General features: G+C 38.7%; 6 protein-coding genes across 9 annotated transcripts; 5 read left to right on the top strand and 1 right to left on the bottom strand.

The window, feature by feature from the left end:
* The first annotated feature begins 4,152 nt into the window (after positions 1–4,152).
* LOC105442658 (E3 ubiquitin-protein ligase TRIM71-like) lies at positions 4,153–7,654 on the top strand. Its single transcript, XM_030980133.1, has 2 exons — positions 4,153–5,137; positions 6,398–7,654. Exons 1-2 carry the CDS (start codon positions 4,502–4,504, stop codon positions 7,652–7,654), a joined length of 1,893 nt encoding a protein of 630 aa, XP_030835993.1. The 5' UTR covers positions 4,153–4,501.
* A 3,784-nt stretch (positions 7,655–11,438) lies between these two features.
* LOC115921865 (E3 ubiquitin-protein ligase TRIM13-like) lies at positions 11,439–11,828 on the top strand. Its single transcript, XM_030980132.1, has one exon. It carries the CDS (start codon positions 11,439–11,441, stop codon positions 11,826–11,828), a length of 390 nt encoding a protein of 129 aa, XP_030835992.1.
* Positions 11,829–16,407: 4,579 nt separating this feature from the next.
* LOC105439498 lies at positions 16,408–22,922 on the top strand. Its single transcript, XM_030979602.1, has 2 exons — positions 16,408–16,652; positions 20,853–22,922. Exons 1-2 carry the CDS (start codon positions 16,542–16,544, stop codon positions 22,116–22,118), a joined length of 1,377 nt encoding a protein of 458 aa, XP_030835462.1. The 5' UTR covers positions 16,408–16,541; the 3' UTR covers positions 22,119–22,922.
* Positions 22,923–25,156: 2,234 nt separating this feature from the next.
* LOC115921864 (uncharacterized protein K02A2.6-like) lies at positions 25,157–28,699 on the top strand. Its single transcript, XM_030980131.1, has one exon. It carries the CDS (start codon positions 25,157–25,159, stop codon positions 28,697–28,699), a length of 3,543 nt encoding a protein of 1,180 aa, XP_030835991.1.
* A 12,882-nt stretch (positions 28,700–41,581) lies between these two features.
* LOC580929 (histone acetyltransferase KAT6A) lies at positions 41,582–106,583 on the bottom strand. 4 transcript variants are annotated; one of them, XM_030979598.1, is made up of 17 exons: positions 106,446–106,583; positions 105,669–105,747; positions 104,474–104,639; positions 92,405–93,744; positions 78,373–78,500; positions 66,679–66,972; positions 65,888–66,118; positions 64,989–65,082; positions 63,037–63,186; positions 61,481–61,565; positions 60,557–60,719; positions 59,364–59,528; positions 57,723–57,794; positions 53,090–53,155; positions 48,949–49,188; positions 48,272–48,404; positions 41,582–47,470 (listed from the first exon to the last, which is right to left on the bottom strand). In XM_030979598.1, exons 1-17 carry the CDS (start codon positions 106,566–106,568, stop codon positions 41,802–41,804), a joined length of 9,198 nt encoding a protein of 3,065 aa, XP_030835458.1. In that variant the 5' UTR covers positions 106,569–106,583; the 3' UTR covers positions 41,582–41,801. The 4 variants fall into 4 exon arrangements, with proteins under 4 accessions (XP_030835458.1, XP_030835459.1, XP_030835460.1 ...); XM_030979599.1 differs by lacking the exon at positions 53,090–53,155; XM_030979600.1 differs by lacking the exon at positions 57,723–57,794.
* An 11,159-nt stretch (positions 106,584–117,742) lies between these two features.
* On the top strand, positions 117,743–129,848 carry LOC115921687. The gene is made up of 9 exons (XM_030979597.1): positions 117,743–118,216; positions 119,851–120,003; positions 121,601–121,764; positions 122,812–122,942; positions 123,950–124,043; positions 124,960–125,301; positions 125,883–126,057; positions 127,576–127,709; positions 128,570–129,848. The coding sequence occupies exons 1-9, from the start codon at positions 118,123–118,125 to the stop codon at positions 128,891–128,893; spliced, it is 1,611 nt and encodes a 536-aa protein (XP_030835457.1). The 5' UTR covers positions 117,743–118,122; the 3' UTR covers positions 128,894–129,848.
* The last annotated feature ends 3,555 nt before the right edge of the window (positions 129,849–133,403 follow it).

The following is a 133,403-nucleotide window of genomic DNA, read 5'->3' as shown; positions in this document are numbered from 1 at the left end:
TTTTTGTGTGTGACAAAGCACATACTGACTTAATATTGTACTTTGGAGCCGAAAAGTATTTTTTAAACTTCTGGTATCAATATTCCCTTATCCCTTTTCCTTCTGTTTCATTGTAGCATAATTTAATGCTACTTAAAAGTAATTCATAATTTTAGAGACTTTGAAGTTGAATGTAAGAGGTATATATAATTATGTTTCTATCACTTGAGACGCAAGAAAGAGAAGCAAGTAATCTGATATCGTAATGTATAACTTGAAAATTGATATAATATTGATAACCTTCAAAGTATTTTATTTCGTTTCTGCTTCTATTTCTTGATTTTTAATTTAATTACTTTTTTCTTTAAATTAACAAATCATTAGTACTGACTTTGTAAAAAGACCCCCATTGTACAAAAAGCTTTTCAGCTGTCAAGGGTCATCCTGTCAAGTTATTGGTATTACTGTTTTGGTTTCATTTCATAATATCATTTTACTCTTCGTAGTTATGCTACATTGTACTTGACTAATACATCAAATCGAATTCATTTAAAAGCCTTACAGGACCGTGGTGTATTTATTGCTGCATTCCATTACAAAAATCCTTCGTGTTTATTTTGCACCCTTTCTGGAAAGCCGTTAAATGGAATGCTCTGGGGACTGATGATATGACAGGTTTGTTTGCTATCATGTGGTGAAGAACAATTTATAAAAAGACGAAGAGGATGGACATAAAGGAAGAATAGTCGAGAAACGGGGGGGGGGGGTGTAGCTATAGTGTAGTTGCCGTCCTTTACTCCAATAAATATATTGTAGTAATGGAAGCAAACAAAAACGTCTTGTTCTATTATCCAGGATTTTAATAAAGTGGATCTCCAACACAATATATACACTACTGAAAGCCTAAATAAGTCGCCCTTTATAGAACCAATCCCGACCTTAGATTTTGTTCAATCAGTTTTTGTGTTTAGATAATGTCCCTACAACTTCTTCCTGACAAAGTTTGGAGCATGGGTGTAGATGTTGTGATCCTATGTGATCGACTTGCATTCTCCTTACTGGGTCCAAACCCGTGGACAATGTTCAGGTTGACATTTTTTCGTAGATACAATACAATACAATACAATAAAGTCATTTATATAGCGCTCTTACGAACTAACTGTTGTTTCACAGCGCTTTACATAAAAAGTTATAAAAGAATCTATTGTTGATCATGGTCAAAGAGGAGAGTTTTTAGACATTTTCGGAAGACATCCAGCGATGGTGCTAATCGAATAAAACGTGGAAGCTCATTCCAGAGTCGTGGAGCACATGCATGAAAAGCATTGTCGCCAGCTTTAGTGTATGTTCGAGGAACGTGCAGCAGGGTGCTGTCAGTACACGAGCGAAGGCCAGGACGAGCAGATTGATAGGGTACTATGAGAGAATTGAGATACACTGGAGCCTTGTTTTGGATGCACTTGTAGACAATCGTCAGGATCTTGAACTCAATGCGTTGCTTGATTGGAAGCCAATGTAGTTCTTTAAGCAACGGGGTGACATGATCGTGCTTACGGGCCAAGTAGATCAGCTTTGCTCCGCGATTCTGAATCTTCTAGAGACGCTGTAGTTGTGATGACTTGATCCCATACAATAACAATTGGCATGGATAGTCTAAGTAAGTTTGTTCGGTCAATTGTATGGGGACAGTGGGACTATTTCGGGACAGACTACTGGCTCCGGTACTGTTTCTTACAAAGTTTTGTGACTCGGTAACATTGTTGAAGGTTGATGAAAAAATTGTGTAATTTTTGTATGAAATGTTACTTATATTATATTCCTTCTACTGTACTTACCCTGTAACAGGCAAAAATTCTGAGAAATCTTCAAACCACCAAGATATTTATGGTTTTCTATGAAGGTGTCGCTGTGCAACACATCCTAACACCTTCCAACCGTTTTTCCTTGAAAGTAGGTCATAAAAAGGCTATACAAAAATCTGTCAACACTTAAATGTCCGGAATGGTATATAGAGCCAATTCATTGCTTTGTGACGATTTACATTCACCTAAAATGTAATTAAATTGTAATAATATAGTTGGGAGAATTAAGGAATCGATCGGATCAGTTTTTCCCAATTTCTATCGTTAATAATGGTCCGTTTTCACTCAAAAATTTCAGATTGTCTTTAATTGTACATCTAGTATTGAGGTCACCACCTTAGCACCACTATCTCACATCTGAACAATGCTACTAAGTCCCTTTACAGGGAAATCCAACCTTTATAATTATATCAAACCACTCTAGAGGACAAGGGAACATCATAAAAGTTGACTGAAATCGGACAAAAATGGGAAAGCTATGAATTGTCTAAAGTTTTAATCACTGCAGATATAGGATCTTTCAATAGGCTGAATCGGTTATGTCTCTGTGTTGTAGCGGCAGGCAACTTGCCAATTTTTTTTGTTTTTGTTTTTTGTTTTTTGTATAATTATTAATGATGATCTTTTTATGTATTAGTGGCCCCTTTTTATAAGCTCTGCTTTCTCCAGGGTCACCAAACCATCATTGCGTTATTCTAAATGTTGATGTAACTTATTTTGATTGTATATATATTTTGATGGTTGAACAATAAATGAAATTGAATTGAATTGAAATTGAATTCGATCCAACACTCAAAGTGACTAAGACAATATTTTCCACAATGTGATTATTCAGGAGGGTCTATTCTCTTAATAGTAACTATTACAATATCCTATCCATAATATAGAGCTCCAAGGGAGAAGGCGCTTAGGCGAGAAAGAGAGATATTATAATTTTGTACACGACAAACGGGAGAATTATTAGTCACAATCCACTGACTAATTTGCCGATATGAGATGCACATAAACTTAGTGATGTCATATTTAAAATACTCATAACTTTCTTATCATTGGAAATAGTTATTGAGAGTATGTATACGCTCCAAATGTTGCCTATATTATTACATTAACAATGTTTATTTTTCTTTGTATAAACACAGTATTGTAGACATATTATACTGGATATATGTTTAGAAGATCTATATTATACTTGTATGTGATATTGATATATGTAAAGTAAGTATCCTGTTGTTATTACTGTAAGCCTATCCAAATTAAAATCACAAGAATAGCACATTTTCTGAGTATAACAAAACTGCAGATTTCTAATTGCTTAGTCGTTATTTAGGTGATAAAAGAAATCTATCAATGCAAGAAGACGTAGAATTCCGTTATATTGATCCTTATCAGCTTTGATCACATTTCCTGTCCATACGCTGTAAAATATGAATTGAAGGGCATATCAAAACTAACAAATTAACATTTTGAAAGAGACACATCAATATTCAAGATACTCTTCGATGGAATTGCACGTAATATAGACTTTGGTACAATTGAGATGTATAGGAGAAAGAGAGAGAAAGACAGCGTGAGATAAAGATAAACAGGGGAGAGAGAGAGGGAGAGAGAGAGAGAGAGAGAGAAGAAAAAATAGAATGTGTGAGGGAGAGGGAGAGGGAGAGAGAGATAATGAAATAAATAAAGAAAGATTGAAATTTATAAGCGACAGAATGATGATGAGAGAAAATCCTTTCGTTATTTCATGGACCTATTTCGTAGGGTCAAGGCAAGATATTTTCAAATAAATCGTATTTCGGTGCAACACGGGCTATAGTTTTATGTTCAATTTGATATCATTTTCTCATTGATAATCAGCTCTTGAGACAGACATGAGTCACGTTATCATGGTTAAATGCCTTAATCATGAGATTTGTATATATAAGAGAGGAAGAGGTAAAACATTTTTGTCATTCAAATCATATAGTGTAAGGAAGGTTGTAGCCTCGTAGCAATCTATACGCAAGAATGCGAATTATTGACTGACAAATATACATGTACATAGAGAGAGAGAAGTGGAAGGAGATAAATGAAGAAAAGTGGAGAAAGAAGGGGTGAAATATAAATGTAGTCCTGATCCTATACCCTTCTAAACAGAGTAATGAAGAAAAATAAAATGCTCTAACATCGATGATTCTACTAGAGTGAATCTCCAACGTAATATTATATCCACCGCTGAAAACCTAAATAAGTCGCCCCCTATCGAAACAATGATGAATACCGTCATAAAGTTCAAAGGTGCTTGTACATTGCGAGCGCTCTCTGTGGAAAAACCCACTGCTATTTATAGGATGCACAAACTGCATATATGCACAGTAGATCTTCTCAAGTGTGATTCTACCATTATAACCTTATAGGCGCACCTCTTTCGACACAGATTTTATATAATCAACGTGAGAACTTGGTACAGAACTGCATGCAGTTAGGACGCACTTGTTGCGAAGAGTCGGGTGTTGGTAAAGTCTACTACGTTACTGCATATAGTGAGAGCCTGCATGAACTGAGTATTGGCTTCTAGTACACGTCAGCTGATCACACTTTCACGTATTTATTGGACATGAATTGGATATAGGCGTAGAATAAGCTCGTGTTTGTAATAAACCAGAAATAGAAGATTTGTAGCAATGGCTGAGAAGACTGAGCACGAGAAAGCTCCAAGCTCTTTAGAGAACCTGACGTGTCCACTATGTCTTGATATCTTCGACGAGGCAACCATCCTGACTTCATGCGGACACACCTTCTGTCGGAAATGTCTCAAGAACTATGATCTTTCCCACCAGGATCTCTACCACATGATCTGTCCTCTCTGCAAAAAGATCACCAAGTTGTCTGCGAACCGTGTCGATGATTTCCTCACCAATGTGACTGTCAACGGACTTGTAGACAATTACCACGCCGAGTGTGGAGGGATGAACGCTGTCCTTGAAATGCGTCCAAAATGCACTACTTGCATATTTCAGCAAGATGCTGTCTCATTCTGTTGTACATGTAATAACTACATGTGTGATAAGTGTCTGGATTGTCATCAACATCTTAAAATCGTATTTGAAGGTCATGAGATTGTTTCCATACAGGATATCATCAACGGGAAGGTCAGCATTGGTCATTTATCCGAGAAGTGCTGCATCCACAAACAAGAGAACAAAGATATGTTTTGCGAGGATTGTAAGGTCCACGTCTGTTTTAAGTGCGTGATCGTCGGTCATCAAATTCACAAAATCAAGAATCAGGCTGACTTCGAGCAGGAGTTACGGCTAAAGGTAAACATAGTTTTATTTTAGGTACTGTGGACGCCGGAAGCGGAGGGGGGGGGGAGGGGCAGAGGCGGCTGATACAATAATTCAAGTGTGGGTGGGGGCTTGCTTTGGGGAAAAGATTTCTTTAATTCATTTGCATTATAATAACATTACAAATGCCCTAAAATATAATCTGTCAGCATCCTTCAATCAACAATCCCCCACTTGGGGTTAAATATGTTTCCAAACCATTTCTACAATAAAGGCACTGCAAGAAAGGATGTAAATACTCTTAGCTATCACATTTTTAGGAAAAAATGAAATCCCCCCCCCCCCGGCCTCTTGACAATAAATATTTTTTAGCAAAGCCCTAACAGTAGATTAGACCTGAAATGCAGAATAACAATTCCAATACCTAGTTATTGGTCGCTACCGTCCATTACAAAATATAGGAAGAAGTGTAAGCCGGCCTATGTTTATGATGAAGAAAGCCTCTGTCATAGCGGCAGCTACAGTTAGGGGGCATATTATTCCCTCTTGTCGGGGGTGGAGCCAAATTGTTTCTGCCCCCTCCCCCTCACAAGGCTTAATATTTTTACAAACAGAGCAGGATTTGCTTTTCCCGCCTCCCTTGCCAGACAAAAAATGTTGACATCATTTGTAGTATGACGATAAAGAAGAGATTCTAGAAAACAAATAATCACCATTTCAAATTCTAAAATTCTCTCCCGCGGTCGCTACGCTCCCCCACAATAGATGTATGCTTTCTTCAAAAGCGTCAAAGCGCGGAGGCTGATAATTTTTGTTTAATGTCAAGGTGGCGGCTAAATTGTTAATTAATTCCCCCTTTACAAGACACAGTTTCGCCGTATATCGATTAGCTCTGAATAGTTCTGTGAAGATACAAAATTGCAACATGCAATGATCTGACTGTTCATGTTTTCCGTAATCACTGTTTAAACCCTCAATATAGCCCCTAAATGTGATGTAAGGCCATTCTTCTTAAGGTATAAAATAGAAAAGCGCTCTACGATTATTATTATTATTATAATCATTATTACCAGGGTTGTATTCAAATCCGCGGTCCTCATAATTATGATAAATGATTATGTGGGGGTGGGAGGGGCCTAGGGGGGGGGGGGTAGGGTCGTGATTCTAACTCTTGTGAAACATCAGGCGCGCACAAAATCCGGTGTTCAATTTTCAAACCATCTCCGTGGAATTGGCAGACATCTTATTTTACCAAATGTTATTTTCACTTCTCTATATTTTGTGTGTGTGTAGGTGAACGACCTCGTCCAGCGATGTGCCGCTAAGAAGACAGAACTGGAGAAGAACATTCAGAATGTTGAAGTACAACGTCATGAAGTGTGCACTGCAGTGCAGAAACTTATGAATGATGTCGGTCAAGCCTACAGCATCAAGGCTAAAGAGCTTGAAGAAAATCATCGAAATCTCATCGAGCAAATCAATGCAGTAAAGCGGACTTTCGATGACGAACTCAACGTCTTGAAATCCAAGGATCGACAAAAGATCAAGAGTATGTGTAGTTCAATATCACTGGTAGCTAATGACAGACTGGGTCGTCTTGAGACAGACAGTCTGTCTGCTCATACCTTGCTCTGTGAGAAGCTGGATGCCATGCTGAAGGAGGCTACTGATCACACTTCTGCGACAGCCATTACGAAGAAAGCACATGAGAAGAGGTTCAAGCCTGCAGATGATACTCGTCTTGACCTCGGGTACATCTCAGAATCAGATCCCAAGTTGCAGGTCATTCGGTATGTAGATCTACGGGGACAGATGTGGGGTATGACACCGTATTCGGATGACAGTGTAGCTATCGGATATTGGGATACACATGGTATAGATATTATTGATTCAGCTGGTACAAAGGGGCAGTATCTAAACATACCAAGTAACATGAAGAGTTATGATCTTGTGTTTCAAGAAGACAGGTCGTTATGTAGATCGGCGGGTTGCGCAGAAGCACACGTTTATTCTCCTAATGGCTCCAGGAAATCAACTATCCACGTGAATAGCAATGACAATCTTCTCAGATTAAACAGAAGTCCCTCAGATGAAATCCTCATCGCTAACAATGAGAAGAAAGTCTACATCTATGACCCGACTGGATCCACTCTCAAACACACGGTTCCAACAACAAAAAACAAGACGATCCAGGTATCTGCTACAAGGTCGGGTTTGATCGTCACGAGTTGTTACACCAATCCAAGCGTGGTGACGGTCTATGACAGGAATGGGAATGCTGGCAAGTCTCTACAAGCTCCAGACCATGTCTACTTGTATGCTGCCGTGGATGAGCAGGACAGGGTGTACGTAGCGAGTGTTGATAGCAAGAATGGTAACGTGGTGATCAGGCTCTATGATCTTGATGGTTTGAACCTGAAGGAAAGAGTTGAGTTCAATGCGCTTAATCTGACGCTTGGAGATAATTGGTGTTACTTGGTTTCCATCTCTCTAGACATGCTTGCGTTTGCTTCTTACAAGAAGTTGTATTTTATCAAAGTATCACTGTAATCCATCTCACACTGTATATTACCATTATTGTTAGTGTGTATACCTCTCTGCTCCAACTGTACTCTATAATATGGGCCTATAAATGTGTCATTTTACAGTGTTCATTCTGAATAACTAACCGAATGGGAAAATGCTTATTCTCTTGATATTATTATTATTACTTATACCGCGCTTTTCCCATAAGGCCTAAAGCGCCAACAGTGAATGAAAATAAAAATTACATAAAGACATATAATTAGAAAAAACAGTCTTACAACTACAAATTGCAAAAAAAAGATGTGTTTTTAAGGCCTTTCTGAAGGTAATAAATGATAGAGACTGCCTGATTCTAAGTGGTAAATCATTCCAACATTTTGAAGCAGATACAGTAAATGTTCTATCAACGGCTAATGTGCGGGTAACTGAATATGTGAGACGGAGAGGATCACTGGCTGATCTCAATGCCCTGGCAGGTGTATATAAATTCAACCAGGTATGTAAATATTGTGGAGCTTGATTATTGAATATTTTGAATACAAACAAGAGTAATTTAAAAATTATTCTTTGTTTCAAAGGAAGCCAGTGTAATGATCTCAAGAGTGGCCGAGATGGATTGTCCCTAGAAACCTGAAATATCAATCGGGCTGCCCGATTTTGTAGCCGTTGCACACAAATCAATTTAGTCGAGGGAATGGTAGAGAGAAGCCCATTACAATAATCAATACGGGATAGAACTAAAGAACGCACAGCGTTATGACAGGCAGACTAGTCAATAAACCTTCTGATTCTAGCAATATTTCTTGAATAAAACGTAGCCATACCACAGATGTGAGAAATATGGTGAGACATCGACATGCAAGAATCAAATACAACGCCAAGGCTAATCGATTTTAATTGCCTGTATATAGTTATCATTATCCAATATAATAATAACGTCCCTCTATCGAAATACTATGTAAATACTTTACGTAAAATAATGCATCTACTTCATGCATTGTGTAATAGTTTCTCTTGTTTACTGAAAAAGGGGATATGATATCATTATGTATAACTTGAAAATTGGTAATGTATTGATTAAATTCATATTAGTGTTGTTTTCCTTATGTTATTAATTATTCTCGAAGTATTTATTTTTTAATTTGTGTTCTTATATTTCTTGACTTTTATGGTAATTATTTTGTATCTATAAATGAACAAAATTAATACAGACATTGTAGATAGAACCCAAGCTTTTAAGCTTTCGAGGGTTATCATATCAGGCTATTGGTATTATTTTTGTTGTTTACATTCATGACATCATTTTACTCTTCGTAAGGATGTTACATTGAACTTGCCCAATAAACCAAATCAAATCTTTAAAAATCCTTGGAGGACCATGGTTGCTTCGTTCCATAAAGAATTCTTTCGTATACACTTTGCACCCTGTCTGAAAAGCCATTAAATTGAAAGCTCTGGGAGCTGCTAAAATTTAGTTTGTTATGATGTAGAGAAGTTAGGTCTCCTGACTAATTAGTCTAAGAATATTATGATATCTTTGTAAATGTTTATTGCATTTATGTTATAATCGATAATGTCACTTCGCATTTTCATGTTAATTCGGAAGTTTTACTTTTCATAATAATTGCCGCTTCAATTCAGTTCAGTTAAGTTAAATTATATTTAATTGAATTCAATTTATACAGATATTCTGATAACCGCATCTCGATGGAAATTGTTATTTTTATTTATTTTTATTTTTAAGAAAGTAAATTCTATGGAGCGACTATATCGATACAGACTCTTCGTCTTTATACTGTTTTGTACACAGTGTGTAAACTTTACCACATGTCTCATAGTTCGTATTTTGTTTTTTCCTCTTTTGCTTTTTCTTTTTTTAAATCAGAAAATAGTTATAGTAAGTTTGTATACGTTTTAACCTACCCTGTAATTACATGTATATTTGTACATTATTTGTTTGTGTGCACATGGTATAGTTGATTAACACTGGAAGAGTCCTTTAATAGTTTACAAAGATAGGGGAAGAAAGAGTGAAATGGAAGGAGATAAAGGAAGAATAGTGGAGAAAGGGGGGTGGGTGAAAAACAAGTGTAGATACCGTCGTTTACTCTTCCAAATAAAGTAATGAAATCAAATAAAACGCCTTGCTCTATTATCCAAGATTCTACCGAAGTGGATCTCCAACATAATATATATATATACACATAAATATTGAAAGACGATCTACTCAAGTGTAATTTCACCATTGTAACCACGTTTGTATTCGTTGTATTCAAGGACACATTTGAAAAGACATTGCTTGTGTGTGTGTTCATCATTTGAGGTGCTAATTTACATTCGAGCATCTAAATCAAGTTGTGAGAGCAAATGTAATGTAATTGAAGTACAATGTCATCAATACAAAACACACATTGTCTCGACTGTACAATACTTTTCTACTTACCATCTAGAGTGTTTTTAATAATTTCTCTTGGAACCTTTTGTCTGGTTTCTTAGCTCCTGATTTACGATATGTCCGTTTTTGTATTTCTCTTTGAAATACGTATCTTAGTTTGAAGCGTTTTCAAAAACTAACAATCAATATTAAAAGAGACACACATTCAAGATACTATTCGACGGAATTGCACGTTATGAAGACTTTGGTACAATTAATATGTATAGGAGAAAGAGAGAGAAAGACATCGTGAGATAAAGAGATACGGGGAGAGAGGGAGAGAGAGAGAGAGAAGAAAAATAGAGTGTGTAAGAGAGAGGGAGAGGGAGAGAGAGAAAATGAAATAAATAAGGACAGAGAGAAAGTTATAACCGAAAGAATGATGATAAGAGTACAATCAACTCGTTTATTGCATGGACCTATGTCGTAGGGTCAAGGCAAGATTATTTCAAATAAATCATATTTCAGGGCAATACTGGCTATAGTGGCACATTCAATTTGATATCCCTGTTTACATTATCAGCTCTTGAGAAAGACATGATTCACATTATCATGGTTAAAGTCTTAGTCATAACATTTGTTATACAAGAGAGGAAGTGGTGAATTATTTGTCCATACAAATCATATACTATAATAAGGAAGGTTGAAGCCTCGTAGCAATCTGATTCGAATTATTGTTTGAGAAATATATATATAGAAAGAGAGAAGTGGAAGGAGATATAATGAAGAATAGTGGAGAAAGAAGGGGTGAAATATATAATAATAAGTCTAGTTCTAATCCTTTACACTTCTAAACAGAGTAATGAAGAAAAATAGAATGCTCTAACATCGAGGATTCTACTAGTAGAGTGATCTCCAGCATAATATTATATCTACCGCTGAAAACCTAAATAAGTCGCCCCCTATCGAAACAATGATGAATACCGCCATAAAGTTCAAAGGTGCTTCTACGCTGCGAGCGCTCTCTGTGGAAAAACCCACCGCTATTTATAGGATGCACAAACTGCATATATGCACAGTAGATCTACTCAAGTGTGATTTTACCATTATAACCTTATTTGTATTCAGGTACACATTTGAATAGAGAATGCATACTTTTGATCAAAGTTAGGCGCACCTCTTTTGACACATATTTTAATCAACGTGAGAACTGGGTACAGAACTGCATGCAGTTAGGACGCACTTGTTGCGTAGAGTCGAATATTGGTAAAGTCTACTACGTTACTGCATATAGTGAGAGCTTGCATGAACTGAGTATTGGCTTATAGCACACATCAGCTGATCAGACTTTTGAGTTTTATTGGACATAAATTGGATATAGACGCAGAATGAGCTCGTGTTTGTAATAAGCCCAAAATCATCATATTTGTAGCAATGGCTGCGAAAACTGAGGAAGAGAAAGCTCCAAGATCTTCAGAGAACCTGACGTGTCCACTATGTATTGATATCTTCGACGAAGCAACCATTCTGACTTCATGCGGACACACCTTCTGTCGGAAATGTCTCAAGAACTATGACCTGTCCCATCAGGATCTTGATCACATGATCTGTCCTCTCTGCAGGAAGATCACCAAGTTGTCTGCGAACCGTGTTGCTGATTTCCTCACCAATGTGACTGTCAACGGACTTGTACACAATTACCACGCCGAGTGTGGAGGGATGAACGCTGTCCTTGAAATGCGCCCAAAATGCACTGCTTGCATGCTTCAGCAAGATGCTGTCTCATTCTGCTGTACATGTAATAACTACATGTGTGATAATTGAATTGAATTGAATTGAATTTATTTATTCACCACCATTGAAAACATTGAAACAAAAGATAAATGTACAATGACAATGTCAATATAACATAAATGCATGACATGAATTATAAAAAAATACATGTTCTACAGCGATATACATGTACATTATGACAAAGATAAAGTAAACTTTGCTTCAAGAGTAAAACAATAAATGACTATTTACAATGAGTTTGTGATCGATGGTAAAATAGAGTCAAAAATAGCACATGTGCTAGTCGAGTCTGACTCTCGTTATCTAAAGCCTAAAATAAAGTTAATTTAAAAATATATGATGGGTTTCCAAATCTTATAAATAATTTTGTGTATAATATTAAAATGAGACTGGTTACTATATACAACTATATAGTTACGAGGTTATGATTCGTGGTTTTCACTTAAGAGTAATTTTGTAAGTTTTTTTACGAAAAGAGGTTCTTGATCTCTCAATTCTTAGATCAGTAGGAAGCATATTCCAAAAATTACTTCCAACAAACGAAACAGAAAACTTTCCTTGGTCTGTTTTGAATAAAGGAAGACGTAATTGTCGACCCGTTTTTTGTCTTGTGGAATATTCATGTTGTATCATACTGCAATAATGTTTTAAGGAATGAGGTAATCGTTCATTTATCATATCAAACACAAAAGTACAAATAGATAATTTATGCAATTTAAAAACATTCAACAATTTGAGGTCATGAAACAGTGCATTAGTATGAGAACGATGTGGCTTGAAAGTTATAGCACGTACAGCCATCTTTTGAGTATAAAATATACAATTCAAGTGTGATTTATAAGTACTACCCCAAACCTCGATGCCATATGTAATATGTGGCTGTATAAGAGCTTTATACAACAGTATCAATATATGTTTAGGGACACAGTGCCGTAATTTAAAGAGGATGCCGACCTTTCTCCGTATACAATCATTAACAGATTTTATATGTGAATTCCATGTAAAATGTCTGTCAATGGTAATGCCAACAAATGTCGCTTCCTCCACTTCTCTTAATTCTGCCCCAGATATTTCTAATCTCCCTTTAAGCACAGCCTTTCTTCTACGACTACTGAAGAACATGAAATTGGTTTTTGACGCATTGATAGTAAGCTTATTTGCAGTGCACCAATTCTGTATGGATTTTAAATTTTCGTTTACTTCACACTCATCTATTTGATCTACACCTTTGGGAAAAGTATGAAAAATATTAGAATCATCTGCAAATAGTCTGAAATTGAAATAATTTGTCACAGTTGGCAAGTCATTTATATAGATTAAAAACAGAGTTGGTCCTAAGACAGAACCTTGTGGTACACCGCATTTGATATATCTACTTTCTGATGATGACTCTTTGTATTTCACAAACTGCATTCTGTCACTAAGATAGCTTTCGAGCCATTTCAGTGCATGTCCTCGGATGCCATAATGTGATAGCTTTTTAAATAATATGTTATGGTTTATTGTGTCAAAAGCCTTTTGAAAGTCAAGAAACACACCAAGCGTAACACATCCTTCGTCTATACTTTTCAATACCGTATTCATAAGATTAATTAATGATAATTTAGTACTATACTTCTTCCTAAATCCGTACTGATGGTGATATAAAATGTCATGCGTTTCTAGAAAACTGGTCAATCGAGCATTAACTATTTTTTCTAATACTTTACCCAAAATTGGTAAGACAGAAATGGGTCTATAATTCCCCGTTTCATGTTTATTACCTTTCTTAAACAGTGGACTGACTTTAGCAATTTTCATTTGATCAGGGAAATTTCCTGTTTCCAATGAAAGATTGAAGATATGTCTTAATGGTTCAGCCAAAATAGATGCACCATCCTTAATCAGGCGTACTGGAATGTTGTCGTAACCACAAGCTTTCTTCTCGTCTAGAGCCAACATGTGGTCATGAACTTCCTTCATTGTGACCGGTTTCCAAAAAAGGGATTGCTCAACACTATTACTCAAATAATCTTCAAATAATGTGGGTACATTTGGTATTGCTGATGCTAGATTTGGACCGATGTTTACAAAGAAATCATTAAATTCATTGGCAATTTCAGATTCGGTTGTTAGAACTTTATCATTTCCATTAATACGCCTTATAAGTTTTTCTACCTTAGTACCTTTGTTACCTTTATTTCTCCCTGATATTAATTCATTTATGATGTTCCACGTTTTACTAGTGTTATTGCTGTTCTCAGCTAGCAAACCACTGTAATAATTTCTCTTGGCATTGCGAAGAACAGTCGTTAATACATTTCTGTAGTTCCGAAATTTGTGTACATCACTTACATCAAAATTAGATTTCCTTACTTTTAAAAACAATTTATATTTTTTTCGAACAGACTTCATTATTGATTTGGTTATCCAAGGTTTCTTATAAGCGCGTCCTTTGCAGCTTCTTTTCTCTTTGATTGGTGCATGTTTATTACAAACATTATTAAACAAATTAAGAAAAATGGAGTATGCCATGTTAACATCTTCACAGCTATTGATATGTTGCCATTCTTGCTCAGCAAGGTCATCTTTAAAGTTTTGTACATCATAGTTTTTATAACATCTGTAAGTTACAGTTTGTGGATAATGCAGCTGCTTCAAATTACATGGATTTTCTAAAATCATGAACACAGGGTAGTGATCAGAAATATCACATTCTATAACACCCGAGTGATTATCATACTTGTTCATATTAGTGTATATATGGTCTAATAAGGTTACAGACTCACTGGTTACTCTTGTTGGATATTTTATTTTCTGCTCCATTCCTACGCATTTCATCGCTGTTGAAAACCCTTCTGTTGTTCCGTCTGAACTTAATGAATTTATATTAAAATCTCCTATTATAATGGTATTGCGTCTGTCGACTTTAATGTCTTCTAAAACTGTGAGAAGACTTTCTTGAAACTCTTTAACATCTGTATTTGGTTTCCTATATAAAACACCTACCATCACCTTTTGAAATTCTCCATTGTTTATTTCAAACCAGATTGATTCTGTATGCTTCACTGTATAATCTTTCACGACATATTTCAAATTAAAACGAATATAAGCTCCTACCCCTCCTCCTCTTTCTCTACCATCCCGGCACTTTACCTCCAATAAATAACCTTCCATTTCCAAGGTCGATTTTTCTAAAACTCTCCATACTTCTGATAATGCAATTACATCGAATCTGAACTTAACGCAATCTTCATATAACAACTTTAAGGAATCAACATTTTTGTTTAGCGAACGTACATTTACATGGGAGATACTAATTGATTTTTTACCGTCAAGTGGCAATGTACTATCAAATGAATTTGGACATAACTTGTAAGAATGTGATACAGTGTTATCAAACATATTATTAGAATATTTGTATCATGAAAAAAAGGACATTATGAGGAGACATTACTCCAACAAGCGGAGTCTGAAGTTTTTGTATTCGATATTATCCAAACCAACTGCGAACAAGTCGTCAGGGGTTGAAATTATCTTAAAGGTATCATCGTTCATTTTGCAGACGATGTTCCCTGCCTTCGTTGATACAGATTTCACCTCTGTAGATTTCTTTGCTGCCATCAAGACAGCATAGCGAGTAGAGGTGAGGTCTTCGTTCACAAAAACCTGCCTAAAGGATTCCTTCCCCTTCAAGTGGAAACGCCCCTGGTAGACCTTGTCTCGCTTACGTTGGGCGACAAAGCGCACGACGGTGTCGCGCTTCTTCCCCGCCACCTTCCTTCCAAGGCGATGGCAAGCCGAGATGTCGCTCTCTGCAAGCTGCATCCCGGTCTCCCCAGCCACCTTACAGATTTTCTCGATCAGGATCTCCTCTGTCTCATCCCTCTCCTCCTCAGCCAGACCGCTGATCCTCAAATTATCTTTCCTGCCAGCCTGCTCTATTGCATCTTGTCGAAACTGGAGGTGGAGAAGATGGGGATTGACCACCTCCTTAAATGACCGCAGGCACACCTCTTTCACTGCCTGAACTATAGCAGGAACGGCTGCCTTTACTGCTGCCTCAACTGCCTGTTTCACAACATCTCCCATCATGCCATATTCGCCAATCTCCAACTCTTCTAGATGATCTCCTATATCAACGAAAATCCCCTTCTTTTCCGGAGATGCTGCAGCTGCCATCCCTCGTTGAGAGGCGACCTTGCGATCTACATCATTGTTGACCACAAATGGGCGCTGTGGTGATGGGGGTTTTGCCTGGCCCTGAGCGGCTCCTCGGAGAAACATTCCAGGCATATTATCCTTCTTCGCCTTTCCCTTACTTCCACGACCAGGCATGTTGATAACAGCAAAAGGTGGATGTTCACTTCAGGAAAATAAAGGGATGGGACTGAAATGTGTCCACAGCTACAGAAGTCCAGATTTGGATGTGAATTCTAGCTTCAAATTCTCAGTTTCCAGTCATCTGTTGATCTGTGAACTCTCTCCAAGTAGTGCCTTAACACTAGACAAAGGCCTCACATATCCATATATGGATCAAACAGTGAAAGTTTTTGTTAAATCCAGTATTTTACAGGACACAAAATAACACATCTTCTCTTCCTCGCTGTCCAGAGTATTCCAGAGTGTCTGGATTGTCATCAACATCTTAAAATCGTATTTGAAGGTCACGAAATTGTATCCATACAGGATATCATCAACGGGAAGGTCAGAATTGGTCATCTTTCTGAGAAGTGCTGCATCCACAAACAAGAGAACAAAGATATGATTTGTGAGGATTGTAAGGTCCATGTCTGTTACAAGTGCGTGATAGTCGGTCATCAAAATCACAATATCAAGAATCAGCCTGACTTCGAGCAGGAGTTACGGCTAAAGGTAAATGTCGTTTTTTCGGTATTATATGCGTCGGAAGCGGGGAGGGGGGGGGGGGGGGCAGAGGCGGCTGATACAATAATTCAAGTGGGGGGGGGGGAGAGGGGTGGCCTGGCTTTGGGAAAAAAGGAAAGGTTCATTAATCCATTGCATTATAATAACATTACAAAGGCTCTGACAGTTGCATCCTTGCATCCTGCAAACAACATCCCCCCCCCCCCTCAGGATTAATTATGTTTCTAAACCATGTCTACAACAAAGACACTGCAAGAAAGGATGTAAATACAAAATACAAAATGAAATCCCCCCCCCCCCACCCCCCCTTGACAATAAATATTTTGTAGCAAAGCCCTAACAGTAGATTAGGACTGAAAATGCAGAATTTACTAATTCCAATACCTAGTTTTGGGTCGGTACCGTCCATTACAAAATATAAAAAGATGTGTAAGCATAATTATGTTTATGATGTAGAAAGCCGGTGTCATAGAGGCAGCTACAGTTGGGGGGCATATTATTCCCTCTTGTCGGGGATGGAGCCAAATTGTTTCTGCCCCCCTCCCCTTCACAAGGCTAAATATTTTTACAAACAGAGCAGGATTTGATTTTCCCGCCTCCCTTGCCAGACCAAAAAATGTTGAAATAATTTTGTAGTATGACGATGAGGAAGAGATTCTAGAAAACAAATAATCACCATTTCAAATTCTAAAATTCTCTCCCGGTCGCTTCGCTCCCCCACATAATAGATGTATGCTTTCTTCAAAAGCGTCAAAGCGAGGAGGCTGATAATTTTTGTTAAATGTCAAGGTTGCGGCTAAATTGTTAATTAATTCCCCCTTTACAAGACACAATTTCGCCGTATATCGATTGTGAATACAAAATGGCAACATGCAATGATCTGACTGTTCATGTTTTCCGTAATCACTGTTTAAACCCTCAATATAGCCCCTAACTGTGATGTATAGTCATTCTTATTTAGATATAAAATAAAAAAGCGCTCTACGCCAAGGCTCCGAAGTTTTCGGGGACAGCTTTCCTCTAAAAGGGGGCAGAAGACAAACACCCCGCCCGGCTCGCAAGACAATAGCACAACTGTATTTGACAATATTGCAGATATGTAAAGCATTTAAGAGCTTTCAAATACGGTTTCAACTTTCTAAATCGCTATCTTTCAGTCACTAGGCTTCCTCACATTTTAGTAGTTGGAATGTGTCTTATCGTTGTACAAACCCTGTCTACTATGACAGGCGCGCCGGAAGCAGTTTGGGATTGGGGGGGGGGGGGGGGCAAACATTCCAGGGGGCTCACCTTCCAGTGGCAGTGACGTAACGAGCAAAAACGTTTGGAAGGGGGGGGGGAGGGGGCAGAAGAAAAATCTGCATCACCACCACTCTTATACTTTACATGCAGGCCCCCTGGATCGTTTTTCAAAGTGGATTATTAACGATCAGGTAGAGCGTAAATTGGCGTAGGGTCCAGGGCCTGAGCCCCCAGAAGCTCAGAGGTTTTAGGCATTACAATTATGGTCGATAAGCATATTTAGATACCTTATTTGTGACACTGGCAGGACACTAATTGGCGGAGAGGCCAGGGAGCAGAGCCCCCGGAAGCTCGGGGGTTTTAGGTATTTAATAATGGTCAGATGAGCATACAGGGGACTGCCTTAGGGCACTTGATGGGTTCCGGGGGCGGAGCCCCCGTAAGCTCTGGGGTTTTCGGCATTTAATAACGGTCAGATGATCATCCAGGGCCCTGCCTTAGGGCCCTTAATTGGTGGGGTCCAGGGGGCAGAGCCCCCAGAAGCTCAGGGTTTTTAGTTATTTAATAACGGTCAGATGAGCATACAGGGGACCGCCTTAGGGCACTTGGTGGGGTCCGGGGGCTGAGCCCCCGTAAGCTCAGGGGTTTTAAGTATTTAATAACGGTCAGATGAGCATACAGGGGACTGCCTTAGGGCACTTGATGGGGTCCGGGGGCGGAGCCCCCGTAAGCTCTGGGGTTTAAGGCATTTAATTACGGTCAGATGAGCATCCAGGGCCCCGACTTAGGCCCCTAATTGGTGGGGTCCAGGGGGCAGAGCCCCCAGAAGCTCAGGGGTTTTAGTTATTTAATAACGGTCAGATGAGCATACAGGGGACCGCCTTAGGGCCCTTGGTGCGGTCCGGGGCGGAGCTCCCGTAAGCTCTGGGGTTTTAGGTATTTAATAACGGTCAGATGAGCATACAGGGGACCGCCTTAGGGCCCTTGCTGGGGTCCGGGGGCTGAGCCCCCGTAAGCTTTGGGGTTTTAGGTATTTAATAACCGTACGGTCAGATGAGCATACAGGGGACCGCCTTAGGGCCCTTGGTGGGGTGCGGGGGCGGAGCCCCCGTAAGCTCTGGAGTTTTCGGCATTTACTTACGGTCAGATGAGCATATTTTGATACCTTATTTGTGACTTTGGCAGGTCACCTATTTTTTTTCTCTCTCTCTTTTTTTCTTTTCTCTGTAACAAACTTTTTCAAAAAGTGAGGGGGGTTTGAGCCCCTGAGCCCGGCTGTTCTGCAGACTCTGACATAAAGGCTTCTAAATAAGTATATTTTTCGCCCGACTGGAAATTTGGGAATTTCAAATTTTCCAAAAACGCATAAAAAGATATGACTTACAAAAAAAATTGAGAAAAAATTCCGGAAAATCATGTCATTTCAATCAACATTTGTAAATCACTGGTATCGAATAAAAATTACCCCCCCCCCCCCCCCCGCATCAGTACGCCATTGTTCAGGGGCTCATGAGCTTCTCACCCCTTTAACAAAAAACACACACGCTTTCCCATTTTCTCACAATATGTCCACGATATGCGCGTATCGCTATTATTAAAACCTCCATTGATAGGTAGCATGCGCAATGTTTAGGAAATTTAATTCCTGTCAACTTTCCTTTTCTTTGAATGGAATTTTATACGTCATTTGAGTCAGGTTTTTTAGTATTGTTATGTTCTTTTGGGTTAAAAATACAAACCATCTTAACTCCTTTACTGCTTTTTTTTTTTTTTTTTTTTTTTTTTTTTTTTGGGGGGGGGGGCGTTTTTGGGGGGCAAAAATGCGTTTTGCCCCCCCCCCCCACTTCTGGCGCCTATGCTCTTGAAGCTGGTAGGGTGTGAAGATCAATGCTTATCTCTAGTAAAATGGATGGGACAACACTTCCGCCACACCCTCTCACAAGACATGAAGCTCTTTCTGTTGCTCGCATACATGCAAATCATTATTTTGAAGAAGACTAGAATTTTCAGTTGAGTTTCAAACTACTTGATTACACTTTTCAATTTAACAGAAGCAAATGTTTAGCTCGGTCGCTTCACTTCTTGGCGCAATAGTAAACTTTCTGTCATTATTCAAATTATCTTAAATCTGCTTGTGTTTTAAGGCATCTTAAGAACACTATATTCCAATCCAATACTACGAAAAATAAGAATGCAATGTTTGTTTCCCTTTCTTTTCTTTCTTCATAAATATCAAGAAACATGAAAAGAGAAACGGTGTTTTTTGTTTGCTGATGAAGGGGGGGGGGGTGGGGTGGCTATTTGCAGGTAGTACAGCGTAGCTTTATTTCATAGCTATACATTAGTAAAATACATGTATCCTTGTAAAAAAAATTGTCTACCATTATGATGACGATGATGATAATAATTTATTTTTCATAAAAAATAAATAATTATAAGTAGAAAGAGAATAGTAATTATGATGATGGTAATAGTAATGATGTTAATGAAAATCATCATCATCATTATCATCACCATAGTTGGTAATAGAAGTAGTAGTATCTTTATTCTTATTCTTATTATTATATAACTTTAAATTGTTAAAACTAATAATTTCATCAATCTTTTCATCATGATTATTATTATTATAATCATAATACTATTACTATTTGGCCTATCTCCACTCTTGTTATCTTATATTTCTGCCTTCATAGAAATTAACTTATTACCAAGGTTGTATTCCCTTAAAAAAAGAAGGCTGAAAAACAATGTATTCAAATCCGCTGTCCTCCGATTATGATTCATGATTATTGGGGGGGGGGGGGGTCGTGGTTTAACTTTTGTAAAACATGAGGCGCGCGCGAAATCTGGTGTTTAATTTTCAAAACATCTAGGGTGGAATTGGCATACATCTTATTTTACTATATATTTTTTCCTTCTCGTTTCTCTATCATTCGCTTTGTTTAGGTGAACAACCTTGTCCAGCGATGTGCTGCTAAGAAGACAGAACTGGAGAAGAACATTCAAAATGTTGAAGTACAACGTCATGAAGTATTCACTGCCGTGCAGAAACTACTTAATGATGTCAGTCAAGCCTACAGCATCAAGGCTAAAGAGCTGGAAGAAAATCATCGAAATCTCATCGAGCAAATCGATAGAGTAAAGCGGAGTTTCGATGACGACCTCAACGTCTTGAAATCCAAGGATCGACAGAGGATCAAGAGTATGTGTAGCTCAATAACACTGGTAGCTAATGATAGACTGGGTCGTCTTGAGACGGACAGTCTTTCTGCTCATACCTTGCTCTGTGAGGAGCTGGATGCAATGCTGAAGGAGGCTACGGATCACACTTCTGCGGCAGCCATTACGAAGAAAGCACAGGAGAAGAGGTTCAAGCTTGCAGATGATACTCGTCTTGACCTCGGGAGCATCTCATCAGATCCCAAGTTGCAAGTCATTCAGTGTGTAGATCTACGGGGACAGATGGTGGGTATGACACCGTATTCTGATGACAGTGTAGCTATCGGATATAGTAGTGTACATGGTATAGATATCATTGATTCAGCTGGTACAAAGGGGCAGTATCCAAACATACCAAGTAACATGAAGTGTTATGATCTTGTGTTTCAACAAGACAGGTCGTTATGCATATCGACGGGTAGCAAAGAAGCACACATATATTCTCCCAATGGAGCCAGGAAATCAACCATTCACATAAAAAACAATCGCTGTTTTAATCTCAGATTAAACAGAAGTCCATCAGATGAAATCCTCATCGCTAACAATGATAATAAAGTCTATATCTATGACCCGACTGGATCTACTCTCAAACACACTCTTCCAACAAAACACAACAAGACGTTCCAGGTATCTGCCACCAGGTCGGGTTTGATTATCACGAGTTCAAAATATTTTGACACCAATCCAAACGTGGTGACGGTCTATGACAGGGCTGGGAATGCTGGTGAGTCTCTACAAGCTCCAAACGGTGTCCTCCTGTATGCTGCCGTGGATGAGCAGGACAGTGTGTATGTAGCGAGTGTTGATCTTAATAATGGTCACTTGGTGATCAGGCTCTATGACCTTGATGGTTTGAACCTGAATGAAAGAGTTGAGTTCAATGCACTTAATCTAACGCTTGAACATCAAGTGTGTTACTTGGTTTCCATCTCTCAAGACATGCTCGCGTTTGCTTGTCGCAAGAAGTTGTATTTTATCAAAGTAACACTATAATCCATCTCACACTCTATATTACCATTATCGGTGTTGTGTATACCTTTCTGCTCCAACTGTACTCTATAATATGGGCCTATAAATGTGTCATTTTACAGTGTTCATTCTGAATAACTAACCGAATGGGAAGATGCTTATTCTCTTGATAGATTTTAATTGCCTGTATATAGTTGTCATTATCCAATATAATGATAACGTCCCTCTATCGAAATAGTATGTAAATACTGTACGTAAAATATGCATCTACTTCATGGATTGTGTAATGGTTTCTCTTATTTACTGTAAAGGGTGATATACGATATCGTTATGTATAACTTGAAAATTGGTTATGTATTGATTGAATGCATATTAGTGTTATTTCCCTTATGACTTGTTATTAATATCAAAGTATTTTTTAAAATGATTGTTCATATATTTCTTGACTTTTATGGTAATTATTTTGTATCTATAAATGAACAAATAATTTATACAGACATTGTAGATAGGAACCAATTGTAAATAAGCTGGGAGCTGCTAAAATTTAGTTTGTTATGATGTAGAGAAGTTCTGTTTCCTGACTAAGTAATATAAGAATATTATGATATTGTAACGAAATTTATTACAACTGTTTAATACAGACTTCTCTCGTTCTCGAACTCTTAATTGTCTCTTCTTAGTTCTCGCTCAGTATCTCTCTCTCACTCATGCGTGTTGTAAGAATATGTATAAATATTCATTAGGAGCAGCTACACTGTAAGCGCGCACGAAAGATTGTGACGTAATAAAGAGTTTTAAGACTCATCAGTTTTGGTTTAGACACATGAACACGATGTAGTCCCTGTCTTGTATTGTACTAGTTTAGTTGGATTTGAGTGAATCAACCCTAGGCCAACAGCTATCAAAACATGGTGGCAGCGGTGGGATAGATGTTTTTTTGCCGTTGAAATGATCTTGAGTCTGATCACTGTAGTGATAGCGGATTTTGGACATGCTTTGTGAGACAGAATTGTTGATGACCGAGAACTGAGTTTGGCGACTTCAACGCAGTGCGGTGCGGTATGTACTATAGTGCGTCGTCGTGTATATTCTGTACTACATGTGTGTGTCTTCTGTGAATCCGTATTCCGGTGCACGAGAAAGAACTTTTATGTGTCGCGTGCATGTGGACCTGGAACCACTTCGACGTCGTCGTGCGATGATGTGTGTAATCGAACTCTTGATTGGAGTTTATCGTTATTGGATCACAAGCTAGTCTAGATCGACTCTGGTCTAGATAGGACCTAGATCTACAGTGTATTTGTGTGTGTTCGTGCGGACATGGACATGGTGTAAGCACCCTCCGAGACTAGACTACAGGTGAGCCCAGCACTGCAGCAGTGAAGCAGAAAAGTAACTTCACGCGATGGGAGCATACTTGACTTTGTAGACCTACATGTATGTAACAAGTTAGACCTACATTATGAGACTGTGTTATTAACTGGAACTACTGCGCAACTATTGTAACGTCAGTCACTGAGTGAGCCTTTCTTGATGTGCAGACTTCTTTGGACTCCAGTATCACTGCCAGATCTACACTACGACGACAAGGTGTATCCAGAATCTATTCCAGATGTGTTGTCTTCACAAGGAAAAGGGACTTGATGATTGATCAATATCAGATCTAGATCTAGTCTAGAAACTGAGCTTTAACGATCGCCGATAGGTCCATATCTACCTCGGATTGAGTTGGAACTGATATTCAGGACATATAGCTTCAGTATACTTCGAAGAGATTGAACAGTTAATTATAATTATATAGGCCTACTGGACTGGACAACAATCAGCTATTAATATTATAAGACTGAGCTGAATGTAAGGAGGGTCAAGTGTGGAATTGTTTTGAATTTGATTATTGTTGATAAGCAATATGCCTAACCCTTGTTCTGTACTTTATAGGTTTGAGAGCTATATACTTGTAAGTTGTATGATATATTCAACCAATTGGGGATTCCATGGTACCCATCTGAGTTCTGACTAGTATTATTAGTAATAGTAATACAGATCTACATTTAGATCTAGCTAGTTTGACCATTGTCTTCTGTTAGAAGTTAGTCATGTATAGAAGTGAGATAGACTTAAAATCTGAATTGTAAGAGTTCACGAGGAGGTCTCATGATAATGTCATGTGTATTCAATAATATTGATGGTATCTAAGTTCATGACACATTAGTATTCTAGATGGCCTAGGCAGGGACGTTCTTGTCATTACTTTAGTAGATCCCTGTAATGTGACCTATTGGTGTGAAACTACATAGTCTTGGTTCAAGAGTTGTATGGACATTGTGTGTACCATACTGATTGCCAGTATTGATAGTATACAAGTGCATTCTTTCTGTTTATGTGCTGATTTTAAGTATTGGTCCAATGCATTATATTTGTTGTTGTAGTAACTCTGCATGCATGGTACTTTTTGTCTAGGACAGAACCAGGTTCAGTGACATTACATGTAACAGATTGGATTGTACACATTTACAAACATGGCTGAAGCTCAACTTCCCTTTCATATTGCACCACCGCCACCCCTAAGGCATAAAGAAGATAGGGTGGAAGAGTGGAAGATGTTTAAACAAATGTATGAAAATTATGAGGTTATCACTAAGTTAAAGCAACAGGACAGTGAGTACCAAAGAGCTGTATTTCTCCATACAGTAGGTCCTGAAGGTCTAAAAATCTTCAATGCTATTACTTTTGAAAGAGATGGAGATGACAAGAAAGTCGATGTCATTATCCAGAAGATGAATTCTGTCATCATCGGACAAACCAATGAGATATATGAGAGATTCATATTCAACAAGCGGGACCAGAAACAAGGTGAAAGCATCGAAGCATATGTGACAGAGTTGAAACAGCTCGCTAAAACCTGTAAGTTTTGCGACTGCCTGAGGGAAAGCCTCATCAGAGATCGCATCGTGTTGGGAATTGCTGATACTGCAACAAGGAAAATCCTCCTCCAAAGGAAAGACTTGAAGTTGGAGACAGCTATAGACATTTGCCGTTCTTCTGAAGTCACTGCCTGACAAATGCAGGTCATTGGAGATGATCCTTCTATCCACAGGGTAGAAAAGTCACATGAAAGAAAGCAGTGGACGAAGAGTCCAAGGCGACAGCCAGAAGGAGAGAATCTCATAAAGTGCAAGTTCTGCGGAAATACTCATAGACGCAAAAAGGAAGAGTGCCCCGCCTATGGGAAGATGTGCAAGAAATGTGGGAAAGAAAACCACTTCGCCATATGCTGTAAGAAGGGATCAAAGTACAAGAAGGAGATCCATAACGTAGAGTCTGAGGATTCAGCAGAGAACCAGACAGAGTCGGAAACGGAATCTGTGAACCACATAGAGATAGAGGTGTACGCTACAGGCACCAAACCATCTAAAGGACTGTTTGCGGAGATGTTGGTTGAGAACAGACCAGCTAACTTCCAGATTGACTCAGGTGCGAGTGTGAATGTTATTTCAAAGAGCCTTGTCCCGAGTGCAGAAGACATAGTCAAAGAGAACATCATACTGAAGATGTACAACCGTTCTCGTCTTCAAGCAGAAGGTCGGGCTAAGGTCGTGTTGCGTAACACTAAGAACAACAAGAAGTACAGAGTCAACTTCATCGTTGTTAAGGAGAACTTAGTACCACTCCTGAGCGGTCCAGCTGCACAACAGATGAAATTCATAACTGTACATTATGAGAACTTCAACCAAGTCTGTGCTGTAAGCCCTGAAAACATCTTAGAGAGTTTCAGTGACATCTTTGACGAGCAAACTCCTGGAAAACTACCTGGCAAGGTCAAGTTGGTGACCAGGGAAGAAGTGACCCCAACACAGTGTAACGCCAAACCAGTACCAGTTGCAATGAAGCAGAGAGTCAAGGATGGACTTGCTAAATTGGTTGACCAAGACATCTTGATAAAGGTTGAGGAACCAACCCCATGGTGTAGCAGACTGGTCGTTATTGAGAAGAAAGACAAGAATGAATTGAGGTTTTGCATTGACCCAAGACCCCTCAACAAAGCCTTGCAAAGGGAAATACACAGATTGCCAGTCATGGAAGACATTCTCCCGGAGCTGTCAAAGGCTAAGATCTTTTCCAAGTTTGATTTGAGATCAGGCTACCTCCACTGTGAGCTTGATGATGAGAGTAGCTTCCTTACAACAATGAACACCCCGTTCGGGAGATATAGATGGAAAAGACTACCCTTTGGTCTGAATGCGTCGGCGGAAATATTCCAAAAGAAGCTACAACAGGCTTTGGATGGCCTTGATGGAATTGAGTGTGTTGCTGACGACATTATCCTGTTTGGTGTTGGAGACAACAGAGAGCAAGCAGAGAAGGACCATGATCGTAAGCTAGAAGCTCTGCTCCAGAGATGCAGAGATAAAGGTATCAAACTCAACCAGAAGAAATCTGTGCTGAAGGCTACAAGCATTCCATTTCTAGGACACATAGTGACAGACAAGGGACTGAAGGTAGATCCTGAAAAGGTCAAAGCAATTCTAGAGATGCCCAACCCTTCTGACCCTACGGAAGTGCAACGCCTACAAGGCAGCGTCAACTACCTCGCAAGGTTTCTACCTATGCTGTCCGATATGTTTGAGCCGTTGAGACGACTAACACATAAGGATGCCGATTGGGAATGGACATCGGAGCACGAGAGGGCAATGTCAAGAGTGAAGGAATCTTTGACCAGGGCACCTGTCCTAGCATATTACTCACCAGACCTACCACTGACCATCCAGTGTGATGCAAGCAAGTCAGGGCTCGGAGCAGTACTTCTCCAGAAGGGACAACCGTTGTCCTACGTTAGCAGAGCTCTAACAGCAACTGAACAGAGGTACGCCCAGATCGAGAAAGAGGCACTTGCCATATGTTTCGCTCTCGAACGATTCCACCAATATACCTTTGGACAAAGGGTCATAGTCGAGAGTGACCATAAACCTTTACAGGCGATCGTCAAGAAACCTCTCCATAAGGCACCAAGACGCCTTCAAGGAATGTTAATGAGGATGTTGCACTACGACATCGACATCACCTGGGTAAAGGGACAGGACATGCATCTGGCTGACATGCTGTCAAGAGCTAACCTACCCACCACTGTAGGAGCCACTGAATTTGGTGAGGTGAACATCGTTGAAACCCTGAGTATGGGAGAGGAGAGGGTTAAACAACTGCAATCTCATACTAACAATGATGAGGTTCTACAGACCGTCAAGAAGGTCATCCACAAAGGTTGGCCGGAACAGAAAGCAGAAGTACCCGAAGCGGCTAAGTCATACTTCAATATCCGAGACGAGCTAAGCGTGCAAGATGGACTAGTATTCAGGGGAGAAAGAGTAGTCATCCCCATAACCCTCCGCAAGGAAATGAAGGAAACTCTTCACACTTCTCATCTTGGAATTGAAGGGACCCTTAGAAGGGCCAGAGAAATCATCTATTGGCCTGGGATGAACGCGGATGTCAAGCAGTTTATCCAGACATGTGAAGCCTGCAGAATGTACGAGCAGCAGAACCAGAAGGAAACCCTCATGTCACACGACATCCCAGACAGGCCATGGGAGAAAGTAGGTACCGACCTGTTCGAACTTAACAAGAAACACTACCTCGTTACCGTCGACTACCTTTCCAACTTCTGGGAAATCGACAGACTGTATGACCTTGGCAGTCGGGCAGTAATCGGGAAACTGAAGAGCCACTTCGCTCGATATGGCATCCCGAGCACTGTAATCAGTGACAATGGACCACAGTACTCATCCGAAGATTTCGCGAAGTTCTCTAAAAGATGGCAGTTTGATCACGTCACAATCTCCCCAAGACACAGCCAGGCAAATGGGAAGGTAGAAGCTGCAGTGAAGGCTGCAAAGAGACTCCTCAAGAAAACATCACAGTCTAAGGGTGACGCCTACCTAGCAATGCTAGAACTCCGAAATACCCCAAACCAAGGTGTTGACAGTAGCCCAGCGCAAAGGCTTCATGGACGGAGGACGAGAACACTACTTCCCACTTCATCCAGTCTCCTGAAACCAAGAGGTGCAGAGGTTCTCAGTGAAGACAGGAAAAAGCTTAAAATGCTACAACGTAAGCAGTCGGAACGCTACAACTTACATGCTAAAGATCTGCCGACCTTAGTAGAAGGAGATATCGTACGTCTCAAGCCATACAAATCAGGAAGCACAGTTTGGCAAAGAGCAGTGGTAAATAGACGGCTCGACGAGAGGTCCTACGAGGTGGAGACCGACTCTGGATTACTCCTCAGAAGAAACAGGGTCGACCTCAAGAGAACTGAAGAACCCCCACCAAACACTGAGGAAGATCAACAGAAAACAATTTCTGAGAAGCCACAGCCACAACCACGTGCTCATGGGACTGAAAGGAAAGAGGCGTATCTACCATCTAACACTGTCATGACTAAACACCCTCAAAGTACTCAAAATCACGTGAAAGAAAACAAACCTCAGAGAACACAAAATACTCGAACAGAACAGGTAGACAAAAATGACACTCAGTCTTTCCTAAAGACCAGATCTGGTAGAGTAAGCAAGCCACCCCAAAGATTTGGTGACTATGTTGACAAGTAAGATGTTTGAAGCAAAAAAGATGATTCTGTGATTTTGTTGAAAACTAATGCAAGTTAATATACATATGTGTTGAAATTATTTGATTGACAAAGATGTCTAGCCAAAGTTTTGCGGAACATTTTAGTATGATCAAGAATTTAAGTCAAAAATATCCTGATAATGTTTTATTTTGCTAAGATTTCACTCCCAAGAGAGTTTGATCAGATTGAGTTTGTTAGTTTGAAAAGTGTTATGCTTACATTATGTATAATAGACAGCTGTAAATAAGTACTCTAGTGTTGTGTTAGAAAAACAAAACAAAATGAAGAAAAGAAAAGCATTTAATTTGTTGATATTTTAATCATAAAACTGGTTACAACTGATATACTACATAGCAAAGATTGTATTTCGAGCTATTTAATCTTATTTGTACACCAAAGTCATGTTCTAGTTCAACATTCGACTATATATTCCATGCTCTATGATTTTGATATGTTAAAGTTAAAGATTGCACTAAGACAGAAATTTCAATAACCACAATTATTTGTTTTGTGTATCCATGACAGTAATATGGTTATATCCTTTAAATAATGATGTCACTCCACATCTTTTACAAAAAAGGGAGGATGTAAGAATATGTATAAATATTCATTAGGAGCAGCTACACTGTAAGCGCGCACGAAAGATTGTGACGTAATAAAGAGTTTTAAGACTCATCAGTTTTGGTTTAGACACATGAACACGATGTAGTCCCTGTCTTGTATTGTACTAGTTTAGTTGGATTTGAGTGAATCAACCCTAGGCCAACAGCTATCAAAACACGTGTATGCAAAAAAAAATGCGACAGAAGAAATGGAGTAGGTCGATCGTGAATTTCAGTTCTATTCATCGTTTATTACTTTAAATAATGACAGCTCGGTAGAAATCGTGTTCTCTAAATTGGCACTAAGTACAGTGAATAATCAGAACGCCTGCAGATTTGGAAAGCGGCAGAAAGGAGTCCTGAGGAGAAGTCTCAAGAAGAAGTCTGTCTCTCGATTTTAGATCTCCCTGGCTTTATATAGGGAGCTATATTTACACTGTTTTCTAGCCGAACAACCTTCCAGCAAGGATACAACCCGACCTCGAGCTAAAGGGCAGAGTCTGTCCTCAAACTGAGGACAAAGTCTGGCCTCCGCTCGGGGTCAGTGGGGGCCGCACGTGTCTGTCCTTGCCGTTATGTAAGACGAGGACAGACTCTCTTGATGAGCGAGGCCCTGGGTTTATGCAAAGTCCGACCTCCGCTCGGGGTCAGTCTAGGGTCGCACGCGACTGAGTGTCTGTCCTTGCCGTTATGCAAGACGAGGGCAGATTCCAGGATTACTCGAGGACGAAAAACAACATCTTTAATAAACCATGGAGATATAAAAACATGTCGTAAATCTATGAATTTAATCTATACAGATATTCTGATATCTGCATATCTCGATGGTAAAATGTTATTAGATTGCATTTTCTTGTGAAGAAAGAAGGTCAAGTCTAATGGGTAAAATGGAGCGACTATTTCAATACAGAGTCTTCAGGTCTTTGTCTCTATACTGTTTTTGTATGGAGTTTGTAAAGTACCTTTAACACAGTCATGTCTCATAGTTCGTGTTTTGTATTTTCTTCTGTTGCTTTTTTTTGTTGTTAATTTGAAAATAGTTATACATGTAGCAAAATATGTAAACGCTTTAAACCTACCCTGTAATTACATGTACATTATTTTGTTGTATCCATATAGTATTGTTCATTGACACTGAAAGAGCCCTTTAATTGTTGACAGAGAAAGAGTAAGAGAAAGGGGGAAATGGAAGGAGATAAAGAAAGAATAGTGGAGAAAGTTTTAGTTTGGACGCTTTTCATTAAAACCTTGTATACTTTATCAACCTGAATTTGGGACAATTTCATTCTCCGGCTCTTTTACTTCACGAACGATTAACAAAATGCAAAATACACGATACACTGCAAACGAATGATTGTTTTGTTGGTGCTACCCCCCTACCTCTTTGGAACGCTCCGCCACCCAGGCCCGGATCCAGGGGAGTGGGCTTGCCCCCCCCCCCCCCCCCCGGCAAAAAAAAGAGAGAGCGAGGGAGAGAAGGAAAAGAAGGGAAAGGGAAAGAGAGGAGAGAAAGGGAAAGAAAGAAAAGGAAGAAGAAAATAAAAGGGGGAAAAAAGAAAGAGATCGGGGGGGGGGGGCGAAAGGGCCTTGCCTCCCCCCCCCCCCCCCCTCCGATCAAAAAATAAGAGAGAAGGAAGAATAAGGAAAGAAAAAGGACAAAAAAGACAAAGAAGAAAAGAAAAGGTTGAAATGAAGGGGAGATCAGTTGCGATTAATCCCGCCAACAACGTGTGGATCGGGGGAGGGGCCGAAAGGCCCTTGCCCCCTCCCCCCCCCCCCCCCCCCATCCCCCCATCAAACCAAAAGGGAGAGAAGGAAGGGAAGGGAAAGAAAACGAGAAAGAAGTGGAGATCAGTTGCGAGGTGTAGATCGAAGGGGGGGGGGTGCACTGGCGTACGGATGGGGGGGGGGGGGAATGCCCCCCAAATAAAATTTAAACGTGGTTTATTTCTAATTCGATACCAGTGCTTTACAAATGTTGCTGAAATGACATAATTTTTTCGAGATTTTTCCTCACTTTTTAGTAAATTCCTAAAATTACCGTCAAGAGAGAAATATAGTTAGAGGCTTGCATTTCAGGCCCGCGGAACGGCGGGGCTTGGGGCCCTCGGGCTCCCCCTTCCACTTTTTTTGAAAAAGTATATTAAAGAGAAATAGAAAGAAAGAAAGAAAGAATAGTTACCTGCCAGTGTCACAAAATAATGAGGTATCAAAATATGCTCATCTGACCGTAGTTAAATGCCGGAAAACCCTGAGCTTCCGAGGGCTCTGCCCCCTGGATCCACCTAGGGCCCTAAGGCTGGTCCCCTGGATGCTCGTGTGACGGTAATTTAATGCCTAGAACAGAACCCTTGAGCTTCTGGAGGCTCCGCCCCCTGATTTTTTTTATTTTTTTATTTTTTTACCGCCCATAATGCCTCCTGGCACATAGGGCAGCAACAAAAGTCTTCCACTTCTTCCGATCCTGGGCCAGTCTTTGGATTGTATTCCATGTGTGGTTCAGGTCTTAATCTCCCCTTCCACAGTACTGTTCTTCGCCAAGTGGTTTTAGGACGTCCCCTTTTTCTTTTGCCTTCTGGTGTCCAGTGGAGGGCTGTTCGTGTGATGTCATCTCTGTTCTTTCTCATTACATGCCCGATCCATCTCCACCTTCTTCTCGTGATGATGTTCTCCATGCTGTCTTGATGGCATTGAGCATACAGTGCTTCATTTGAAATGGTGTTTAGCCAGAAAATGCGGCATATTCTTCTAAGACTCTTTGTGTGGAAGACTGATAGCCTACTGAGGTCGTTTTTTGTCATTCTCCAACATTCAGAGCCGTACAGGAGAGTGGAAAGGACACATCTCTGGTACAATTTTAGCTCAGTGGTCTTGGTTCTGTACTGCTGTGATCTCCATATATTATTGAGCATTCTGAGTGCATTTCTGGCTTTATTCAGACGGTTCTTAATGTCTTTGCCTGCGCCTCCATCGTGCCTGACAGTGCTGCCCAGGTAAGTAAACACCTCAGTTATAGGTAGGTCTTCTCCGTTTGCTTGAATTGGTAAAGGATCCGAGATGTTCAGGGTCATCACCTCTGTTTTCTTTTGGCTGATCTTCAAGCCAATTTGCTGGGCAAAATCACTGAGTCTGGACGTTTTTTCCTGCATATTATGCTGGTGGGTGTGTGAGAGTAGAGCGAGATCATCTGCAAAGTCAAGGTCCTCAAGTGTAGAAAAGAGGGTCCATCTAATGCCTCTTTTTTGGTCTTCAGTTGCCTGTCTCATCACCCAGTCTATGGCGATATTGAAGAGCAGTGCCGACATGACACACCCTTACTTAACTCCAGTCTTCACTTGGAACTTATGGTTACTGTTTCCAGCTCTGCATGTGAAATTGGTGTAAAAGCTCTTAATTACAAGAACTAGCTGCTCTGGTATCCCATATTTGCGTAGTATTTTCCAAAGGCTGTCTCGGTGGATGCTATCGAAAGGTATAAGCTTCAGTATACCGAGAGGCAAACAAGGCCGTAAAGCCGAAGACAAGAGCAGACAAACGTGCCTTTGTTGAAGACCTTGCAAATCAGGCAGAGGAAGCAGCCATTAAAGGGGAACAAGGAAAGGTATATAAAATTACTAAAATAATCAGCGGCAAGTATAGAGGAACCACAAATTCACATATTGAAGACAAACAGGGGAGGCTTCTTACAACAGAAGCAGAACAGGAAGCTAGATGGGCCGAGCACTTTAACGAGGTATTGAATAGACCACCACCGACAGTAGAGGCTGACATGCAAGAGGCAGAGGTTGACTTGGATGTCAGCAGCATACCACCAACTAAAGAAGAAGTAATAGCTGCAATTAAATCACTTAAAAATGGTAAAGCCCCTGGCTCTGACAATCTCAACGCAGAACTTTTTAAGGCGGACCCAGAATTAGCAGCAAAAATTCTTCTGCCACTCTTCACAGCTATATGGGAAAGGAAGGCAGTTCCTGGCGATTGGTGTAAAATTACCAAAGAAGGGATCCCGAAAAAACTGCAATAACTGGCGTGGCATCACTTAATTGTCAATACCAAGCAAAATATTGGCAAAGATAATTATTATTACACGTATCATAGATGCTGTTGACCAAAATCTCAAAAGGGAACAGGCAGGTTTTCGAAAGGGAAAAGGGTGCACTGACCAGATATTTGCACTTCGTAACATCTTAGAGCAATGCACAGAATGGCAGAGGAAACTTTATATTAATTTTGTTGACTTTGAAAAAGCATTCGATAGCATCCGCCCCCTGAACCCCACGCCAATTAGTGACCTGCCAGTGTCACAAATAAGGTATCGAAATATGCTCATCTTGCCTTAATTAAATGCCTAAAACAGGGCGGATCTACGGGGAGGGGGGGGGGGGGTTGCCAAGTGAGAATGTGATGTGCATAGAAAAACGCCATATTGTGAGAAGATATTTAACGTTAAATCATCTGGTAACTTAACCAAACACATGATAACTCTGGATAATATACAAATAACGCACGTCCCAGAGTGCAATAGCGGTGAATGCAGTACGCGCGATGCGCGAGGTTTCTTTAGATTGGTGCCGCTCTGTGCGCGTGCAACGAGCCGCTTGCGGCGAGTTGACAGTGCGAACCATCTGAAGAAACCGAGCGTACACTGCATTTACGTTTATTCGCACAACAGGGTCAAGTGCGTTATTTGTTTTATAAAATAGCGACACAAATAGCAACAAACGAAACTTTAGATCTTAAGTTAGAGTCTACGAGAGTTCGATCTAGATCTAGAGTAATGTTGGTTCTAACTTAGACTAAATCTAGACCTTGCAGGCTTACCAAAAAGTCAATGGCCCGTATTCTGAAGTCTTGTCTAACTTAGCCACGACTAAAGTTAAACAACTGTTTAGTTAGACAAGACTTAAACAGGACTTAGACGCGAGGTCGTGTCTAAGTCCTGTTTAACTAAATTTCGTATTCTGAAGTCGTGTCTAAGTCTCGTCTAACTAAACAACTGTTTAAGTCCTGTCTAAGTGGTGTTTAACTAAACAACTGTTTAAGTTCTGCGCAAGTCTTGTTTAACTTTCAATCACGACTTCTGCGCATGCCCAGTAGGCGTTAATTCTGACGGTAGACCCAATGCGCATGCGTGCGCGCACCGGATAAATAAATTAAAGCGCACAGCTAGCTGTGCGCGTGCCTAGCTGTGCGCGTGCTGGTACCATGGTGATGTAATCGTGACGTAATGACTAGACTGCATATGCATGTATTGCACTGTGCATGTGACGTACGTACGTGTACTACACGTACACTGTACACAAACGCACTAATAATATCACTTATCAGTGCCTCTGTGCTCGGAAGAACCAGCAAAGAAACTTCTCCAACAGAATGGTTAGTTTATTATAGATTATGGAATTTCCAAGATGTCACCATTAGATAAGAATAGTTAATATTATCGAGAAAAAAAATCAGGCTACACGAGAAAAAATCCTGCAAAATGTATTTGAAATTGTATAGGATGCACGTACCATCGTTCTCCCCGCAAGTTCGGGGTCAGCAAGTAGAGTGTACCGTAGACGTTGAAAAGCAGCAGAATCGCGCCCTTAAACAGGACTTAAACAACCCCTCGCAGTTGTCTAAAGTTAAACAGGACTTAGACAGGACTTCGTGTTTAACTTTATTTAAACACGACTTCAGAATACGAAAAAAGTTAGACACGACTTCGAGTCTAAAGTTAGACGGGACTTAGACAGGACTTAGACAACTGTTTAGTTAAACAGGAGTTAGACACGACTTCAGAATACGGGCCAATGGGATTCATTGCCTTGATTAAAAATAAAATCCATACAGTGTCAGTGGGTCTAGAGACGAGTCTACATCAGACAGCTGAAATTCCTGGCTTCATTATAAAATCCGAAAGTCAAAACAGGCCTAAATCCAAGGCAAAAGTAAAATAAAAATTTGCTTTTTAATAATACCCCGCTCTAGCTAGCTAGCTAGAGCTAATTAAGCTACGCGTACGTTGCGCTGGGGATCATGGTGGAGCGTACAATATTAGCTACGCGTAGCCTACAATAATTGCAATGCACTCGAGGGAGCGCGTACTACAAGTACGCGCGCGCACTGGATCTCCATGGTCACGCGTACGCACCGTGCAATATAACTTTTTGCTGCGCTTTTTCTGCACTCATTTCTGCAAAATCGTGCTTGCATCAAAAATTTGTCAATGTCATGTGACGCGTATTGACCAATCATGATGCTTAAAATACTAGAGCCATTTTATAAAACTGTTTATCAAACTGTAACTTAATTTACAAAGACGTTATCGTGCACTGCTTTTTATGGTCTCCATTGTGTTAGTAGATGCCAGGAAAACATCACTTACGGGGGTCAAAAAAAGCACCCAAAAAAATCGCCTCGCGGCTCAGGACGATCGTAGTTGGGTCCAAAAATAATTGCCTCTCCGCTCTGGATCGTCATCGGGTCCAAACAAAAATATCGCGGCTCGTAGACGATGCTTTGCATCGTTCCCCCCCCCCCCCCCCCCTTAGCACAAAGCTAGATCCGCCCCTGAGCTTCCGGGCAGGGGCGGCGATTTCTTTTCATGACCGGCGGGACGAAATGCGAGGGACAAGGGAGCATTGGCGTAATGAGCAGAAACTTTTTTTTTGGGGGGGGGGGCGGTAGAAGAAAAAAAATCCGCTTAAATTGGCGTGGGGTCCAGGGGCAAAGCCCCGGTGGAGCCCCATGAAGCTCAGGGGTTTTAGCCATTTATTAAGGTCAGATGAGCATACTTTGATACTTTATTTGTGACACTGGCATGCAGGTCGCTAATTGGAGTGGGGTCCAGGGGGCAGAGCCCCCAGAAGCCCAGGGGTTTTAGGCATTAAATTATACGATCACATGAGCAACCAGGGGCCCTCCTTAGGGCCCTTGATGGGGTCCAGGGGGCAGAGCCCCCGGAAGCTCAGGGAAAAACTGGCATGCCATTTCAGCAACATTTGTAAATCACTGGTATCGAATTTGAAATAAACCACGTTTGAATTTCATGTAGAGGGGAACTGCCCCCAAAGCCAACCCCCTCCCCCCATCAGTACGCAGGTGCGAGGGAGCAATAGTGAATAAGAGGGGTGAAGGAAGTAACTACCCCCTCACAGGTTTTTTTGAAGTTGTCTTGTATTAAAAAATTACAGTCCTTAGCAAAACTGTAATATAAAAACAAGCAACATACTTGTTCACACTTCACTTTTCTCGGTATTTACTTGTACACTTTGAAGAATATTATACGAGGGAGCATAGCTACCGAGTGAGAAGATTTTTGCATTTTAATTTGTTTAAATTTGCACTCTTAGGCCCTCCAGGGCCTAAAAGTGTGTAGCAGTCTTTAGTCAGTATTTGCTATACATTTTTGGGGCACTCTTTCGAATTTTGAGGGGGGACGTATCCCTCCCCCCCCCCCCCCATCCTCCGGGGGCTCCACCCCCTCGACCACACCAGGGGGCCTAAGACGGGCCCCTGAATGCTTATCTGACCGTTATAAAAATGCCTCATATCCCCGAGTTTCAACCCCCTGGACCCTACGCCAATTAGTGACCAGCCAGTGTCATGAATAAGGTATTAAAATATGTTCATCTGACTGTAATTAAATGCCCAAACCCCCTGAGCTTCTGGGGCTCCGCCCCTTGACCCCACGCCAATTTACGCTACGCTCTACCTGATCATAAATACGTTAGCCCCCCCCCCCCCACCCACTTTGAAAAACGTTCAGCGGGGCCTGCATGTAAGAATGGGGCTGATGCGGATTTTGTGTCTGCCCCCCCCCCCCCCCAAAAAAAAAAAAAAAAAAACGGTTGTGCTCATTACGCCAATGCATGGTCACCATTGCGTACCAGTATTTGGCTCGCATAATTTCAAATTTGCCCCCCCCCCCCCCCTCCTAAGAGATCCTGGATCCGCGCCTGCCGCCACCCCTGTCCTTCTGTTACAAATTCTTTCCCTTTTTATTATTATCATTCCGAATTATCACTTATCGTCTTCGACCATCGACTACTCTTTCCTTCCTCTTCTCTCTCTCTCATACCCATCCTCTTCGATTACCTTTCTCTCTCTCGACTGTAAAGGAAAGTCCTCCCTGATATTCGGTTTAATAAAGGCGGACAAATTTGCTCTCAACAGAAAATTTCATAAACTTGCATTTTCTTAGTTATTGATTAAGGAATAGATTTGTTTCATACGGAGGTCTTTTAAAACGTTTTTTCGATACTTATACTTAGGGTGAATTATGATTGAAAGTTTTCTTACAAGGGAAATATAGATTTTTAAAAGTTTTTCTTACATGGCAAATGGGAGTGGACCTCGCAGGATACGTTACGGGGTTTCCACTTTGTGTTTGATTGATTGGCCTTCCAAAAAATCATAGCTTTCTTATTTTCAATCGGTTTTCGCTCCAATTTTCACCGACTTGTTTCTCTCATGTGTTTTCAAAACCAACATAATAGGGACTTTTAGATTTGCGTGGACTGAAACGTGTGACGTCCATTCAAGGCAGTGCATTAAAAGGACGTCGATCGTAGCAATCCACGTTGTCGTTCGGCAAATCTAAAAGTCCCTAATATCAGGGTGTACTTCTCCTTTAAGATGTACTTTTTTTTCATCTCTCTCTTTGTCCCCTTGTCCCTCTCCGACTATTCTTCCCTCAACTCCCATCACTTCCATGTACCTTTTATTTCATTTTCTCTCTCTCTCTCTCTCTCTTTCTGATCTACATATTCTTCTCCATATTCTCCCCATCCTCTTTTCTGCACCTACGCACCTTATGCGGGCGAGAGGTGGTACATCTCTCTTCATCTATCCATCTCTCTACCTCTCTCTCTCTTTCCAACTTGTCCACGATCACAAAATCAGGAGCAGTGTTTAAGAGAGGAGCGAAAGGTGATGCGGTGTTGGTCAAGGACAGTTGTTTTTGTGAAGGGATATTTTGTTGAATGCTTCTTCAATGCATTCACTGGGCTATCTCTTTAAATTGACCACTGTAACTAGATATACTGACCAACCTCCTTCCACCCCCCCCCCCCCCCAAGAAATTATTTTTGTTTTATTTTGTTTTATAGATCTGTGACTGAACGTACAGTATATCAAGTTCTGTTTTGATAGCACATACATTCAACCCCCCACCCCCCCCCCCCCCCAACCATAAGAGACAATTCCTTGATTAACTTTTGACACTTGACCAACAGTGTGGGTGAGTTGTTTGTTTAAAAGCAGTACATACATAACAAATGAACAACTGGAGTCTGTGTGAGTATGGAGGAAAGAAAATTAGCTCAACATCTTAATTTATTTCTTTTTTCTATTTACAAGTTTACATAAACAATCTGTACACATCAGTCGCTCCAGCTAAAGAATGTATGGTTATAATCATTTGCACACTTTCTTGCTAGAAAAAAAACGAGAAGTGAAGAAAAAAGGAGGGGGAAAAAAGAAACAAGTGTGACATGAACTTCTAAAAATATCAAGTTGTACACCAAGCGTGAATAATGCGCTAGTAAAATACACCTTTTTTCACAGGTAACAACTCATACATTTCTCTCTTTCCACGACTTATAGTGAGCTCTGCCTTTAAGTCTGGTTGGAGGGATGATCTACACGCAATATAGTACAGTTTGGTTGTGGTTGAAGGTGACCAACAAACGGGTACAGGATTTTAAAGGAAACACATCAATATACATGAATATCATATCCAAAAATAGTCCTAAATGTCATAAATACAGAATACACCATTGCTTTGCACTGGTTTCAAATTATTTCAAATGAGATAGAGAAAACAAAAAGTGTTTTTTTTCTTACAATGTAATGATCGACACTTCAAACATTAAACTTCCCTAATACTTGATAATGTGCAACACAGCCTGTCTGTTGTATATAGTCTATTCTCCATTTTATACATTATATACATGGTTAAATTTACACTGAACCGGTTTCACTGCCCAATCATTAGTCAAAAAATACATTTTCATTATTTCTACATTGGTTTATATCAAAACACAAAGTCATAAATACGAACCTACATATATATATATCTCAAAAGCATTCCCAATCTTTTGTTTAGTCATCAAGTCAATCACATCCTATGTACAGTAATGCCTCACCTAAATCATTGAATTTTTCACAAGAGATAAACTAAAAGCGATACATACAACCACACAACTTCAATTTATACAATTCAATAGATATATATATTTATATATATATATATTTCTTTATGCTACATAATAAATGGGCAAACAAATAAACAAATCTTGCATTTCCTTTTGAAACAGGATGTACTTCCTGCATATCATTAAATAAAAACTTGACAAAGGAATAAGAGCAAAAATGCGACAACTATAAAATCAGAATAATCATCAATTCATTCACCTGTCTTTTTTGCTTCTTCAAATAGTATGCAGACTTGTAATTCTAACTCTAAGTTTACAAACTATTTATCTCTTTAATCGATATCAATAATGAATTCCTAAATTTAGATTGACTGACCTTTAGCTAGAGTTGTTTCAAGAAAAGATGGTTAAAGAGCTAAGCAATACTAGAAAAATTGACATCATTCTTTAACAATGTTATAAGCGGCTGTGCTGATCGAAGTTGACTAAAAGTCTGAAATTAATGAACAATAAATCACTAAAAGATTGTGCTTGGCAAGGATAAAAAACGAAACAAGAACTACATACATAATCAAGTAAAAAGACAAGTCGTTGCTTCAAAGTTACTACCAGAAAGTTGTTCTGATTAACCTATGTGGCCTTCCAATGTGTTTATTATTATTAGAAATAAATATGCTACATATGTAGAAAAAGAGGGAACTTGGGTTTAACTGTACATATATATGGACAGGTTCATCAACTAATATTCAAGCATTGATTAAAAATATGATCGTACTAATTTCCCGGTTTTGCAGTACACCTGTTTATGGCTTTGAATGAAAATAAGTACTGCTTCATCTGTATTTAAAAAATATATATAAAAGAAGGGATTACTGGCTCTATGGAAAATTAAAATGAGCAATTATGCACCTAAGCTAACTGGCAGACAAACCGATTGTGCTATCTAATTCTTGTAACTTTAATTTGGAAAGAAATGGAGAGTGCATTTGCAACTTGGCTGATGACCCTTATACATAAAACATTTTAAATACTAATTCAAATGAATTAAACATACCTACAGTCACAAAAATACATGAGACATATACTGCTCTCACCAGCATCCTGTGTCAAAATCAAATATAGATTCATAAACACTTATGTTGATTGTCACTAATCTACAGAAATTACAAAAGATTACAGTCATCTTGTTGAATACCTGAGATAATCTAAACAGAGCGACTAAACTTTTGATACCACTACAGCTAAAGATGAGTGCTGGTCATTTCAATTTCAATTTAACTGCTGGGCACGCACAAAAGAAACTGTCCAGAAACGATTGGAAAATGTCATCAAGAAAGGATGATTATCCAGTATGTAGGAGTAATTGTTTGGGCCAAATTGTCTAGGCTTATTATCAGATATCAATCTTGTTGAAAATCAAAACCAGTGAAAGCCTCTCAACACACATATATAAGATTCAAGTAATGTTTCAGACCCAATTGTTTGCTATTTTGCTGGTCCCAAACAACCAATTTACTTCCCAATTAAAAGAAATACTTTTTGACAGTTTGTCCCAAAATGCAGTATCACCAACAAAACTCTAAGGATGGCCTTCATGCATTATCTGTATAGGGATGCTGAAATGTAAAGAGATGAAAACACAAAGAAAAACCAAGATGAATAGGACTGCGTCTCTAATATGCCTAAATGTAAGTTCCTTGATCAATGTTCCTGTGACCTTTGGCATCTGACCTCACAAACCTAAACTCTTTTCATTTAATCTTGTCGTGCTCATTCATACATGTACATGGACTTGAGCCCAGTTTGGTCGACATTGGTTCAATTTTCGTTAAGTTATCGCAGTAACAAGATATTTTCTAGGAATTTTATTAACATAATCATGACCTGGGGATCTTTTACATTTGGTCTCTTGTAATCTACTCTTACACATCATTGTAAAATTAGATTACGAGTGTGTGTGACATGAGAACACAATGGGTGGTATTCTCGAAAGCGGACTAACTTTAGTCCATGGTTTAATCCACCAACTAAGTATGGAATGCTAAGTGTCCATATGAATATATTTTGGAATGATTTAATATGTCCCTAAATTACTATGATAACATAATTATATAACAGTTATATTGTTGTTTATTCATTTTGTTATTACATTTTATTTTAATTTAGTGACAGATTAAATTATTCAAAAACATATTCATATGGACACGTGGAATTCCGTACTTAGTCGGTGGAATAAACCATGGACTTAAGTTAGTCCGCTTTCGAGCATACCACCCAAAATGGCTAGATTATGTGGGTTTTTATATCTGAGGAGGGTTACTCTGAGACTAGCTGGGTATCACCTTCTCATCATAGACTGCCCTCCCATGGACGGTTTCATAAAGCGATGGTAGTTTGGGTACATTCCCGGCTGGTTGTGTTGCTGGCGGGCTGCCATGGCCATCTCCATCTGCATCTGCATGCTTTGTTGCTCCATGAAGCCTGGGGTACCACTGGCATGGTAGCTGTTGGACATCATCCTGGCCTGCATGTAGCCGTTCATGGGTGCGGTAGGGTGTCGAGGAGACGCCTGGTACTGGCCTAGGTAATTGTAAGGACGCGTGGCATTGCAGTGCGGCTGGACGGTTGGCATCATGTTTGGGTGAGGACTTGTTGGGTTGTGCGTCGGGTGTCCTTGGAAATGGCCGTAGGGCTTGTAGTTTGTAGGATGCATACTGTGCATTGCTGCTGCGGCTGCAGCTGCAGATGGTGTCTGGGCACTACCCATCTGCTGCTGAAGGTGATGTGGAAGATGTTGCCCAAAATGTTGTTGCTGTTGCTGCTGCTGTTGTTGCTGCTGCTGCTGCTGGAGGGAGATGGCTGGATTCATCTGATTGGGATGTGTCTGCTGCTGTGGCATCTGTGGTTGATGTAGTTGCTCGGCCGCCGCAGCTGCTGCTGCTGCTGCTGCAGCCGCACGTTGCTGGTGTTGCATTGCACGTCGTTCATGCCTCAACGATGGTGTTCCACTCTGGATGTGCTGGACCATTGCTTCATGTCTTGTTCCAGATGCTGGTTCTTGCCTGCGAGGGGTCATAGTTTCTTGGCGCTGCTGAGGGAAGGTACCCTGGCGGTGAGGTGTTCTAGTGTCTTGCCTTGGTTGTGCGACGGTCTCCTGGAGATGTGGTGTCATGGGAGCCTGCCTTGCCATGTTGTCCATGATATGAGGTGTAATGGCATCTTCCCGATGAGGAGTGGCCGTGTCTAATCTCTGGACAGCCATTGGGTCCTGCAGGTGAGGTGTCATGTTCTCCTGACGATGTGCAGTCATCGCTTCCTGCATATTATGAGCCATGGGATCCTGGCGATGGGGTGTTGCTGTTTCCCTTCTGATTTCCTGCACCTGCATGTGCTGTGCCATCGCATCGGTCCCATGCGGTGTTGAAGTGTCTCTTCTAGCATCAGGTATGTGTGCTGCTACACTCTCTGGTCTGTGAGCCATCATGGGGTTGTGCATGTGAGGGTTCATCATGTTATTGGTCATGTTATCCTGATGATGCTGTAGCATACTAGGCTCCTGCTGCATATGACTTGACATGTTGGTGTCCTGCAGTTGAGACGTCATGGAGTCATGGCGATGTCTGTGAGGTGTCATCACATCTTGCCTCTGTTGTGAGTGTACATTCTGCCTTTGCTGTTGCATCATTTCTTGCCTGTGTTGCTGCTGTTGCTGTTGTTGCTGCTGTTGCTGCTGCTGCTGCTGTTGTTGTTGCTGATGTTGTTGCTGCTGCTGCTGCTGCTGTTGTTGCACTACTTGATGCTGCATCCCAACTGCACCATGCATGGTGTCCATGCCATGCTGTTGCTGCATATCAGGCCGATGTTGGGTCATAATTTCAGCTCCATGATGGGTAATGTGCTCTGCTCCCTGTTGTGGTAATCTGTGATCAACCACTGGCTGTTGGACAGCTCCTGGCTTAACTAGGCCAGAATGTTGCTGTTGCTGCTGTTGTTGCTGTTGTTGCTGCTGCTGCTGCTGCTGTACATGGTCCACTGCGGCCATAGACACTCTACGTTGAGGAGTCTGCCTATGAGCCTGAGAGACAGGTGGAGTGACATTCCTTGGCATATGCACTTGAGTGTTCTGTATTGGGGGTGTCTGCACTGGAGGTGGTGTAGGGTTCTGCGGAGGTGTCAGATTAGCAGTAGGCTTTGGTGATCTTGGGACTGTAAGTGGGTTGTTTGGCAAAATATCATTGGTCAGCTGCTGAAGTTTCGCTAAGCTGCTTGTGGAACCTCTCTTGTTCTGTGTCTGCTGGCCTCCTGGTCCAAACATGACATTATTATTGGAATTGTTACCGTTGTGTCCAGTGGGTGAACCAAGCGGAGGCTTCATGACACATCCAGCTCCAGGTTGTCCCATTGGAGAACATACCTGTGGGCTGCGCATCTGAGGGCTGCACACCGGTGCATTATGCATCTGCGGACTGCACGAGGTCGCTGAGCTAATCACTGGACTTGTGACTGGCGGATAAGTCATGGCAGGGCTGCAGGCTGGACCGCTGCTTCTAGCAGGACTGCATGTTTGGGTGTACACTGGGCTGCAAACCTGGTTGTTATTGTTCAGAGCAGGACTACATGCCGACACGTTCATGACTGGGCTGCACACCTGGGTGTTGATTAGGCCGGGACTGCAGAGTGGATTGTTGTTGTTGGTCATTGCTGGACTGCACATGGGCGCACCCATCGCAGGGCTGCAGACTTGTGGACTCTGCAGATTATTGATCTGGTGTGGACTATTCATTTTCCCCAGCTGTGGACTATTGAGAGAATTCATTTGTGGACTGATACTAGGCACAGGCTGCCCCATGCCAGGTCTCCCAGGTGGGCTAGATTGTTTAGGACTGTATCCTTGCTGCTGCTGGGGTTGTTGCTGTTGTTGTTGCTGTTGTTGTGCTTGCTGTGGGCCTATGTTAGTACTGCAAATATCTGCGTGGGGACTATTAAGATTATGGTGCATACCTCTTACCCCTGCCATACCAGTGTTGGACATCATCTCTGACGGATCTAGGCCATGATGATCAGCTATTTCCATACAGTTTCTGTACCTCCTCACAGGGTTACTGCAAGACTGATAACCCATCTGCATGCTATGTTGAGTCATATCACCCGAACGTCCATATTCTGGCATGCCCATTGACTGCATGTTCTCGTGGGTGTTGCCACCGATGGAAGCCTGCATGTTGTTCTGGCATGCGGATATGTTGGGGTGGTGCATCTGCTGCGGGATCTGTCCCTGAGAACCCAACATTTGCGGCTGCTGCTGATCAGTCTGAGGGGCCTGCGAAGCATCTATATGCTGCTGTGTTTCAAGGTGAACGTTTGTATCCATACGCTGCGAGTCCACATGATGTACCACGTGTGAGTCCATTTGTGGTGGGGTGGAATTGATCACTGGTTGTGATTGTTGCTCTGTTGCGGGTTGTTGCGGCGTCATCATCTGGGGTGCGGTGTCTATGACCCCAGGTACACTGTCCATCATCTGTTGAGTAGTATCCATACTTTGAGTGGTATCTAAAGGTGGAATGGTTTCTAATACAGGCACAGGTTCCATTGATTGAGGGGTAGGCATGGTGTTAGGAATATCCATCAATGATCGCTCTACAACATCCTGGTTTTCCGCATTGTTGGACCCTTCTACGGAGGACAAACCAGTATTCAAGCACATGGGTGATGTGTCTAGTGACTGTGGTGTATCCATCACTGAAGCAACATCTATAGCAGGTACCTCCGTTGATGCAGGAGGCACAAGGGGTGGCTCGTTCAACCCCAAAATATCCATGTCGCTACAGCTATTCCTAGACCTTATTTCCTGCGTGTCACTACCACTGAAGTTTTGAAAATCTGATTCAGAGTTGGGCTGGTACGTTTGCTCATGATCATCACTATCAGCCATGCACTCTGGAGATCTTATACCCTGAGAGTCCATTTCCATGATGGATTCAATAGCCTCAGCGGTCTCCATATCCTCCGCTTCCGTTGGTTCTATACCTTTAGGTTCCTGAAAGTCCATCATCTCTCCGCTACTCACTCCTGAATGTTCTCCAGTATTCTCAAAACGATTTCCTTGAGGGCTGCACTCTCCTGCAGCATTAGTGCTATGATCACTGTGGCTACTGAAACTATGTTCTTTCAAATCCTCTACACCATCTCTGCTTTGAGCAGGAGAGTGTGGTGACAGAATATCACGTAACTGCTCTTCATCATCATCATCATCATCCTCCAAAGTTTCTTTCCTGTCAGTTGGCATCTCTCCCTGATCTTCGTTCGTCATGGTTTCCTTAAGGCTGGGAGGACTGCCATGCATCTCTTCATCGTAGCGCTCTAAGAAAGGACTCGTACGATTCAGCACAGGACTATTCACGGGAGATTCCACTTTTGCAAGGGTAGGAGGACCATCACCGTCCAGCTCACTTTCCTGGTGGTCATCTTCTTCAGCAGATGAATGCTCCTGCAGTTCCTCCACCCTTTTACCTTCCTCCTCCTCCTCATCTTCAGATGATGATGAAGATGAAGATGACGATGTAAATGAGAGTCTAGATCTAGTACAGCTGCTTTCTTCAGGTATTTTAGAAATGGGCATGACAGTGCTTTCCACCTCTGGCTCCAATCTAATATCAGTACTGTGATTATCAAGCATGTCATCATTTTCTGTTTTTTCATCACTGTCTTCACTAGCATGTTCACTAAAGGCATCCCCTGAGGGCACTATGTGCTCTGTCTCCTGTGAAAGAGTCTGAGAATTGATTTGATCATTGGTTTTCATGCTAAGGTCCGCAGGAGCGTCCTGTTGTATGGTGTTTTCAGTATTATCATCGCTATCCTCATCATCACTGTTTCCACCTGGTTCATCATCACTGCTTAACTCCGTGTCTGCTTCTCTCCCTTTCTCAATCTCGTCCTCGTCGACTTCCACTTCAGCATCTGAATCTTCATCAATATCTTTAGCATCCACGGATTTCTCTTCACTTATTCTCTCAGTAGTACCATTATTCCAAAGTGTGTCACCAGTCTTTGTAGATTCCTCTGCAGTAGCTTTAGATGTCTCATTGTCATCACTGTCACTGCTGCTGTTGGAGCTGCTACTGCTTGAGCAGTCAAGGCCGTTTACACAAGCCTCACCGCTCTGAGTTCTTTGTGGATTCGCTGCAGTAGCAGCAACATCTTTGGATGCCTTTGGACTAACATTTGTCACAGGTGGTGTTGTATTGTTTGTATTTACATCTGCTTTTTCCTCAGGTGCAACCTTGTCTGGGTCTTTGGTCCTGATCTCAAGATCGGAATCACTGTCACTGTCAGTGGTGCTACTGATGTCTATTGCTACACTCAACTGGAGTGGTTTACTCCTGACCAGTTTAGGTGGCACTTTTTTCTTTGGTCTGACCACCTGTTTGGTGAGTCTAAGGAGCCTGGCAAAGTCTTCTTCGTCCGACGATGATGTGGTATCGTCTGAATCGAGCACAGGCCCGAGGGGTAATGGCTTAACACTCAGGGTTCTTGAAGGTGGTGTTGCACTTTTTGGCACAGCTGCTTGGAGTGATGGAGGTGGTGGGGTCGGGGGCTTCGGTTTGGGTTTAGGCTTTGGTTTCTTCTTCCGTTCCCAAAGCGGAACACGCTTTCTCCTCCTCCTGCGCTTCTTGACTGCTGGTGGCCCGTCTTCCAGTAGTTTCGCCCGCTGAAGCCCCCTAGGCCACCCTCGCCTTTGCTCTATGGGGGTAGCGGGCCCTCCGTTTTTTGGACGCCCTCTGGTGGTGGTGGACGTGCCAGGGGTAGAACCTGTACTTTGCGTAGAACCCTTGCTGGATGAGGTGCCCGTTGTTGCTGGGAGGGCAGGTTTTACTTTAGGTGGTCGGCCAATCCTAGGTGGAGGTTTGGGTGGCTCAAAGTCACTGTCTGAGCTGGTGAAGCCACCATTTATTTCCGAGCCAAGTTTTGATTTCACAGCAAGCTTGCCTTTCCCTCCCTTAGCTGTAAAAGAACACAAAGAAAGAAACAAAGATTAGCTATAATATGTGACTATGATCAATAACACATACTCTGGTTTATCTTCAAAATCCTGATAAAAATATTTTGTTAAGGGTTCTTAGAATGGAAAAATGTGGTCTGCTCGAAATATTTCCCAGCTTTGGGTTGTCATGGTGATTTAAAAGAGACCAGATAAAATCTGAATGACATGAAGCAACTGGGATGCAACTTCTATGATAACTAAACAGTGTACACCCAAAAATCTAATCCTATTGCAACTAAACAATGCAGTAATGCATCATAACTTTTGCCTGTCAACCCCAAATTGATTTTGAAAGGGGGCTGGGATTAAAAATGATAATCCTTAAAGATGAAGATCAGTTCCGGTCATGCGATTGCATTGTGAAAAAAATGTTGTGGAATTGATCAGGAAAGGTTGATTATCTAGCATATAAGTATTGGTGTGTACTGCAAGGTTCTGGAATCATCAAAATGATAAGAGATTTGGCCCAGTCTTCGTAAAGTTACAAGCACTGTACACAGAAAGATGTATATGGGACTACGCACACGTGCATGACACGTGCGTTTATCTCTCACATACCAATAGATAAACTAATTTACCAAATATATCAATTAGTAGGCGGTTTCTCTGCAAAATTTGTATGATCACATATTAGTCAAAACATATTCTTTCACATGATTGGTAATAAGAGCTTCCATTTCATTTTTTGAGAAGGGGTGTTTCCAAAACTGGTCTTTACCTTTAACAGATAACGAGGAAGAAGAAGAATCTGAAAAACTCACCTGATCCTTTCTTGGTGCCCTTGCAACCTGCCAATTTGCCTTTTGCTGCATTTTTGGATTTCAGTCCCTTCAGAGGTAGCTTCAGCTTGGACTTGGTCAGTTTCTTGGTGCCAAGCCCCGGGCCTCTTTTCACCTGATGGGAGAGTGAAACAAAATAGATTCAGGAACAACGTACAAGGGTAATAATTGTAACACGGGTGTAACATTGAAAGCTTCATCTAAAAGAAGAATATCTACAAGATTTCAGTTTCAAAGAATATACATTATTCAGGATAGGAAAAGTACATTGTATTGCTCATATTCTCTCTGGAAATCTAATAAAGCAAAATGAAAATGCACGACTATCTTTCTTTCTTCTTATTTTTCCAAAAAAAAATACCAAAAGAACATGCACAAATTGACAAAGTAATTCCACAGTAGTTGACAGTTCATGCCTTTAAATTCTCTGTATTTTCAAAGGTTGAGCAACATGTGAGGGCTCAAATTCCTCTGGGTAATAGTGTTAAATTTCACCTTTGTGAGACCTGGCTCACACGTTGCTCCCTCCTTTTTCCTCTTGTATTGTTTATGTATTGCATGATCTGTCAAAATGTCATTGTATTGTGCTTTTATGATTGGCCTAATAAATGATAATAATAATTACAAAAAGTGACTTACAATTCTACTTTCATTCTTACCTTTGAATTCTTCTTATTTTTCAGAGGTGACTTGAGTTTCTTCTTGGGGCCTGTTCTGACTGGAGTGGTCTTTGGTCGACTGGTTTCCTCTGCGATGAAGAGATTGGGTTGTCCGCTGTCAGAGTCTGAATCCACGTTGGTGGCGCTCTTCTTCTTCTTGGACAGGGGTTCGTCGGCCACCGACTGCAGGATTGGAATCTTCCGTCTCCTCTTCCTCATCCTCTTCTGCCTAGTATGGACCTAACGACACAAAGGAAATGATAAAATACTTTGTTTAGCTGTTTAAGGGGTTAGGCTTGACTAGCATATGTGCTATTATCTGGCCCCTTTTACCAACCAATAGTTTCTCTTCTTGTATATATGTAAATTATTGTATGAAATGTATTGATGTTGGTAAACAAATCAAATCATTCAAAACAATGGTAACAGCAAGGGGTACATACATCAACAGGGTCCTGCCTGCTTCAAAAACTTGTTATCAACATATGAATTAAAGGTAAAGACCAGTATTGGAAACGCCCCAGTTTCAAAAAATGAAATGGAAGCTCTCATTACCCATCATGTTAAAGAATATGTTTTGACTAATACATGATGATAAAAATTTGCCGGGAAACCGCCTAATAATTCATATATTTGGTAAATTTGTTTCTCTCATGGTCTGTGAGAGATATAGGGTAGTCCCATATACATCTTTCTGTGTATAGTGCTTGTAACTTTACGAAGAATGTGCCAAATTTCTTATCATTTTGATAATTCCAGAACCTTGCAGATGCTAGATGCTAGATGATCAACCTTTTCTGATCGATTCCACAACGTTTCTTTCACAATGCAATCGCATGACCATAACTGGTCTTTACCTTTAAAACAAAAACTTATTATCAATAAGGTTATAACTTATAACTGTTACAAGCTACTGAAATCATTGCATTTGATTTGCTGAGAGGTAATGTGTGATAAAATTTTAGCAGATATATTATTGATGAGTTCTTTTATTGAACAGGAACATGGTCCAATAACACTCTGAAATTAAGAGACATAGCAAGGCCCTCTTTTTAAAAAAACTTTACAATGACCATAAATAATCCCTTACAATGTCAATTTATCAATTCAGGTATTAGAAGCAAACTAAGTCCAGCTATTGTGAAAGTATGTCAAATGCAAGCACTACTATTGCTTGAGCAAGAAGGAAGGAAGGAAGGAAACAGCAAGCAATGGGAAACATAGCTTGGTTAGTTCATAAGTGCATTCTATATATATCCATTTACTTCATAAGGGCAGTTTGCGACAGTGAAAAATTTGAAAAACAGAAATAAAGCAATGGGAAGGCTAGAGGATATAGTGAAACTGATATCACATGAATTTTAACAGCAATTTATAGACAGGATTAAACAATTACAGAGGAGATGAAGCATAAACATAATTATATGGAAACAAATTACATAAAAATATGAGAGATTATTACATCAACAGATATACCCATCCTTTTTTTTCTTCACACTGCATATGGGAGGAGAGAAAAAAAGGGGGGGGGGGGGGTAACCCTTTTTTTTGGGTTTTTTTTGTGTTCGGGCATTTTTTTCTTCTGGTTGAGGGTTGTAGCTTATTTTGCTTTACAGCCAACGTGCCTGTACTTTTATTTTTACACCCCACTAGGCTTTCTCGTCCATGCCAACAATGTACTACAACATACATATGCATACAATTACCTACATAGTATGTTAGACAGGATAAAGATAAAACTTTGAAAAGTGCATTTCCAGCATTAACAATCTAGATACAGGTAAGCGCTTTTGGTGGCAAGCGCTTTATAAGCATCGTTTTTATTATTATTAATTATTATTAGATACATTACAACTTCAGGAAAACAAAAATGGTTGCAGGCTACATGTGCATGAAGAGAAGAAGTTGTGCAATACAGGAAATTTGAAATACTGGTTAAATCTAATGAAGAACAAAATGTATAAAATTATCTACAAGCACTACGCTAGTTCACAGTTGCTGTAAATCCAGAAAAGTGTGCATACAGGTACAGGAAATGTTCTTGAAAAATATCGCAAGTGGATTCAACTTGGGAAATTTTCATTCCCCCCCCCCCCCCCAATAGATAACATGTGACGCAGCACTTAATTTTTTCCCCTTTAATTTGCGTGAGTTTTCTTGCTGTGAAAATGGCAGATTTGTGTGCAATTTCAGGAAGTTCATGTCATGAAAATATCTGGTTTTACGGCATATCATGGAGAGATTGAAAGATATTAATAGCCGTGCATAACTGTTACAATGATGAAGAATTTAAATAAAACTTAATAAATACACTACCCCGTCCTCCCCCCCCCCCATCCCATACAATAACAACAACATATGGAACAAACAAAACAGAGTATATATTTCAAGGCTACATGACAACAACAGCAAAAAGATCTACTAAAACATTTACTAATAAAGTCAAAATAATAATATTTATTAATATATTTACAATATGCAACTACTCATACTGTGATCACAAAGTTAGTGTAGGAGTCAAAGTCATATATCCCATTTTTGATTTTTTTTTTTTTTTTATACAGGACTGCAAGAAAGCATGCATGTGCTTGTGAGTAAACAACTGGGAGACAGATGGCTAAAGTCCTATCTGAGGGACTTGGTAATCAGGATTAATGCCTTTCCAAGGGCACTTGTGTATCGACTTGGTTTCGGACCGGGGATCCCTGGGTTATGAAACCACTGCTCTACCACAAATCCATATTACATCTCCAAACAACATTGAAGGTTGTTCTAATAATAAAATGGCTGGGCTAAAATACTTATTTTTCCAGGAACCTATAATATACAAGCACTGCTTTTTAATAGGTTCCTCACATTCTACTTAATCTAATATACGAATTGAGAATCATTGAGACGTGCTCATTTATACTAAACGTATTGTATATTTTTAAAATTGTATACCGGTATGTATGTCTATATTTTATGCAAAATGTGGAAAAGAAAAAAAAACTTGAAACTTGATAACTATAACCTTCTCAGGGCATCAAAGATTACACTGGAATAATAATAATAATCTGGATTTATATACCGATAGCTCTCAATACAAAATACTGTCTCTACGCGTTTTACAGATGTTTTTATTACCTCAGTCATTAGATTAATTCACTCACCCAGTGTGCACTCTCCACTCCTTGGGAGTATTTTTACAATATATGGTCACGGTTGGGCTTATAAAGCAATTACTATTAAACACAAAGGCTTTTGTCCTCCTACCATGTCCCCATTTCTCTCCTGGGTATGGAGCGGCAAATGTAGATTAATGCCTTGCAACAGGACCTTCGTGGAGTTCAAACCTACAACCTTTGCATTTCAAGTCAAGTGCTAAAAACTATGACACCTCTAATGGAATTGGCAAATGTATACTGTAAATCTAGAAATTTTGTGGGCATCTAACAAACCAAGTGATTCTGAAACTACAGTATGGTACTGCAGCTTTAAACGTTATCTAAGTAGCATATAAAAAAAATACATGATAGTAGTTGTTCAAGTCAATGTGATGTTATCTCGTTTTGGTTGGGGGGGGAGGGGGAGGGGGAGGGGGGAGGGGGGAGGTGGAGGGGGGAGGGGGAACAACAAACAAATTGATACACTGAACAATACAGCTGCAGACTTAAACACTATTGTGTACTAAATATAAATGTCCATCAGTATCAATGATATTACAAAAGAGGAAAAGAAAAGAACGAACTAGGAAAGATAAGAGAAGAGAAAAGAGAAGAGAAGAGAAGAGAAGAGAAGAGAAGAAAAAGAGAAAAGAGAACAGAAATAAAAAGAGAAAAGAAACAAAATAAAAGAAAAGAGGAAGGCAAAGCAAAGAAAAGAAAAACAAGAAAAAGGAAAGGGAAAAAAAAATGGAAAAAAGAAAAAGAAAGAGAAAAGAAAATGAAGAAAATAACACAATCTGCATACTGATTGTACGCTGTTAGGTTAGGTGTACAGTATATGACACACTAGTGAATTGCATGCACTATTCAACGTTTTAAAGTACAGGTGTACACTACATTCACACAACTATCAGGATAATGGAAACAGCTCTACATGACTGCACAGACTCGATACAGCAGGTTATAGGGTTTGTTCACACAATCCATGCTCTCACCTCCTTTGTAAGAGACGGAGGTAGACAGTCAAATGCAGCCTCCATGCCACGCGAATGAACCTTGAACTGTATAGCACATAAGAACACATTAATTCTTATATACCTTTCATGATGTATGTACGAATTACTTGATAAATAAAAGTTTTAAAGATTTTTTTTTATACATCTTATATACCGGTATATGGATCTCTTTGACCCTGTTCAAATCATTGATCATTACAAATTAGAAGTCTGAATCTTCATAGCAAATGCTATTGCAAATTCTTCCCAAATCAGATCGTAGTCAGATGCACTGGGCCTAATATCAATTTGACACAGTGATAGACTGACAAGTTAGACCAGGCTCTAGGCTTTATGGAATTTGTTAACAGTCAAATAGTCCCATAGTCAAACAGAGTCTTTGCCTGCAGGTTAACTGGCATTATGTTGGGGTTTCTACAGCACTGCAAGAAGAAAGCAGAAATGAAACTCGCCTCTGGTAGCTTCTGGCAAGTTCGGATAACAGAGGGTACTAAAATCTTGACCACTTTTGGGGCAATGTTTCTGAAACTCGTCTCAGGCACATGTAGGTCATTTCGTCATATCAAGGGGTCAGTGACACAAAGAAGTAACTCCATTTGGCCATTTTGAGAAAAAGTGGTTTATGTGTCACTGAGCACTTGGGCCGTAAGGATTCTATGTTTCACTAGCCATTGACTTCAATGGGGTGTTTCCTGGAAAGCCCACATTTTTCTGAACATTTGATATCACATACTCACTATTATCAAATCCAAATTCAATACAAAAGAGAGACTGAAATAATATGTCCATACTTCCAAACATCATTGCAATTTCCATTAGTATTATCCTACAATGAGTTTCAAATGTAAATTGTAGCAAAATGTGCAAGATGAAAAAGAAAATGAAAAGTAGATTTTGCTTCACTTATTGCAGTAAAGTCTTCTATCTAATGCAGTCTTTGAAATCTGATCAGTAAAATGATTACTAAAAAATGTTGACGGACAAATGTATCACAAATGTAACGGGCATGAGAAGGTTTAATAGTTTACAAGATATGACTATACTTCCAAGTATCTCTTAACATCTAAATAAGAAGAAAACAATATTCAAAGAAGAACATAAACAATTAACGATAGAAAAGCTAGGTTAAAATGTTGTGAAGATGAAAAAGACGAGTGTATTACAATTTACAACCAAACTACAATCAAGAAAAATGACCAATAGATGTTACTACTGTACACTTAAAGCTCGTTCACATATATATATATATATACTGTATGTCAAAGTTAATGGAAATAAAGTGCAGTACGCTTAAGTATTCTTTAAGGCATCGTTTAACAATGTTTAAATCTGAGATGCATGGCCCTACGTGTTACCAGTGTCTGTGATATGGTGTAATATTGAAGCCCTAAACAAATTGTGCTTAAAAATTATCATGATGTGACTCAAAAAAGTAAAAATATGTGAGTGAATGGTTTTACCATACTAATTTTCCCCAATAGACTGTAGTGATATAAAAACCGTTGGAAAAACAAAAAAAATGAAATTTGGATTTTCAATCATATCTTGATAATCAGACAGGTGATTGGCTTGATAAATTCATGGGATTCCTGACTGACCTGAAGGCTTATAATTATGATTGCAGCATGAGCTAAATCCAGGATTTTGTTTCAGAATCCTGCGATAAACCTACCGCAGATTATAGCGGAAAATGTGAACAACACCGGAATGAACTGTTTAGATATGTCCCGAGCGCCTGTTAGTATTGAGACTTGCCTCATTTGCCCTTTGTTTTGAGATCACATGACCTTAGATAAGCCAAATATGGCAATTTTTTTAAATTTCATGAGAGTTAAAGCCCCACTGTACTACTTACTTGCTCCCTCTCTATAGTAAACAATGCCTAAGCGGTGCCCGTTGGTCCCCCATGATCCTCTTTTTCTTATGTTAATTGAGAGCGGAGTTGATGAGACAAGCACCTGCCAGTGACCACACTGGGTGGTCTAACCCCCCCCCTCCCCCTGGCCAAACTAGTACAGACATGCTTTAAAAGAGGTGAGTAGAGGCTATTTTTTGGATCCACATTAGTCCTACAAGGTGCTTATTTTTTTTTATGACATCATTCTTATAAATTAAACAAAAGTTGTCATATTTGAAGCTTAATGCTGGGTTTTACGTGAAAGTGCAAATATGGCATTAATCTTGAATGGCAAATTTAAAGGGGAACTGAGCAAGAGTAAGTCAAAAACGATGCAAGCTTATACATAAAAAAACACACACAATCAGACTAGATCTTCCAAGACTGGCCATCATAACTTTTAAAAAAAATCTTGTGAATCTGATTGTAAAATGAAAGGTTTGGAAAAAAATACTATTCGGTGGATTTTGCACAGAATGAGAAAGAAATAGAAGCATGTAATGATTGCCATGTCCGTTCTATAAAACTAAGCTTAACACATTCTACCTGATTCATTATGAATATGATCTAAACACATGTACACATGATGATCTCCCACCCTGAAAACAAGGTCATAAACCCTCCCACAATCATGATGCTGTATAGTTCCTGTGAAGATACTGCTATCTATATACATGTAATTCTATAATAAATTCCTTGCCTCCTCATTTATGAGCATATGTAACTGCATCATTGCATGAGGTTGGGGCAAAGAAATGACAATTGGTATGAGATCTTCTACTTAACATGGAAGATGAAATCATCTGATGAAGATATTTATGAAATGAACGAATATAGCAGTGCCTTGTCAGAATCATTCCCGTTTCAGTTGCTTCTCTTCATAAGATTAGCTTTATATACGTTTTTTTTTTTTTACCAGCGTTACATGGACATCACATTTATATAACATGAGATAAACTTTGGGTCTACGATATTGATTCACCATGAATTTTACTTTTCTCTTACATTATTAAGTTATCATTTGAAGGGGGAAATACAAATCTGCAATTTTGCATTCATAAATGTTTTACCATAAACCTTTTTTTTTTATAGAATAACTCAATAAATTACGCTGTTAAAAAAAAGAATAAGGACATCAAAAACTAAAATGTTCACTCCCTGCTAGTTAGTGACAGAGGGTAGAATAGGAAACACTTCGATTGTTATAGCTGCATGAGAAAAAATAATTTGTTGCAGCTTAATATACTTTTATTCAATCTAGATGTGATAATATATTTTTTTAAATAGAGGAATAAAAAGACTATCCAATTAAGAGTGAACACTATCCTGGCAAAGTACTACTCTAAAATGCTAAACTAAATCAAAATGAAGTGGTGTAGTACACAATATATGAAAGGAAGCCTGCTCTTCCAATGTGACTTAATACAGATATGGGTTTTGAAGAAGAAGAAAAAAATTACTGTTTTAATGATTTAATGACTTTAGTACTCCTGGAAACTACTACTACTACTACCACTACCACTACCATTACAACTACCAACTACCACTACTCTTCCACTACCACTACCACTACCACTACCACTACCACTACTTTACATGAGGTTTTTGCTTATAGGCCCTCAGAGTTTTGCTATCATCACTACATACATGTATCATGTGGGAAACGATTTTAATTGATTTCTGCAGAGTGGTGCTTGTCCTTGGCAATAAGCTTCTAAGGGTGCATTGAAGTAATTTTTTAAAGCTAGAATCACAAATCAAAATGCCGTTAAAAAACATGGTTACTGCGGGAGAGCGTTCAAACGATTTTTCATCAGCGCTGATTCTCGCTCATTTCAAGCCCAGCCACCGCTCATCACACTGTGCCGCGTGATTTCTGTCTGTGTTTACAGTGGACTGTTGGTCAAACCGAAAGCAGGCCAAAAATGACGTCATAGAATTATGAGCGAGATCTCTGTTCTTTCAAGCGAATTTTAGCAATCACGATACAAAACCCATCTTTTTCAGCGTTTCATGGTAGAGTTTTTAAACACGTTTATTTTTACGACCGACAAAAAAATCGCTTGTACGCAATCTAAAATGTCTTTGAAAACTGTGATTCTCGGGTGAAAAAGTGTCAATTAAATGCACCCTAAGATGCTTTGGATTAATGCTAATACAGGTTTTATATTGGGGTGGGGTACTGTCCCAAGGGATTGTGCTACGGTCATACAGCAAATAAAAAAGAAATTGAAATAGGAAAAGTGACATTTGCAAGCATGAGAACCAATTTTTGAAAAAGCAAAGTAGGGATGAGCAAATTGTGGTGATTTGGGGGAGGGAGGGAAAGCTTTAAATTTGATACTTGCATTCAAGAAGTCCAACATTACAAAAGTATGAGAATATTCATGTGAAAATGTATCGAGATGGGTGCAGATGTATTAACAAACTATCTACTTTGCATGAAATAGAGTGAGACTATCAAGACTAATTTGCCATCAAAACCAAGTCTGATGCTTGCCAGAATTTGCTGAAAAGAGCTGAATATAGATAGATGCCACTTTGAGGGAATCCTCCAGCGGCAAGAAGAGAAATGAATTTTAAGTGAAGTTTGGCCGTGGGTGGAAAATATTAAGAGGTGCAACACTACAGCTGAAGTTAGCCATCAAAAAGAGAGTGCAGAGACTTTGATAGTAGACAACAGAAATGGCCAATTTGAGGACCAATTTCTCTCACCTGGTTAGTTAGTCGAGGAGGACAATCGCATTCCTCCGCGTTGATAGGGTTGGGATAAAGTAAGCAAGTAGTCTGTTATGGGAGATGGACGATTGGATGTGTAATGCAAGGAAGAGGGGGGGGGGGGGAGGGAGAAAAGAGAAATTGGAGGATGAAGAACAAATTGAGACAAAGAAAAATAGATCAAAATAAAAATCAGCAAATTAAACGTATGATCACGGAGGTCAACAGAAGCATGGATGGGGGTAGGTTTGTGCATCTGGGGGCGTTTCACAAAGATCCTAAGTTGAACTTATCTCCAAGTTGGACTTAACAATTATGGAAAGCGGTTACCATTCTTGAAAATATTTTGTAAAAGTTATTTTAAAAGGCATAAAATGTTGGTTCAAATCATACATATTTTCTATTATCATGAAGGATTTCATGTTCTTGATGTGGAATTTTTGAAAGTTTAAAATACTTTAATTTTTGCTTTTGAATGTATTTCATTATAAGGCTACAAATAGCTCTCCATAATATTTAATTCCAACTTAGAGTTAAGTTTGACTTAGAATCTTTGTGAAACACCCCCATGGTTTAGTACATATTTACAATCACATTTAGGGACATTAAGCATCAACTCTCAAGCTTCAAAACAATACACGAGTTGTTTTGCTTTCGTTTCCATATTCTTTTTTTTTTAATGCAACAGTGATTGTACCAACTATCAAAAATCATTTTACCAGACATAGTAGGTGTATTCGGGTAACATATGAAAAAGAATTCAAAATTTCCCAAATAATGGCCTCATCATCATGTACATGGACACCCATTCTGCCCCAAACCTGCTTTGTAAAAATACCACATGCATATACAGGATGCAAAGATGGAACAAATAAATATTCATTACTTATAGTAGAGTAATGAAAGTTAACCACACTTTCAGATCGAACTGAAAGACGCTTCTAAACGTTACAATATATTTTGTATTGTCCAACAGTGTGACATAGTGCCAAACCATTACAAATTTTAGCCCTCTGTGATATAAGATGTACACGTAACTGTGATTATACGACCTCTTGCTGTTGCAGCAGATTTTGAAGCCAGGTTACGAACGTACATGTACACTGTAATACACGTCCAAAAAACGTGAATCATTTCAGGTCCATACATTTACATGTACGTATATATACCGTATTACCACACAAGGGGGGGGGGGTGTTTCACAAAGATTCTAAGTCGAACTTAACTCGAAGTTGGACTTAAGTGTTATGAAGAGCCATTTGTAGCCTTATAATGAAATATATTCAAAAGCAAAAATTCAACTCAACATCAAGGACATGAAATCTAATGTGATAATAGAAAACATGAATGATTTGAATCAATATTTTATGCCTTTTAAAATAACTTTTAAAAAATATTTTCAAGGATGCTAATGGCTTTCCATAACTGTTAAATCCAACTTAGAGAAAAGTTCAACTTAGGATCTTTGTGAAACACCCCCAAGGACTCTTTCCTTTTTGATTGTTTAGATGCTGACCTAATAAAAAAAGTAATAGGATACATGTACATGTAACTATGGTGATACAAGTAATGCAGCAGCCTCCCGCTGCCACTCAGCTCTACAATTTGACCATCCCGAAAACTGCGTCTCCAACCTACCTTTTTCTTTTTCATCTTGGTTTTGACGGGGCTAGCATCGGCAGCATCCCGGGCGAAGACGTCTCTAGTGAGGGTGAGCTTGTTGGGAGAAGAGATGCGCGGAGATAGAGACCCTTGCCGTCTTTCCCGCTCCAGGTCGCTCACCAAGGCACCCATCTTTTGAACCTTTACAATAGAACACATTTATTCAAAATTGCTTTTGATGATTAACTTTCTCCATTCACATTGATGTATTTTTCATATGTATTGTAATTTGTAGGTTTATTTGCATTTTTTTGTTTTGTTTAACATGTAATTGCTTATCAGTCTATTTTGTTTGCTATTACGCTTAGAGACTTCGGTGGTAAGCGCTTTATAAGTAACGTTTTTATTATTATCGAGTACGTCAAAATTATTTTCTTCTGGGCGACATGGATGTATGATCGGTTGCGTCACAAAATTAATCAAATCAATATAATGCACTTTTATTGCGCGATCTATCTAGTAAAACTACTCTGAGGAGTATAAAAACTTGCATTACGAACAAAAAGGGCGTATGTCGATGAATTATAAGTTCACATTTGACATATCCGACTAAATGATTTTGTAGGTAGTATTAAGCCTCATGAAGGTACTGCATGTGAACATATACTTGTATGTATATATCAGCTTCATAATCTAGTTATGTGGTCCTACCCTCTTTGAGATACAAATAATGATTTTCAACAGTGTTCACATGCAATCTGTGTTCAAGATATTTAACTAGGATGCCACATCGTCAAAGGTGGTTTAGTCTGGTGTATATTAAAGTCACCCAACTGCAGATGACAAGATACAGACATTAATCTAAATTTTCCGCCCCCAACCCTAGTGTAATAAGTGGGTTTTACATGAATGCGCTGAGGGCTACAGTTGCTGGAGCTGTAGCTGGGGTGGTAATGTCCAAAGCAAAGATCATGGAGAGATTCTACAATTATGTGATAAGCGGCTTATGCGCTATTAGAGAGTGATGTCCTTTGGCAAGACATTGGTCTACATTTGCCACACTCCACCCAGGTGAAGTAAATGGGGAGCTGGTAGAAATTTATTCCTTAAAATCACTAAAGCCAGGGTAATTTACGCTGCATTATTGTAGAGCGCTTAGAGACCTCTGATAAAGTAAGTGTTAGGCGATATATAAGCAAATATAGTTATTATTACGATCATATTATTACCTCTCTCTTTGCCTCTCTCTCCTCCTCCAAGACCGCCAGACCGCTGACCGCTAGAGGTGACCAGCGAAGCGAGTCATTGTCCAGTTCTAACCTCTTGTTCTTGCTCTGCTGCAGCTTGGTCAGGTGGCGTGATATCAGCTTCTTTCGTATCCTCAGTACAACCCTACTCAACAAAGACAACAGATAGAATAGTATCATGTGATCTATCTTTAGAAAGAAATCGTCGGCCGGGTGGCAGAAGGGCGTTAGCGCGCGAGCGACTCGAAAACTACTTTTCGAATTATTCACATTTAAAGATTTGTTTTATATTTAAACTGCTTTCCGTACCAAAAATTGGTTTAAAAAATTAAAGACTAATATAAATGTTGTTTTTCCTTGTAAATAAGTCAGTTTTATAAAGTTTGAGGCGATTTAGCGCTAACGCCCTTCTGCTAAAAGTTTCATTATTGACCTGAAATTTGAGCAAACGCCCTTCTGCCAGCCAGGCGACGAAATGCGGCTGGTTAGTACAAATAGAGGGCACATTATGCGACTGGGGCCCTGTACCCTAATGAAAAACATTTCAATTGTAAAATTTGTCACAGCATTTTTATGAGTATTGCATACTTTATGAAAAATATTCATTGTTGCCGTTCTTTTTTTATGTTGCTGTTATTATTATTATTGATATCATCATCATCATCATCATCATCATCATCATCATCATCATCATCACCACTAGTAGCAGAAGTAGTAATATTAGTAATATTATTATTATTATCACAACTTTTATTATCAGCCATTATTATAATTTTATGATTATCATCTCTCTTTTATTATTTTCATTATAAGCACTTTTCACCATAGTAGTAGCAGAAGTATTCATTACCCTTCCCACATAATAAACATTATTATAAACATTTTTATGTTTGTCAAGGATCTTACTTGTCTCCCTGTCTTTTCATCATGCGTAGGGTTGTGAGGGTAGCTGCTATATCATGTGGACACATTCCTGTAGACCTGCTGATTGCTGTAAGGAAAACCAAATAAAATCAATCGAGGTTACAGATTCTAGATCGTCGATAGAAAATCCAGTTATTGTACACACATTCGCATCGTTCACTATTCTTAATAGAATATCAGTTGGAAAACTTGAAATAGCAGAAGTAATCATAAATACAGAAATTCATTCAGGGTCTCAGTCCGACCCCACACACCCACACCACTCATATGGTTTACTAATCATACTCATTTTTAGATCGTCAATAGAAATTCTCTCAATGTAATCTTCCCACACAAGCAGATCATTCACAGCATCTATTTTAATTGGAAAACTTAGGATGATAAAAAAGCAACAGTTACAGTTTCTCTAGACCATCAATACGCAACGCTACAAAGACTTTCTAAATTACCAACCTACAGCAATATCAATAGCCTTGTCCGTTACCTATTGAATGTGCGTACCTGCCAATGAAGCATTACATACACTGCTTTTTCTATGGGACATTGAAAATGCCCACGAGTCTATTTCTCAAGTCTTTTGTGATCGTGTTTAAGAACAAATTCTTTTCACAGTAATTATTCCACATGTGATCAATGCCTTATGTTGCATTATATCAGTTTAAGAACTTCGTATTGAATGAGCATCTCTTATGCTAGAGCCCGCCCACAAACTAAATTAGATACTTGGTGCATTGAAAAGACATCACAAGGCACTTTTCCAGCAGTTGTCCAATACTGAGAAGAAAAATATTGTCTTTGTATACTGTATATGCAGCAGCATGCTATGATCTCGAATGTCTTCGGTTTAGGGCCAGATTGGCGTTAAGTCTGCTTTCAAGTATATGAGTTAACAGCCTTCTGGCTCTGATTGATCTGCCTTGCATACCAAAAGGAGTCTGGAATGGTAAAATACCAAAGCTTGATTTTCATCTTGTTCTAATGAAGCAACTTAATTGGAAATCCAACCTTAAAGATAAAGTTGAGTTCTGGTCATGCGATTGCATTGTGAAAGAAAAGGTGTGGAATGGATCAGAAAAAGTTGATCATGTAGCATGTAAGTATTGGTGTGTACTGCAAGGTTCTGGAGTCGTCAAAATCATAATAAATTTGGCCCAGTCTTGGTAAAGTTACAAGCACTGTCAACAGAAAGATGTATATGGGACTACACGAACATGTGGCATAAAAATCTGTCCCGATGTTTATGCCGTTACATGCCATATTTAGAATATTGAGCCATTTGAAGAGCCATGCTTTTCAGGTAACATTTTGAATCTGATGTTCTTCCACACTTGCATAATAACAATGATAATGCTCTCAAATTATTTTTCACCTCTTCCCGGAACTCAACCTCCTCTTTAATAGTAAACTATTCAAAAAGAAAGCAGGAAGAAAAAAAAAGCAGATTTGTGAACGAAATCCAACAATATTTTTTTTGAAGATCAAGGTTGGTAAAATCATCAATCAAGAGATCCCCTCATCTATATCTGTGCCAGACTAACCTTTGATGGTGAGTTTCTTGGAGTCTCGATTCCGATGCAGATACTCCAGGATGACACTCCTCCAGTAAGCAGAGTAGCTGACCTTACCCAGGTCAGAGAGAGGCTTCTCAGGGGTCCCCGTCTGCCCTTCTCTCCTGGATAACAAGTAACCTACAGGTAGGGAAAAAATAGGACAGTTCCATCAGATTTGTAATTTGCCACAGGGCTTATATTGAATGTGAGGCCTAAAAAAAAGACGTTGTATTGCCCTTTAGGTGCCAAAAAATTTGTCGGTCGGTCGGAAATCTTTGTTTTTTAATAACATTTATTTCCTTTTTTTTTTCTCCCTCTTTTGGCTGATATTTCAGTTTTGATCCCCGTCTGCCCTTCTCTCCTCGACAAGTAACCTAGGAAACAAACAGGCACAGTTCCTTCGGATATGTAATTTCGCGCAGGGTTATTGAATGTAAGGGGACAGGTATATTAGACATTTTGTACTCTAAATCATTTCAAACGATTGTATAAATAAATTCCATCTTTTATCATTGTATTCAATCTCAAATTAAATGATGCAACGCTTTGTTAAAAGCACTTTGTAATTTATTCCCCCTCCCCTTCCCTTTTTTTTCTCTGTTGTTTTGGTTTTCTCTGCTTTTCTTTTCCTTTTTGCTTTTCTCAACAATACTGTGTATACTCTTTAAGGGGTTGACGTTCATAAGGCTACTTGCCCTTTTTGTTAACCTCAAATTCCCATAAAATTTTGTTTGCTCCTTCCCTTTGTTTTTTTTCTTGTAATCGATCTTATATCTGTATATCATGTATGTCAGGTTTGTATGTTTAATTTTTTTATGGAGAATGAAATAAATGATATGAAATGAAAATTTCTTTTATTTCATGCTGAAATGCCTCATCCTACAGTGGCTTCCCATAGATTCCTCTCTTCCCTTCTATCCTAGACACAAGTAACTTGACAAAGAAAATATGACATTCTTGGGATGATTGGGATGGGGTCCTTCGAAATATGGGATATATATTAAAGGTATGATTCCATAAAATATTTCTTTAAAGCATGTCCGCACTAGTTTGGCCAGGAGGATTAGACCACCCAGTGTGGTCACTGACATGTGGTTATCTCATCAACTCAGCTCTCAATTAACATCATGGGGGACCAACGGGCACCACTTTAATAGGCATTGTTTTCTATATGGAGGGAGCAAGTAGCTACAAGTAGTGCAGTGGGGCTTTAATAGAAGATGAATTGCCAAGTCTTGATGTGGTTTCTCGGGGGTTCCCATCTGCCCTTTCTTCCTGGACAATAAGTAATCTGGCCAAGAAATACAATTCTTTCAGAACAATTGTTAGTATGTGGGTCCGGATTTCCCTAGGGATAATTTTATGTTTTCAGGGAGGTATCAAGAATCTGCAAATCCTATGTAAAATGGCATCACAAGGTTATTAGCACTAAACATGATATTTCAAATTGGGGGATAACGATATGGTCAGAAAAGCCAGAGAGGGTCTTCTGGCCAAGCAGTGCAGATCCACTGACCCCACTGCTTTAGAAACATCTGATTTTGTTAGTGTTACTGGAAATACGTGTTTTGGGGGGTGTTTCACAAAGATCCTAAGTCAAACTTAACTCTAAGTTGAACTTAAACTTCATGGAGAGCCATTTGTAGCCTTAAAATAAAATATGTTCAAAAGCAAAAATTCAAGTATTTTAGATTTTTCATAAATTCCAGATCAAGAACATGAAATCCCCTTGATAATAGTAAAATATGAATGATTTGAATCATTGAATCAACTTTTAAAATAACTATTACAAAATATTTGTATAGATGCTAACGGCTTTCCATAATTGTTAAGTCCAACTTAGAGATAAGTTCAACTTATGATCTTTGTAAAACACCCCCCTGGACAAGTACATAAAACTGGAGATTTTATATGCGGAAGGAAAGACAAACATGACTTACTGAAGTCGATGAGAAACCTTCCATAGCCTTTCCTCTGGTACATAGGCAAGGCCATGATGCAGGACACGTTGTATCTCTGTTGACAGTGCTTTTCCTGGATAAAGAGGGAAAGAGGAGAAAAAGGAGTTAACAAAAGGCCCCTCAAGCTCCACGGTTTATATCTGGAAAACAGTCTTCAAGTTAAAGGTGATCATTCAGGGAAGGGGGGGGGGGACTGATTTGCTTCGCTTGGAGATCATCATCAGGTAAGGGGGGGGTAGTTCAGGGGGTATGTCTGGATGGGCGATGGGCCTTGTTGACAGGTACCTTGAGGCACTTTGGTGTAATGCTGAACACCACATCCAATGTTTCCAAATAGTACCACCTCACAAACTTTCCGGAATGCAGTTAATGTAGTTGTTACAATCAACAGGCAATCCTTGGTGTTGGCAAAATATAGTTGATGGTAACACTTGAAGAGCCTTGGATACTACAGACCACTGCATACCCTACAACCTATGATTGGATCCTGATGAATATTACAATAGAACTATACATGGAATTATGGAATTAAGAATGAGTTTCTAAATGGTAAAATGAATTAAGATATCAAACAACCTTTCCAGTCAGAGGGAAAGAAAGACAAGTTAGCAACCAGTCTGTGGCCAGTCGTGTGACTAGTATGACGGTCAATAAAGATTCAAAGCCAATTAATGTTTTTTTATATTTACTAGAAGGCACACAGCACAGTAGATTTGTCTTTCTTTCTTTATATGAAAATTCAGGAATCTCAATCTCAATAAGGAAGAATTTGCATTAATTTAATGAAATTCCACACCTAAAGCTATTTCAATCTTTAATAATTGAGTCGCAGTGAAGTCGGGAGGAAACAAAGATTTCATTAAAAATGCAAAACCAACCTTTGAAAAGTAACCAACAAGATGGCAGCCCTTCTTGTCGTTGAGGGTGAGGACGTAGAACAGGAACGGTTCCACGTCGTAGTACAAGGTTTTATGGTCCAGGAATAGCTTGGCCAGGAGACACAGATTCTGACAATAGATCTTACTGATGTTGCCATCCACCTCGAAGACGGAGAGGTCTCCCTTGCGGTAGATCTCGTTGGCAGGCGGGTGGTACCAACCACACTTGGTCTGCAAAGATGAAAGGAAATGTCTGGTAAATGCTTGTTCTATGTTTATTTTGATATTTCTTTTTACATGTTCAATACTACCCAGCATGGAGCCCTGTGGGACTCCATACTTGGTCCTAATAATATCACTTTGCAAGAATATCATGGATGAGAAGTCTTCTGAAAAGTATTGCTCTTCAAATCCCCTCAAAGGCATATTCGAAACATCACATTAAAAAGCTGGAAAGTTAAGACCAAACCATCGTGTCACAAGAGTATACATTGTATGTGTAGACCTGTATACCTATTTCTGTGTGCAGTATAAAGGATTTTCTGCAATAATGAGTCAACATCTTGTATCTTGTATGAAACATGTTATGTTTCTTAAATCGTTCAAAGTTTTGAAATGATAATGATGACACTTTAACTATTAATGAAATCCATCGTAAACCTTCCCTCAGTGTTCTTCCTATTAACGTCCAATTACCTTTACGACGGATTTTGACACAATTCACATTCATAACCCAGTCAGTGCCCAAGTACGAAACTGACGGCTGTTTAGGGGTGTGTACATGTACGTACCATGTGCCGGACAAGAATGCTCCTGCTTTTCATGTACTTGAGACAAAACTCGCAGAGGTACAGCTTGGGAAGCCGGGAATATTCCTGAGGATACGGCGACGTGTACCACGTCTGGATCTCGTACCGTCCAAACTCGATGATGCACGGCGATCTGACGGGAGGCGGAGCATTAGGTCCTCCTGGACCTAGCTGGGCCTTGGCCGCACCCGCACCTGTGCTGGTGGAAGGCCCTGCACTGGTGCCGGCGGTGGTCGTTGCCTCAGCTACAGCAGCTTGTTCGGTTTGTCTTGATTCCTATTGATGAGTAAGTGAAACCCAGGTTAGGAGAATAGAAGCAATTTACAACACCAGTGGGAGCAAACCAAAGCTTTAGCATTCCTGCATTAACAAAATTAAACTTTTTAAAGAGGAAAAAGTCCAAACTGTTTAGAAATCACAAAACAAAACAAAACAAAAAGAAGTCCAATAATATTTAGGCAAGCATTTCCAGTTCAAATTAGCAAATCTGTATTTTTTACTGTAATATACAAATGAAAATAATGAGACTTCCTTAGAATGCTAAAACTTGTGATATACTCATGAATTACAACGCTTTGTAAAGTTTGAAATTACCTGCACAAAATACTCCTGAACAATGCATTTGAAATAACGTAAACATGAAATGAACAAAGAAATACTGAATTTAAAATGGTGGGATGGAATGCACATATGGTGTAGAAATATGAACAGTTAGTTTAAAACAGTGGTCAATGTTCCGAACTTCAGAATACATTGTCTTTAGTAAAAAATAATATTAGACAATTCAGAAGAAAAAAAGAAGAAGCTTAAACTGTTAAAAGTAAAGTATTTGGTAACATTGTTGTTCCTATAGCAGGGAGAAACATATTTAAAAACCACAATGAAAGGATTGTTGCCAAATTCAAGATGGACTGTACTTTTCAAAGTAATGCTTTCAACAGTTGTCAACAGTGGGCTTATCCTTTACTTATGGTAGAGCCATGGGAATACTAGTTTGAAATTGTTTCTTCTTAGTTGGCATTGAAGAAGTAGAACTGTTTATTATATTTTTTATTATATTGGAAGGCTTAATATTCTTTCCCAGTAATCTCACAAACTAAACTTAAACTAAGGACATCCAAGACAAATTGCTTCTCAAACCCTACACGAAGATAAACCCGCAATATAATTTCTTCCTGAAAACTGAACAGCCGTGCAAAGTTTCTCAGAAAACTCAATCAGGATGCGATTACTCATAATGGAAAACAGAGAGGCCAAGACATGTCAAGTCAAAGAAGGAGGAAAAACAGAACATCTCAAAGACATTTGAGCCTCGTTCATTCATGACATTGTAAACTGTCTCAAAATGACAACCCCAAACAAATAACACTGGTATCTGTATGAATAGCGGGTGGGGGTGAGAAAAGTACATGTACATGTAGTTGTGTCCAACTAAGGTCTGAAGCATATTAGAATTAGACGAAGCATGAGGTGAAATTATCAGTTTCAATGTTCATTATTCCATAATAAAATTAAATTCACTTGCTAACACTCGGGTAATAGTTTCCAAAAAGCTCTTTGGAAGCGCATAGAGATGTTATTTCATAACGTATTATGCGCATTTCAAGAACTGAATATTATTATCATCAACATATGGGATTTACAGTACGTCGGACTTGCCCACATACCGGTACATGTACTTTTCATGTCCTGTAAGTTAAATAATGAGTAGTGCGTTCCATTTTGCCGCACTGCACTACTTATAGCTACTTGCGCCCTCTATATAGCAAACAATGCCTAATCAGTGCCTGTTTGTCCCCGATGATCCCCCTTTTCTTATGCTAATTGAGAGCTGATATGAGATAACCACCTGTCAGTGACCTTGCAGGGAGGTCTCATCCCCCTACCCAAACTAGTGCAGACGGGCATTTAATTTTGCCACTGTTGTATTCTTTCTAAAGTGGTTAATTGCCGCCTGTATGAACAAGGCTTTATTGATGCTATTAGGAAGATGAGACACGTGTATGAATGCTCCCAAGTGAGCGGTTTCAAGAGGAAATGACCGGAGAGAGGCAGACCTGACCAGACAAGAGTGTGGAAGTCCGATTTGGAAAACCTGACCGCCCACCCGCCTGCCTGACCACCCGCCATCCATCCGCCAAACCACCCACCCGCCCGCCCACGGGTTTTAGGGGGGAAGAGAAAGATGGTTGAATTTGCACTTCTGCAGGAAACAGATGCTGAGACAATGGTGATGAGAATTGTATCTCTATCCATTATAAGCTGACACAAGTAAAGGCACGTTCACACGTTTACTGTGCTAAAATGCTACGGTTTAACGCAGGTTTTTTTTTAAATCTTCTTCTCCCCCCCCCCCCCCCCTTTTTTGTTTTGTTTAGGCATACTGTGGAATAATTCACCAGAGTTTTGAGTCCACACATTTACACTCCAAAAAACGGCAGTTTCGGCTGACGTTTCGAAGAAAAAAACAATTCAGAGGTGGGTTTTTTTTTATTCAGGTTTTTAGATGTGTTTATTGGTAGTTGCCTAGCAACTTCCAACAAAACTCCCGAATGTGAGGGAAAAAACAGCTGGATTTTGCATGCAGTGTTTGTGCTCCTACAGGCCTACAATAACACATTCATCTATAAATATTTGACATTTAAAAATTGACACAGTCTCAGATAAACTATAATTATATCCAGAAAACTGGTTTTTAATGCATCATAAATAATGCTGGTACTAAAAAGATTGTGATATAATGGAGAATTTCAATTGAGAATTTTATGACCACAAAAGTTAATTCTATGAGGCATCATTTCTTATAGTGCCCACAAAGTCAGCTGGCAAGATTTATGAATAGGCAAAGTGGAAAAATAAAAATCTGAGCATTTGGCTTTCATATTACAACGGTGGATCGAGTATCTGGGATTCTCAAGCTGGGGGTGGACATAAAGTTATCATAATTTGGGCTGTCACTTTTTTAATTGATTATTTTTTTTTTATTTATGTATATATTTATTTATCATTATTTCTTATATGCACCAGTATATATAAATATAGATATATATTTTCATTTATTTTTTTAGATTTTTTTTTTTTTTTTTTGATTTTTGATTTTATTTATTTTTTGATTTTTTGATTTTAGATTTTAGATTTTTGGTTTTTGGTGTTTTTTTTCGGGGGGGGGGGGGGAGGGCGTAAAGGCACTATCAAGGGCATATTTTCTCTTTACACTTGTTTCATTTGTATTGGGTCTTGCAAGAGGGGCACACCCCAACCCCATTTTGCCAATGGATGAATGCATGCTTTTATGATGAGATGTGGCTAAGGTATGATAAACCATGGCATATACATGACTTACTTCGTCTTACTGTTGATTATTGAGCAATAAATGGTACCACCTTCTGTGTCTGGTTCAAGGTTTACCAACAAACAATGAGTCTTAATCTGAATATGCAAACAATTTTTGCCACCACTGTTTTGATAATGTTTGCACTATGATTGGAAAGTTGACATTCGCATGTCATACTGTAATATTTGATTAACAGAATTGAAAAAATAATTTAGTTGAGCATGAAGTGGTATGGCACAAAGTCCTGTCAAATAAATCAAACGATCAGACATTAATTTCAAACTAATTCCATCTACTAAACAGAAAGAGGGAGTGACACGATAGAGCAAAAGACAATAGTATAAATCATTTAATACAACAACTCTCATGGAATTTTCATTTCATTTAAATGTAAAATGAACATTTTAACATGAATCACAAAATATATGAGCTTGTTAAAACAAGAGTAAAAGTCAGTGCTTTTCCATGTAATAATGAATTTCCTGTGCCATGTTTAGGTATTGGCAATACAATTTAGCAATAAACATGACTCTGTGAAGTTAATGGCTACAATTTTAACTGCTTGTACCTACGTGTCCTAGCATGACTATCAAAGAGATAAATATGGGAATGCAAGAAAAGGGACAAAAAGTGAGAGGTGTAGTGGGGCAGTGATTCGCTACCTTGAACATCAGTACCAAAGAAGTGACAGAAGGCATCAAAATGTAAGAGAGTGAACAAAAGGGGAAATAGAGACAGTGAGAGAGACAAATATCAGAGAGATAGAGCTTAACACAGAAAGAGACAACGGTAGTACATAGACATGGGTAGAATAAGATGGGATGGCAGAGAGAGAGAGAGGAGAGGAGAGAGAGAAAAGGAGAGGAGAGAGAGATAGAGAGATAGAGAGATAGAGAGAGAGAGAGAGGGATACTCAGAGAGAGACAAGCATAGGGAGAGAGAGAGAGAGTAAAGGACACAGACAGATGGAGAGACAAACAGAGAGAGAGAGAGAAGAAAAATGGGGGGAGGGGTTACATGATTCTGACCTGCCTCTACTTCAGTGACAAAAGGATGAGTCACTCAACATTAAAAAAAAATGAGTCCAATGTAGCTTAGAGGACAAATAAACAACCAATGAGGGAGCTTCACAATAAGACTTCTCGAAAGATGAGAATAATTGCAAACTGTTGCTCTCCCCATATTTCCAGTCACAGTGCATCTCCACAAATTACATGCTTAGTGAGTCATTCTAAAATGAAGGGTATATTTTGGATGCAAGTCACTTTTCAAACTGTTATTATAATCAGTGGGCGTTTAATGAACCAATTAGTCAGTGGTTTTCACCGACTTATACCATTTTCACTGACAATTATATTGTCACCAACTATTTTCCAGGCCTCTAATTGGTCAAATGTAGTCATCGCTGGCAGTGGTCGGTAGACAAATGTTGATGAAATGCCTCCCAGATGTGAACCTCACAAAATGAATTGACAAATGAGAATCATTATGCCCTTATCATATATTTATATATTAATCCTTTTTCAATCTCTTTATAGCTTATAAAAATTGAATTTCTGCATCCTTGTGTGACTAAAATCTTTATTAACTACATGTAGCTCTGATCGTCATTTCAAATGTCACAAGTACAGACAAAAATCTGCAGATGTAAAACAAAATCAATTTCATGAACTCCTGTATGTGAACAGGTATACAATTGAGAATACTCAATTCATACCTCAAATTTCTGATGTGAATGGACCTCTACCTATGAATGATTATGGCTCTGACCCGAGTGTAGATTCCCCAACTAATTTCCCATTTTTCGGTGGCCTGCCGATGTAGCACAAGGGTAAGACAATACCACACGAGGGAGCCGACACTTTAGTTGCGTCTCAGTAGATCGCCCTTGCCTGCCATACATACAAAGGTCGTGCAACGCCAGGAGGAGGGTGAATATGATGCTCTAAGAGTCGCTTTGACTCAGGTGGGGATTGTATGGTACATTTAAGAGGCGGCTCGAGGCAGATTGGAATTGATCGCTATGAATTCCAGTTCAAGTTCTCGGCTATGCCTATGCCCATAGAGAAAATTTAAGAGGAATTGGATGAAAACCTAATTTAGGACAAGCGAATGCTGTTCTACCACTCACAGGCTCACATGTTATCAGTTAGTGCACGAAAGCAACCCGAGATAAGTTCAAACACTAACAAGTTCAAGCTATACAAGTGTAGGCCTATATGTATAGATTCCCTGACACCATGGACAACTATGTTATAGTAGTATTATGATTATTATGATTATGATTATTGTTATTATTATTATTATTATTAATATTATTAATATTATTAATATTATTAATATTATTATTATCATAATCATTATCATTATCATTATCATTACTATTATCATTATTATTATTATTATTATTATTATTATCATTTATTTGGCAATCACCCATTCAATTCTTGGGGTACCCTTGGGTTAAGTGCAAAATCTTTAAACAAAACACTTGAATATCGGATCAATACAACAATGTTACCGAATCACTTTAATAAGGCAGGATTTTAGCAGATGATATATTTTATTTCTCCTCGGAAGTAACATCCTAGGGGTTAATGAAGATAACTTGTGAAGCTTTGGGTTAGTATAAATCTGCTAGACAAAAAATTGATTTAATAACTACTTACCTTACAAATGAAAACAATGTTTCTTTTCTATCAATACCACTGAAAATGCAGACTTTATACAAGTAGATGAGGACAGATTGCTCCACTAAATATCAAATGAAAGGATCTTTATAGTACAGTCGCGCTAAAATCAGATGCATACTGTAAACTGCTCGTGGAGATTATGGTCACTTACAAATGTAAATAATGCAAATCCATAAATATGCACTAGATTGGATTTTTTTCTTTTCTTAAGAGCTTTCACACAGTGGAAGATTTGAATGCAACTAAAATCCATATCCTTTACCAATTCATCTTACTCCTGCATGAACACTCTTGACTGTGGATAAAGTGTTTTTTGAGAGACAGAAAGGGCATCATCTTTGTACTAAAGTATAGCAGTTAATGCCCTCTCGACTCCAAACGGACGATATGACCTCAATTGATATTTACATCGGGGAAAGAAGGAAAATTAAATATGAAAGGTAAACCAAAAAATAAACGTATAAAAATATGCGGGGAAGAATATATATTTTATGGTAGCCCGAAGATAAGATTTCCAGATTAGCTGGATCAGGGTTTAGATTGCACTGTAATGCAGATAGGGACTCATTCACACCAGAGAAAAAATGATGTATACACAACTTTGTATGCAGAAAAAAATACAAATAATGCATGTTCCGGCGTTCAATATGACAAAATACATAAACTGACAAATTCTGAATTTTCAGAAGTGATGTTACATATTTTCACCAAGGTTGCATCTTGCATGGGTCAAGGGTGGCAAATGTAAATTGATGCCATATGGTTCTTGAATGAACCAAATTCACATGGGTATCTACTATGATTCTATCAGGGAAAAGAAAACATGGGGGCTCGGGGCGAATTAGCCCCCAAAATGCCTAAAAGAGCCCCCCAAATTTGCACAGAGTTCAGTGCAAAACAAATTAAAGAGTGTTATTTTCATGCAAGCAAGCTTGAAAAGTAGCCCCCAACAAATTTGTATTAACTTTTTCCCTGGATTCCATGGAATTCTTGAAGTCAAAGATTCCCAAACAATTTTGATTTAGCCATGCAATGATTTGCTTCAACAATGAGAATCTCATGAGAAAATGTAAGAACTTGATATGCAGTTGTACAGAGATCATGCATACAAAACAGTTCTGAATGGGGGAGGCTTGGTCAAATTGAAAGTGGATATCTCTTCCTCCCCCCCCCCCCCCCCCCCTCAATGAATGGAGCATGCAGGCTGATGAGATTTGTTGTTGCCATGACGATAAATGTACCACGATTAATCCTGCAAAATTGTCTTTTTGTGGATAAGTATCTAAGTGGTTGCGGATTTTGAATGCCTCTGGTCTTCTTTTAGATTCTCCTTATTGATTGGGGATATTTCAATTTCTAACCCGGGATATATATTGGGCTTTTTTCAATAACTATAACATAACAGGAGGTGGGTTGGCTCAGTCAGTATTAAAAGCATCTGCTTATCGACCCAAAGATCGTGGGTTTGAATCCAGCCAAGGCGGATGATTGAAGCCGGAGTTGTGTGTTGATATGCCCCTCGCCTGTTGATAGATGCAGGGTATGTTACAGTGGAAAACACTCTGTCCCTCGGATAGGATGTTAAATGGAGCCCCCGTGTGGAGGAGAGTCACCATTTATGCACGTTAAAAATACACTGCACACTTCGTATAAGGGTTGAGGAAAGGCTGGTGTAGTAGTCCACCTGCACACCCCCAATCAATTATACGGAAAGGATAAATAAAAGGGTTACAGTGATTCAGTTAGTCTTTCCCTTCTCAAGGCACAGGTAAAGGAAAATACTTAATAATGAAAGAACGATAATAGCATAACAATGTAAGACCTAAAGATTGACTCTTCTTTAAAAAAGAAAAAAGATAGAAGAAAGAAAGAAGGACCAACGGAAGATTTATTGATGTCTAATGCATCATAAGAAATTAGTAATAAAATGACATCAAATATAAAGGACACAAAAGATCCACAACTTTTTAACACGTACAAAATCAAACATAATTTGTTATTTGGGGACGCTGATACCTATAAGCCAGCCATCATCTATAGTCTAATATTCCCTGTCTGTATCATTTATACCACGAGAACAGGAATTTTGGTTGAAACATCAGAACTAGAAGAAAATTAGTACATTCTTAATGTTTTTTAATATATTTTTTTTGGGGGGAGGGGGCTTTTGTTAAAATATACTTGACATAAATGTTAAAACTTCACTTTAAATATATGATTTTTATTCTAAGGTGACTTCACATACATGTACATCTCCATGTAGGACTAGGGTACCAAGATCGAGGTCCTTTCTCAGGTGGAAAGGGGGTTCCTCGATATTGAGTCGGCCAGGGACGGCGGTTACCAATCAGGGGCGATTTCCTCAACTCTAGTCACCCCTTTCTTATTTTAAAAGTATTTTTAGCTGGCTGAGGATGGCTAACCCAGCACATGAATCTGCCACTGGTTTGGGGAATCACTGGTAAACATAAATCTAGCATTAACTCTATACAGTGCGTCCCAGAAAAAAAGAAACCGAGAATTATCAATGTTTCATCATAACTTAATCACAATTATAATTAATAAATGACACATATTTGTAAAGCTTAGATCCTTCTCTTTCATTTGATGTAACTCATATGATGAATATTTCATGCATGAATGATTCAATACAATTTGAAGAGAGGAGACCAAAAAGTCATTTGGCGGGCGATATCTGAATTTCAAAGAGAAAATCACATTTCTAGAAAGTTCAATTTCTGCCCTTTCATATGACACCTCAATCAGTAAAAATGAATCAGGAAAAATGAGCCAGGACTTACAAAGTTCTGTTTTTTTTTAAAGTAATGCATGCCTTTCCATAATTTGATTAAACAAGTTCATTTTCACTGGCTGCCTGCCGTATCAACAAACAGAGTTGACAAAAGACTTAACCCCGTTTTGTTGACGAAAGACTTGATACAGCCTCCAAACTAATTAAAATGCAATGATTGAGCTTTCCTACACTATTTGGTTTAAATTCTTTTGCTCTTCAATATTAATGGAGATAATAAATTTTCAATAACTACATAGTACTCCCTCAACAAATTCTCATTCAAAAATTCATCAACATAGCATCATTTGCCCCCCCCCCCCCCCACTCAAACTGTGTGCTTTACTTTTACCTCCCCTTAGTAAGAAGAAACAATCCTGTTTTTCTATGTTTTTTATCAATGCTCCGGGTAATTTTATTGTTCATGTTTCTCTGAATGACCTTTTAGCTACAGCCCCCCCCCCCCCCCCATATAAATAAAAATTAAGTCAAAGAAGGAGGGTCTTGTGGTCAGGCATCGAGCCAAGTCAAAACATGTGATAATGACTCCCGTTTATCAGGAGCATCTCACAGCCAAATCCTGGCACTTTTAGTGCTTATTTTGAGACAGTGGGCGTCTTACTTTCCTGACAAAAACACTTGCTTTAGTTTTGCATGTGTTTCAAACATTGATGTATCTTTGTTCACGTGTTCATACTAATTTTTTGATTTGATTGTCCCAAAAAAGAAGAGAGTGAAGAGCCTGAGAGCATGTGACCGTTCACAAAGCGATTCTCCCCTTTCTAAACAGCCCCCTCCCCCTTTCGACCCCAACCCTTCACCAACCCCTCCACTTAAAGGTAAAGACCAGTTATGGTCATGCGATTGCATTGTGAAAGAAACGTTGTGGAATCGATCAGAAAAGGTTGATCATCTACATTGTAGCATCTAGCATCTGCAAGGTTCTGGATTCATCAAAATGATAAGAAATTTGGCCCATTCTTCGTAAAGTTACAAGCACTATACACAGAAAGATGTATATGGGACTACCCTATATCTCTCACAGACCATGAGAGAAACAAATTTACCAAATATATGAATTAGTAGGCGGTTTCCCGGCAAATTTGTTATCATCATGTATTAGTCAAAACATATTCTTTCACATGATTGGTAATGAGAGCTTCCATTTCATTTTTTGAAAATGGGGCGTTTCCAATACTGGTCTTTACCTTTAAGTTAAACCCCCTCCCCATGCACCTGGACCTCATGTCTACTCCCTTTTAATTCTTTTTCAGTGTGTTGTCAGTTGATTATCGGCCTGGTTGGTACAACTTTAGCATGAGATTTAAAAAAGGTTGAATACACCTCCAAAACGATCAAAATAGCATTCCTGATATTCAAAATTCAAAGGGTTCTGATCTGCTTTGAAGACACCTTTGCATACAAAGAGATCAGTGCATTTCAATATGCTGAGAATTATCATCTACTTGAGATTTCCATTATTATCACTCATATATGGCTGTATGACATTTAACTTTACAGTTTACAGACAGCTAGAGTGGTTTGGATAATCTCTTAAATAAGCGCAGAAATTGAAGGATCAGGATTACTGCATTAAAATGCATTGATTCTATGATCCCATGCCAAGGCGCCCAACAAATATGGAAATGTTTCCAAGAGAGGATTATGAGGATGTTGATTTTTCTCTATCTATTCATGAAAAGTTAAACATGAGCTTTGTAGTTAATAAATAAATAAAGTGCCTGGTAGTCTTAAGGAAGACTTCAGAACATTACATCAACGACTGTCTTGTTAAATAATGTATTCAAGCAAATGTAATTCAATTCAATTCAATTCAATTTAGTATTTAAAAAGCATTTCTGCACTAAATGCTAGACACTGTCTCAAAATGCAGAATTCCTGCACTACTTTATTTCTTTTTGTTAATACTAAATGTAATATCTATAAAAAAAAAAAGCTTGACCGCAATGCTGTACCTACTATTTTAGGCAGCTTTTGCTCCTCAAAAATGAGCCAAGGTTCCATTTTTGGTGGAGCAATTTAAATGCTAAAAAATGACCCATATAGCACATTGGAATACTAGCAATACACAAATTGTCTTCGCAAACAGTCGTATGGAGGATAGGCAAATAGAAGTTGGATTCCGAGTCACGTTCTATACTGATAGCAAGGGATTTATTCCACAGTTTTAGGGTACTATTTTCATCCCCATAGCTGAATTTATCATTTATTTCTCTGCTCTCCCCTTCCGCATTATTTTTCATTCTTGATCTATTTCTTTTAATACAGGACTGTTAAATACCTTTCATAATGAATTTCAAGTGTTTTACGTTTAATTGGGTGATCTGTTTTGAGAGAGTTTCTACTCGTATCATTATTTGCATAATTCCTTTCCAAATTTTGTCTTATTCAAAGTGATGCCAAATCAATAGTTTTAGACAATGTCCTTCTCAAATAACTTAATAGGGAAGTCCACCATGATATTAAGTTAGCTTTAATATAATTAATTAGAGGAACAGGTCAGTGAAAGATTATGCAAATTCTGATTAAAAATAAGGAAATGATGAATTTTTGAAATTTGCATTTAATTACACACATATTGGCAACTCTGTGACGTATCTTGCGAGCTCCCCTCCCCCTCGAGTGTACTACGCCCCTAACCCCCTTGCTCTCCGAAATAATGTCTACCGGTACTTCTCCCCCCCCCCCCCCCAACCTGCAGTGTACTACCCCCTTCCCCTTCCTCCCCCACAACCCATCCAGGGAATTCGAACCCACCCAGTCACATGCTCTAAAGCCCCTCACAGCGGAGAGGGTCTGGGAGATATATAGAGATAGAAATAATGTTGGGGACTTACGCCCTCTGGAGGTGACTTTGGCGGCATGATGACCAACATGGCCTGCTCCTGGGCTACCCGGAACAGCTCCATGTCTCGCTCCGTCACACCACTCGGTAACTTTGGCTTCTGTGATGGAACCGGTGAATCTGTAAAAGAGAACAAAAATGGGGGGTGAATTTCAGGGTGTTCATTGATCAATTAATAATAATACTAATATTTCGCTCTTAGCTCGCTTAATACAAATGTCTCTAAGCGCTTTATACAAACATCTCTAAGCGCTTTAAAAAATATATACACTGTACTACGCCGGTCATTGGAATCAATACTTGCCCACACACACTGTGTGCACAATCTCCACTCCCTGGGGAGCATTCCAGCCAGGCGTTACTTGACGCTCAAAAACCGTTTGATCAACAATGACGGTCAATGACAATTCACAAATGGTTGTTGATGACTGTGGGTGCTTAATTTAGTTTTGCATGGCTAGCAACATAAAAAAAAATACTTCATTGTCACAAAACAAGACCACCAGAAGAATAGAATAGAACATACATGTACTATTTAATTATTTTTATTGTTTTTATTAAGTAAGTTGGAAATTAGGTTCTAGAAAAGCAAGTTGGTAAGGGCATGCATGCTTTAAAGATGATTTTATAGTAGGAAACTGAAATAGCATATCGTGATAAGCATTTGTATTATTGTGATGGTTAGCAAAGGTTCACATGCGCTTTATTCAGATATTATTATATGTTTTGGGTTTTTTTCTTCTCTGTTTTACAGTAATTGTAACTTCTGCATAATATCAAGTAATAATTGCCTGTTAGGTAAGAAGCTGGAACAGTTTGAAAAAAATGCAGTAAAGAGGCTTAATAAAGAAGAAAAACTGCAAATAATTTGTTTTTCCTCTGAGACTTTGTTACTTTCCCCATTTTTAATCTTTTGTTACTTTGGTATACATGTGCATTAAGTGTTGTCAATACTAGAGATCTTATACAGATAAAAGAAAATGGCACCATGAATGAAGCAGGGATGCCAGTTAGAATTGATCAGAGGGCCTGAAAATCACCTAGAATAAGCTATTTTGTACACAAAAGAACCTAAACTATGGCCTGAAAATAAATTGCCAGGGCCTGAATTCAGGCTATTGCCTGAAAACTGGCATCCCTGATGAAGAGCTTGAGTTAATCTGTAATATATCTGTGTCTTAAAGTTAATAACATGATAATACATAACTTTATAATTCTTTGATTTCAAAAACTCAAGATTGAAATCCATATTTGCAAATTCTATATTATTTCAAGCTATACATTTGTGGTTTTTCAATGTCATTTTCTTGTTTTTTGTCTTTTGAAAGAGGTAAAATATTTGACAATAAAAAAAGTTTTAAAACTTTGGGACAGAAACATTAATTTCTGTACAAAATGTATTCCGTTACTCATAGGAGCAGATATAAATGTGTAACAGTAGATGCATTTTAATAGAAAAAAGGGGAAATGGATTTCCATGCATAATTTGAATACTAGGACACTGCCAATGTTTAAATTTGACAAATGGGACATACTGTACATGACATATTCATAATTCCTGCAAAGTCCTACACAATTTGATGTTGGCTGCAAAAGGGACATACACTGTAGTATCTTTAAATGCTTGAATTATTCAGTACAGGTTATAGTACAATACCATAGCGTGATCATAATATCTCCTACTTAAATATGTGCTGATGATGAGAACACACAAACTCTCAGAAATCACTCGATCACGCAACATTATGACAAAGGAATTTACAAAACCTAAAGCAGAGATTCCAGGAGTTATTGACCAAGGTGAAAGGCATCGGGCGACATAATGATACAACTTAAATCATATTCAATTTCAGGAGCAAAATAAACGAGTGCAAGAGACGGGAAGCAAGGCCCCTGATGTCTTTCAACCGACGAACGAATTTGCAAGGAGCGAGTGAATAGGAGACCTGTCCTCATCAGCTCGAGATTGCCAAATATCCCGCTATTTGAACTATCCCGATCGCAAATTATCCAGTTATTTTGCGTCTTCATCAGCCCGAAGTTGCAATTAGTGGGATATTTGGTCGGGATAATCATCCCAAGATATCTTGGGCTAGTTTGCAAAATATCCCGCCATTTGTCCGGTGCGTCCTCACCAGCCCGAAGATTCGCACTATGCGTGAACGCTGAGCAAAATATCTCGAGCTGATTTCTCGAGCTCGAGCTTCAAGTTTCGAGGTCAAGTCTCGAGCTGACGAAGACGCGATTCGTAACTTCGGGATTATTTCGCAAATCAGAAATAGCGGGATACTTGGCAATCTCGAGCTGATGAGGACAGGCCTAGGGAGAGAGGAGGGAGTCTAAAGGAAGAGTTTCCTATGGCAACGGCTGAGTCAACAGCAGGCATTCAAAGAAGCATCTCTTGATTTGATAAGGGCATGGCGGGAAGATGCACTGACATTTACTGATTCAACAAAGAAAAGAAGATGGAGGGGACAAGTGAGATTAAAGGTAATTTGGCATTCTGGTGGTGACTGGTTTGGGTGAATTTCGAGAGAAACTGCCGAAAGATATGAAACGATATTCAAATATTGTGGGGTTAATTTTCAGACAAGAAGAAGTGAAAGCGAGAGCAAGAAATAATGGCGATAGGCATATGCACCGACAGGCACATACACCGACAGGCACAAACAAAGATATCAACATATGGGACTGCATACTGTATCATTATCCCATCAAACCTCATGATTTCTCATTTCTTTCTTTCTTTCTTTCTTATCTTCTTTTTTGTTTTCTTTTAGTTTTTAGATTTTTGCCAATTTGACAACTTTTTACTAGCATCAGGGCACATTTTACTTTGAATAGCCCCATCAAATCTCCTTTGCTGATAACATGGATTGAAAAAGTTACCCCTGACCAAAATTTTACCCCATATAAGCTACACATTTACAAATCTTTCCCATCAAAAATTACGATTAAATTCCCTTACCGGTATCTCCTAGGGTATAGCAATGCTACAGGTGAGATTTTTGTTGACTTTTTCCCACGATGCATCACATGTTATTGACTACACAGTGGTGTCACTAGATGGCGCTGTTGATTATGGATCAACCGTATAACTTTCTCTTAACTTTTTTAATATGATTTTTTTCAGACATTCATCAAATTTGACATCTCGTCCAAAAAATTTTTGCAATTATTGCAGGATAGGAAAAAATAAAAGAGAAATTTCAATTCTTTGTTAAATCTACAATTCTACAAATGAGCAGTTGGTAAACAAGGATTCTCTGCATAAAAAAACAAAAAATAATTAACGACAATAAAATCACCCCCTCCGGCGGTGTGCAGGGTCCCCATTAGCATGAAATTACGCAAGTAAATCACCCGACCCTCCGGTACTTGGGAAGCCTAAGAGCGGATGATGTGATCTTCATCCTCAAGCTTCGTGAAAGGGGTTCACGCAAACAGACCTACTTGACTAATATTCCCATATGAATCGCAAATGTCTTGACATTTGAGAGTGCTATTTGACCTTGTCTTGACATTCAGGGTGATGAGTTGGAGTATAGCACATTCAAGAAGACCTATTTATCATTTGACTGATTGTCATTTTTCCTGCCTTGAAATTAATTTTTACATCATTTTGAGATCACTTCCTGATCTAATTGCTTCTTCTCTAGTATTCTTTGTTTGTCTATTTCTTTCTTAAAATCCTTCCATTTTCCTCTCTTTCCATTTGTCCATTGTCTACTCTACTGTTATATTTCGTTATGTTTTATTTACCAGTATCTTGCTTTTATTTCCTGTTGCTTCCTTCATCAGTATTTCACTCAGACTCTGCATCTTGCCCTTTCTATATTCTTTGCCTTTCTTATTATTAACTTCCGTTCCTCATCTCCTGGCTGAACCAAAGAGATCTCTTTGGTTGTACATGGTTTTATTTTTCTGTATTACAGTTTTCCTGGTATCTATATTAACATGTAGGTCCGTCTGTCTGTCTCTGTCTCTGTCTCCGTCTCTGTCTCCGTCTCTGTCTGTCTGTCTCTCTCTCTCTCTCTCTCTGTGTCCATCTCTCTCCCTGTCTCTATCTCTGTGTATCTCTCTGTGTCTGTCGCATGTCTCTCTCTCTATCTCTCTCTTTATCTGTCTATCTCCCTCTTCTCTTTCTATATCTCTCATATCTCTCTCTCTCTCTCTCTCTCTCTCTCTCTCTCTCTCTCTCTGTATATTTATATCATAGTTATACATTATATTCTCTTCCAATGGTTTATTGTTTTCAAATTTTCCATCTCTCCCTCCTTCAAGCAGGTTGGAACAAATCCATGTTACTGTCAAAACAATAAAGCCAAATGTGAAGGCAGAGAATACAAACAAGGTTTTGGGGAATTCCCAATCTCCTAATTGCATTAACATGGAATCAGGGAATACCATCATCACATTCTCAACCAATATCATAATATTTGTATTCAAATAAGTGAAGGGAAAACATCACTGACAAATTCAGCTAATCAAATTTTCATAATTTCACAAAAGTGTTGATCTAGAAATTTCACGGAAAAGGTAAAGACGATGCGAGACATTGATGCAATTGTGAAATACCTCTTAATCTAATCAATACCCATTCCACTGAGACCTTCCCTTATCTCTATTTCATTAGATCAAACTCTTTGAGTGCAAGTAAGGCCATCATACAGGTATGCATGTCACAATTGAAAAGAAGTTGGAAGGTTATGACAGAACAATTACTATGCATCAATTGCTACAAACCAGAATGGTATTCAATAACCTTTTTTTCCCCCTTTTCGTTGGGAGGGGGGGGGGGGTATTGCTGGTCTCTCCCTCCCCCCCCCCCTCTCTTTCTCTATCTATCTCTCTCTCTCTCTCTCTCTCTCTCTCTCTCTCTCTCTCTCTCTCTCTCAAGCTCATTTCTAGTGATACAAGCCTCCCTAATGATCGATGTGCCTGCAAACATCCCCTGCTGCTATGTCAGGCCGAGCTCTGCATGTGCAGTAAAAATGAAACAATAATCCACAACATACATAACTCCAGCCTTGACTCTTAATATACACATCTTCCCCCTTTCAACCAAAAATGGTGGTCTTACATGTAAACATGGCCTTCAGGCACCCTGCATTTCAAAAAATTTTGACGGAAAAGCAAAGCTTGGCTCAAGGGACAGAATGTTGGGCAAAAAATGGGGTCTCCGATAATCCGGTCACGTCTGGCCGAGGGGTAAAAGGAATTTGAGCAAGACCTCCCCCTGCGCTACATTAATACTTGCTTTACCAATCATATCATTATGCTGCATAACAATGAAGCAGACTATATTCGCTCGGAAATCTTAAATTTTGACAATTCAAACTTGCAATGCCTACATTTCTATTCTGCAGATTGTTTGCAGTAAATAAAACGTCTAAGCTTTAAATTCAAATGAAAAATAAACTGTCAGATAATTGCATTTTTCAGCAGACTTACATGAACATGTACGTGTCAAATATCTACCGGTAGTGCATATAGCATGTATGTGCTTTTAAATATGGTATTAACAACCACGAATATACAGTTTATATTAAGTAGATTTTATTCAGATTCCTTTCCTTTTTTTATCCCTCACTTTCCAAGAGTCCTCTTTTGATACAGTTATCAACCACTTATTGGTCATATAATATTCTCCTTTCAATAGCCACTCATATCATGTTATACTTCATTTAAGAGCTCTCTCACTTCAAGTCTCCTCGTCAAATCTCGTCTTCAATTCCTTTCCTATTTTCCTATTTTCTATGGAAAAAAAAGTGCCTACGTGAGAGGCATTTATATACCAAGCAACCTTTTTGTGTGTTTCTACATTACGTGCTGAACGACACATTAAAGGCATCGTTTAACAATGTTAAATTTGAGATGCATGGCCCTACATGGTTGTGATATGGTGTAATATTGAAGCCCTTAAACACTTGCGCTTCAAAATGATCATGAATTGCCTCAAAAAAGTAAAAATCTTCGAGTGACTGGTTTTACCATACTCATTTTCCCCAATAGACTGTAGTGTTATAAAAACCGTTAGGAAAACAAAAAATGAAATTTTGATTTCCAATCATAAATATCTTGATAATCAGACAGGCAATCGCTTTAAAAAAGTCATGAGATTCCTGACTAACCTAAAGGTTTATAATTATGATTGCAGCATGAGCTAAATCCAGGATTTTGTTTCAGAAGCTGAGGCAATGTTACAGAGTCACTTTAACTGATCGTGGAGGTTAATAAAGATGGGCCAGGCCATTTTGCTGATTGTTTCACACAAATCGGTTCAAATCTGATGCATTCAGAGGGGATTTCACAGTATCCATTGCAAAAATAAAACATTTTTCTCCTTTCTTGTTTGCTATCTAGTCTTCCTTCTACTTCAGGATCCATTTGGAATTGAAACTCTTTCAATTACACTTCAGAATTTATAAATTATATACCGATATAAGAAATTATCCTTTTAGGAATCAGAAATTAGAAATGAGAAATAGAAAGAGAAATGAAAAATTAGAAAATACAAATTTCAAATCAAAACAAATTATCATAAACATCAAAAGGGTTTCTATCACTGTCTCTGCAGATATTTCTATAAGTGTTCATACATACCGGTATCATGTTAACAGAGGATCACATCAATATTGCTTAGAATTTGACTGAAATTTAACCCCATCCCCTTTTCCAATCTTTGCTTTTCCAAAAGGATTCAATGCACAAGGATTGCTACATGCAAAAAGGATATACAGAAGAGAATGTGTTACAGAAGAGAATGTGTTGCAGAGGAAATATACATCCACAAATTGTATGTCAAACAGACAAACATGTGGCTTAATGTTTGGGCTTGGACACGAAAAATAATAGTATCCTTTTATCTTGGCAAGTAGCGAGACTCCTGCTCCAATTCCAACATTCATTCGCCTAATGGACATTGGAAAGCTAATGTGTTCAGTGCTGTCTTCCTTCTTGTCAAATGTCGATTCTGTCGCGCTAAAAACCGTAGACTGGCACCAAGGACTTGTATTGTATATAGAATGAGAGAGTGAATATTGGACAGTGCCGGTACACAAATTGAAGGTTCGTCTATCATTGATCATTTTAATTAGTTGATCTAAACCCCCCATATACAACACAAGAAACAATACATTGTACAGTATACAAGGCCAGTTTACCTCAAAATGTGAATACATTGCTAAATTAGCTGCAAGCAAAGCTGGATTTGGCGAGTACGTACTGATATGGACAACAATTCATTGATTAGCATGTATTTTTAACGACATTTACGTGAGCAATGTTTATTTGTTCAATTTATTCATTTATATTTAATGATTCCCTTCAGGGTTTCTAGGCAAAATTGCACCTGTTTACTTTAAAGTTTCCATCAGTGACAACATAGTGATATTCTGTAACAGCATTACCAGGTTAAAGGGACTAGGTAACATTGTTCAGGGGAGACAAATTGATGCTAAGGTATTGAATTCATTGTTAAATGTACAATAAAGATACTCTGACATTTTGAGTGAAAACAGACCATTATTAATGACAAAAATTGGGAAAAATTAATCTGATCAATACCTTAATTCTCCTAACTATATTATCATCATCTAATTCAATTATAGCTGAATGTAAATCGTCACAAAGCAATGAATTGGCTCTATATACCATTCCAAACATTTAAGTGTTGAAAGGTTTTTAAAAGCCTGTTTTATATCTTATTTTCATGAGAAACGGTTAGGAAAATTCAATAATTGGTTGGGAGAATTTACTATTACAGAGTATCTTTGTGGTTTGAGATTTTTTTTCTTCAGGATTTTGTGCATGTTAGAGGGTAAGTACAGTAGAAGGAATATATTTAGTAACATTTCATACATAAATTTCCCATTTTTTCCATCGACCTTCAACAATGTCACCGAGTCACTTTAATGTGGTTACTAATAGAGGGCAACGCACTTTACAAGGGGATCTGACCCACTTTTTGGTGGGGTAGAGGGAAAGTTCAACAATTTAGATAGGTTTGTAGCAGATGGCGAGGGATACCACCTCTATATTTAGTACCCATGGAAAGGAGGTGATTTCCTGCAACCTGTTTAAATAGAGGCCTAGGTGTGTTTACGCCGAGGGAAATTGAAATAAGACATTTATCTCTAGCTCTATGAATGAATGCACCACACAAAGTCTACATGTACTTGTAGTTGAAAGCTAGTTAAAGGAAAAATTCAACCTTAATAGAAAATTTCTCCCGATATAGGGTGTCTCCAAAAAAAAATGCAACAAGATTTTGATTGCAACCAGAAGAGCCCTACTTTACCACACAATCAACAATTTGAGTCAAAACGTACCTACAGTACATGTAACTAAAACCTTCCGAAAATTCTCTCCTTATGCTATCCCTCAAATAAATGGAGTGTTCTACGGGTGACACTCTATTCAGGTGGCATCGTCGGTCAAAAGGTCCGGGCTTCGAGTCCCGCCGCAGCACTATTCCTTTGGCAAGACATTAATCTACATTTGCCACACTCAACCCAGGTGATGTAAATGGGTGCCTGGCAGGAGTTAATTCCTTGAAATGATGGAGCGCCGTAATGGCAACACAGCTACAGCCAGGGTAATAATCTCCAAGTTTGGAAGCGCTTAGAGACTTAATTAACTTCAATTCATGCTATATAAAAGCCAAGTAATATTATTATTATCATCAAATTCTACACTTCTATCAAGGGATATATAGCAAGATTAAAGACAATCTCAATTAACATTATAAAGCAACTTGTGAGTAGACTGCACGAAAATCAAAGGAACAGGCTTTTTTTTATTTAAAGAGAAAAGGTTAGGTCAAAAAGAGGAGGAAAGGACATGAAACAAAATTCTTTATTAAAAATAAAATGAAAAGAGAACAATCCCGCCTACACATCATATCGCGATACGAATTGTGCAGGCTAAACGTTCCTTGCCTAAAGTTACAAATCCCTGTGATTGAAGGTGTACTGGAAAATTGACAAATGATGAAATTTCAGTGATTGACCTTTGCTGGCATTTACGACAACTTTTCAGGGATTATTTCTCGGTCGGTCGGTCGTTGCAGCAGGCAATGCGAAGTTTGCGAGCAAAGACCCCATCCAATCTATTCCTAGAAGTCGCCACTCACAAATTGAAGTCCATTGAGATTGTAGTCTACATACGGGCTGATAGAGTAATTGCTAGTATATTAGATGGGAAAGGAAATGCATTCTTTCAACTATATCTCGCTTTCACGATTATTACACAATTTCAAACTGAGTACAAACATACATTCACTTGAACCCATTGTGTTCATACATGTATATGACAGGTAGAATTAAAACAAATTATGGGGGAACATTTATCTACATGTACAGTATTATATATTCATTGTTGCTTTGCACAAGTAGGAAACAAATTACCTGCACTATTGTTTTTATGGCTCCTGGCCAAATCAATAGACAATATATACAGCTCACTCTATTCCCTGTAGCCCGTAAGTGTAGGGTCTACGAAGTTGGATAAATGTCTGAATGACCGAGACTAGATTTGAAATGCATTCCGTCTTCCAAAGCATTCAGCATTTCTCAAGATTCTTTCACATATGTCAAAGAAAACGTACAAATACGACAAAACTACATCCATGTGTTATAGACATGAAGCTCTTCTCATTTCTACGTCTTCAAACATGCAGATGAGAGAGTATACACACCACCAATTGTTGAACACAGATACATTCACAGATACTTAACTAGCCACTCATTTATAGTACTAAAGCATGTTTATTTTATGAAATTGAAATTAAGTTTGTGAATTGTATATTTTGATTTCTTTATAAATTGCAAAATATCAGTGTGAAATCTAATTTGAAATACCCGACATTGAATATTAAAACCCTGGTTTCAGGATGACTGTCGGGGACCAGGCGGTGAACTGTCTTAGACTCGGGCCTAATTCATACTTTATATTTTTAGTGGAACGATTTGCATTGCTAAATGTGGACAAGCCTTACAAGAAAATATCTATATACCCCTACAGGCAGAGCTAGGGCTCTCCTTTCTTACCTACTTCAAAACATGGCTGGGTTTAAGTCATAAAATGAAAATGCTAGAGTGAGTTCATATCTTCATTAGCAGTGAATTCTAAACCCAACAAATAAGTTAATATAAAGTGAACATGTTCAGATGCTTAGAATTTTCAAGGCATAGCTACTGAAGTCACATAAGATTCCATTATCACTATATCAGAGTAGGCCTCAATATGAATATCATTCTGATTGCATATACATGTACATGTAAATGTAAGGAATTAGTTTCAGAGAGTACAGATGAAAGTAGTGCAAATCAAATTATTATTAAAAGCGTATTAGCATGGTGCAGTAGGATATCAACAGAAACAAATAATGTACTAATAGGAGAGATAAAGGAGAGATAGATATATATATGTATACAGTATAAAGAGAAAGAGGAGGATTAATGGAGAAATAGAGAGAGAGAGAAGGGGGAGAGAGAGAGAGAAGGGGGAGAGAGAGAGAGAGAAGGAGGAGAGAGAGAGAGAGAAGGGGGAGAGAGAGAGAGAGGAGGAGAGAGAGAGAAGGGGGAGAGAGAGAGAGAAGGGGGAGAGAGAGAGAGAAGGGGGAGAGAGAGAGAAGGAGGAGAGAGAGAAGGGGGAGAGAGAGAGAAGGGGGAGAGAGAGAGAAGGGGGAGAGAGAGAGAAGGGGGAGAGAGAGAGAGAGAAGGGGGAGAGAGAGAGAGAGAAGGGGAGAGAGAGAGAGAGAAGGGGGGAGAGAGGGGATGGGACAAAGAGGGTGATAGAAATAGAAGAGAAGAGATATTATTAGCTTGGAGTTATGATCCATACGATAACTCTTGGACAAGTTGACAGTCCATGACTCCCGAAAGCAAATCAAGCCGGAGAGAGAGAGAGAGAGAGAGAGAGAAAGAGATTTGAGAAAGGGCAGGATGTGACATCGAAGAATGAACATAATGAGAATGGACCAAACACTAAGTGGATGGAAATTAAAGGGAAAACTAGATCTTGAATCTAAACTCTTGAAACTAAAGTCTGAAAAGCAACAACTGAGATAAGACATCATTTGCAGACAATTAGAAATTGATATTTTGAAGTCGCCTCCAAATCCCGCCCCCTTTGAATGTCTCTTTTATGTTCCTCTCTCCCTCCCCCTCTCTCTTCCCCCTCCCTCTCTTCTCTTTCTACAACCCACCTTTTTTTTTTCTTCTCTATTTTCACATACCATTATAATAATTGTATCTTATGATTCCTCAAGTATTAATATCAATCGCTATTCGATTACCGCTTCTGAGCATTGAAAAATTCCGCAAACCATGACAGCACAACAAATCCCATTTAATTATTAAACAGATCTTCATCTACGTTAAATTAAAACATTTAAAAATCAGAATTTTCTTTTCTTGGGTTTTTGTTTAATCAACTTCTTTTTTCCTCCATATTGTAATTTGTATTGAATATTTTCCATTCTCATATTCTCCAGTGTCTGATAGGTTATATTCAACAATTATATTTTATAGTTGCTTTGATGACAGCAAGCTGTGGCTAAAAATTTGTTATTTCTCTTTAATCCAAACTTAGCACTAAGCTTAACCATATTATTTAAAACTAATTTATTTGCTAAAATTTTCTCCGAGTGTCTCAATGAACATAAATCATTTCTTTTTCCTCCATTATGTAATTTTTATTTAATATGATGGGTTACTCAACTGTTTGATTTGAAAGTTGCTTTGATGACAGCAATCTGTGGCTAAACGTTTTTTATTTCTCTTTTTCGTGGGGGGGGGGGGGAGGCGCATTTTCGAGAGGCAGCCGGGCAAGACGAATAATATGGTAAGTGAAAAACCAATAGAGAAGAATCCTTCACAGCCCACAAAACCACTTAAACAAAATTCCACCCCCAGGACAGGAAGGAGAAACCAATGAGATTCAATCAATATCTGTAGAAGGAGATACGGTGTTATGATGTAGTAGCTGAAAAGACAGAAGTGTACACATCACTGGAGTACATAAATTACAGTATATGGGGGACTATGCGCCAATTGTCACAGACAATATCTATTCTCATCTCATATTCTCACTCACTCTTCCCCCCCCCATCCCCCATCTTTCCTCTTCCCTCTCGCCCTCCCCCCCCCCCCCCCCCTCTCTCTCTCTCTCTCTCTCTCTCTCTATCTATTTCTCTCATTCTCTTCTTTGTTTTTTCTGTTTCTTCTCTCACTCTTTCTTTCTACTTTCTCCCTCTATTTCTATTCCTCCTTGCTATTTGCTCTTCTCACCCCCCCCCCTTGTTCTCTACCTCTCTCATTCTCCTTTTCTCTCCCTCTTAATCTAAATCCTTTTTAAAGCCATCAAAGTTATCCAATATCTATCACTATTTTCTTGAAAAAGAAATAGAGAGATAGAGATAGAAGAGAAAGAGATAGAGAGAGAGAGCGCAATTCAAATCTCTGAGGCAAATGACCTCATAACGTTGTTTTTTTTAAATCACATTCTGCATCTATCACTCCAAGATTGCCCCCCCCCCCCCCCAAAAAAAAGTGTAATATTCAGTGCAAGCTCCACTCAACAAAAATATGACTATTGATGTTGATGTGGCTTATTTCCTTACATTAAAGGATTATCGCTGTCTGAGGAACCAACTAGTTTATCCTATTTTCAATTTAAAAGGCCTTAGATTGGCATCCATGAAAAGTATTAACAAATTTGCTGTGCCGATTTACACAGCACTTTGCATTTTTAAAGTACTACAAACATTGCTGGAAATCAAAAGCATTTGAGAAATTTTTAATGAGAATGTTGGCCACGAGCGCAGTCAGGTAAGAAACAAGATACTGTAGTAAATACAAGTTACAATTCTGCTTCATTCAAATATGATATATGGAAAACCACCATAAATCAGCACCATGGCAAATATTTATGTCCACATGATTGACAATAGGCAATAAAAGCACTTTGGTGTAGGGTGTTAAATATACCATGCAGCACAAATCATACCTCAGTGAAATCTAGTGATGAAATGTTAGTAAAAGGATAAAAATTATGAGCTTCGGCAATCTAACATGGTTTGAAGAATGATTGAATGAATGGAGATGAGGCGGTGGGAGGGGGGGGGGGTATGGAAATATAACAACTTGATGATCCATTTGAGCATCTCATATAATTTTTTGTGAATGTTGCAAAATTTCTCTAAAATGATGTTGATTCGTGTCTGTCTGTTTGCTCTTTTCCTACTTGATTTGACCACAAATGCGGAATGACTTCAGGTATCAAAACATGAAGATTCCAATACCAGAATCTAAATTGTCTTAATAAGGAGAAAATCTTGACAGGAAGACTTGTCAGGAAAGAGACGGGACAGGAGACAAGAAGGAAAAGGTGGTTACAAGGGGTTCCATAGAATGCTGAGTAATTAGACGATGCTATGAAGCAGGGCTCCCACTTAGCCGAGTTGGAGCCTCGAGTTGTGGCGAGCTGGCGCGATCTTATGGCAAGCAGTTTTATCATTAAAACATATTTCTTGATATCAAGAATTCAATTCTTGATATCACGAAATCGAATTCTTGATATCACAAATTCAATTCTTGATATCAAGAATTACCATTGCTTTACAACGTAAAATTATTTCTTGATATCAAAAATTATGTTTTAATGATATAACGGCTTGCCATCACATCGCGCCAGCTCGCCACAACTCGAGGCTCCAACTCGGCTAAGTGGGAGCCCTGCTTAATGGTCAAGCACAGAGTGTGAAAATGTTTATCTGGAAGCCTTGTGAGACACTGCAAGCTATTTCTATCAGAAGGATCTACTGGAGAGAAGAACAGAAATGTGAGGAGTTTGCAAAAGAGCCAGCGAAAGGCCACAAAGTTACAGTTTCTTGAGGGAGGGAGTGAATGAAGGAACATGCAAGATGAAAGGCAGGGTGAAGGTGGAAGGAAGGGAGGGTGTTGATCTACATAAGGAAGCACTGCAAGCAAGCAATCACCAAAGGAGAGAGTTCTTACCACCGGATTTGATGATCTTCTCACCGGATTTGATGATCTTCTTCGTTTTGACGACGCCCTTCTCCAGCTTGGGCATAGCGGGAACATCCGCATCGTTTGGATCTTCAGTGTTTGGATCTTCCAACAACTTTTTCTTGAGCTTTCCTGGTTTCTTGTTCATAACTGCCCATCTTGTCGTAAGTTTCACTCCGTTCTTTTCTTTCTTCGATCCCATTGCCCGAGCCTTTTTCACAATCTTTGAAGCACTGGCTGATAATCCTCCTTTCATTTTTTTCAACTTCCTATTCTTTGGTGTAAGTTGTCCCTTGACTGGGGTGGTGTCCGTAGATAGTGGTGGGGACGGGGAAACCGAGGGCGATTCAGATGCCTTTGACAAAGCCGGACTCTCCTCGGCGGCGGGTACTTTGAACATATCATCGTCATTACCGAACATATCAAATGACATTTTCCTTGACCTCTTTGGCACAGCGTACACAGGAGGTAAGCCACGTTTGCGAGGTGAGGCGGGCGCAACGTACAAGTGCGATAGCCCATCAAACAAACCTTTCAACTGCATATTACCCGTTCTCATCATTTGGGAGTGCGGCGAGGAGGAGTTTGAATGTGACCTGGTGTCCTCGGACGCTGCTTGCGTAGCCAACTTTTTCAAAGACGGTGACAACGACGGAGGTGATTCTTTGGCATCTTTGATGTATTTCACATCGTCTTTTGCGGTCCGTACAACTTTATCTTCCTTCTCCTCCTTCTCTTCAACCACAGAAGTGTCATCCATCGTATCTCCCTCTTTATCTTTCAATCTCTTATCCTTCTCCTTGTTTAACACATCCCTCCGCGATTTCAAAATGGCCGAAAACACGGCATCCCTGTCGCTTTCGCTCTTGTGCTTCACTTTAGGTCGGAATGGCCGGATGGCATAGAACGCGGAGGACTGTGACGAGCTGCGCGATTTGCGACGGTTGGTCGGCGTGAAAAACCTACTGAGGCCATCAATAAGCCCTTTGGGCTTGAGCCTATCATAAATGTCTGCAGGGGGTATCCCTGTCAAGGTAGGAGAGACGATCCCGCTCTCTAGCGAGAGCAGGCCCGTCTCATTTGGAGTTCTATCTCTTGAGAATGGGGAGGACGGGACGCCCTCCCCGGTGTGGTGTGTGTGGGGGTGGTGATTTGTTGATGATGGTGTTGTGGATGTGTTGGTGTTGGTGGTGGTGTTGGTGGTAGTGTTGGTGGTCGTACCAGTGCCATCCGATGAACCCTGACTGTCCTGTTTCCCTTGGTGTTTCCTTGGACCGCCTCCTCGTTGTCCTTTCCTCGAAGCAGCCAGCTTTTTGGTGGCAAACGATCTGAAATTAGAAGAAAACATCATGGTAAATATTCCAGAAAGAAATACACAAGTCTATATTAACAAATGACATATACATATGTAGCCATAATATGTTATTTTCAATTAAATCACAAAATTATATATCCTTTTATTCTTGGTTGAAGTATTCTGATGGTTTGAAACTTACAGGCCCAAATTCACAAAGGAGGTTTGTTGACAAAGCTAGGTTTATATGCGTCATTTTGATGCGTTCTTACAAACCTTGGTCAAAACGCGTCATATGACGCACATACATTGTCAACAAACCTCCTTTGTGAATTCGGGCCAAAAGGTTTTCAAGAATGTGAAAGTATCAATTGATTCATAAGGTTAACAAGCTGTTCAATGTTCAACAAAGTGAAGAAGGAAAACAAGAAAGCATTCTTTTTAATCTGCTTTATAATACATCAATTCCTTGACAACCACCCCCCCCCCCCCAACCAAAACAGTTTTGCTGCTAACACATTCATCAATGTGCAATTAATTATTTTCTTAATATCTAATATCATCCATTTTTGCCTCCTGGGTATTTACACTGGGCAATTAAAACTTAAATGGGGGCAATATCGATTAGAATTAAAAAAAGTGCAGCACCATTTTTTTTTTTTTTTAAATAAATGTTTCTATAATTTTCTACAGGTGAAGAAAAAAAATCAAGAGCCATTGTGATCAATTTAGTTTTATATTTAGGGACTTTACATGTGTTTCAAAAGATAAAACGTTAATAGAAACAAGATATTTTTCACCATCTTGAGACAGAATAACAGTTAAACTACAAACATCCTGTTGACTGTCTTTCAAGTATTCTTCTTTCCACCGACAAACGATCATGGGAGGCATTCATCTCGCATGCACACAAACCAGTAAACCAAATTGCCCTGGCTGTAATGATATGGTGATCCCTCGTGAGAGGTATACACAACCAGTGGGTTTGAATACTGTACATCTTCATTTGGCCATTGATCTGCTGTGTACCATTAGCATGTGTCGGTGTGCAAAGAGGTGAAGATAGCATACACTTTTAACCATAAGGAGTCTGATACACAGGGTTGCCTTCACACTATTGGGAAATATCTCGAATATCCGGTAAGACTAATACTATAAAACAAAGTTGTAATATTGCTCCATGCACTGATAGCTACTGGAAATGTTATTATGAGAATAAGAATGTAAATAATACCACAAGTCAATTAGACAAGTTGAAAATGACTTCTAAAATATCCATCACTACTAACTCTGTCTAATCTATGTATTTAATGATGAGCTGATATCGACTTTAGACTTTTGAATTATCAAATTGAATTTATAACAAAAAATCCTCATCCCTCTACAACGGTTTCTTTGCTACAAGAGAAACACAAAAAGCTACTAAAATTCTGCATGGTGTGAAAACAGCATCTGCTGAATAAGAGGACTCTTTGTGTGGGCGGCCACAAGAAATCAACCCACTAAAGATGCATAAGGCTTGTCCTCATCATCTTGAGTTTGCCAAATAACCCGCTCTTTTTATCTATCCTGACTGCGCATTATCCAGCTTAATTTGTCTCCATTTTGGCCTTTCACAGACTTCATCAGCCTGCAGTTGCAATTAGCGGGATATGTGGTCGAGAAAATATCCCAAGAAATTTTGGTCATGTTTCTAAAAATATCCCGCTGTTTGGGAAATAGCAGGCTGATTTTTGCTCATTCGAGCTACTGTGTGATGAGCGTATCGGTCTGGTGAAGACGCAATTTCGAGCTTTGGCGGGTTATTTGGCAAACTCGAGCTGATGAGGACAGGCCTTTGCGTGGGCAGCCACAAGATATCAACCCACTAAAGAGAGCTGAGCTGTCCGCACCTTGAGGTCTGATATGTAGACTATGAAGTATGAACCCATAAATCAGTGTTTGCCAGATATGTCTATATTTATAGCTCTGCTCGGTGTTTATGTACGATGCATCTAAGTGGAAAGTCAATGGGATAGGTTGTCCATTCATAATGAATACGTTGGTCGCTGCTTTATAGCTTTATCATCTAATATAGGGCCATTAAAAGGAGAAACAGCTGTAAATTATGCGCATGCATCTTCCGTGTTTGTATAGCCATGGGAATCTGTGGTAAAAATCCGTAGACATTCAATGTTTGCTGGTAGTTGTATTAATTGTAGTCGTTGTCTGACTACAAATCAGGAAATTTCCAAATGGAGACAAATTATTAATGGAAATTGATCAGTTACATGGAAGGTGTAATTGTTTTCCAATTAGGGAACATAAGGATCTTCCCCATTTGTTTGATCTGTGTATTAAACATGATGATTTAAAAGCATGTATTTGGCCTTTCACAAACATAACAAATATTTCCTTTCTCTGCAACTGACAATATTTACTGATAACATAGAGGGCCCTTCACGGGCAATTTGTACATGTACAATCACTTCTAATATTTAGAGAAAGAAAAAAAAAATTGAATCCTTCCCTAAAGTATTAAAAAATGCACATTATCCAAATGTTCTCACCTTAAAGATAACTTAACAGCTAAATTACTCATACCTCTTTATATATATTTGATTTTGTTGTGTGTCTTTCCTAACTCAGGAATGAAAGGTGGACTGGATGAATTAGGGCCTTTGTTGAATACTTTTAGATTCAAGCTTTCATAAATGTATGTCACATGCTTAAAAAATTACAAAACTTGTGAACTGTATATCAAGCCAGACTCCTGTTTTATAGCAGCTTATGAGCAGGATTGAGATTTTTACATGAAAAGACTGCATGTTATCTTTGAAGATGATTAAAATTGTGACTTGTCAATCTGACATGCAACACATCAAGGTGAAATCGTGCAGGTAAAGGAACATTCATGTCAGATATCCATCTTTAAAACTAAGATGCTCAGTTTACTTATTTAGCCAGTGGGGGGGGGACACTTCCTTTTTGGGATAATAGACCCAAAATACTGTGTTCTTGGCCCAAAATAGAAACCACGCTGGGGGGAACTCAATTGAAATTCCCCCTTCTGAAACCAAATTCATGACTCATGACTTGGTGCTTGTCTATAAATTTCCCTTTCAGACAACAAAAAATAACCATGGATATTATTAGACTTTGCAAAGAACAATGTACTAGCAGGATGTCAAATTACTTCTCTTAAAAGATTTTTTGTTAAACTTATGAAAAGATGTATCCTGGTATAAATTATTCTAATGTTTATTAAATTACAAGTATAACATGGATCACAATGCAAAGAACATTGAGTCATATGTCTGCTAAGCCTCCTAACAAATGTCTTGATCTTTATAAAGCACCATTTATTTTAAACAAAGACATAGAAGACAAAGGGAATATACATGTATGAAGTTATCAAATTCATACAAGTTGATACAAGTATTAGACGGGAATTGTGGTGTTTTCTAACCCTTTACAAGTATGGTAGAAATAAATTAGGCCCCACATGCAATTCTCAAGATGCTGTAATTGATGTACTATTTGTTAGAAATGGTCAAATAATGCAATTTGATAACACTCACTTTTCCAGCTAATAAACAGTAAAATTGGAATATGGGGAAAGCCCCTCCTTTGCTAAAGACATCATATGGGATAAGGGGAAATCTTCATGTAGGTGTACAATTACAAAGTACATTGTAGGCCTACAAAAATTACCAGACTTCCCTTTGAGTATGTTAATGGTTTTCGACATATACGTAATTGCCTTCCTAGCTCACACTAGCTTGTACACTATAGGAAATTTATACAAACTGTTTTGTATAAAGATTCATCGGATACCGTCGTTAAAGAAACTAATTTTGATAAAGTCAGGTGGTACAGTAGGCCAAGTGGCCAATCCTCATCACTTCTTGTCGTTTATTTAAATGCAGAGTTGTGCCGCAGCAAATTATTTTTGAGCCGCTTTCAGTGTCATGCCTAAAATGGACTTTGGTGTCGTTTTCTAATCTTCCACAAACCCTCCTAGGAACTATATACATCTGACACTGGGCTTTTAACACATTTTATGGTAAGCGTTCCTGCGGTAAACCATAAATTTGTCATGTAGGCCTAATCTTTCCCAGGTCAATGAAACAGACACATAATATACTGCTCCTCCGGTTGCATTAAGGAAAGGAAAATTCCTCTGGTTTTTTTTTTGTGTGTGTGTTTTTCTTCAGATCAGCCTGTGCAAACTTTTCTCTCTCAAAATAAATTTGATTAGATAAAGAGCAACTAGGCATTAGGACTGGTTAAGGCCCCTCAGAGGTTTTTCTGCTGTATAGTGATATGTCTGGACGCAGGAACTTGATACAGCTTCCTTGGATGTTTTTGCTACAATGTCTGGTGTTGTGATACATCAAGGAGTGATTCAAACTGAGAGAAAAACACTCAATAGGTGCGTCTTCATCATCTCGAGATTGCCAAATAGCCTGCTATTTGGGAAATAATCCTGAAGTAACAAATCGCGTCTTCACTATCTCGAGATTCGACCTCGAAACTTGAAACTCGACCTTGAGAAATTAGCTCGAGATATTTTGCTCAGCGTTAGCGTGTATTGCGAATCTTCGGGCTAGTGAAGACGCACGGGACAAATAGCTGGATATTTTGCCAAATAGTAGGATATTTTGCAAACTATCCCAAGATATCTTGGGATGTTATCCCGACCAACTATCCAGCTAATTTGCTACTTCGTTCTAATGAAGACGCAATTAGCTGGATAGTTTGCGATCGGGATAGTTCAAATAGCTGGATATTTGGCAATCTCGAGATAGTGAAGACGGGCCTAATTTCGATTTGTATCCATTCTAAATTTAAACATATCAACTGCTGGGAGTCGGAAAAACGTTTCACTCTGACTGTAAACGTGACGCAGAATTGTTAAGATGATTTTGGCGGCGATCGGGTGTTTACTGCTCAACACTTTTGGGGGCATTTCAGAGAAAAACAATCAATTCTGAAGTATCCATTTCAAATTTGAATAAATTGCCTCCTGAGAATGAGCAGGTATCTCAGCAGTTGATACAGAGATAATACATGACTCAATTATCACCAAGGTTAAACATATACATTTAACTTCCAATTTATGAAATGAGAATGTGATATATGCGTGCAAAATAAGCATGATAATACTAAGAAAAAAGTAGACAGCATTTCTTTAAATATCATAAATTAGGGAAAACAAACCAAGTGCAGTTCATTTCCAAACGCCTTTGAATCGCGGATCCTATACTATTTGAAAATACCTTGTGCCACTCTTACACGGCTTTAGTGACGACCTGTCTACAAAGACCACATTTTTTGTTTCCCTTGAAAATGGTTTCTTATTGAAACATGTACTATTAAAAGGAACCTGCCTACAAAGACCACCTGTCTGCAAAGACCACTTTTTGTGTTTCCCTTGTGTGGTTGCTATGGACAGGTTTGACTGTATATACCGGTAGAGAAAATCTAGAATGTATAATGTTTTTTTTTCCTAACAACATGAATCTAATATGAAACTTGAGAACAGTGGTTCAACAGAACAAAGTGGGGTTGTTGTTTTTTTTCCTTTGACAGTTGCCCTCAGTAGCCGAATTCGGCAAGCTAAATGTGATTAGCGCCTTTAATTCTTCAGCGACGAGGTGGAGAAGGAGGGAACCGGTTAGCTTCTGTATTTGTCAACGTTTCCTGGGAGTTAATTACCACTCAGGATGTTAGGGCCAAAGCCGTACCCACCTTTGACTAGTGGATTGCTTCCTCTGCTAGGCAAAGGGAGATTCAGAGGCGTGTTCACATCCTGCACTATTAAACATGCATGGGGAGGTTCATGGGTGCATTCATATCTAGCAGTACTCAAGGGGGATCCCCCTTGTGTATGTAAATTTCCTGTAATACACAAAGGGGAGATTCCTGTGTGTGTTCACATCCTGCACTGAACATGCATGGGGAGATTCATGGTTGCGTTCATATCTAGCAGTACTCAAGGGGGAATCCCCTTATGTATGTAAATTTCCTGTAATACACAAAGGGGAGATTCCTGTGTGTGTTCACATCCTGCACTGAACATGCATGGGACGATTCATGGGTGCGTTCATATCGATCTAGCAGTACTAGAGTCAAGGGGGAACCCTCATAAGTATAGAATTTCCTGTAATTTACACAAAGGGGAGATTCCTGTGTGTATGTTCACATCCTGCATTGGACAAGGGGGGACATCTGGGTGCGTTCTGTATTGCTATATTGTACGTACATTCACTTCCTCCAGGACACAAAAGGACATTCCCCGATGTTCACATCCTGCAATCATCGATGGGGAGATCCCAGAGTGTGTTCATATTGTCATGTTCACATGTACACAAAAGAAGATTGCTGGTTGTGTTCGTGTACCCCTTTAATAATAGGCATTCAAAAATTCAATTTTTAATTTTGTAATTATTTATTTGTTTCATACATGACATACTGATAACAATTTCTTTTTACCCCTGTTACAATGTATCCCGTAGAAGTAAGTCCTACAGGTGCGCCTTCATGCTTGTGAATTTAAACGTGATTCAAATGACGTCACAAGACGTGTCTTTGACATTTACAGCATTGTAGCTCCTACAAATCACCACACTGGACTAACTGATAGCATTCTTACTACAAGTACAAGAGGAAATTCCTGTTTACACTTTCCTTACTATATGTGGTTTAAATGACGTATTACATGACGCTTTGACTTGTATCATCACCTAACGATTGATAGACAACTAATGACACTCAGTACCTCTACATGTGGATAGTGTAGATTCCTCCCCTACCTATAGACTTGTGTTTATACTCACTAATCCTATATGTTTTGATTAACGTTTTGCAACTAATTACCAGTTAGTGGACCAAATGCCATCTTTAAATGATGTATTACATAACACTTTGACTTGTATAATCATCTAACTATTGATGGACTACTATGACATGGTATACCTCTACACGTGGATAGTGTAGATTCCTCCCCTACCTATAGACTTGTGTTTATACTCACTAATCCTAAATGTTTTGATTAACGTTTTGCAACTAATTACCATGTAGTGGACCAAATGCCATCTTTAAATGATGTATTACATGATGCTTTGACTTGTATCTCTTCCTTGTGGAACGATAACTAATGCGCTATAAAAGAACGAACTATTATTATTACTGTATGTACCTCTATATGTGGATGGTGTAGATTCCTCCCCTACCTACAGACTTGTGTTTATACCGACTAATCCTATACAGTATATCCGTTTTGCAACTAATCACCACGAAATGGACCAACTACAATCCTGGACACTATTACTTCCTCCATGACATGTGAATATCCCTATCATTTCCTGTAATCACTTTGGTGTAGGTAGAAAATTAGACGATTTACCATGCAAGAATCCGGTATGACCAAAAGGGGAAATCCCAATTCATGACAATGTATACATATGTACATTTCATGTGGTTTGAGTGACATATCACATGTCGTAACAATTTAGTACTCTATGCCTGCAAACGAAGCATCAATTATCACACAAATGTAATACACATTTCCTTCAACATCATTAAGATATTTCATGTCTTCCCTAAAGTTAAATTGTACATACATAGCAATTACAAGTATTAAGGTCTAATGGATGAGGCAACAAATTGCAAGGTTTGGGGTTCAATCCCTACAACACACTAGTGTCCTTTGGCAAATCCTTTTTTATTTTTGCCAGACATGACCTAGGTGATATAAATGGGAAGCGGTAGGAAGATGCTCATTGGGTGTCATGGGGCCTATATGTATTAAAAGGCATGCCCGTACAAACCAGATATCTAAGAGAAACTACATATTAGACACTATTTTTCATATTGATGATATTATTGTATTGGAGGACCCCCAATTGTCCACAATGAAAAACTACAATCACAAATGGATCATTAGAGGAAAGAGACGAGGTAGGGGAGTTTATTATTAAACATTCAACGATAAAGGAATATAGAGGAAGAATTCAATGCAGCATCGAGTCATTGGCTTCAATCTATTACACAACAACACCTGATGAAGGGCTAACATTACAAAAATGGCAATAAACCTACTTCTCCAAATAAGCATTAAATCTAGAATCAAGGCAGGATGAGCTAACCCACTTTGTGGCCAAGTTGGAGACCAATTTCTATATCAGGATCCAGAATGTGTTATTTATATGGAGCGCTATTTATAAATCTATCAGGAACTCTTCCTGCATGGTGCTATTCATGCACACACTGCAGGCCAGGCAGACCTGCAGATTTACACATCATCATCATCGCCATATGGTGTTTGGTTTGTTACGCCTACGACAATCATCAGCATCCCCGCCTCCTCAGAAAAGAAGGCCTGCTTCTAAATTGTGCAAAGCTTTTAATGCAATTTTGAATGGAATTTGCCTGGCAAGCAATGACATTATTGGTATGAGCAGGGTTATACAGCTCAGAATTAATGAGCTCATAACATGCAATATAACAAGATTTCCATGGTATGAAACCACCCCCCCCCCCTACCCCCCCCCCCCCCCAATATCCTAGAGATACCTGAATTTGGATATCCTCAAACAAATAAGTGATTTTAAATTCATAGTAATTCACATGGAAAAGCACATTATTTCTTAATGTTTTAATAAACAGCACATGTATTTATCTATACAATTAATACAATTTACTATCAAATTTTCCATATTCATCTTATGAGAATAAATAAGAACAAGCCATATTCAAATTCAGGGCTATCAAGAACATGATTTTTTGAGAAACTTTCTTCAAGGTGTTTAGTGCTCACAAGTTTACAATCCATAGATGGAACTTTTTTGTTTTCTTCCATTTTTTTCTTCTTCTTGATCCCAATCTATATTTCCTTGTTTTACGAAGGGGGGGGGGGGGGGGGGAGGGGCATTTTGGTAGAAATAGCAAGTATGTCACCACTTTCTGTAAATAAAGCATGGTCAAGCTAATCACTGGCTCTGCACATTAATTGATTCCCGTACCAGCCATGTAGTAATCAATCCACGAATCAGCCCTCACCCTTCTGAACGCATCATGAATACGCCTCTATGCGACAACCCTTTGGCTCTATTTATAAAGCAGCTAGTAACACATTTAGGGTGTTGCTTCAGCACCTGTCTCAGGCTGGCTGCGTGGGAATTAAAGAGAAGATTCAACCAACGCTGGCTAGAAACCTTAATGTGTGAGCTAAATCACTTTCAACTACACAATTACAATGTACATGAGGCCTGTCTTCATCAACTTGAGATTGCCAAATAACCCACTATTTTAAGTATCCTGATAAAGTAGCCAGCTAATTTGCGTCTTCATCAGCCCTCAGTTGCAATTAGCGAGATATTTGGTCAAGAAAATATCTAGAGAAATCTTTCCAAAATATCCCGCCTTTGGGGAAATAGCGGGCTAATTTGTAATGAGCGTATCGGTCTGGTGAAGACGGAATTTCAAGTTTTGATTCATCTAGGGGCACTCAAAATGAAAAAGAACCAAATGGCTCACAAAATATAGAAATTAATTAATTAAACAACTGTTGGAGTATATATTTTCGAGGGATCTTTGATAGGTGGCAAAACTAATTATATCCCTGATACAAACTGGGACATTGTTCCATTAGTCAAGTGATGTGTTACTTCTGTAGATCTCTATCAAATTGGCAACGCAGACGATATGATTACTCTGTTTAGCTTGATGTATCGGAGGACCCTAGCCCGAGGGAAAAAGGTACAGAGCCCCCGAAGCGGAAGTAACAATTACACATCGATGCAGAAAACATGTGTGCAAACCAGTAATGTGTCAACTTGAATCTGCTTGGAGAAATTCATAGCCGGGATTTGCAGAGGAATGGATTTGACATCAGTGCTCTTTAGGGGGTGTAGTTTATCAGGAGGGGGTGTTCCCCCTTTGAAATATGCATGTAGGTCATTCTTCTGCTGGTTTCCTATGCAATATTGTACAATATTGTACAGTACAGTGGAAAAAATACATGGGCGCTTGTGTGACTTCGCCCCCGAAATGCCAAAAAGAGCCCCCAAAAGTCATTAAAAAGGCCCCAAAAAATTTGAATAGAGTTTAATGCAAAACAAATTACATAGTGATTATTTCCCTGATGTTGTAATTATTTTCATTCCCTTTCCCATTTTTTTCCTTCTCTAATATCAATTCTTCAAGGTTCTCTTTCGTTTGTAAGTTACATAAAGACACCACATCTATTTTTGTGCTCCTATCTCTTTTTAGATGTTGATTATTTCAAACTTAAAATAGCACTGCTGAAGTCTCGACTATTACCTTTTTCATAACCCCAAGTGCACATATTTGCAGGTTTCTAGAAGCATTATAGGAGTTTCGGAATGGAACCACATCAAAAAATGTATATTATTCTGGTCCCGTTATTTCAACATGCCGCATCGTCCTGAAACCAGGAGTTTATACACAAGACAAGTAACGTAGTTGTGTAGGTATACCCTACATTACCGTATACCCTTTTTGGACATTATTTTATATGCTCTTTCGGAAAATGAAGAAAAATTGAGAAATTCTAAAAACAGATTTGTTGATGATGTCACACTTCACCACTCTATATACTTTTGTTTAATATGTAATATACTCAAAACAATATGGCATCCCTGTGTTTTTATTCATGCCAAATAAAGTGTTTTTTCATGCTATTTCAGTGTTTTAGGGATTTGAGAAAGGGGTATATACTTGAATCACTACTGTAAGTAGGTTGGAAGGGTACTTACGATGTTACGCCATTCTTCATGGCCCTCATCTTGAGTTTGTTGGCCTTGTTGAGTTTGGCCTGGTACTGCTTGCCCCGGAACAACCTGTTTGTGCCTGGCCTGCCAGGACCCCTCCGCCCCATACCGGGCATCTTGCCCGTCCTGCATGGCTTACACCGCCAACAACCTGCCAATCATTGAAGACAGGATGAGATTGGGGAGGGGGGTGGGGTGGGGGTGGGGATAGGGAGGGGGAGGGAGGGGGTAGGGAGGGGGTAGGGAGGGGGTAGGGAGGGGGGTAGGGAGGGGGTAGGGAGGGGGAGGGAGGGGAGGGAGGGGTAGGGGTGGAGAGGGAGGGAGTGGAGGGAAGGGAAGATGATGTAAAGGAAGAGGGGGTGGAGGAAGAGGAGGTGAACAGAGAGAGAGAGAGAAGAGGTGAAGAGTGAAATAGAGAGAGAGAGAGAGAAATAGAGAGAGCGAGAAAGAAAGAGAGAGAGAGAGAGGAAAGGGAGAAGAGACAGATCAAATGGAGGGAAGGAATGGAGGGGGAGATGGTGGAGGGGAAAGTAGGGGAGTAGGACGGGGAAGGGGTGTGGCATAAAAGAACAAACAAAATGAGACTTGAACAGCTGTGCATAACATATTATTGCATTATTTGACAGGCTATGATGCACATTATTGCAACCTCATTTAGGCTACAAAAGTGCCTTAGCGGAGTTTAATTCTCGCTATCGCCACTACTGTATTCGACCGTAGAAGGCAGCACTGGCCATGGCTATACATGTATGTGGCAAGGAACACCTTTACAGAACTTCTTCAGGCAGGCAATTCTGTTTCGAAAAGCTTTATGAAACACTGAATTTTGCAATAAATGAAACTCTTTGGAAATATGCCGTAATAAGAAATGGTGGAAAAAGATCATTGCACTGCTTTGGTGCACTGAAGACATGAGACTCTGCAACTTGGGCAACAAGGACACCATTCCCTGCCCCCGCTTAAATCCAGTTGTGACTCATTGGTTTCAATCACAATTCTGTTCTGAAGAGATGGAAGTTTAATTGTCTGTTTGCGATTGATTGGATGACTTGCGATCAATTTGCACCAATTTTAGGATCAATCGCAAGATGGGGCCTGCGACAAAGTTGTAGCAGAAAGTAGGTGTGGTAGCAAGTGTGGTAGCAAGTGTGGTAGCAAGTGTGGTAGCAAGTATACAAACCTTTGGGGATGCGTTTCAAGGGTGGCTTCAGGCAACTCGCGTGGTACCCTTGATTGCAGGCATCGCACACAAGTAATTCCTGTAAAAAAGAAATAGAGACGATCATTAATTAAAGACCACAATATTTCTTTGGGTCTGTCATAACGTATTTGAATAGTTGCAAAATTAAATTTGACAACTTTCTATGTACATGTAGGTGGTACATAATTCTAGACTGATTGAGTTCTGTAGGTCTCAAAGAAAGTTGCTTAACACTGCTTTACTTTGCTTATTTTTATTTCCCCTACTAAACCAATAGAGGTACTTTGGGGTACGAATAAAAGATTACATTGTTTGGAACATGCAACCAAGATTACTAAAAAAATAGGGTCCTCATTAGTATTATAAAACATTTGAAAAAACAAAAAAACTTAGTGTTCACAGGAACAGGAGTTCTCTTCGAATTTGGTGTCTACAAAGTAAGCTTTTTAATTAAATGTTGTTCATTATTTTTTTTCATAGCTATTTGTGAGATCACCAACATTCTTGAAGCTTTAAAGATCTAAATTACTCACTACTCCATGTACCTTTTTTCATTGCCCCCTCCCCCCCCCCCCCCAAAAAAGATCTGTTTCATTAAACTTGTTATCAGTAACAAGTAACAATAACTGTTGTAAGCTACTGAAATTACACTGTAAGGCATTGATTGACTGAGAGCAAATTTTTCATTGAAATTCAGCACTAGTTATTGATGATAAGTTTATGAAACACCCTGTAGTACCCTGTGAGGTGACTTACCTTGGTACCCCCTTGACTGCAGATTGCACATGTTTTACACTCGGCACACTGCCATCGACTGAGCCGAATGCGCTCCTTCAGAGCTGATGAATACTTAAGACATGAAGGGTGAGCTGGAATCATGGAAGAAACAAATTCAAACAAAAGTAATGATTATTATTATAATTATTATTATCTACTTACATTGTAAACCACACTTTTCCCATAAGGCCCAAAGCACTTTATACAGTCAATTAAAATTAAAAATTAAAAATACATGTACCGGTAATAAGAAAACATTTACAACTACAAACTGCAAAAAAAGGTGTTTTAAGGCCTTTCTAAAGGTAGTAAATGATGGAGACTGCCTAAAGGAGATACAGCTTCTATCATTTGTTTCATGTCGCAGTATACTATTTTTGCCTGCCACTCTTAGCACTTTTAAGGATAAAAGGGCGTACTTGGGTTACTTCAACCTATAAGATATGATCTTATTTTTGGTACAAGACATCTTTTCAAATTTCTATATACCCCAATCTCAGTTATCTTATGCTTCGTAATCAATAGGTTAATGTTAATTCATGCCAATAGCTTTAACCAAGGTATATGTCAGTTATTGACAGCTAAATTGTTTACATGAGCACCCAAGTTTTTTTTTATCAGTTTTCAAATTTCCTTTACAAGAATTCTTCATAGCTTTTCATACTCTCAGCTTCCACTTTTACTCTCTTTTCTTTTTTCCTTTCTGTGTTCATTTATTTTGGGGGTGTTGCCTTCAAATAATCTTTATTTTTGAGGGTGGGTGTTGCTATGTCAGACAAAACATTATTGATTCACCATTTGGGCCACTAACAAATCAATAAATCCCAGCACTACAAGTTTTTAACCCATGAGACTGAATATCCATTAATCTTCATTAAAAATTGTTATCATTAGAAGTCCAAAAGTCGATAAAATTGTGTGAAGATAGTTTCACACATTGACAGATAATTATACTTGCTTGCTAAATGTATAAACAAACTTTACCAACATCATACTTTGCATACAGGTAAATATGAACTTTGGTTAATATACATAACCCTTCCATCGACAAAAAGAAATGATGCAAGACTTGTCTAAAGTCTGAGAAAATCACAGCCACTATTCAGGGATGTCACATGTACATGTACCAACATGAAATATGTTATCCCTTCTTTTGTTGTTACCATGCTGACTCATTGTGAGAGGCGAAGTAAGAAAATATTCAAATAGATGACTACGGTAAAAAGTGTATAAGCCTGGGGGCCGAAGTACAACTTCAATGTACAGTACACTGGAATCATGTCAATTTTCTCTATATTCTTTCTTTAAAAAAACTTTGAATTCCATAGTTTAACACCCTCTTGTATTTCTCTTTAATCTCCCTTCTCTCCTTTCTCTCATCACTCTTTCTCCATCTCTCTGTCATCTCCCTCTACACACACACATTCTCTCTTTCTCTCTCACTCTCTCTTTCTCTCACTCTCTTTCTCTCTCTCTCTCTTTCTCTCTCTTTCTCTCTCTCTCTCACTCTATTTCTTTTTCCCTCCCATATCTCTCTCTCTCTCTTCTTTTAGCACAGAAGTCTCATGACCTGTTGCTATGGGCATTGTGTACACAAATGAACAAGAATCCATAGATAATCACTTCATGGCATGACATGGTGTGTAGTGTATGCCATAGACAGTGTACACGTATACATTGTTTTTATTCGTTATTATCATCTGTTTTCAGTTTGAAACTGCTTTCTGCTTGTAGCTGTTTTCTGTTTGAAACATTTCACTACCCTTTTCTTCCTAATTCTGTTCTCATTCTACACTCCTTTTTTTCTTACAATTTTTTTTTTTAATTTGAACTCTAAATTTGTCAACACTCTCTGCTGGTCTGAGAGTGAGACTAAAATGTGAATTGGTCCTGTAGTATTATATGCTTTTCACACTGGCAATATTTTCCTTAACCCCGTACTATAGGTGGGGTTAAGGGGGGGTCGTAACCCCACCTATAGTACGGGGTTAAGCCTATTCCACTTTCTGTTCACACTGGCTTTTACCAAAGTGGGCTAAAGTTGGCTAACCCCACCTATAGTACGGGGTTAACTAACCCTGCAAAATAGCAGGGCTAACTCCGCAATTGTGGTGCTAACTCCTGCTAACCCCGCAATTGCGGTGCTAAGCAAACGAATGAGAACAGAAACGAAAAATAGTCCGGTACTACGCAATGGAGCGTATCGCAGCTGGCCAGATGCGAAGTATGTCCCATCATAACATACACGATATCCGGGGTTAACGAAATGCAGTGAGAACAGCGGGAATTTTCTTATTCCGGAATAGGCGCTAGTACGGGACTAAAAACAGCGAGTGTGAAAAGCCAAAAAAATAGTCCGGGGTTAAGGATAGTACGGGGCTAAGCAAAGTACGGGGTTAAGCAAAACCAGTGTGAAAAGAGTATGACACTCAAATAAACTTCTCAAGCTCTAAATGTGTCAACACTCTCTGCTTGAGTGCAAATGTGACTACAGTGTGAACTAGCCCTGTAGAGTTGACACAACTACAATTCTGCTTGAAGGTCCTATGATATTACACTTAAACAAACTTCTGCTTGATCACTAAATGCATCAACACTCACAACTTGATTGAGAGTGGGACCAGAGTCTGAACTGGTCCTACTATGATATTTACACTTAAAACAAACTTCTGCTCGATCTCTAAGACCCCGTTCTCACTCACTTTGTTGGAGCGCTCTGGAGCGCTCTAACTAAGACCCGTTCCTCAGGAGCGGTTCTTAGGTGAGTGAGAACGCTCAAAGTGGTCCAGGAAGCGGACTTCTGGACCGCTCCAGAAGTCCACCTTCCGAGGTGGTCTTGAGGAGCGGGTCTTATTAAGAGTGCTCCAGAGCGCTCTAACGTGCAATGTGAACGGAAAGCGTACTTTGAACGGAAGTGATGTTCCGCGCGAAAGCAACAACAAAAAACAGATGAGCGATCGGGCAGGCACTACACATATACATGTATACGGGACGCGTCGCGAACGGGACATCAGGTGACATAGGGTTTGGATTCCGCGCGCGAAAAAAATGACCCCTTTGACTCGTGGAGCGGTTTGAGCAATAAAAACTGCTCGGAGTGTGAACGCTCGCAAACCGTTCCTCAAGACCCGCTCCTTTGGAGCGGTCTGGAGCGGTCTAACTAAGACCACTTTCAAAGTGAGTGAGAACGGGGTCTAAATGCATCAACACTCTCAACGTGATTGAGAGTGGGACTAGAGTCTGAACTGGTCCTATGATATTACACCTAAACAAACTCCTGCTCGATCTCTAAATGCATCAACACTCTCAACGTCATTGAGAGTGGGACTAGAGTCTGAACTGGTCCTATGATATTACACTTAAACAAACTTGTGCTCGATCTCTAAATGTGTCACCACTCTCTTGCATGACTGAGAGAGGGGAAAAGAGTATGAACTGGTCTTGTGGAATCACACTCAAATAAACTTCGCCTTGGAAGGTCACAGTCTAGACTACACTATGACAGAGTGATTCTGTCCTCATAGCCTACTTAGTATTGCTGGCTTTTACACCTACTGTCCCACAAGGTAGTTTGAGCCAGAGGCCATGTTCATCTACAATAATAAAATATCTACATATTGTACATGTAGGCCCGTTATTATTAGCTCGAGTTTGGCAAATAACCTGCTATGTTCATACTCAGGATATTATCCCGAAGCTCGAAATTGCATCTTCACCAGACCGATACACTCATCACAAACTAGTTCGGATGGGTGCAAATTAGCCCACTATTTCCCAAATTTCGGGATATTTTGGAAACAAGACCAAGATTTCTCTGGATATTTTCTCAACCAAATATCCCCCTAATTGCAACTGCGGGCTGATGAGGACGAAATTAGCTGGCTTTGACATTGACTGTCCCACAACTGAGGCCATGTTCACCTTTAAAAGAAGCACATTTGAATTTTTCCATATTTATAGCCTACATTATTTTTTAATCTGGCTTTTACACTGACAGTGACAGTCCCACAAGGTGGTTTGAGGCCTTGTTCATATGTCAGGGTTAATCCTCCTAAAAAATATGTATTGAATATCAACTGAAACAGGTAGGCAAGTACTGAGGTATAATGTAAGGCTGTTTAGGTAATTTAGCTGAAATGTTTCCCAGCAAAGGGACTTGTCAGTTCTATTTCAGTAATCGCAGTTTACCATTTCTACAAGGAAGTCTCAGGTCCTTTTCACATGACATAATTAACCAACCCATTTATATGTATGGCCGGTATGAATTGTGAAACTTCATTGGTGGGACTTTTCTGATCTAGTGGAGCTCGGTAGCTTGTGGTTTGGTCACCACAGACAATCTGTACTAGACCAATATCACTGCCACAGAGAGGGAAAAAAAGATACAATTTTTTTTAATTACATGTACAATATAAGATCTATGGGTCAAGCTAGCATTGCGACACACTACAACTAAACTATAGGAAAGTGTTGACAAGCAATCAGTTTAATTAGAAGTGTGTGGCTCTATTTGATCTATTATTGATTAGTTTGTCCTCGATTCTACACCTGCATGTACATTGGTTTATCTTGTTATAGTCAACAAGGACTTGATAATACAGCCAGTCACCTCCAGTATCCAGCTCATTAACTGCCCTGTATGTCGGGTAGTGCTGCATTCATAAGAACTTTTTGAAGCAACAATCACAATTATGAAACACCACTTAAAGGTTGGGTGACGTCCACATACGGTATAAGTTGATTCCTGTTGATGTGCAGGGCTGCATACAACTCATTTTTTGTTACTCAAAGTTTCAAACATCTAAATATATTTCATACATTTTTTAATATTTTTAAAAACAATTTTCTCAGACCTGCTTTAAAGCTCCACCCTAAAAAATGCTCCACATCTCATTTATCTGGTGACATCATCTGTCAATCATTAGTGAGCTAATAAGTGACAATGGTAAACTTCCCCGAGCTCAGCACATACCGGTACTCACCTACTCGCATTCTTTCATACAATACCTACACATTACCTTTCTTTTCCTGGTGATGCTACAACATGTCTGACATATTAATAAAATACTAACATACATGTAGGAGCTCCTATGTTAGTAAATGGTCTATTGTAAGCAAGTGGTCAGCTCTGGTGAAGCAAGATACAATACAACCCAGGGTGCTACAAGAATTTTTTTCACCACTTGCCCTGTCGGGCAAGTGGGTTTTCAATTTACTTGCCCAAACAATATTTCCACTTGCCCAAAACTTTAAAGCGAAAAAGGACTCGAGGTTAAAGCATTTATTATCTCGTAATGATAAGTTAGTGTTTTAGATAGCAAATTAATGCACATACATGTACAGTGTAACTGTACTGAATAATAACCTAATATGTCGGCGATCGCAGGAAAATCCACACATATACCACATTTCATGGTATTTTCATCACTATTGAATTGTAGCCATGGAAATTCCGTCTTCCATTTCGGAACGAACCCTCGTTGTCTGTTGTGTTCGTAGTTCGCTTTCTTGGCTGGCGGTGCCTCCATGTTTACTAGCACAATCGAGAAAAAACAGCTGATCAACGCACGTGTGTGTCTGTGCAAGCCGCTGTCATTTGGAAACGTAGGCTAATTTTCAGCTGTTAATAATTTGGGTCAACTCTTCCATCAAGAAACGTCATGTAAATAATGGGTAATCAACTATTTTAAATAAAGTACGGACATTTTTATTTCATCATTCACTGCTATAAATATCATGCCAAAATTTGTAAATTCTTACTAAATAATAATATTGAAGATATTTTACGATAAATCTCGGATAAGTATGCGAAAACTAGACTAAACAACGTCGCTAAAACCATGAAAACAAAACAACAACGGCTTATATTCTGGGGGTCTCGATACTATTATCAAAATGACTCGCTCGGTCGGATCTTGAGACCGCAGTAATAAATTGAAAACGAGACAAAAACATTCATCTGATTTATATGAGCAGCGAGTTTTAAATAATATGTTCACAATCATTAACAGTCATTATGAATAAATATCAAACATTTGACTTTTTGTACTTACTAGAAAATCCCTGTTGTTTATTCCATTCCGATTCGCACGTGTTCATTTCCCTAGAATAATGACGTCATATTTGGCGTGATTCAACCAATCGGCAATCAGAGAATAGCAAAGGCCTGTCGGTGCGGCCTGCAGAGCTAGAGAGAGAGAGCGCGAATAAGCTCGCAGCTGGTACGATCGCGCTAGCTGTCTCTAGCTAGCTCACGGCCGGCCGTGCGTGGAGGCGGAGCGGCATTCATGGCTTGAAGTGTCACTGTTGCATGCGCGCTGAGCTAGCTGAGCTGGCTAGCTGTCTGTGAAGTTTTTTCGAAATCGGAACGATCGCTTTTTTGCTTCTGGATTTTGACGACGGGTAAGAAGTTGACGGGTGAATGGTAGAGTTCTTGGACACTAGGAAATTACTGTAAAAGTATCACTTGCCCGAATCGGGCAAGTGATAATTTGATTTACTTGCCCGACGGCTCAATTTGGTTGCCCCGGGACGTCGGGCAAGCGGGTTTGTCGCGCCCTGCAACCATTTTTGAATTCTTTTTTAGAATTTGACAAACTACCAAAAAGGCCTAATTTAAGATTGTTCATAGTGTGATAGTTCTGCCGAAAGTGGTCTTTATTCCAAGACTATGAAAGGTGTGGTGATTAGCACCAAGGTCAAAGTCTAACAATAATTTGCAAATATTGATTTGATTTCTCCCCCACTTACGTGGAGATGATAGGAAGGAAGGGAGAGAGAGAGAGGGAGAGGGGGAGAGAGAGGGAGAGGGAGAGAGAGAGGGGAAGGGAGAGAGAGAGGGTAAGGGAGAGAGAGAGGGTAAGGGAGAGAGAGAGGGGAAGGGAGAGAGAGAGAGGGGGGAAGGGAGAGAGAGAGAGGGGGAGGGAGACAGAGAGAGGGGAAGGGAGAGAGAGAGAGAGGCTACTTTTCGACCTTGCCGGCATGAAAATAACATTCTAAAATTTGTTTTACTTTGAACACTATGCAAATTTAAAGGGGCTCTTTTCTGATTTTCGGGGGCTCTTTTGGGCATTTCGGGGGCTATTTCGCCCTGAGCCCCCGTGTATTTTTTTCACTGAAGAGTGCTTTGTTTTCAGCGAGGCATGACAATCAAACAGGTATGAAATGTAAACAGAGAAAGACAGAGAGAGCCTGTAGGCTGTAGTACCATTACAAAAAACAAGACAACTGAGGGATGGATGCCGCTGTTATTGACCAGGTAGAATGTTAAATCCACATAAAGTAGGCCCATTTCACACAACCCTGAAACCATTTTGAAGAACCACAGTTTATTTTAAACTGCCGTTTGCATTTCTGGAAAACCCCATGAAAAACAATTGGTGTTTGCTCATTCTGGGTTTATTTATGAGCAGTGCGCATACGCGACTTGTCGCTCCTCTGCATGCGACCGCACAAAAATGAGGATAGTCACGTGACCCCAAAACGGAAGCATACACCGTTGTTTTTAGAGTGAGCATTAACACTGCAAAAGTTGATTAAACAACTGCCGGCGTTTAAAAAAAAATACACTTGTTTCTGTTTTTTCACAGTGTTTACTGACATTAGCCTAGCAATTCTGACAAAACAATGATTTTTGCTTACAGTGTGAATGCAGCTAATGACTGCATAGCATGAACACTCTTCATGGATCATTACAAGCGAGCGAGACGAGCAGGACTGTGTAAATACGAAGTAGTGTAAATGTTTGATGAAATACCTGTCAAACTGATTGCATTACCTATCACAGTTCTCTGTTGGTGGGACTACATGTATACTGTATGCTGTGTATATGCAGTGTCAATTGATGGTTCAGGAACAATAATCTAATAATAATGATGATGATCACTAACCTGGGTATTCTTTGAAAACCAATAACATAGAGTGGATTAGTAAATGATTTACTACCTAAGGTAATTTAATATATCAAATATGCAGGCCAAAGTCCTAAGAGAAGACTGGATCATAATCACTCATAGATTAGGCCTACACTGTACGTGTAGGTTGAACAAATTTAGCCTGAATGTTAGACATTATGAAAATAAAATGTAAACAAGTAAGCCTGCCAAATCAAATATGATTTTAAAAAATCATAGCTGACTATTAAAAATCGATTTGAGATAGCAGAAAGACACCATAATACGATGTCCCATGATGTCATGCTTTTAACTATTGAGTGTGCTTCTTCTTATTTTTATTTCTTTATTTTCTTTTTGGGGCCAATTTTGTTACCGGTAACTTCTTTGTAAATCTATTCTAAACATTCCTAAATGAAGTAAAGAATCAATGACATGCAGTTTCTCTTTCAATGTGTTATGGCCTACATGTGTAACTCAAGTTCCAAAGTTCAATTCAAAGTTTCAAACCAAGAATGAAAAACATGTACATGTGCATTTATTCATGTCACTCCAGTTTATTGTGTGTATTACTGTACAGTACTTATACAAAAAACATGTACCGGTAGCCTATTCAGGACAGTACGTCTTTATCCCACTTCATTCACAAAATGTAACTGGGTCATGCAATGAGATCAATTTCATCATAAATTCAGTACCATGACATACTGTACATGTATCTTTATATCACATCAACCCTGTGATAATTTATTGCCAACACTGAACAGTGCATTCTCCTCTAAAGTTACCCCCCCCCCCCTCCCCTCCCTCCCTCCCCTCCCTCCCTCACCATCACTCAATCTCGCAAACACAATGTCACTGCTAAATTAATAATTCTATAAAGTGTATGAGAGAGGATGTGATGTGGATTCCATGATCGTTTCATTTTGTGATCGGGAGTGCGGGAGTGCGACCATCACCAAAAAATAATGCTATGTTCCTGTGGTTTTACATGTAAGTATGTGAACCTCGGAGTTGGATACAACTATTCACAAACAATAAAGAGGGTTCACACGGAACCAAAACGATTATTCAAAGTTGACTACAAGTACATGCCAGGGAAAGCATTCATTTTAAATACGAGCTGGCATAACCTCAAAGTTTATTGTGTCTGCACCACACATTACATTGAGTCGGGACCCCCTACTGCTAATATTGCGCTAACCTTTAGATCTGTCATGGTTTGTGAATTCAGGTTAACTTAAACTTTTGTTATATACCCCGAGTGCATGGTCCCTAACTAGTATCCAAGATAAATTTCAAGTTGATAATCACAACTTTAACTTGGAGTAAACGCACTGTCATGTGAACCTCGCTAAAAAAAACTGCTGAACATGAATTCTTTCACGTCAATAGATGCAGCCCTGGGAAAGTGAATAAGATCAGTAGTCTTTTCCCCGATACTCTATTATCGAAACAAATGTAGGTACACAAACAATATTTACCTATACCTTTACAACAGGACTTTTTATACATTCTGTAAATGGTCCTGATTGAAGAAAAAGTTTTTGATTCATGACAGTTTTTATCCCAGAAATTACTGTCATTAAAAAACTACCTAAAAATGTTCATACTTTCTTTGCTTCAATGACTACAATTAACTTTGAGCTCCAGATCATTTCCTCAAATTAGAAATTACTTCCTATCATGCAACTAGCCATAACTTTATAATCAAATGACCAGAATCTTAATCTCCTACATGCAAATTTCCTTTTGGCTTTGGCTTATGGATGACCTTTCCATGGGGTCATGAAAAATTATAGCCTATATTCAGAGCTGCCAACCTTGTGCGACCAAAAAAGGAATCATGATGGCCAAAAAAAGGAATTTCAAGCAAATTATCGGCATTTTATTTTTTTTGAGAATATTTTTCTCTTCAAGTATGTTTTAAAATTAATTTTCTATTGAATTTGTGATCAAATCACCATTTTAGGGCAGTTGTTTGACGAGCGGTATGTTAAAAAAAAAATTAAAAAAAAATTAAAAAATAAAAAAATTATTAAAAAACATATTTTATAAAGAAAAAACGTAATACCGTAATTTGGAGGAAAAAACGGAGTAATTCCGGCAAAAATGGAATGGTTGGCAGCTCTGTTTATTGCTCATTCAATTAAATTAAATTAAATTTATTTATTTTGCATTAAAACTCAAAATAAACAATACATAACAAATGAACAGCAAAATCAGAAGGACCCCAAGATAAGCAAAGCTTCTGAGAATGAGGCCCTGTACAAAAATAAACAAACGAGCACATATGGGCCTACATCTTTTAATACAGGATGATCACATCTAGCCTTGTAAATCACCGACATTCAAGTCATATTTTGAAGGTCCGAACACCAGACTAGTCTGTTTATGGATTGTAGAATTGATGGCCTTGACAGTCAGATACAGACAGCTACACACAAGTTCAACAAAATACAGAACAAAGTTCAATCAAGGTCGATAAAATATCGGTCGCAGACTCACAGTTGCTTTTTTTTTTTACCCGACTAGTGAATACAATTTTTAAACAATTCAAGGGTACGGAATGAGGAATATATCGCTCAATCAATGAAAAAGAAAATCAGAAGTAAAAAGTAATCTTGTCGGTATAAAAGGGAAGGTGCAATGAACAATCATATTTCAATCAAAAAGTCAAAATATGTGTACAGTTCACCTGTATGAACATGTAAGAGTAGTTTTATAATGTAGGCTTCTTGTAAATCTCCAAATTATTTCCTAAAGTTTTCAATTCATACATATTTTCATCCCCTATAGTGTAATCATGTCCATCTCTGGAATCGTATTAAAGGCCCACTGCACTACTTGTAGCTACTTGCGCCCTCTATATAACAAACAATGCCTAATCGGTGACCACTGGTCCCCCATGATCCTCCCTTTCTTACATTATGTTAACTGAGAGCTGAGTTGATGAGATAACCACCTGTCCAGTGACCTTGCAGAGCGGTCTAACCCTCCTGTAAACTATGGCAGATAAGCTTTAATACTTTTATGAGCTATGTAATAATCATATCTTGTTACCATCACAATCCTCTCACAATAATTTTTGCCCTACTTCCAACAAAGTGTGTGTTTATTGATTGTCAAAAGTACATTATAACACTGCACTAGTCTTCAAAAATAAACCCCACAAAAATAATTTCAGGGATATTTTGAAAGCTGCGCTAATTAAAACACAAAATGTGCTTGTTTTACAAGAAGAATGATGACTACGGTAGGCTACATACATGTACACGTAAACTGTTTACCGTCAACTCCCCCCCCCCCTTCTAAAAAAAAATGCCCCCAAAGTCCACATAGTTTTAGAGGTAACAAAACATGTGGGCGTTTTGCACAGTTACACATACACTGCAAAAACCAGGGTGTTAAATATTCAACACCAGCATGGAATAGAAAAATATCAACACCCTTGGTGTTCATTTCATGTCCGATTGGCGAAAAATAACACCAACGGTGTGAAAATATTCAATTACAGGCTGATGGTGTCATATTTGGTGTTATAAAATCGCACATGCGCATAAGCTAGAGAATTCGACGAAAATCATTGGACGAAAGTTGTCATATGATCCGATATGCGCCTCTGCAGCTGCGCGCGCACAGCTAGACGAGAGCATGTGGCTAGAGAATTTCACTGGCACTGACTTGAAGTCTTGATTCTGGAGTAGTAATTCTTCAAATTAGGCCTAGATTCTAGATGTGAAGTGATCGAAGTGCATGCAACCATGCCATTAAGCGTCAGGGTCTGTTCAGCGGATCGAAGTATTAGAAAATACCTGCCTATAGATCCAGAAGACACAGTAGGATTCTTTGAACTCAGTAAGTGTACATGGTTCTTGTTTGTTATAAACTTTTATAGATCTAGCCTAGGCCTATAGTATTACGTGTTCGTCAGCTGGCGCTAGCCGCGCCTGTCGTTGGGTAGCCCAGGCCTAGAGGTCTAGGCCTACTATGCCTTGGCTGTCCGGCCGGGTTGGGTATCCGGTCAGCATGATGCCATTTAATATTTTATGGATTTCTGAAAAATTATCATTGATAAATACTCCAAAGGGCAAACATTCATGATAGATCTAGATCTAGGTCTAGAGTAGGCCTAGATCAAATTGTTATTTAATACATAGCCTAGGGTCTATTTGTTTCAAAATGTAAAGGAAAAATCAGTAGATCTAGACCTAGTCTAGGGCCTAATCCTGGGTTTTTGCAAAAATATCAGGTCTAGGCTAGATCTAGATCTAGATCTAGAAGTCTAGACTAGATCTAGACTCTAGATTTCTAGGCCTAACAGTTAGATCTAGAGTTCTAACGTTAGATCTGCATTGACATTAGGCCTAGATATCTAGATCTAGATCTAACGTTAGATCTAGACTAGATCTACCCCATTCATGTAATAAAAAAAATGCAAAAATAATAAACATGGAAATTCAATCTCTAGATCTAGATCTAGATCTAGACTATTTGTAGCGCACACAACAGTCCAAACTCCACCCCCGGTTGAGCTTGATGTCCCATTTAACAGTTTTAGGGTGTATTATAAAATGGCTCTAGATCTAGCCTAGTATTTTAAGCATCGTGATTGGTCAATACGCGTCACATGGCATTGACAAATTTTTGATGCAAGCACGATTTTGCAGAAATGAGTGCAGAAAAAGCGCAGTAAAAAGTTATATTGCACGGTGCGTACGCGTGACCATGGGGATCCAGTGCGCGCGCGTACGCGTAGTACTAGTACTAGTACGCTCCCTCGAGTGCATTGTAGGCTATAGGCTACGCGTAGCTAATATTGTACGCTCCAAGATCCACCATGATCCCCAGCGCAGCGTACGCGTTAGCTCTAGCTAGAGCGGGGTATTATTAGAAAGCAAATTTTTGTTTTACTTTTGCCTTGGATTTAGACCCGTTTTGACTTTTGGATTTTATAATGAAGCCAGGAATTTCAGCTGTCTGATGTAGACTCGTCTCTAGACACCCTATGCATTTTATTTTTAATCAAACAATGAATCCTGTAGACTTTTTGGTAAGCCTGCAAGGTCTTAGACCCTCATTTTATTTCTAGAACCAACATAACTCTAGATCTAGATCGAACTCTCGTATACTTAAGATCTAAACTTTTGTTTGTTGCTGTTTGTGTCGCTATTTTATAAAACAAATAACGCACTTGACCCTGTTGTGCGAAACGTAAATGCAGTGTTCGCTCGGTTTCTTCAGATGGTTCGCACTGTCAACTCGCCGCAAGCGGCTTGTTGCACAGAGCGGCACCAATATAAAGAAACCTCGCGCGTACTGCATTCACCGCTATTGCACTCTGGGACGTGCGTTATTTGTATACTATAGCACAGTTGGGCTTGTAGCAGCAGTTTTTGCAGCATTCGTTTATTATGACTGAGCCATCAATCTGTAAGAAACTGAAAAGTGCACTGTGATATTTATTCTCATTTATTTAATCTCTCCTACAGTCAGAAGAAAATTCCACATAAGGGATGGGGAAGATCTCGTACTTGTGGATGAACAAGAAGGGTTTGGTATAGACGATGACGTACTAGGAGATGTGGTGACCAGCAATCCCACAGTCAGCCTCATGGTGCTAAAAGAAGATGAAGAATGGTCTGGTAAGTTTTGGATAAAGTGCATTATAATACAAAATTGCAAATCCCTGCTAAATGTGATATCATCAGTAGCGGATTCAGGATTTTAAAATAGAGTTAGAGGGGTGCAAAGAGCATATTAAAAATAAAGAGGGGGCGCAGATCACAATTTAACCTTAGTAATGTGTATGTTCACGAGGTAATTCTCAAAATATAGAGGGGGCACATGCCGGGTGCGCCCCCTGCTGGATCCGCCACTGATCATTGTATGTGCATGCATGTTAAAATGAGTCAGCGTTCGTCTGGTAGCAGGTACAGTGTAGGCTTGTATGCTGTATAGAGTCTAGGGAATTAACATTTTGCTTTTCATAAGCAATAAATGAATGTGCAGTTCAAATTACAGGCACAGGTCTCAAAACTTGGTGGAGGAAAAAAAAAACCTACCCTTTTTTGATGACGTAACCTTGCCACAAGAGCCGTGATTTGTGGGCGGTCAATGATCTAAATTCGAAGTCTAAAGATTATAAAAATTACAGATTCTTACAAATTGAATTTTTTAACAATGCAAACTTGCATTTAAAAAAAAAATGTCTTTAATTTAAATTGTGACCCCACCGAACAAATTTGAGGAGGGGACTGTGAAACGGGCGCCATACTTGTGTGTTTCTGTGCGTGTCTGTGTATGATCTTTGACCTTTTGCTTCAAAATCCTACAAAAGGCCACTCCTATGCCATTTCTCATCTGATTTTGATTCTGTTTGCTTTGTGTGATAGCACGAGGTGAGGGCTATTGGACCCATAGAAACCAATAAGTTTAATGGTTTCAATAGGGAAAGGGAAATAAAGGACCCATAGAAACCAGCAGAAAGGTTATATTGCTCCAATAGAAATCCAACACATACTTCTGTTGGTCCATTAGAAATCCATCAGAAAATTTTTGCTGATCCAATAATAGGAATCCAACAATTTCTTTCTGTTAGTCTTATACTTATAGAAAACCATCATGAAAGAATTCTGTTGGATTATATTGGACAGACCTATTGGTTTCATTGGGAACAGTCCAATGGAAAAGTAATTGAACATTTCTAAATGCTAGTATTATAATTCACTTAGACATGAATGAATGCATCAATTAACAAATTGTCCATTAAAAAATGCTCAAGTATTATAAAATTAACAAATGTGTCAGACCAATATAACTTAGCTGGTTTCTGATGGTTTTAGACTAATAGAAATTTATATGCAGTTGGACCTCCCTTATCCAGTCTCCTTTATCCAGATCACTTGAGAATTTGCCTATTTTACTCAAATAATTAGCGGAACCAACAAAGATTTCAAGCATACTCGTAATATCGCAAACTATTTGGGTTACTTATATACATTATTCCCAACATTGTTATTACACATTCAATTCAATTTTTCATGATCAGAAACATGCATTCATTCAAACTCGGCAACTGCATGTTTTGAATATAGGATTCCCTTATGCATGTTAGTGCTGATCCCAAGTGTGGGGATAAAGGAGGCCCAACTGTATTCAATTCTACCAAAGTTTAAGATGCCAGTATTCATTGTTTTTTAACAGTGCTCATGGCTTTATATCTTTTTTTCTTTATTAAAGGTTCAGATGTACATAGCATCACAAGTGCAGACACTATCAAGGTGGATACCAGCTCCTCTTCCCTGAGTAGCTCAGAATCTGATTCAAGTTTTTGCTCCAGTAGAAAGAGGCCACGATTAAATGCCCTCAGTGAATCAGGTGCAATCACTGACAACTCTTGTGAGGTAAGGTTAAGAAAAAATTGTTTGCTTCATTTCAATCTCAGCTATCATAATCAACATAATATAAGGGACTCATCACCTATACGGATTTCATATTATTTAAAATTGAAAATGATATTGGGAGAAAAAAAAATACATCTAGTGTAGTTAGAACTAACATTGTAAATTAATATTTCCTGTAGTAAGGTTTTTGTAATGGTATAGGTTAACATTAGGCAACTAATTTGATTTCTTTTTTGGTACATCTAAGCTGACGACTCCTGTAAGATATTGGCCATCTTTTTTGCTTCGTCATCTGTCATAAGTTTTCCATAAACTTTTACAGTTTCATTTTCTTCCAATGGGTGGTATGATTTCAAACAAATGATATTATGTCTAGAGGTTTAAATTGAATTGCCAAATTTTATGAAATGTTTTAGAAATGGGAAAGAGAAATGAGGTAAATAATCATCGAATAATACATCTCATGATCTGGTTCCATATAGACCTCTGAGGGTATCAAGGAAAAGGACTAATATCAAAATTAAAAAGTTGAAGATGAGATGCATCGATTGTTACATAACCTTTATTGTAGTGTTCATGATGATCCCAAACATAGAATAGTTTCCTGCTGTATTGTTTGTGGATATGAAAGTAATGAACACTGTTCAGGGCACTTTAGACGGTCTCCCCATGGCATTGGGCTTGCATGTCTATATTAAGTAGAAGGAACTCGCATTACAATAAACACAAATTTACCTGTAGCCTCATGTGTCCCCTCGTGTGTGTGTATGTGCGTGTGTGCATATGTGTGTTTGGGGTGTTTGTGGGAGTGTGTATTTAACAATATTTAAACTATTTCAAGCTCTATAAATAAATATATTATTATTTAGAATTTATGATTATTGGCCATATATCAATTTTAATATCATAATGTACCTATATAAATTCATAGTCATTCATAAAATTTCGTGCCCTTAGAAAGGTCAGTATGAATTAAAGTGCCTGAAAGTGCATTATAAACTCAATATGTTTATTTATGACTTAATGGGATGATTTACCTGTTTGCAGTTTGTACAAGAAATTTTGCGGCACAGAGGTGATGCCATTCTCCGAGAGTATGAATTGACTGGAGCACTTCAAGATAAAACTAGACGGCAGATGATTAACCTTTTGGTAGCCCACATGCAAGAACACTATGGGTAAGTGCCAGCAAATTTTCTTTTATGATTGTGTAAATGCACATAATAATTATCAGGTACTACCAATTATGTGAAAAGAAACTGAGGTAACATGGTCAACTTTAAAGGAATTTGTTGTCTCTTCAAAATCATTTTTCAAAATATTCATTTTTTATGCCTCCGCCACCGTCAGGTGGTGCCGGAGGCATTATGTTTTCGGGGTTGTCCGTCCGTCCTTCCGTCCGTGCGTCCGTGTGTCCGTCCGTGCGTCCGTCCGTCGGAAACTTGTTACCACGATAACTTCAGAACTACTGGACGGATTTTTACCAAACTTGACACAAGTATTTATATACATGTGAGGATGAACTGATTAGATTTGGGGTTTAGGGGGTCAAAGGGCAAAGGTCACAGGGCCAAACAAAAATTGTAAAAAATTACCCGAAAAAAGCTCGATATTGCTATAACTTCAGACAAATTGAACTAATTTCTTTCAAACCTAGCTCAATTATGTATTAGCATGGGAGGAAGAAGATTTTGGGTTCACGGGGTCAAAGTTCATAGTGCCCAAAATTTGTAAAATCACCCAAAATGTTTCGGATTTCCAATGGCATGGAACAAGCAATAATATCTTTCTGATCGCATGATGGCAGAGGCTTAAATTTTGACCGTGCGTGGTCGAAGATTCATCTAGTTTTAAATGTGATTTGCACATGATGGTTATCAGGTATTACCAGTCTTGTGAGTGACATTTTTGGGTCATTACGTTAAAATAGATTAATGCCGTAGATGTTAGCGGCCTCATCGTCATGAGGCCTCACTTTATAAATGTATTATGAACTAACCATGTGATATTTTGAGATTTTAAAGTAATAAAAAAATACTAAACTATAGCAAATTATATGATGCAGACGAGACCACTAGGGGTATGCTACTTGTTATCAACATACTAAGTTCTGTTTTAATAGAGCCAGTCATGAGTCCATATGACTGTAATTCTCATACAGGAGATGTGCTTTCTTATTTCACAGCAAACATCCAAAAGCAGCTATGAAAACCAAATATGCCATGGGGATAGTGAATCTGTTTCCAAGACTCAAGGATCCGTTTACTAGCACAGGTCATGTAAGTATTATAATCTGGGCCCATATTCAAATAAATACTTTGACTAAGTAAGTTTTTTTACTAAGTATTTTGGCTAAGGTATTTACTTATTTTGTATTCAATTCAGTTCTTAGCATTTTACTTTAGTAAGTCAAAATTTAAGTAAAATACTTATTGAGAGGCATTGTGACATCACGATTTTGTGACCAAATGATGCGCAATCAACACATTGCACCAAAAATGCGCTACTTCATAATTCTCCGCAGCTGAGAGTGACTGCGCACATACATGTAAGCCTTCATCTACCAGTTAAATTTGTAAATGCTTTGGCTTAAGTCTCCTCTAGAGGTGTCTTAAATTTAAAGTAAAATACTTAGCCAAATTTATGAATTGAATACCAAAATCTGCAAAGTATTTTATCCGAGCAAAAATCTAAGAAAAAATATTTATTTTTCTGACTGAAGTATTTAATTGAATATGGGCCCTGCATGGTCCTCTCTGATAAGAAGGTATTGCATTCCATTAATCAAAAGAAAACTTATGATACTCTGATAAGATAAAAATACCCTCAAAATCTCTCTAAATTATATTCTGAGAAGAATTTTTTTTTTTTAAATTTTATCTTGTGTAGGTCACACTCCACCATCTTTGGCACAATATCCAATAAGAAATGTATGATACCATTCTACTCTCCTTCACAACCACTCAAAACTCTTTTTTTCTTGAAGTGGGGCAGAGTGATGGCTGCTTCCTTGTATCAAAGTCAAGATGCTTGCATTATATGACACTAATGCTACTTTGCTAAAATTTCTTTGAAAACTACAATTTCTCATCACATCATTTTGTGCATCATTTCAAGGTTAATATTATCAACAAAAAGCTTATACATACATTTTCAACCACGCGGTCAAAGATTCATCTCGTTCTTTCACTTTAGGAAGCTTATTTTGATGCAAGAAGTAACACGGGATTCCTGGCTGCTAGAATAAAAAATGTTAACCGCACAACAGAGGAGAAGACATCCAACCCATTACCCAAGCCATCAAGCAGAGATGGTGGTCCTGGGAAGGTCCGAGAAGGTGACCAAGAATCTGCTCCAGGCTGCACCTATGATGAAGACCTCAACTGGTTACGACACTGTCCAACATTAGAACGTGATTCTACCCTGGTTGTTGAAAAGATGAAATCCACTTTTCCTGTTAGACAGCATATGGTCAGGGACGGACGCTCCGCATCGGATATTTTGGAACAGTTTCCTTTTGAAACTGTTCCAGGTTTGGTAAGTGTTACAAAAAAATTTACTCCTAATTCTTGATTTAGCCTCTCAGGCCTAAGGCAACAAAATTATGTGTATGGGAATTAAAGCATCAGAATTATTACTTGGCACTGAGGCATCAAATTCATATTTCTCTGTTTTATTATATATGTTTGAGATTTTGAAAATATCAGTCCGAAGATTCTGCCAGTTTTATCCTTCAATCTGTATCTGTATTTACCGCATGTGACTGTCTGTTGGTGAACAATCACCATTACTGGTTGTCATGTACCTTTGGACAGTGAGCATCAACATGAGTGATATCTAGCAAATCTAATCTATTTCAAAGGTCCAGCAAGTTTCATTCATGTATGGATTTTGTGTAGAGAGACCTTCAAAAGTACTTCTTAGTGGTTGCTATTCAGATAAATATTTGAAGAATCCCCTTTTCCTGGATCTGGGGTGTGTATATATGGGGGTCTGAGCTTTGACGGTACCTTATTATATTGCTGATTTAGTCTAACTGGGGTATCTGTACTGTAAAATTATGCATAGTTTATTTTTTCTCTCTTTTCCCCGTTTTCCTTTTACATGTATTCTTGCAGATTGAGGTAGATTTTCGGAAACTTTTTCCTGAAAATCACTCGCGTTTCCTGACCAAATGGCCCGAGTTGAAGCCCAAGGTTGTTACACTTGCAAGACAACTTCTGAAGCAGAAAGGAAACTTGACAGTGATGGAGCTTCTGTCATCTTATGACAGTTCTGATCAAAATAAAGAAGGTATTTTTGCACATTCCCTTGAATGCACCCTCCGATGTCATAAAGGGTGGAATTCTTGATGGTGGTTTATTTGAGACCATGGATAAACCATTGATAGGTTAGTTTAAATTTGAGCATATATGTGCTTCACACAAGCATGTTCATTGGACAAGTTTTAGAATACATGCAAATCTAATCCAATCCATGGTTTTGAACCAAGTTTAGACCTTGGTCTTAAACCACCATTGAGAATTCCACCAAAGAGCTTGCAGTCTCATTAAAAATGTATATTAAGGGACAAGTATGCTGAAATCACAAAAAATGACCCATCCCAATTAAAACAATTCCCCCCCCCCCCCCCCCCTTTTTTTTGTCAACTCCTCCAACAAATTATATTTATCTGGAAGGCTGGGATACAGTAGGGTTATTGGGCATCTCAAATAATGTGGACTCTTGTTGCAATGAGAATTACAAAAAATTACATTACATGCCCACTTGGCAAAGTTATTTGTAGTTGGAACATGCTCTCCATAATTCTTTTATTATATTAATTATATAATTATGAAGAAGAAATTTATATAATTATGAAGAAAAAAGTTTGTTGCATGGCCCATTGTGGAATCTTTATAAGGATTATCACATTGCCAATCATTACTTTTGAAATAGAATGAGCTTCTGTTTTGAAACAAAGCATCATGTTTATATGTTCACTTTGTTATTTTTCTTCCTCAGATATGATATGCATGGCTTATTATCTTATAATATGAACTTGAATCGACCCCACAGGACCCTGCATTTACATATTAGCAGCTTGCTTGTGTTTACTCTGTCTTTATTTGAAGATAAATGCTTTAGAATTCAGAAAATCATGATATTTTTGTTTTTCTTCATTAGTTAACTTTGAAAAATATGGTGGCCCATAGGGGACATATTTGATAAATTGTTAATTGCAACATTTGATTCCAGTATTGATGCAATTTTTGTGATTTAATCATGAAAAGGATGTCAAATTGGGTAGAAGCATGTTAAATTCAGTAGAACAAGAAAAAAATTGTAAAAAAAAAAACATGAACTTATGCTACTAAAGAGTTTGTTATATATGTGTCAACAGAGAACAATCTAGGTTAGGTGCTTTGCCATGAATGTTGCCTTCTCCCATGCATAAATATCCCGTTTATTATTTTCCTATTGATTTCTTTTTTCCCATCCCCCTTTGTATAAATTCTCATAAGAAAGAAGAAGAAGGCGTTGCTATAAGTGTCAGTAAAATTTCTCCAAGGGTGCCAAGCTGGCATCAATTGGATTTTTGGTTTAGTACCCCTAAACTGCATTAACAGCCACTTGCATGCTTTGGCTATAATATTGATAAGTCCTCGACTATATACTTATTTCTTATAATAGTTTCTTGTTACAGGCTATTTTGATTCAAATTTTAGCAGGTCAGTTTGTAATTATTTTGGTACATTTAACTTCTATTTTTCACCTTGATCAACATGTAAGCCTGTTTAATAATAACCATTTTCATTTTGTAATGCACAGGATGGAATTCCAGCACATCTGCTATCCTCCTCCTCTTGTGCCTATTGCCTCCTGCAAGCCAAGGGAAGTCCAAAGCTGCGTCAGCAAAAGTGTCCATTTCTTCAGCTCTCTCGAGGGTTATTCAATTTCAGAAGGTATTTAGCTTTTCATTACGAAAGAGAACTGTAAATATTAAGTACCGGTAATACCCTGTCACATAAAACACATTCTTGCTGCATTAAAAAAAAAGTTTCAGAAAGCATCGTGATGTGTGTTCAAAGAGAACAATTATATTGGTTTATGATCTCTTACATGAAGAGGCTTAGACTGATTTGGACAGAGAAGGTGCTCGAGAAATTTAGGCCTATTCAAAAACTTCACCCGCCTTGAAATTGGTCGGAGTAAAATAAACTAGAACAGTAGACATCAAGATTTGCAAACAAATACTAGGAACATGTTGTGTATGAAAACATAGTAACAACTTGTGTGATATATCAGGCATGTTGCCTTTGATTTTCACAGCCCTACATGGAGAATCAATAAATGAAAAGGAATATTTCATGCCACAAATTTGCTGCAAGTTAATAATAGTGCAGAAATTGCAGTATCTTTATTTTTCGTACTCCTTTTGTGGAAGTTGAAATGTCTTGACCACATTAGAAAGACCCTTTTTAATCATATACATAAAACAAGCTTTGAAAGTACTTGCATTTTTACCCCTCTACAGGGTAAGAAAAATTGTATTTCATTACAAAAAATATCATCTGATATTTTGATGTTATATCATTTGATGGACCAATTCCAATTCTTTTCTTTGATGTAAATTTGATTTGGTTTTATGTCCTACATTATTGTCCAATAACCCTTTTGTAAAAACACAATTTCCCCCAGTACTACATGTAAGGCTGTCTTTTAAAAATGTTGATCGAAATATGTTGTTCATTGAAATGCGTTGAGTATTGAAATGCGTTGAGTGCTAGTTACATTCTATACAAATAATTTGTTTTCAACACAGACAGGAGGGAGTATTCAAGCATTCCTCGACAACACAAAAGAGACCAAGAGTCAACCGTTCCTTCTGGCAATTGGCAATTCCAAGGCCCGAATCACCAACTACATGATCATTGTGGATCACAAGGCCATTCCATGTTCGGCACGCACGGTCGAAGCAGCAGTAGATTTACTCTTCAAGACCCACTTTGTCTTTGGCCTGCAGTACTGCTTGTCTCTGCGGCAGTTCTGGACTTTTGTCCAGACTGCCATTTTTGAAATCGATATCGGAGTGTCCCGGGAAACACCAAGAGTACGTGAAATTAGATCGAAATTGTTAGCACCATGATTTGCTTCAAATGCCACAAACAGTTTGCAATACCCAAATTGGTTCAACATTTGAGATTGAAACATGGAGTTATTGAAGATGGTAAAGAAGTATTGACCTGTGGGCAGGGAGCTTGTGCGAGAACATTTCATACTTTTCGAGGATTTCGGGGACATTTGCAGACTCACCTTAAAACCGATTTTCCAGATAATAAAGAGCAGTCTAATGAAAATGATAAAGTGAGTGACTTTCCTGAAGAAAGTCTTGAAAGTCTTCAAGAATACAATATTAATAATGATGAGATTGTTGAAGATCAGGATGTATATGAAGATGACATTTTATCTGTAGATACCTTGAACAGGCAGTGTGTAAATGTAATTTCAAAATTTTCAGCAAATAGTGCAAACTCTGGAAAAGTTGTAAATGATGTAGTAGAAACAACCAGTGCGATTGTAGGTGATGTAGTAAAAAGTGCATCGGCAGCCGTTACAGCTGCTTTCTTAAAACATAAGCTGCCTATAGAATCCGAGGCTTATAAGGAGATTCAAACACATTTTGCTATGCTTGAAAAGCCCTTTGAAAATTTGAATTCAGAATATAAGCGGACAAAGTATTGTGAATCAATTGGACTTGTTGAACCACAAGAAATCAAGTTAGGCATCCGATATGATAGTCGTCTCAATAAAAGAACTAAGCAGTATGAACAGATTGCTATTGAAGATACATTTGTTTACGTTCCCATTTTAGATTCTTTGAAGCAGCTTTTAAGCAATAAAGATATATTGCATTTTGCTACTCATGACCATAAGAGCACAGATGGTGTAATGAGAGATTATTGTGATGGTTCACAATTTGAGAAAACCCCTCTTTTCCATGAAGATGAGAATGCCCTCCAAATTCACTGTTTTTATGATGATTTCGAGACTGTGAACCCCATTGGTTCAAAAACAAAAATTCACAAGATAGGTGCTTTATATTTCATTTTGAAAAATCTGCCACCAAAGTATAATTCCAATCTTTCCAATATCAATCTTATAGCTCTATGGTATGCTGAAGATGCCAAGAAATATGGATTTAATGCTATTCTCAAGCACATTGTAAAAGACATTAATATCCTGTCAACAGTTGGCATTGCTCTCCCTAATGGAATTGTGAAGAAGGGGACCATTACTCAAATAAGTGCTGATAATCTTGGTGCTAATTCCCTACTGGGATTTGTAGAGAGCTTTTCTGCTCATTATTACTGTCGATTATGTGTTACAAGTAAGGAAGAGGCACAGAACAAATTCAAAGAGGTTTCAATGGATATGCGCACCAGGCAGACTTATGAGCAACATTTAGAAGAAGCTGAAGCTCAAACTACCCAGTCACATGTGTTTGGAGTGAAACAAAAGACTGTATTGAATGATTGTATTTACTTTCATGTCTTGGCAAACTTTTCACTAGATATAATGCATGATCTTTTGGAAGGCATAGTTCAGTATGAGCTGAAACTTGTTCTAGAGTATTTCATATATGAAAGGCAACCGCCCCTCTTGTCCCAAGATGAACTGAATCAGAGAGTCGCCAGCCATTGCTTAAACCGTACAGATAACAAGAACAAACCATCCTTTATTAAACTTAGGTCAGCTAGGAATGATGTTGGACAGAAGGCTATGCAAGCATGGTGCTTGATTCGAAATCTGCCATTCATAATTGCTCAAGACATTGAAGAAGGAAATGTCTACTCAGGGAATTGCTACTTAGATTACTAGATTGTATGGACATTATTTTTGCTCCTCAATTGACAGCAGGCTTGATAGCCCAATTGTCTATTCTTACTGAAGAACATCACACACATTTCCAGAAAACCTTTCCTGACAGAAGGTTGTTGCCAAAACACCACTTTATGGTGCATTATCCAACGTGTTTGAGAGAAGTTGGGCCACTCATACATGTATGGTGTATGAGGTACGAAGCGAAACATCACTATTTTGGCCGTGTTGCAGAATCTGTGCGTAATTACAAAAACATTTGTAAATCACTTGCCAAAAAACATCAGACAGCACTAACGTTCCATCTTCAGTCAAACCATCCTTTGGAATATCTGGAGGTTGGGCCAGGTAGTTCACTACTTTTGTCAGATTTAGATGAAAATATTGGACAGATTGTGCAAGAGCAAATCCAAGTAGAGGATCTTTCTACTGAATTATTTGATGCCAACTGGGTTAAAGTACATGGAACACATTATCAGTTGTCACTTCTGGTCTGCCATGATGTTAGCGAGCTTCCTCTGTTTGGTCAAATAGAGCATATCATTGTACACAATAGCACTGTATTTTTTGTACTTGTCCAATTAGATACAGTGTATTACAATTCACACTATCATGCCTATGCAGTAGAATTTAGTTTTCCACGTTGTCATGTAGTGAAGAATCAAAAGGAACTTGTTGACTACAAACCACTAGATTTGATGACAACTTTGTCGAAGACAGACTCGAGGAAGTATGTAGCACCAAGGCATGTACTTTTTAAGTAATTTAAAGCTTTCAAGCTAATGTCTGGTTTTGCTTAGTGGTATCAATTGGTTTTAAAAATAATTTTGATCAATAATATTTTGGACTCTTAATTGTTAACATCTTTAAATTGGTTAATTCGAAACCAAATTGAAGTCAAATAGCTGTTGTATATTTTCTTTTTTTTTCTTACAAGAAAAACAATTCTATGATGTTTGTGCATGAAAGCCAGTGAACTAGAAGTGCATGGACTGATTTTTGTTGTTGTTGTTTATATCCTGTTGGAAAAACGAGCAGCGAATTAGTTGATATAGAAATGCATAATTTTACTTTTTGATTTTTTCTCCCAGGAGTAAAATGGGAAATACATGTTTGTAAACAGAAAGCTGTAAAAGAATGTTCACCTATATTAGAATGAATGTGGAATTTATAGTGTTTTTTTAATGTTTTTGAAACATTTGTTTAACCCTTTACAAGCAGTGAAGGAGATAAAAATCCCCTGAAATAATTAAATCATCCTGAATCTCAATGGTTGCAGGCCTGTGGTAAAAAAAAATCTTGTTAAACAAAACTGCTGGATAAGATTTGTTAGTTTTGCTATTGTTCTTGAAGGCTGCTTCCTAGCATAAGACATTAAAAAGCCTTACTATAATTAGTCTGCGAGCACAGACCATTGGCTTCGGTTTTGCAATTTGCATAGTGCACGATGTAAAATGGAATATGTTTGTAAACAGAAAGCTGTAAAAGAATGTTCACCTATATTAGAATGAATGTAGAATTTATAGTGTTTTTTCAATGTTTTTGAAACATTTGTTTAACCCTTTACAAGCAGTGAAGCTAGGAGATAAAAATCCCCTGAAATAATTAAATCATCCTGAATCTCAATGGTTGCAGGCCTGTGGTAAAAAAATCTTGTTCAACAAAACTGCTGGATGAGATTTGTTAGTGTTGCTATTGTTCTAGCATAAGAAATTAAAGTCATACTATAATTAGTCTGCGGGCACAGACCATTGGCTTCGGTTTTGCAATTTGCATAGTGCACGATGTAGAGTCTGCATTTAGAGACTACATATACACATACAGTTATGCTCCCTTTAAGGGATCATGATATGAGTGAAAGTAGTCTCTGACTGCAGACTCTGAAATATGCACTACGAAACTTGCGAAAAACCGAAGCCGAGAGTCTGCCTGCAGATTATACTAGCAGTTTCCAAGGTTTTTTTTTTTGGGGGGGGGGCACTCTGTATATTTCATATGAAAAAGATTCTGTGATATTTTCCTTCAGCATGCATGTACTAGGATTCAAGGTGAAATGTGTCAAAATTCTTATTAGCTACATAATTCACTCTGATGTAGAAGCATAATGTTTGTTGTTTTTTTTTGTTTTGTCTTCATTTATACATGCATTTTGCATCCTGTTTAGTTTCTATTTATTAGAAACGACTTTGATTTTTCATTCCTTGAAAGGAATTATGACATTGTTTAAAGTTTTTATATTGGAAAATTTTTAGTTACTTGTTTCATCCTTTTTTTTTTTTACTTATAAGGGTGGATTCATAATAACAGATTTTGAATGATTTTTAGTTACTTGTTTCATCCTTTTTTTTTTACTTATAAGGGTGGATTCATAATAACAGATTTTGAATGATTTAAAAAAGTGTGTTTTGTTGTATTCAGACAAATGAGTCACAGATTTTGAATACATGACAAAAGGATTTAATGTTGAACCATACAAGATAAAAACGCTAAGCATCATTGATTTCAACATGAATGAAAACAAGTTGTTTAATTTATTGATTAAACAAGCACCATGTGTTTTTGTTTACGAAAAAAAATTGTTTCTTTTCACTTCTTGTGTGTATTTGAATATTTTCTGTGCATGTGTTAAGATGGAGTGAGCTGGAATGAATTGTTGGTGTTGAAAGAATGGTGTGTTGAGTTTTTTAAACACTGAGACTAGCATTGAATTGCAATACCAAGAGTAGAAAAGTAGTAGACCTTTAGTGTTATATAACACCAAAAATAGGATTTATTGC

Source organism: Strongylocentrotus purpuratus, unplaced genomic scaffold (genome assembly GCF_000002235.5).
Source record: "Strongylocentrotus purpuratus isolate Spur 01 unplaced genomic scaffold, Spur_5.0 spur5_scaffold_10, whole genome shotgun sequence".
NCBI classification, from domain to species: Eukaryota; Metazoa; Echinodermata; class Echinoidea; order Camarodonta; family Strongylocentrotidae; genus Strongylocentrotus; species Strongylocentrotus purpuratus.
This window is presented reverse-complemented; position numbering and strand designations above follow the sequence as displayed.

Coding starts and splice junctions, on each gene's coding strand:
- LOC105442658 (XM_030980133.1), top strand. CDS start 4,502: ATGGCTGAGAAGACTGAGCACGAGAAAGCTCCAAGCTCTTTAGAGAAC. Junction 5,138..6,397: donor AGCAGGAGTTACGGCTAAAG/GTAAACATAGTT, acceptor GTGTGTGTGTAG/GTGAACGACCTCGTCCAGCG.
- LOC115921865 (XM_030980132.1), top strand. CDS start 11,439: ATGGCTGCGAAAACTGAGGAAGAGAAAGCTCCAAGATCTTCAGAGAAC.
- LOC105439498 (XM_030979602.1), top strand. CDS start 16,542: ATGATTTGTGAGGATTGTAAGGTCCATGTCTGTTACAAGTGCGTGATA. Junction 16,653..20,852: donor AGCAGGAGTTACGGCTAAAG/GTAAATGTCGTT, acceptor CGCTTTGTTTAG/GTGAACAACCTTGTCCAGCG.
- LOC115921864 (XM_030980131.1), top strand. CDS start 25,157: ATGCAGGTCATTGGAGATGATCCTTCTATCCACAGGGTAGAAAAGTCA.
- LOC580929 (XM_030979598.1), bottom strand. CDS start 106,568: ATGATTCCAGCTCACCCTTCATGTCTTAAGTATTCATCAGCTCTGAAG. Junction 78,501..92,404: donor GAAGATCATCAAATCCGGTG/GTAAGAACTCTC, acceptor TCTCTTTTACAG/ATTCACCGGTTCCATCACAG. Junction 66,973..78,372: donor CAAAGTCACCTCCAGAGGGC/GTAAGTCCCCAA, acceptor ACTCATCAATAG/GAATCAAGACAAACCGAACA.
- LOC115921687 (XM_030979597.1), top strand. CDS start 118,123: ATGCCATTAAGCGTCAGGGTCTGTTCAGCGGATCGAAGTATTAGAAAA. Junction 121,765..122,811: donor TCACTGACAACTCTTGTGAG/GTAAGGTTAAGA, acceptor ACCTGTTTGCAG/TTTGTACAAGAAATTTTGCG. Junction 124,044..124,959: donor CGTTTACTAGCACAGGTCAT/GTAAGTATTATA, acceptor CTTTCACTTTAG/GAAGCTTATTTTGATGCAAG.